The sequence below is a fragment of the Bacillus rossius genome, chromosome 1 (genome assembly GCF_032445375.1).
Source record: "Bacillus rossius redtenbacheri isolate Brsri chromosome 1, Brsri_v3, whole genome shotgun sequence".
In the NCBI taxonomy this organism is placed as follows: Eukaryota; Metazoa; Arthropoda; class Insecta; order Phasmatodea; family Bacillidae; genus Bacillus; species Bacillus rossius.
Genome location: NC_086330.1, coordinates 108,791,969 through 108,913,864, shown reverse-complemented (window position 1 = coordinate 108,913,864; position 121,896 = coordinate 108,791,969). Strand labels below are relative to the sequence as shown.

The 121,896-nt window shown below is 36.1% G+C and overlaps 1 protein-coding gene and 2 long non-coding RNA genes across 3 annotated transcripts; 1 reads left to right on the top strand and 2 right to left on the bottom strand.

The window, feature by feature from the left end:
• Positions 1-1,546: 1,546 nt before the first annotated feature.
• LOC134541904 (oligopeptidase A) lies at positions 1,547-87,817 on the top strand. The gene is made up of 14 exons (XM_063385647.1): positions 1,547-1,706; positions 2,205-2,365; positions 9,847-10,058; positions 14,210-14,386; positions 16,835-16,926; positions 18,978-19,163; positions 21,780-21,895; positions 22,009-22,135; positions 27,993-28,196; positions 35,822-35,996; positions 38,294-38,406; positions 57,461-57,628; positions 75,131-75,358; positions 87,574-87,817. The coding sequence occupies exons 1-14, from the start codon at positions 1,621-1,623 to the stop codon at positions 87,707-87,709; spliced, it is 2,181 nt and encodes a 726-aa protein (XP_063241717.1). The 5' UTR covers positions 1,547-1,620; the 3' UTR covers positions 87,710-87,817.
• LOC134541919 (uncharacterized) lies at positions 84,704-91,937 on the bottom strand. The gene is made up of 2 exons (XR_010076703.1): positions 85,291-91,937; positions 84,704-85,174 (listed from the first exon to the last, which is right to left on the bottom strand). It is a non-coding gene; the product is annotated as an uncharacterized LOC134541919 (long non-coding RNA).
• A 4,692-nt stretch (positions 91,938-96,629) lies between these two features.
• On the bottom strand, positions 96,630-115,376 carry LOC134541912 (uncharacterized). Its single transcript, XR_010076701.1, has 2 exons — positions 114,433-115,376; positions 96,630-100,923 (listed from the first exon to the last, which is right to left on the bottom strand). It is a non-coding gene; the product is annotated as an uncharacterized LOC134541912 (long non-coding RNA).
• Positions 115,377-121,896: the final 6,520 nt, after the last annotated feature.

Sequence of the window (121,896 nt, the reverse complement as noted above, 5' to 3'; positions counted from 1 at the left end):
CTCTTTATACTACGCAGACGGACTAACCTACTTGAAAAAGATTATAGGGATAGCATCCCTTATTTAAATGACTACATCGTCGGTTGCACCCGGATGGAAGTCTTGCAGTGTCTCGTCGACTCGTCGCTAATCACAAACAGTCCGTCTGCAGTCGCGACGCGAAGTGTCTCGCGAAGAACCGCGTCTCGTAATTAAAAGTAAATGTTCAATCAAAAGTGGGGGGAGGAGACTGGGACGTCCGGACCGAAAGGTTCCGAAGTTCCCCGAGTGGGCATCATAAAAAACTCTGACTTCGATGTCTCGAAGTTGGTAGCACTGGCCGACTTTAGCGCTACCTGTTCAGGGGTGTCTGAAATAAAAAAGAATCGACTCGCCCAAGACGTCTGCTATAACTAGGGGATAAAGGGGGCAGTCAGGAGCTGCACTCTGGTGGCCAAGATAAGAAGTTACTGTTTCTGTCGCTAGATGTCATGGGGTGGTCCAACTTTGTACACACATTTTTTATGCAAGTCGTCCTTGACGCCGGCCAACACTTGGCGGGGTTAACGGCAGGGCAATGCTCCGAAGCTGAATTCTCAGAACTGAAAAAGGGGGGGGGGGGGGGGGGGCAAAAGCGCAACGACGCTGGGAACGAGCGTCCATAACATGCCTTTCGAGGAGAGAACCTAATACGTATTCGTGACAGTAAAGGCTATGGTCAGCTCGCCTCTGAGAAATGATAACAGCTCGTCCATAGCTGTTGTATGCAGTTTTAGTCATGAAGTGAAGTAATATTACAGACCTGGGACGTGCCTGGAAGCGAGGGAAATGTTAAACGGGCCGCCAACGAAGTATTAGATCTGCAAAACATCCGATAGGTCTCTGGGAAAGATGCTTCGGTCTAACTGGCACAAAGTTTAACTAAGGGGAGTACACCAACCTAACAAAGAGTAAATCACCCAAAGAAACCAAATAAATTGAAAAAATAAATATCCAAAATGAATTAAAAATTATAATAAAAATTTAAAAAGGTGTCGAAATGCCCAATTTCTGGCACAGTATGCTAAAAGTTAAGCAGAATATGCACTGAATTGTATAACATGTACGATGTTCCTCATTCATTCAGTCAGTATAAATTTCTTCTTGATTTTGCAAATTAATAGGTGATTGGATTAAGTTATATACAGTTACATCTGCAACCACGAAAAATTATTATTTTCTTCAAATAAAAAAAAAAACAAATACAATTTAAAATTACGCCATTATTTTGATTTAGCCGCTCTTTACAACTCGAATAGTGTATTTTAGAAATAACTGATTAATTAATCGGAACCGTAGCCGCCATAGCTGGCATTGAAAAGTAGCTATATCGCTCATCTCTACCCAACTCCGAGTACTGAACCCATGAACGAAATTTTTGTTAAATGATAAATTTCTTGCCCTAAGAATGCACTGAATATTGGATCTATAATTGTCGTTTTAAAATACCATTCTGTGTGAGTAACGGAACGACACCTTCTGAAATATATTGTGCCTAATTTAGGCCACGCTCATATTCTAAATGCTTATATTATCTTTGGTATGCTGTAGTTGGTAAACATCGCTTTCTTCCAGGCGTACATAACCTAATATATTATTAAGATGGCGGTTTCTTTATGCAGAAGATTAATAGGAGTTAAATATAGTGTTTATGCGTTGCCGTGTAGAGCAACAGGATATGTTGTATTGTAAGAACTTTTGAATCATAGTCACAAGTAATTGTGTGTATGTTAATATGAATGTTAAGTTTTTATAATAGCGCCTCAGATGTGGTTAAAAAAATTTCCTCCTAGTTATCGCATGATACTGCATTATATCAGGAGCTATCAGATATTTTTTAAGGCCCTTGCTTCAAACTGTGAGGGCTAGTTACAATATTTTAGAAATTCTGCGAGAAAATTTGTTTCTGAAATCTTATTTCAAGCATCAACATTAAAACTATCTTCTCACTCCTTTTTCTTTGAGTCGATTTTATGCAATCTGATTTGTGTCAGTACATTATTACAAACGTCTTAACATATCAGTAAAATCGAAGTCACTAATGATATTAACTCTGTTTAGATGACAGTTTAATCCATAGGTAATTGCTGAATAAAAAGTAGCAACACAGTTAATGTAATTAAGTTACAGTTTAACTTGCAATTGCCACCCAGTCAGTGCATAATATGTGTGATTCTTTGTGCAAGAATCCCAGAGGTTTCTGCAGACATTCCAGAGAAGCTTCTCACGAAGACGGATGGCTTGCCTAGTCTCAGCAACTTGACTACAGATGAGTGTGTGTCAGCACTCGGTAAATGCATTTTAGATTATGAAGCTGAAGTCAGGAATGTTGAAGACAAATTGAAAGGTATGCTTAGCATTTCTTGGCTAATGTAACTAGTTTTGTTTTGCAAGTCATGTTTCATAACCTTGTAAGTCTTCCTTTCAATTTAAACTCAGTATTCCATTAACTTTTTTATTAAAGTCTTTGAGAAGCTATTTTGTGCCTTGTGAAACAAGCAAACTAAAAATATTTTGGTTATGGTACAATGTCGCATCACAAACACATTCAACTGCACAATTTGGTAAATATGTAGAGTCGCGGTATATGCGAAAAAAAAAATGCTAACAATCCGAAAATACTTTTATTCTATGCTCTTTCACTTCCTCTTTTCAAATCAACCGGCGGAGATAAGAAATTCCAAATACTTTAGGAGATATCGAATTTTTTAATTTTCATCACAATACCTGCGTATTCATGCTGCGATTACCATTGTTTCTTGTTTACGAGTATCTATTATGTTTCTTATTGGACAATTTTGTCACGTGACAGTTCCGTGATTGGTCAGTATTCAAATGAACCAATACGTGATTATTTATTTATGTTACGTCGGCGGTATCGCGACGTAGGTGAACGACTACATCATTTCATTCTAATGGCAAAGGAAATGTACCCGCCTCCAACTTAGGTGGGCTTACGTTTCTAATTTTAAAGTCTTATTTTTTATTTGGATATTGTTGCGCAAGTAATAAGTAACAAAAAAAAAATTTACGTGAGTTGTTAATGTTCATAATTTTTCCGGGTTTGTTAGGTCAGGTCAGTTACATTATAAATACTTTAAAAGTAACGAACCATTGAAATTAAATCATATTATTTTTAATGTAAGCTTAGTTTGAAGTATTCATAATGTAACTGACCTGACATAATCGACCATTTTAGTTCCTACTGATCATCCTTTGTCACGGTATGTTTGGTCAGGTCAGTTACATTATAAATATTTTAAAACTAAACCGCCATTAAAATTAATTCACATTATTTTTTATGTCTGCTTAGTTTGAAAGTATTAATAATGTAACTGACCTGACCTAATCGACCATTTTATTTATTACGCATTCACGAACACACTGCAAAATAACAAAAATGGCGTCGTTCGAATGGTTGTACAGGTGTTGTATTGCTAAATTAAAAAATTCAATATCTCCTAAAGTATTTGGAATTTCTTATCTCCGCCGGTTTTAATGAAAAGAGGAAGTGAAAGAGCATATAATAAAAGTAATTTCAGATTTTTATAATTTTTTTTCGCAAATACCGCTACTCTACATGTTCAAAATTAAAAAAATTCGATATCTCCTAAAGTATTTGGAATTTCTTATCTCCGCCGGTTGATTTGAAAAGAGGAAGTGAAAGAGCATAGAATAAAAGTTTTTTCGGATTTTTAGCATTTTTTTTTCGCATATACTGCTACTCTACATATTTACCCACAATTCATTTTAATATTTTACTTTAAAATACAATTGGATACATTGCACAGGAAAATTTCTCCAGGAGACAATGTTTCGTATCAAGTATTCAGTTTATTTCAAAACTTAATAGTGCATATCTTCAAAATTAAAAACAATTTTGTAACTGAACAGTTTAACTCACAAACACATTTCAACTGCCAACTTTGTTTTAATTTCTTACATTAAAATGGATGGGCTAATCAAATCCTCATATCCCAAGAAAACCTTAGTATTAGGATTCAATATTCAAGGAAGAATATCCTAAAAAAATATTATAGGGAAATAAAGTAAAATAAAAATTTCAACACTGATAACCTCTAAAGTTTACTAGGTCATTTTTTTCTTTATACCTACCTACCTACCTGTCTTGGTATCTTTCCCCAAATATTACTTTTAACATGTAATTATATAAATAAAATTACAATATGTATTGATTCTGGGAACTTAGTTTGTGAAACAACAATTTAAAGGATAGAAGGTTTCAATACCTTAGTTAATATTTTTAATTTATTGCACATTAATATATGTTTGACATTTGACACCTAGATTCGGATTCGAGGGGTATATTTGAGGTACTCTCTGGGATTCGAATTTGAGATTCAGATTCGAGAAAATGGGATTTGACCCATCACTAGTAAAAATTCAACTGCATATGTTACACAGAATGATTGCTCCTGGAAAAAATGTTCCTCAAAGTTTTATAACAAATATATTCTGGTTATTATAGGCCTACTGCTTTGCATTACAAATGCATCCAATACCTTCATTTTAATGTTTTATGTTAAAATATAACTGGATATGCAATAAGGAACCATTACCCATGAAGATGTTTGACAGTGTCTTGACATGTTTTTACTTCGTAAGATGGTGATCTGTTTTGCCTGATTATATACACTCATTTGTGTAGCTTCTATCATACAACTTTCACCTGTTCAGGGTGTCCACATTATGAAAAGTCAGGGAAAATGCCTGAAAAAGTCTTGGAAATTCCCCAGTGATAGTAATTTGAGGGAAGAAGGTCATGCACCAGTCTACCATCATCCAGACCATTTCTTTTTTCAAATGGTGTTTTATCGCATAGTCGTATACCTATAAAATGTGTATGCAACTGTTAAATCTAAGCCTGCTGTGGGAATGGTAAAGCTAAATTTTTTTTTAATTTCTTTCAGAAATTTTGCAAACTAGGTAGATTATTTTTAAAAAAATTAGTCAGGTAAATTTGTAATTTTGGTTATGGAAATTCAGGAAAATGTTATTACAGATTGGTGTGGCCACCCTGATGTTGGTTAATGATGTATATGGATTTATAAAAATTGGTAGCAGTGTTCTTTTTGAAATGAGGAGACAGGCATGATTTGGATTGCATATAGTGTATCCAAGTTTTCCCTTGTCTAAGTGGTTATTAGCTAGAATGACTTCTAACATGCACTCTCTTGCAAGAAAATAGCCTATAGTTGAAGATAGCTCTAAGTCAATTTAGTATACGTATATTACAGAAATATTCATTATGATCATTGCAATTTAATAAACAAACAATGATGTAACACAAATATAGTCATAAGGTAGGTAGGTATATGGTTTTGCATCACTAACGAAGAGTTCATTATAGATCGTGGAAATTGGAGTAGTAATCAGCCATGACCTATTGGTATGTAACAATTCCAGCATTTGTTGGAGTGATTTTGTTAAAGCCATGGAAAATATCAGGATGATCGGCCTTAAATGCAAGACAAATATTTTACTGTTATGCCACTTTAATTACTCAATTACATAAATAGTTAGTGAAAAAAAATATTTAAATTATCTCTGTTGATACGAGGTAATTCACTTTCATGATGTTGATTGAATATTTTTTAAGAAGCACATTTTGCTATTATTATTTTCACATTACAATACCTATTCTTGTTTTACCAAAGACTGTGGCTACTTTTTCTTCTTTTACACACTACAGATTTTGAATTATAAATTTTTTATACATTAGTATGTGAATGTTCTACAGGTAACCTTGACTCAAAATGATCCGTTGCATCTGCCCGTCACCTGTCCGTAGCCTATCAAATGGCCCGAACAATTCCATCCGTTTATCCTTCAAAACCATACCAAGCTTTAACTTTCGATGGATGGACAAATTAAATTATAACCTTAAATAATGTCTGAAAGGCATTGCCTTTATTTTATAAGGTTTTTTAAGTTTGTGTATGTTTTTAGGTGCTTCCATATTACCTATGTTTTTAACTTGCATTTGAACACATTTTAAAGTTTGATATTTTGACAAAAATTTACCTGGCCACAAAATTCTAATAAATGATGTATGGTAATGCCAAAATACATTAAAATAAATATTAGAAGGAAAATAAATTGGTTTAATGATAAGTGCTTTGCTTTCATGGTCTTCAAACTAATATACCTTTACAAGAGAAATGTCCCCAAAAATTCAAGCCTCGTAGTTAGTTGCTAGTAGGGTCAAGCCATGGTATTAAATGTGTTACGGAAGGAAGACACATCTATGTAGGTACATCTTAATGTTACAGAAAACTGAAAACAAACAGAATTTTGACATTTATGCAGCAAAACACTTTACATCAACACTCTACCTTACCATGGTGTACTTAAATGTAGCACCTGAGAATTTCAAGTAATTAATTTTTTCTGTTATGTTACGGAAGGAATAAGAAATGACATTTAAAGAACAGGTGTTCAACCAGTGTTAAATAATATTTAGATATGTATCTGCTCTTTTATAATTCCAAAGAGATTAAAATTTTTATTAAAGATGCATCTATGTATAAACTTATATTACACACAACACAGAAATTTTGTATTGATATTCAAACAGATTAAAGTAAAGATTTTCCGTAGATACCACGTTACGGAAGGATTTTACGGAAGGAACAATATGTCACATGTTCACTTATCTTAAAAACAGAAAATTTTTGTTCCTTAAACACAAAGATGATGAAAATTTAAAAATACAAACACTTCTAAGCTTCCTTTATGTCAACTGGAATATCAAAATGATATCTTACATGTTCTGTTCCCATTATTCGGGGTTTTGAGACAATGCTTACAATATCACTTTTATAAATTACAGAAACATCATTTTCATTGCACTTAAATACAGTTTGTTTAGTGTCCAAACATTTCAGTCCCACAACCTTGTATTCATCATTCTCTAGCACTTCTTGTACTATGCATAAGTATCTATAATGTGAGCACTGGTTTTGTGAGGAAAATGTTGCTAACACTTAAGTGTCTTCAGAAATACATTGTGTACATTCTGCTCTTGAATTCACTTCTTCACAGAGCTCAGTCTCAACTAATTGAGAATGGTCAAAAGAAAGAGACTGCTTGGTTGTAATTTGGAAAAGTTGACCTTCGCTTTCTTTGCATGAAAAGCAGGAATTCTTCAAAATCACAACGAATCTTCATCATGTAGCAGTGCACTGTGGAAATTCCTTATGCCAAAAATATTTACACAGCTTTCCCAACGTGCCTGTAGTTTTGTCACATTTTCTTCATGAATAATTGTCTTAGGTACGTAAATATTGTTAACAGATGGTGCTAAAAGTGCAGCTGCATTAGCAAACCTCTCTGCAGAATTCACATAGATTTTCTTCTGTAGTTCATCTCTGAATACTACTATTTTAACCTCGCCACCAATTCCATCATGAGGACCCTTTCCATGTGCGGTACAAAAAGTTTCTTTCTGCAGTGCAACCATAATCCTCTTTATGAAACATCAAGTCCTTCAAAATAAACTTATTTTTAAACTGACTAGCAGCTCCATCTGTGAAATAGTGAACATGGGACACCTTGAAAGCAAGTTTCTGACTAAACAAGTCTTTCAGTAATGTTCCATTGAATACATGAACTGCCTCTTTGTTGTGCTGCATGAAATCTGAAACAGTGCAGTAGTTCAAATGTGTTAATTCACCTTCAGCATCTTGTAAACAATACAAGTGAATAATGTGACATTTGGAGAGTTCCAGTGTGCTTGCATGATTTCCGATTGGTGCCGGATGGTATAGTTTTCTGCAAAGTCTTGTAGCACAATGATTTTGTTGGGAGAAAGATTTTCCTTAAGTTGTCTTAATTCATAGTGCTGGCGCTTAGCATTATACACATGTCTGGAAATGTCTTGCAGTTGTCCATAAAAATCTTCTTTGGCCTCAAAAAGTGTTCCAGTAACTTCACTTTTAACAGTGCGCCCATTCTCAGTACCCCATTTGTAATAGACTACATCCAGCCCTGGGCACAGTTTTTCAAAGTAAGTACAGTATCTAATTTATTAACTCCACACTGTAAACAAAGTTTGTCAATACAAGTTTGGTTTTCTAGAGAGCAAACTGTATTTTGTACCACTTCAGTCAAGGATTTTGATAGATCAGGAACAATTTTATTCAGTGAATACAGTAACAGCTCAGCATTTGCATGAAATACGCACACACACGTCTCTTGATCCTTTAGATTCATGGGTACAACTTCTTTAGGCTTCAGTTCCTTTAATTTGGATAGTTTTAAAGGAGGAATATCATAATCCTTACAGAATATATTGTATGCTTCATGCAGATTTATTAACAACAACCATTTTGTCTTTGTTCATGTCCATTTTCTGTTTTGACGGACTTTACATCCTTTCGTCCAGGACACTGCCAGCTGATATTATCCCTCATAAAGAATGCCTTAACAGATTTAGCAGTATCTTCAGAAACAGCATCACTTTTTTTTCTTGCTGATATCAGCTGCTTAAAATGTTTTCCCTCATTGGCTATATTCATCACCGTACCTTTTTTCTTTGGAGATAAAGACATCACAAGTTTTCCAATCACCTGAACTGTTTTGTTTGGTGAATGAGGAAGAGCTCTCTTAACTCGTGATGTAGCTTTGCCTAATGCTGAAGGAGACATTTTGTTTATCACCTCTGCCTTTTGTTGTTGTTCTGTCTGTCTTCTAAGCTTCTGCTTTTTTTTCTGAAGTCTTTCATATTTTCTAAGTTTTTCAATTCTTCCAGTGTGTGTTAATTCTAATCTCAATTTGGACTTGCGTTCTCTTTCTTTCTGTCTTCTTCAACAAGTAATGGATTCAGTTTTCTTTTCTCTATACTCTTTTACTCTCTGAACAGTTGATTTAGCCATTTTTTTAGAATACCAATTTATACATTAATTTGAATATCATTAAGTTTAAAAACTCAAGTACCTACAGAATGTAAACAATGGCTTCCAGTAGAATAAATGTGAGGAAAAAATAAATTGGCAGGAAAACAAAGATATAATGTATTACATTTCAAGTACTGCCAGCTAAACTGGAACATGTACTTGGTTTCAATTTTTTTTTTCACAAAAGAAAATAGTCCTTCCATAACAGATTTTTAAAAATCAGAAAAAAATATCTTTTAAAGGTTATGTATGAATAAGTTAATGATAATGTGTTCACTTTTAATGTAAAATAGGAAAATTATTTTACTTAATTCATTAGAACCTGTATTGTCTACCTCACATAAATAAATAATTACTTTGCAGAACGTTAATTGGGGAGTTTTTTCTTCCACATCAGATTTGGTGAATATGTATTTTTGTTTTAAATGTAAATGTAGTTGTTGAACCCCTGTTAACACCATTAAAATACCACTTATTTATTTTGGTGTAATGAAAATAAAATTAAAACAAATTTCCTTCCGTAACGTTTAAAAATCCAGTTTCCTGACTATGTCTTTATTCTGTGAAGGTAGAATGCAGTTATATATTTAAAGCATGCTGCTGCAAGAAAGTTTACAGTGCTTTCTTCACCAAACACATGGAATTCACTGCCATTGTAATTTTTAAAATTTGGTGTTCATGTCCATCATTACCATGGCTTGACCCAGTATCCAAGTGGAAAAAAATATAAGGGACGTGCGGATCGTTGCATATCGCTTGGCTCGTTGATGGATGTGATGGATCATTGAGAGTCCAGCTACACTCATGGAGACTGTTTGCCCTTTTAAATAACAAAAAAAAAAAACTCCTTTTCATTATTCAGTATTTTTTTCTGGTTAAAAAATTATAATTTGCATGTTTTGTATTTTAGACTGGAAGTCGGCGGGCTCGTTGTTTGGGGATGTTTTTGACCCGTTGGAGAAGGTGGGAGACTCCCTGGACAACATGTGGAGCATCGCCAAGACCATGTACCTGGCCAACAGTGAGGTGATGCCGGCCGCGCGCTACGTGGGGCTGCACGAGCGTGCGAGGAAGGCTCGAGCGTCCAAGTTCAGCAGCGCGCCCATCTACAACGCCTGCAAGGTGTGTGGCTTGTGGACCTCTGTACACTTTAACTGTATTTTGCGCAGGGGCGCAACAACAGGGGGGGGGGGGGCAAGGGTATTTTGCCCCCCCCCCCCTTCTGAAACCTTGAAGTGGGGGCAAACGGGGGCAAAGAAAGTGCTGTGTAATCAATTTTTAGGTATTAAAACTGCTTAAATAGCACCATTTTCTACCTTGAAATACAAATTTTCCCGGGGGAGGACCCCCGAACCCACCGCTTTAATAGGGGGGATAGATGATTCTTTATAAAAAGGTATATTGCCCCCCTTTTAGAAATTTAGTTGTTGCGCCCCTGATTCTGCGGTCTGTCAGCTTGGGGGTAAGGAGCATGTAAGCATCAGTGGTAGGGCCAAGGAGGTTGAAATATATTACTTGGAAAAAAACATTTATTTATTTATTTATTGATATATGTATGCCCGTCTATTGTTATGGAACTTAAATGGTTGGCTTGAACATACAAAAACACAAACACAATAGATGCAGTCACTGCATGTGGCCACGCACCGCAAGCATGTCAGCACCACGCACAAGAAGAACAACCCATGCAGGTAGGCATCACCCGCAAGTAGTCGCAACATGACCAGCAGGCACAAACACACCGGCAGGGACAACAGGACAACACAGAACAAAGAGATGCAAATGCATAAATACGTACACTACGTAAACACAAATAAGTCACACGATAAGACAAACAACCAGCCATAACACTTATTGAATAAAATCATTTTAAATTATAATACGAGAAATAAAATAATAATATATAACAAAAAAAATTATATAAAACATAGCAGCAGTAATGAAATAATATAAGATATTTAAAAAAATAAGAGAGTTTATGCATGTAACTTACAAAGTGTAATGGAAAGTTACAACTAGATAGGAACAGTTTTTAATAATTTACTACATAAAATTTCAAGTGTGTTAAATGTAATTAATCTGTGCTTTTTTAATCAAGTTATGTTTAGAATGCAGTCTGCCTGGGTGCACTTACGGTGTGCAGAGCTTCAGGAAAAACAAACGTGATTTTAAAACTACTCAAGATATCCAAGAAGGTTCTGTTTACAAAAAGCATTTAAGAATCCGCTGAGGGCCGAAAAGTCAATTGCGGTTTCAGATCAAGTTTTTAAACTATATTTCTAGAAGAGTTAAAATGGCTAAAAGGCATGTTTTAGAGAAATTTTTAGGCTTAAAACAACCAATACAGATTATTCATTTCTCTGCCATATAATGTTACAGTCACTGCTCATATTTCACAGTTGTCCTAAGGATGAGAGGACAGCACTCCAGTTCAGAGCCTTGCTCTCAAAGGTACTATCCCACTAGAAATACCAGCGAGCGTCATGCTAATCATCCCGCCTCACTGACACACATACACTCCTCTAGACATGCCCCTTAACGAGCAATACATAGATTCATGGATTGTTTTTGAAGAGTTTATGTTTTTAATAGTTTACAGAGCCGTGCTGAGTCGGAACGTTTCTTCGGTTCGGTAGGGTTCCACCTATGATTTGGCTCTGCCGGACAAAGTCATTGAACTATGGAGTCCAACCCACAGATTTTTGGCCCACACTGTAAGCCTCTGTCAACAGAAATAAACACAATATTAATCACAGCATTAGAAATTGATTACCTGAAGATGTGGTCATTAGTGAATAAGTGTATGGATTTAAAAATACCCAAGGAATATGTTCGGACTAGGCCTATAGGTTAATGAATTTTCGCATTTGGCTGTCAAGATACAATAATTTTATTTATTAAGACTTGCAACCGTATTAAATGTAACTAATCATAGATCTTCCCATACCCGTTTTGAGACTCAAAACGACTCCAGGACTAAAAGTTGATTACATTGATATACACATTACCAAGGCCAGTATAAAAATGATTGTTATAACATTAGATATTGACTGAACAAGAATACTTTTCTCAGATACTTTATTTTAAAATTCTGGAGTAATTTTTTTGAGTATCTTGTAACGTTTCAAAACCCTGCCCTCCTCAGCTTTTATAAAATTTTTGAGGAATAAATATTTTGCGAGGGGAGGGGGGCAGTATAACTGTCCTGTGATGTAAATTTCTACACTGTGAAGGGTGCTGATAACACTCCGGCTTTAAATAAGTCAAAGAAATTCTACTTATTGAAGCGCATAACTGCGATACCCCATAATAATACGGAGTGAAGTCCGAGCAGTGTGTTCACAAAATTAAAGTTATATTGTTAGTCACTGGTTGTCACAGAAAAAACCTCAGAAATGGACAACAATGATGAATATTTGAACACACAAAGAATACAGCAATTACATCAATATCAGCTGATGTTAAATGCTTGGACAATCAAAATAATTCAATGAAGGAATTTGTTCAGAAAAAATGACAGTTACAGACAAACACAATAGGCTGACAACACAGCAACAGTAGTGAAAATAAACAGTTAATCTGGACGGCACAATGATGACAGCATGGATGAACATTCTATGATGGAACAATTGCAACATTTCTGAAACTGGCATGTGCTTCATAAGAAACCTCAATAACAGAAAACAAAGATAAATGTGCAAACACACAGGAAACAGTCGAAATCAGGTGATATCAATAATTTTAAATCATAGACAGCACAGAAAAATCAGTGGAATGAATTAGTCAAAATATTATTACAGCAGATACGAACACAGTGTGCCAACGATGAGACTAGCAACAAGAACAGTATATTAAAGCCAAAAAAATATCTTCAACAACACAACAACACAGAGATATACAGGCGAACCCAGCATTGTGACAAAAAAGATATTCTGGACACCATAATGACAACAGCACAGAAGAACACTGTAAGTTTCCTAAGACAACAGTTGCAACATTTCTGGAACTGGGGTTTGTTCCCGTCCTCAAGCACAAACAGACAGAAAGAGGACACTGGAAAACAGGTGGTATTAATATACCTTGAAGCCCGTCTCCAGACACTGCCAATAACCAGGCGAGCAGTCCTTGGATTGTTTGTGGCCTTTAAAAAACAAATAAGACAATTGGGAAACAAACATTCCATAATCAAGAGTATGATTACCAGTGTTAAACCAACCACAGATAAGTTCCAATGTCAGAACTGTACCCTATTAATGTGGCTGCACATACATGGGAGAAACTGGCTGAGCCCTTTCAACACGCATTATTTTTTTTTTTTTTTAATTTAAACTTGCCGGACATGCATGGGACCAAAGTCATAAAATACTCTGGGACAATGCTAATTAACTCATACTAGAAGAACACCCAACAAAAAGTAAAATAAAAAGAATCATCATATATTGTCAGCAATAACAATGTTATCAGTCAACTAAGTATAATTAGAAAATTATAATTAGATTCCTTTGATTAAAACTGAAACTAAATACCATAAAAATCAACAGCAAACCAACTACCCTCCCAGCAAGACACCAGCCAATAACATGGCTCTCAGGTGTACGGCCAATCGAAGGACTGGTCGCATCTGGAAAGGGTGTCGAAGGTATATTAATACGTACCACCTGTTTTCCAGTGTTCTCTATCCGTGTTTGTGCCTGAGGATGGGAACAGATCTCAGTTCCTGAAACATTACAACTGTTTTGTCTTAGAAAGCCTGCTATGTTTGTCTATGCTGTCATCGTGGTGTCCAGAATATCTGTTTTGTCACAAGCTGGGTTGGCCTGTGCATCTCTTTGTTGTCGTTGAGTTGTCCATTTTATTTGTTTAGTACCATAGTTGGGTTCTATTTTTGTTGTTTGTCAGTTTTTGTTATTATTTATTGTTCTTGTTGCTACTGTCTCGTCATTGTTAGCTTATTTATGTGCTTGTATGTGCTGTTATAATTTATTGACTAATTCTTCCCTTGAATTTTCTGTGGTGGCTATATTTTAAATTTTTTGATTTCGGCCAATATGGCTAGTTTTCCATATGTTTGCATATTTATCTTTTTTGTTTATTTTTAAGGTTTCTTATGACATGCAGTGCAATAAGCAGTGGCATATATTTAAAACATCATCTTAAATCAAACACTGAAAAACAGGGAACACTGAAAAACAGGGGTTTATATTTTTTGGACCCCTGACAGTTAAGTGTGAATGTCTACTTTCTGTGTTGACACAATTCTTTCCCTTTTCCAGGAGTCCATTGCAACAAATAAAGAACAGTACTCTGAAGAACAGAAGCGTGTGATTTCTAAGTTCCTATTGGAGGGTCGCTTGAATGGCATTGAACTGCAAGGCAGGGACAGGATAAGGCTAAATGAGACTCTACAAAAAATAGAAATGCAACGGTCTGATTTCAGAAAAAAAATTGAGGTATGATTCATGCTAATAAAAATAATAATTAATAATAATTAATTTAATATAAAATAAATTTTATTGCGCAAACTGTTGGTTTATTAACAAGGTTGTTATTTAGGTCTTGTGAAAATCTTATATTTAAAAATTAATGTTTGTGTGTTCGTCTTCTATACGATCACGTATCGTTCATCCGATTGAGTTGAAACCTTGTACACTTGACCTTCGAAACAAGGGGAAGGTCACTGTCTAGGTGAAATTTCGATAAAACAAAACCTTAAAGGCTTAAAGCATAATTTAATTATTCTTGGTGAAATCTCCCCATTCCATCATCGTAGTACAGACTAACCATGAAAGAATGCAGGCTATTAAATGTAGTTCACTCGGCACGCGACAGAACACATGTGTTGCATGCAACCGGCGAGCTATCGTTATCGATATTGGACTGTGCGAGTGCACTCTTTACAGTAATCAACTTTACCAAATATGAATGCACTGCAGATGATGACTAAAAGATTGAAAACGTCTTTGAAAGAAACTTTACACATCACCAACTTCATATTTCTGTTAATTAAATAAGAAACCGGTAATATCCTAACAAATAATAGTTTTCAACTTTAAAATACATCTTTTATACTGGAAAAGAAGTTTATGGGCAACATCGTAAACTGGAAAAAAAAAATTAAAAAAATAAAAAATATAAATAACCAATATCTTACTATTGGCATGAACGAAACAGTTTACCGTATTGGATGGGAAATTGTGTAATAATAATTACCACACTGTCTAGGTGAAATTCTGATAAAACCAATCCTTAAAGCAGAATTTATTTATTCTTGATAAAATTTCATCATTGCATTGATAACTCATCAAGTCATCATTCATCCGATCTCTATGAAATATTGCACGCTTGACGTTAGGAACCATGGAGGTATTAGTCTATGGAATGGTTGTCTGTTCTGAAGTACCTGATATAATAGCTGTATAAAGGCTAATATGCTTTAAATTTGTTTAGTATCTTATAGAAATTGCTAGGAAGAATCATAAATATGCCTTCTTGTAGTGAATATTGCTAAAGAAACTTAATACCAACACATTTGCAAGAAATTAGGGTTAAACTTCATTATAACCAAAAATTGTTTTGTTATGCACAAGTAAAAAAAGGAGTTGGAGGTGATTCTCATTTTTACTTCAAGTATTAAAATGGCAAAGATTGTATATAGGTACCAGATTTCTTACTTCTTACCTCAATGTTTAAAACACGAGGAAGGTCATTGTTCAGGTGAGATTTCGATAATACCAACCCTTGAAGCAAAAATGAAGGTGGAGCGCTAGTAGTATCGGATAATTACCAGTAAGTAAGTAATTACTTTATGTCAGTTCCTATTTTTTATGGTCCGAAGAATAATGGTGGCGTGTAAGTCGAGAGATAAAGAGAGATATATATATAGAGAAAGCGAGAGAAAGAAAGAGAGGCAGAGTAATGGAGTGAAATAGCGAGGGATAGAGATAGAGAGAATGATAAGAGAAACACAGTGATGAAGAGGGATATAGATGAGGTATAGAGTTAGATTTATGGAGAGTGAAATATATATAAATATATAGTTTAAGAGAAATATACCTAAGTATATACATAGATCAGATTAGATGGGGATATATATATGTATATATATATATGTGTGTGTGTATATGTGTGTGTGTATGTATATATATGTATATATATATATATATATATATATATATATATATATATATATATATATAATAAAGGGTCAGAGATATAGAGAGTTATGTAACTATACTTATATAGAGATATATGATATATATTGTATATAATATATTCATACACACATAGTGAGATATAGAGATATAGAGATAGAGATAGGGAGAGTGAGAGATATGGAGTGATATGGAAAGATGAATATAAAGAAATATTAAGAAATATATACTCTACAGTTAAAGATAGAGATAGATATAGAGAGATGCTTTGTATGTGTGTACAAAAGAGGCATTGCAACGCATGCCGGGAATTAGCTAGTATACTACATAAGTTGGAAAATTAAGTAATTCTGAAGACAAGAAAAAAAATTTTGTCACTTGATTTGTTGGAATATTATTATAAAAAGTTTTGCAAATATATTAAAAATAATAATCATCATAGAGGTTTATCATCATACATATTAATTACCTTGTAGAACTTGTGTGCTTTAAATGATTTCCTTTGACATGTTTATTTTCTGTAGCCCAATATATAAGGAAAAATAATTGTGTATTTGTGCTTGTTTCATGGCATGTACTAAGAGCTATGCTATAATGTAGTTGTTCAATTCACACCAGAATACGTATCTCATATACTGAAATTTCTACTGGTAAACTATACTTTCTTTAAGTGGAGGTTTTCTGTAGTTCCTGTAGCATTTGTTTGTTAATGATTCATTAGCAAATTTGTACATCTTATGTTTGCAGTTCACCACAAAAAAATTTCAGCACAAAATCAAGGATCCAAATATCATGCGGGATTTTCCCGAAGACAGTTTGAGAGAAATGGCTGCAGACAGGTACCGTACGTTATTATTATAAATATCTTTATGCATGCAGAAAATTAAACTTTAGAGAGCATTACTATTGTTAAGTGAAAAATGAGTAAAAATGCTGTTAAAAGGCTGCTATCTCCATACCAGCAGTGAATACCTGCTGTTACAATTACTTACTGTGACATCAAGCAATTTCAGCCATATTGCTTGCAAATGAGTCACCTTAGTACTTAGTTGTACAGACGTAAACAAAACAATAATGTGTTATTCCACTATTATTCAGTTAATTGGGTATTATATAGGCTCTTGCACCAGTTTAGTTTTCTTTTTTTCAAAATAATTTCATATTATTTGGTAGAAAATTTTCAAATTGCTTTTTGTTTTACATACTTTATTTTACAGCATTTCAAGTAAAGTGCATAATGAGCTTTATCCCTTGTTTTTACCTAATTGTTACTGTATTGATTCTTTTTACTGGTCCAAGCAAGGTTGCCAATGTAGTAAAATGTTGGATTTGTAGTCAGGAGGATCTGTATTTGAATCCCATCTCAATTTTGGTTTCCCTTGGTTTCTGAAATTGCTCCAGGCAAATGCTGGAATGGTTCCTAATCCTAATTATAAGCTATGTAGGATGTAGCCTGTGTGTCATTTTACTTATGACCTCAGTAAATTATATGTGAAACCAAATACCGACATACCTAATTATTTATCTATTTTTATGACCTGAAGTAGGTTAATCTTGTATACAGTCTTACACTTCACGTAATGAAATAAAAAGATTTTTTACTCTTTTTCATTTGAGAGTTTTTATTGTCCGAAAGACGAAACGACTGAATCCAATCACTTTCAAAATTTTTCTCACGCGTTCAGCTCATCCATCCAATTGTCGATAATTGCTTTTTGCTCGGGCGATGAAAATTAAGCAGAAAAAAAAACAAACTTAGATTAAGTCCTTCAGTAAAAAGTTACTTGAAGTACACAACTAGTGAGGCCCCAAACCTGGCCGAACCTGGCAAAACACAGTCGCAACGAGCCAAAATGCAGACGAAGATGGTTACAATTTCTAATTAAATGGCCGAATGAAAATAAAAATGTTAGGTTAACTTAAAACTTGGCATGGCTCTAACCACCAACGTTAAATTTTCTATTCCACAATTCTTCTACATATTTGACGAGAAGCCACCAAACGTGCCCTCGTTGTGCAGTGATCGACAGACGACTGACGAGATCATGGCACTGGTTCCTCCACACAGGAAGGGCAGTCACATGACCTCACCGACCAATCATATACATCTTCATTCACACTAACAATTACAAGCCAATCAGAACACAGAACATATACACTGAAAACCATTTTCATACATAGAAACAGGGGATTCACTTTCTCCTTCTCTCTCCAACACCGTGGGACAGTAGTTCTCCTCCAGTTCCCACACAGTGATGAGATATCATTACAGTCTCTCTCTTACTGGGGAATCACCGTTTCGTTCTCACTCGCACTTACAGGCCTCTTATGCCTCTCTCTTTCTACACATCACCCCAGACACAGTCCCTTGTTCTAGAACCATTATGCAACATCTGCATTCTAATAAAAACGTAATATATAATTATAATACAATATTCAAATTTAAATAAATAAAAGAAAAAACTCATTGCACATAATATTAGGTAAATATAACTAGCAAAACAAAGTTGAAAGGATGACAGAAGAAACATGATTATTAAATAATTAAAAATTCAGAATAAAATATACTGGCAACCTAACCCATTCTTAGTAATAATTTCATTAGTAGAAAAGGCATGTATACTGCAATGCTACAACAGTATTTAAATTTTTATGCCAAATTTATAATGGTTTGAGAGTAATTTATGGAACACTTTTATATGGCATATATTAAAAATGTAATTTCTTTTTATGTTTTCTATCTTATCAAATTTCAGCAAAGTATGTAGCTGGCCAATGATATTTGTTTACGTATTTCAACTTTCAGTTTCCTGCTGCGACATTCGTTGGTAAATCAGTAAGTATGTTGTACAGAGTGATGTTCCAACTGTTGTACTCTCTTTGTGTGTAGCACCCAGCCAAGCCGGGGCCCGTGGACGGTGACTCTGCGACCCGGGATGTACCACCACTTCCTGCAGTTCTGCGGGGAGCGGGAGCTGCGGTGGAACGTGTGGCAAGCCTGGGTCGGGCGAGGTTCAGGCAACTTCGAAAGGAACTTGGAGACGAGCACACACGTGGAGAAGCTCAGGGATCTCAGGTGACCTATCACCTCTTCTTACCTGCGGATTGTTATTCGGGAGAAGTGACCTACTCCATGTACACTTTGGTGATCACATTTTGGCCTAAGGTTGGTGTTGTGGTTATTCAACATCCTTTTGTTGCCATTTTACCTCGTTCTCTTTCCAGCCAGTAATCTTGTCTCTTTAGGTATAACAGGTAGTCCACGTTGCGGGAAGTCTGGGAAAATCAGTGAATTTATTTGGAATCCTGGAAAAGTCATAAGAAATTTCCCAGTAATAGTAATTTGAGGGGAAAATATCATGCTCATTTCTGCCATCACCTAGATTCTGAGAGTATTTTCTTTCAGATGGTGATTTAGTGCACATTCGAACACACTATAAAATGGTGTCTGATGGTTCTGTTTGAATTTTCATCCAGGTCAGCTAAAGGGATAGTGGAAGCTAGATTTTCCTTACAATTTATTTCAGGAAAACTACAAAATATGTATGTCAATTATTTAGCTAAAATTAGTTGTAAAATTTGAAATTTGCGTTATGGAAAGTTAGGAAATGTTTATAACATATTTGTTTTGACATCCTGTTTAAATTCTCCATTCTTCATATTGACTAAGGCTGTTAATGTAACAGGTCAGTCTCTGGCAAAAGCAGGGCCACTGTGATAGAGAAGTCAAACAGTCGCCTCCCACCAGGTGATTGAGGTATGGTTCCTGGCGGGGTGAAATCTGGATTTGTTTTTCATGTGGGAAACATAGTGGACATACTGTTTCAAAAAGGATCTCAGTTTGTTTTGCTCTTTGACTGCGACTAGTTTGGAATAAAGTCTAATTCTTCTTGACCAGAAGATTTTTCATTTAAAGTAAATATTTAGTCATCAGTATGTAAATTTAACCCTGATAATTTTTATTGAGTCACTTACTAGTGTTGTATGCTAGGATAAAATTAAATCTTATGTTATATATGTTTGGTTGTAAACCTTTGTAAATCGGTGTAATTCAAAATCATACGCATAGTGTCACATTTTGGTGGTAATGTTTGTGAATAGGTTTGCATATTCGAATTACATTTCAAAAATGCATGAGGTTTATTTTAAATCCTAGTTATCTATATACAACAGGGTTATATTGGTTCCCACTATTTATTATAAAGTATTAATCTTCCTGGGTAATAATAATAAAATAAACTCGGAACAAAAATATTAAACGTTGTCGCTCAGCTAACTACAGTTGACAATATTGTTTTAAAAGGAATACACAGACAAGTAATCGAAGCTAGTATAGAATTTGTTACTCCAACATGTGATAGTAAAAAGTAAATTTATAGCATGAATACAACATCACTGATATACGTTGCCCATTCACTGGCCGATAATTTTCTGATGTTCTGGATTACAGTGCTGTACAGTTACCAGTTCACTACTTCACTACTTCTCCACCACTCTGCCATGTTAGGTGTTGTAGGTAAGCTGGAGAGGGAAGTGAGTTCTAGTCCTTGTTGTGTAACTTTGGTATTGATGTAGTATATGATTGTTTTTACTCATTCCGTCAAGATAATTTGCTCATTATGGCTAGAGCAGATTACTGAGCAGTGTAGGTAATGTGTGCAGGAAGGGGTGTGTACTCAAGTAAGATTTAAAGATTGTGCTCTTTACAAGGGTGCAAGAGCTGATTGAAATTTGTACTTTTTTTTTAATTATAGTGGTTTTTCCTAGAGAATTTAGGTGATGTAGAAACTTTTTTTTTGTATATTTTCAGGACATTTTGTCATTTTAAACTTCTTTTTTATTTTTTCAATGGATTTGAGCAACAATACAAAGATATCTGTGTGGTTTTGAAACTTTTTTAAAATTTAAAATATTTATTGGTTATTGGGTATGTGAGTGGTGTGATGCAGTCCAGTTGGCTTTCGAGATTGTAGAGTATAATACTATGATATTTGTGTTGTGTCAATCTGAACACACAGTTCATTAACTCCTTGGTTAGTCTCAATAGTTATTAGCAATCATTTGCATCTTTCCCAAGTTTAACATAAGTCTCTTCTTAAAGTTACTTTGCAGTTTCTGTACTAATATTTACTATATTCTTATTATAATAATAATTGAACTATGAAAATAGTTATTAAGCTTTTAATTACCTCTCCAAGCTCTTATTTGCATAACTCTTTTAAAGAACATTAGTTTGGTATGTTCTTCCCAAAAAGCAGTTCCAGCTACCTTTTTTAGAACCATGTCTGTGACTGACTGCATCTTATTGATTATTCTCTGAGAGTAATAACTATTGAAGTATCTAAGCGTAGCATGAATGCCTTGTAAATATATTTCATGAAAAATAAAACAAATAACACAAAAATCTCCTATTAAAAAATGAAAATGCCCTGAAAGTAAAACCATAAAATCTTGTGTCTTATGATCACATGCCTCAATTTTTTTAAGCAGCAGAATTTGATGACATGTCTTAATTTTGAAAATTCATTTTGGCCTCTATGTGTTAAAATATGTCATTTTTCAATGTTGGTTAATTAGGTGATTACAGTTTATTTTCCTTCAAGTTAGCTCATAAATTACTTACAAGTATGCAAAATAATGCTCTGTACTTTATTAATAATATTTAATTCTTCTGTGTGTTTTCTTGTTGCAGGGACGAACAAGCAAAGCTTCTGGGATTTGAAAATTTTGTCGATATGTCGATGGAAACTAAGATGGCTGGCAGTGCTCAGACTGTGTTGGCAATGTTAGATTCCTTGCTAAAAACAGGTATACAGCTTAATATTGTCATGATTATGATTGTATTATGCATTATGCATGTAAATGTTATAATTATTCAGGTTTCTTAGTGAACTCTATAAAGTTTACTCACTTTATTTCAGCGAAACCTGCTCAAGAGGCAGAACTGAAAAGTCTCCAAGAGTTTTCCGAGGAAAGAGGGTTCAGGGGCACGCTACAACTGTGGGATGTCCCGTACTGGAAGAGGAAACAACAGAAAACTCTGTACAGGTGATAAGATGAAAGTAATCAATTATGTGTGGAATAAGTTACATTCTCTTTGTATTATTACTCTTGTTCATCATCCAGTAGTAATGCTTCCAAGGTTGCTGCTCTGTCTCGTGAAATTTCATCATTTACATTTACTTCCTCTTCAAGATCTTCTGATGTACGTTTTCAGGTTGTAGTGAAACATCACTGATATTCTAATGCAGGGCTGCCACCACTTTGAAAACAATATCCTTGATTGAAATGTGAAATATCCTGTAATATCCTTGTTTTGAATATAAAATATCCTGTAAAATCCTGTACGTTAAAAAATACAAAAAAATATGCAATTTTTATGAAAATTACTTGATCATAATGTACGTAACTATACTTCAATCAAAACAATTCAATTTTTAACATTTTATACAAGTATTTACCACACACACACACAGCCTACACTTCACAAATGGCAGTATTTAAATATCACTTTTTCAGATGTTTTGCCCTATTCCTCATTTCTACTGTTGGCTGGAATTCTGCCATATTCTTCCTAGAAGAGATATGCGACAAAGCATTTAGCATTGGCGATTCAAGACATGACCTGTGCGCTGTCTTGATAAGGTTGAGCTTACTAAATATCCTTTCCACCCCTGCATTGCTGTGTGGAAGAATAAGCATTGCCTTTGCAAGTTTACAAAGCAGTGGAAAACATGTTTTCCCATTAATTTCATACTGTGACACTTTATGCCAGGCCTGCCACCAAATTGGGTTCCTAAATCCTCATTACAGCATTTAAAAATCCTGTAAAATTTATAGCCGTAATTGATATAATTTATTTTTCGCGGTAATTTTAAATAAACATTGCATTCCAAAACATAATTTAAAAAAAAATCAAATGAATGTAAAAAAAAATTTAAGATTTGCCACTTACATTAAAACACTAATAGTTGGTATCACAATAAAATGAAAAGAAATTTAAAAATTTCTCTTCAGTATAGGCTTTGGTGCTTTTCTTATTTACAAACTATAAATACATCCATACAACTGAAGTTATTTATAAGTTTAAAAAAAAAAATGTATTTCACATCATTAACTAGCTACTTTTTCATGTTCTGTGCTCTTTTCTGCATCTCGTCAGTGGGCTTGAAGTTCTCATTCTGCAATGCAACAGCACATTTAACATTGGTGATTCCATTGACAATCTGTGAACCGTTTTAACCATCTTGAGATTGCTGAAAAAAACCCTTACCACAGCAGATTTTCTCTAGTTGCAGCACCACTCAAAGCCATTACTTTGTACAGATGAGTTTCAACAATCTCAGATGGAAAGAACCTTGCTAACACTACAACCTGCCTAGTGACTGTAACATCAGTTGATTCATCAATCATCAGTGTGAAAAATTGTGTTTTCATTGCATAGGTAACATAATCTGCAGCTGATGTACCCAAAAGTTGAATAATTATCTGGCTAGTTTTAGTGCGAGAACAAGGAAAGTTTCTTACAATTTCACTATCTGGAAACATTTGAGGGACAAGTTTCGTGAAATCATCACTGAGTTTCACAGATAAATTGTTTTCACAAACGAAGTTCGCCCATAACAGTTCCGCATCAATTATTTTATTTGGTTTGGTTACAAAACTCGTCAAAGAACAACTCTGATCAGCAGCTCGTTGGTTTTTCGCATGAACTTGCGTCTTCAAGCCGCCCTTTGTCACGTTCAGTTCCGAGTTGCAAGTCGAACAAAGGGCGGAAAATTCCGTTTTGCCACGCCTCAATCATTTCAATTCTTGCTCCCATTCTTTACGATAACGCGGTTTATAAAGTGACCTGACCGGCGAAGCCTTACGTTTTTTCTCCATCACAATCAGCTACCAAAACTACTACTTAAATCACGTAAGAAGTTTGTAAACAAATGCCGCACCTAAAACATTGTAACTGCAAAAATAACAAACAATGTTTACTGACGCCATGACACTTCTTAACGTTTAACTCAACAAACAAAAAACATTTCCCCCGAAACCATAGTAATTGTACTTCATGAAACGCTATTTGGGAGTAAATGTTTTTGGTTTGTGGTTAAACGATTGGAAGTTCCATGGTTTGACAACTTCAAATAGGTAGTTGAATGTAAATATTTACACGAATGAAATTCAAAAAATGAAAATATCGGCGAAGCGTCGTAAATATCCGTGAATGTCGCCGTTTATCCGTTAGTCCGTTTTAAGCTTCAAATATCTGTGAAAACGGATAAAATCCGTAAAAACGGCAGGCCTGTTCTAATGTGTTTCTTTCATCTCGATATAATATAAAAATTTTAAAGTTGACTCAACTAGAACCAGACTCACAGGATAATGAAAATCAGTGTTAGCCAGAGAATTAAGTAAAAATCAATCTAATACTGTATACTTACAGAAAATTTAATTTGTGCTGAACAAAACTTAAGTGACATTTTGACTCTTATCTCAAATCATCGTCAACAGTCGTAGCAAAAACGCACTTTATGTAGAGTCTAGAGTATAGTTATGATTGTGCACACTAATTAAAGCAGTAATTATTCTAAAACGTTTATTTGTACGTTTTAACTATGAGTGTCATACGAGGTTTCTTTATTACTATCACAGTAGACTAACTTATAAAGGATCAACTCTATGTTCCCTTTTTATAATTGATTTATTTTCATGAGTCTTTTCTAGGGATGGGACGAATCCACATTTTGGTCGAATCCGAATCCTTGTTCGAATCCTCAGTGTTTGTCATCGAATCTCGAATCCCAGTCCCACACTAAACTTCACATGTTATTAAAAAAAATCACACATTTATTTTAAAAAATTACATAGGCCTATGTATTAAAAAAAATCACATGTGTATTTATAAAATTATAAAATAAGTGCATAGTGTATACACCTGATATAAAATAGAGACAAATAACCTCAAAAACCACACACGTAAGTTTGCATCTGTCTAATTCTCTGTTAAATTAATCCTTCCTATGTTTTCAATAAAATACGTTTGTATAACAAATACCATTTAAAAAAAGTTACGTTTTTTTCTGCAATGTTATATTATTGAAGGTTGGAAATGATTGAGTAGTTATGCTAATTGACAAAATGCAGCTTTGTTTATCTTATGTTTGTGCTATTTCTGTTACCTTTATAATGTTTAGGTATACAATTTTCTAGAGCTGGACAAACCTCAGTTCTCTGGTTTCGAACCGAACCGAACTGAATCAAACCATAGCAAAAAAATTTTGAACCGAGCTGAACCAAACCTCATACAGAAATAATTGTTTTGAATTAAAATGAACCGACCACCAGCATTTTGGTCTTTAACTGAATGGTGAGAAATAAAAGTTCTCCAGCCATATGTAAAATTAAAACTTTATATAGCTTAGCTTTATTAAATTGCAAAACATTTTATAAGTAAAGTTTATGCAATAAATAATGAAGGAAAGAAAACAGTTTAGAGAAAATCATTTTGCATTTAATTTCTTTATATATACATACTTTTAATTCATGAAGTAGTTCCATCTAAATTTCATAAGGAGTATCTTCCTTTTTCAGTGTATACTAACCTTCATTAAAAAAAATATATTATAAAGATGACGTAACATTCAGCATAACATATTTTTGTGGTAGACATAACCTAACATTTTTAATAAGTAAAACTTTTTAATAGGACATTAAAAAAAAGTCGAATGTGAATTAAGTTACCTATTTACATTACAAAACCCGCTGACTGCAGTTGCTGTTTTCTTGGAAGAATGCTGCTCGTCAGAAGAAACTTTAGACATTTTTTGGGGTGGTTCTGTGTCATCTGGGTTGTCATTATCTTTTCTCCATTTTGAAAACTTCAACGACGTAAGCCTGCTCATCGCAAATCACCTCAAGAACAATAACATTGTAAACGTAAAATAAGAAGTGTGGTTATAGAAATTTGCGTCAGGAAAAAGAAAACACGAGAAATAATGATGGCTGCCGCGACTACGCTAGTCAACTTAGTACCGTACTGTAAAATTTACTGGACCAGTACTTTTAATACACAAGATTAAATTAATATTTTCAGTACTTGACTGTTATAACCAAAAAGGCCAAAGAAAATAAATACATCCCAGTAATTTAAAATACGTAATTCACGTAATCATTTCCTACCGCATTTGTCTTGTGTTAACTTGATCACGTTAGTTTTGCCGAAATACGAGAGTTATCGTACATGCGCTTTAGTCTAACGTATGGGGTACGCAATGTTTGGTGATTTTACAACACTTCTCGTACACGCACTATAGTTAAAGGTATAATATACAATACCTTTTGGCATTTGTACGATAGTTTATATTACGTAGTACGAGAAATGCATACAAAAATCTCTAAAGTAAACAAAAAACAAAGCGCGCCTATATGAAAAAAATGCTATGCAAGTTATGCGACGATTAATAATTTTTTTAAATTTTGTCTGCGCTTGAAACTGTTGAGGCGACGATTATGCGATAAAAGTCGGAATATTACAAGTAATGGAATTTTGTTGTGCTGTTTTGTGAATATTCTCAAATGGGGGTTAGAAATTTAGAAAAACGTCATTTTTTTTTTAAACGAACGTTCGGTTTTTCGAATATATTTTATGATGTTTCGAACTGAACGGAACGTAAGGGTTCGGTTCGGTTCTAAATTTTCGAACTTCGCCCAGCACTACAATTTTCAATTACTACCTAAAACTCTTAAAAACCCACCTCGAATCCCACCTCGGATCCTACGAATCCTCGAATCCAAAGGATTCGGTATATTCGACGAATCCAAGATTCGAAAATCCCATCCCTAGTCTTTTCTCATTATAAGGGTGAAAGTCTAGTCAGTTAATTAAACAGTATTTGATTACAAAGTATTGTTTTAAAAAATGCAATGACTCAAACTATTGAATGATTTGCATTACAGTAGACTCCTGATTATCCGGGTGGGTGTTATCCAGTTTGCGGGTTAACTGTGCCATATTTCACTTTCATAAACATAAACACAAAAATAATTATTGACTATTTTATTTTTTTATCTATTGTTATGTCAGAGCATTTTATGCTGTATTTCAAGATAGAAAATGCTGCCAAACACAGTGCATACATAGTTGGTAAGTGCTGGTATGCATCATGACCTTAGAAACTGTTAGAGAAAACTATAAAAGCACCCCTGAAGGCAATGCATACTTGTGTTCCACGTGCCCAGGTTGGCACTGACACAGCGTGTTTGTTCCGTGACTCGCGCGAGCAATAACTGGCCTGCATAATTTCAAGGCAGCAGTCGCAACGCAGCTGTATTTTTTTCTGTCGTCATCTTTAGACAGTATTTTCTAATTATAAACACAAATGAGTGAACTTGACTTTCAACAAAAATTAAAAATTATCAACCAGCTCAACATAAAATGTTTTATTCATATCTACTGCAATTTTTTTTTTTTTTGTAAATTACATCCTACACTTTAGTACATATTACGTATGATCTTATGTAGTGTTTGTGTGGATAGTTGGGATGAAAAAATTTTAAATAATAATTTTTGTTTCTTAAATTGCTTTTAACAGTATTTTTCCGTTATCCGTGGACCCTTTGCAATCATTACCCCAGATAATCCGGAGTCTACTGTAATTGCATATTCTTTGGTCATACATTTAGATTGCTTTTACACTTCTAGATGGTATTTTTAATATAATCATTTATAAGGAAAAGGAGGTTAGGTTCTTTAATGATAATATAGTTTGTATTGTTGTGGATTTTTTTTTTTTTGAAAATAAAATAAATTTTGTTTTTGAGCAATTTAATTGGTGAATGTTTTGTTTAGTTATTGTAAAATTTGTGAGGGAAGTGTAGTAATTTATTGAAACCTGACTTCTTGTGTTGGAAGTTACAATGAAGAGCACTTGCAGGACTTCTTCCCATTCCTGCACGTGCTGTCTGGCCTTTTCTCGTTGTGTGAGCGTCTGTTCGGGATTGCCATTGTCGAACGGCCTGTCACGGACACATGGCACCCAGATGTCCAGTTCTTCGATATCCTGGACATGGAGAAGGGAGAGCCAATCGCAGGTTTCTACATCGACCCATACAGGAGGTAGGCTTCTTTGCGTGTCGACATTCAGCGTGAATCCAAAACTCGGTTTTCTGAATTTGTAAGTTACTGTCTGAAATTATAACTGTTATACTGAATTATGCATATGCATAAATTTGTAAATTATTGTGCTCTTTTCTCAACTAAGGATTGAAATCAGATAATCAACATTTAACTACATAAATTATTATTACTTGTATAACTTAAAATATTAACTAATAAAAATAAAACCTTGAATATAAGATGTTTCTGATAGTAAGAAAAAACATCTTAATTTTTAAATCAGCTTATTTACAAGACACTAAGAATATAGAATGTAAGATACTGTAAAAAGTTATTAATTGGGCCTTGTTTGTATGTTTTATGTTTGGGTGTTCATGTATAGTAATTATTAGTGGTGCACCGATGCGGATACCGATTAATCGTAATCAGCGATTATGGTACTTTCCTAGTAATCGTAATTGGCAATTATCTTAACGATTACTTTGCCGATTATTTACGAGTTTCATTTAATCTTAAGTATTAACTAAAAAGGATATTATGAAACATTTTTTGCAATTCTGATAAATTATTTGGAATGAAGTGAAACGTTTTTAATAATACAATACATACCGCATTTGTGCAAAGTGTTATATATACTCAGCCCGGCATAATTATGTATGTTTTTACAGTCTAATATTTTGTTAGACATTTTAGGACGAAATACGGTACTATTATATACAGTCAAACCTCTCTGAAACGACCCCTCACGGTTCCCAGGAATAGGGTCGTAATAGAGGGGGGGTCGTAATACATGTTTCCCGAATTTTCAGTTGATTTCAAACCCCCCACCCCCCCTTTTTTCTTTCTTTCCCAAACCGCTACTCGCTAAGAAACCAGCCGTACAATGGCAGGATGCTGTCACTCACAATGCTAGACGGCTTTGCTTTAAACCCACTTCAACTTTCATGACAAGTCCGTCGCCCTACAGGCCACCTCTAAAGCAAATATGTCAATAGACAGTTTATTTTTACTGGTTAGTTTACATGTACGTTTTCTGCTTGCCGTAGTTAAATACAGTATAACCCGTTTATAGTGAACCCGCCTATAATGAATTCCCGTTTATTGTGAATTTCCGTCTCGGTCCCGGCAAAATGATGTGAGGTTATGTATTAATTTATTGGATATAGCGCACAACTTTTGTCAATGTTGATACGTTTTCCCGTGTACCACGAACAAATTTTGCCGACATAATGCACATTTATCTCAAATATTTTCATATAATTACAAGTATTTTTACAAAACGTCTATTCTGGATTACATTAACGTTTTTCTCCACAATATGCTACTCGATTGTCCACTGTTCATATTATAAACAAGTCGTAATCGAGTGGCCTTGGTAGGCTACGTGTAGCCAGAAATGGTGCTCAGTTTGGTGAAAATAAAAAATAAGTTTTCCCTGCATAGTTAAAGAATGGGCGAACGCGTGTACGTTTAATAAATTATCAAAATTAAACATAAATTACCGCCACACAAATACGTATGTACATTATAGCAGCAAATTCAATATTTTTACGTCTCATTTTTATCGTTCACGTTTTGGACATTTTGATCGAGTAAGGTTCGTAAGACTACCACTAGATAGAACTCTGTGGACTAAATGTTTCCATAGAAAGTAAGAAATTTTCGTTTCAGCTTTAGCAACTGCGATACTAAATGATACGTAGTGATCTTTGATGCGCCAGACTCGTTATTTTTCGTTTATTTACTTTTGACGGTAAAAAGAATTTCGTGTTATTAAGCTGCAAATGTGCTTCAATAAGAAATACGTACATAAAAAAGGGTGAAAAACGCGTTAAAAAACGTATGGCATTATCTGTGCGAGATAAACTGGATATTATTAAAAAGGTAGACTCCAACCCCACTGTCCCGCACGTGTTAATATCAAAGGAACTGGGAATTGCAACATCCACATTAAATACAATATTAAACAAGCTGAACAATCTTCTTTCTCAAGCTGCGAATACGTCACAGAGTATTAAACGCCTGAAAAAAGGAAAATACGCCGATGTCGAAGAACCATTAATAGAAAGTTTGTACATGTGTAGTGTATTAAAAATAATATCTGCATTTGCTCATAAAACTGTTGCTTTGAGTATTTTCATTCATTCTTTTCTTGGCTTAGGCCTATGTATAGTTAAGATTATGCTTTTGAGTATGTATTGCCAATATAAAAGTTTTCCCAGATATAAAGTTTACCCTCTATAGTGAACATATAAACTACTCCCTTCAGATTCATTATAACAGGGTTCTACTGTATACACTAGAACCCCGATGTCACGGAACCTCGGATTTAACGAAGCAGTGATTTTACGAATACATTCTCGGGAACCGTCAAAAAATTGGACATTTTGACCAAAATGTGAAAAATCAGAAGAAAAAAAATTAAAAAAAACGAAATGAAAGATCATTAAAATCTGTTAATTTTAACACACAGCGTATTTTTGTGTCGGCTTTAATACTTCCAATAATGTTCATGTAAGAATAACAAAAAAATAATGGGACATTTCCTTTAAAAATACGGCAGCAGTAGCTTGTGCAAGGTAAGTGGGAGCGCGGGAATATCGTCTAGACAGGCTGGCTGCGGATGCATGACGTCATACGGCTTACCTCTCCTTCCCTTGTCCAGACTTCAAGGTTCATCCCTCCCAGGCATACAAACCATTGTGTCTCTCTCCCCCTCCTCCACAACATCCTTTGGCATGTGAAACTGTCAACATCCTTCCTCCCCTTCATCAAACTGCGTGCAACGAAAGAAAGGTTTGTATAGTCCATTTCTGGTAAAATGAAAAATTTTTAAGGGCCCCCGCGACAGTCATTTACCGTTAATTGTTTTGATACAATTTGTTTGTTAGTTACACAACATTATTTCTGCTGGAAAATCACTGAAACGTCAAAATTTCTTTAATGGAAAAATTTAGCAGGGCCATAAAAGTATTCATTTTTGCCGCAAATGAACTATACTCGCCCTTCCTGCCGGACAACATTCTCGGCGCGTGACGCATGGCAACTACAGTCGTGTGCCGTGCACAGCCACGAAAAACCTACGCGATTTCCAAACTACACTATATATCCGACTGGAATCTGTTTACAAAAAGCATTTAAGAATTTGTTAATGCCCAACTGGTTCTTTTGAGATAAAATGGCTAAAAGGCATGTTCTCGAAGTTTTAGGTGTAAAAAACACGTTAAAAATTTCTTGAAAGTATCATAGGGAAATGCATTTCACCTTTATCTTTATTTTTCCGCCATATAATGTTACGGTCACCGCTCAAATTTCACAGTTATCTGACGGGAACGAGATGACCACGCCAGTTCAGAGCCTTGCACTTAGAGGTTTTACCGCGCTAGAACTACCATTGAGTGTCGCTCTTATCATCCCGCTTCACTAACACACACGCTGTCCAGACGGCGCCCTAAAGCTGATTAGAGGAAGCATGTAGAAATGCAAGGCAGGAAATTTTTCCAGCTTATCAACCAGGACCCGGGCAAGTCTTGACTATCAAGCTTTTCACATTAAAATATAAGAGACTTGTATTGTGTAATTTCGGTGTTATTTAGCGGTTTTTCTTAAAAATAGCTTTTTTCACATTTTCCATATAAAATCGCGGAAAATTTAGCGATTTCGCGATTCACCATATAATCGTGGCCCTAGTTATTGCTCGCGCGAGAGGCAAGACGTGGAATGTTAGAAGAAAGATAAATGTGGGTAGACAGACGGCAGCCAGTGTGTTTCCTGCGCGGGGAATAAGTGGTGTAGCCTTTTTTTATGCTGGGTGAAGCGACCTTTTTCTATCAACCCACAGGGAAAAGATAATTGCTTGAGCTGTCAAAATAAACATCGCTGCGGCAGTTAAAACAAGTCGAGGCGGGTGTGCATCCAGTCAGTTGCTGTGTATTGTCAACCGATAGTAATCAAGATCAAGAGAAATCCAGCAGGTAGCTTTGCCTTAACTGCGTACCACACTAGACACTTGCAAAAAGCTAAACGTAAACACGTTGCCACAAAAACCTTTATCTGCACCCTGCCGGCAAAGGGACGTGGAATGGGGGTTGTTAAGCGCTGACAGCGGTCGACAGGAAGCACTCGGCAAGAGAAACGCAGTAACACGCTACTCACCACAAGAAACTTATTTTCTGTCCGATTTTCTTCGGATTTTCGGCAATTTTTTCACGGTTCCTCGAAATCAGGTTGTAATAGAGAGGTGGTCGCAATAAATGGGGTTCAAACAAAAAGGTTTTACTGTGTGTGTGTGTATATATATATATTACATATTTTGTCTAACACTGTCAGATCTTGATTACAAATACTTCAAAAAGTTTAATAAATCTCATTGCCTCGAACAATAAAAAAATACATTTTTTCTACACTTTTTTTACGATGTGTCTTTTGTTCTCTCTTTTGTTTACTGGCCTTGTACTTTACATACAGCCATAGACGTAAAATAGATTGAACGCAATCTAAATACCACATGCAGTCGCAGTGGATTCTATGACAATCTATCTTTTCGAGTCGTAGTAGCAGTTAAAAATAGCTGTCCCGATACCTTCTAAGTGTTTATCACTGCATTTTACCAACTCGTTATGGGTGTCTTTGGCAATATTATCTGTTGCTGTGTTATTTGTGTGTGACGTGAAAAGTGAAAAAGTATTTATAATTTTTTATATTCAGTCAACATAAATAAAATCACTTGTGCTAGAATTGGTTTTGTGTCGTTTTAATAATATTATAGTGAGATGGCGAGTAGGGAGAAAAAAAAGTGAAGGGTAGAAACATTTTTCTGTAAACTTATGTGAACAAAATAAAGCAACATATTTACATTGTAAAATGGTAATTTCTCATGGTGGTGGTAGTGGACTGACCAATCAGCAGGAATACACTACTACTATAGGGGGAAAAGTTAAATCTGAACCGTCTCTCTTATCGCTGCGCGCATGGGCTGCCTCCCCCTTTACCGCCCCTTAGCGCAACGACAGTGTCTGGAGGGGAAGGCGTGGCGACCCCTCCAAATCAAGGCGATGGAGTGTCAGCTCGTCTTACACGAACGCGACACAAGGGTTATAACACATGAACTGCATGATGTAATCACAACTGGAAAATACACTACATCGTTAACCCATGTCCAAATCATTCAAACACATACATATTTACAAAAATAAATCAAGTTAACAGAACATCAGTATGCTAACAGTTACGCTATTTGTTTGCAGTCATAAAAAACCTCTCTGTGAAAAAACTATATTATCATAAACAAAAATGCTGCATGTGTTAAATTACTCTTTCTTTGAAGGCTTGGTTATCAAATTATCATTTGGTTAAGGGTTCTGTAAAAATAGCATTTTCTTAAAGGTAAAATACAGAACATTTGCGTTTTGTCGCTACTTTTGCGTCACTAATGTTCGACGCAAAACCGCGTGTTGATTATAGATACATAATTTTAAGATGCCAACCTAATATTTTAATAGTTAGATAGTTATTATAGTATGTTATTTACCTAATCTGAGTCTGATGTGAAGCTGGCATTTTCCGTTTCACTAGAGGAATCTTCGTCTGTAGATTCTTCAAGATTAACAATAATCTTATCTATTTCAGTATCTAATAACCTATCACTATTCCAGTATTCATTCTCAATTTTTTCCACATGCCGGCAGCATTCTTTCCATTGCTCTTTAGAGTAGCTACTAAACAGCTGTTCACATAATGTCTTCTTGTCTTCGAGTGAGGATGATATTTCTTCGCACACTTTTCCTTTAATATATCCCCACACTAGCTCAATCAGATTGAGGCCCGGATGATAGGCTGGAAGCCTGATTACTTCGTGGGAGTTCATTTTAATGATTTCGTCAATTTTGTAAGTTTTGGAAGTGGGCACTTGTTTCGCAAGTAATAGTAGGTTGGCTTTTGTTAGGTCAGAGGAGAAAGTTACGTTGTTTATTTTTAGCCACTCTTGAATCACTTGTTTGGTGTTAGCGGAAGTCGGCTTCTTATTTGTCTGTACATTGTGATAACTTGCATTGTCGAGAACAATGACGGAGTTTTCAGGCAAATTTGGAAGCAGTTTATGTGTAACCCATTTCGAAAAGTTTTCGAAATTCATGTCATTATGATAATCTCCCGTTTTTTGTTTTGACCGGAATATCAACAATGCATTTGTACAAATCCCTCCTCTCCTCCTGCATTCACAATTATTAAACGCTGGCCTTTCCCGATTGGCTCTGTAACACCCAGCTCATTGTACGATTGCCAACAAGAACTAACGCTGTGGGTAGCATGGATGTACGTTTCATCTACATAAACGATTGAACGACCATCGCTTCGAAACTTGCGCATTTCTTGTAGGAAACGCCCCCTCCATGCTGCTATATCAGGCTTCTCAATCAAAATCCTTTTCCTTGACTGACACTTCGTCCAACGGAATCCCAGTCTCTTTAACAGTTTTCTCAAAAATTCTTTACTGCAGTCCAAAACACCATCTCGCAAAGCCGTCTTTAATTTATTTAAAGTTGGAACAGTTTTCCTGACAGTGTAAAATTCATGCACTTTTCTCCTCACAGCACCACACGTAAAATCGTCGACTTCTAACCATTTTTTGCGTTCTTTTTTTTTTTTTTGCCAGTAGGTGTTGAAAAGTTCAGACCAATTTTACTTTTTACTTTCCCCTCAGCCAAAATCCTGTTAACCGTTGATTCAGACACACCCGTCGCAGTACTTGTCGCTTCAGTAACATTGTATTTTAAACCGTACAGCAACTTCTTTTCTTTCAGATGCGTCGCAACGTTGTATACAATTTCACGCGCCTGTCCTCGCAAGGGTCGTCCTGGAATAAGGTTCGAGGTTGATGGGATAGGCTCGCTTGTTGTACCGTGTAACCCAGGTCCCGGCATGACGCGCTGACGCAATCCTCACGCAGCCGAGTCAAGCGCGGAACTGACCCCCTCCACTTCCCCTGGAGACTATCACGTGACGGTAGTGTGCGTCAGGCCACGAATTGGGGTCTGCGCAGGTTCACAAGTATCTTGCCGGGCTATAACCTATGGAACCACATCAAGCGAATGCATCCTGATAAATTAGTGGAGATGTGTGCTAATGTGATAACAGATGATTGTGATACAGATGGGGTTCCAAGAAAAGTAATGAAATTGGCTCAGAAACAAAAATAACAGACATCATGGAAAAGAAAATACAGTATGATGTGAATGACAAGAGCATTAGAACTGACACAGTTAATAGCTGAAATGATTTGCTGTGAAGATATTCAGCCTTATGCGATAGTCGATAATAATTGTTTCAGACGCCTTATGGCCAAGACAGTTCCTAGGTATAACATCCCTTCCAGAAAACACTTCACAAGTACGGTAATTCCGAAGATGTACTTAATCTTGTTATTAAATTTACATGGGAATAAAAATTTTTGTGTGCATTATTACACTTAAAAAAATTTGTTCATTATAATCGGTAACTGAATCGTATCTGCCGATTATTGCTCTCATAATCGGTAATCGGTAAAGTGATATCGGTGCACCACTAGTAATTATTTAACTAGTTGTTGCATATTTTTTGAGGAGTAAAAAGTAATAACTTTATTGCAGGGATGAAGGCAAGTTGCGGGTGAGCAGTGATGATGGTTGGGTGATCACTTTGCAAAATAAGACCTTGGAGGCAAATGCAAAACCCCTTGCAGCATTAATATTCAACTTCCCACAGCCTCTGTATGGCAAGCCATCTCTACTCCCATTCAAGGATGTGCTACTGCTTTTTGGAAAGGTAATGACCTTTCATGTACTCTGATACATACTACCGTATTTACTCGTGTATAGCGCGCACCACGATTTTTGCAACAAATTCCAAAGAAAAAATTTTTTTTTTTCCCCGTAAATAAATTGTACTAACATTTTGTGGTACCTGTTAAGTAATTACGTATGAAACAAATGATAATTTAAATTGATGTGGTGATGCGTCAGGAAAATACTTAAACTCTGCTGTGTAGACGGAAGATAATGAAGCGCTGTATCGTCACAACTGGTACGTGGGCGGGAGGAAGGGAGGCAGGCAGGAATGTGACACGGAGTAGATGACTCATCGGTAGCAGCTGCGACGAAGCGAAGGAAGTGGGAGGGGGACTGGTGTCAACATTCTCTCTCTCTCTCTCTCTCTCTCTCTCTCTTTTATTTTACTAGCTGTAGAGGGGGAGGTCTAAAAATAAACAAGAGACCTGCGAGCTTGCTCGCGCACGTGTGTGTGTGTGTGTGTGTGTGTGTGTGTGTGTGTGTGTGTGTGTGAAAGAGAGGCCTTGTTGCTTGTGCGTATGTGTGGGGGGCTGGCCAGAAACGTTACCCGTCAACCGGCAGTTAACGACTTCCACTCCTCCCCGCCTCATCTACTCACTTTCCCCCCCCCCCCCCCCCCCCCGTGTATAGCGCGCATCCTTATTTTTTTCCTTTACTTGAGGGGAAAAAAGGGCGCGCTATGCACGAGTATATACGGTATATGCTGTGATTGAATATAATACATGAGAAGAAATGAAACTAACAAAAATAATGTTATTATAAAGGAATTGTTTATCAATTGCCTTTCTTTAAATAATTTGCTGTCAAATTGTGGTTGTTTTTTAAACTGAAAGAAAAGTTTTATCAATCTAATCTATGTGAGAAAGTATGGCTTATTTTTGAATGAATCTTAAGTATTTTAGTTAGTTTTGTGCATATAATGTCACTATATATATATATATATTACACTTTGCTAAAAAAAAAAAAATAACTCATTTGACTGCAGAGCTGCCAACCATTACGGATTTTCCGTAGTTATTACGGATTTAACACCGAATTACGGAATTACGGAAACGAGGCTTTCGTGCTGCACGGTAACGGAAAAAAATTCAGTTTCTGGTGTGCGTGTTTCGTGAATGCAGTTCGAATACATCACGTGGTTGCGCTAATAACGGAACTACTAGTAAGTGTGCGTATTTACTGTCGAAATAAGTAGATTAATTCTCGTGTTTTGAAATAATAATGGGATGGTATTATGACCGTTGTACGATAAAACTAGTACAAATTCTTGGACTTTTCATTTGTTGGCTACTAACATCACAATGATTTTTGTACGGTACTTTGGCTAACCTGTGTTGTTTTAGTTTATTTCTTGAAAGTAATTTTTTTCATCATAGTGTTTTTGTCATGTCTACAGAAGTAAAAAATTTTTATGCTTTTCGATAGTGTTGTGCCGGTTGTAGAAATGAAGCGTATGACAGAACAAAAGTGTATCCGGGGAAAAAAAAAAAAGAACGCAATTCTTCAGAACTTGCGACCTAACTAAATGGATGGCCATGCTTGTCGTCTAAAAATGTTTTGGAACACCACACATTTTGTAATATATGCACGTGTGACTTTTTCAATCGCACATGATGGAAGGGATGACTGTAGACGTCATATTGAATCTAAGAAACATGCGGAACATTTTATAGCCATGACGAGCAATAAACCTATTTAATCGTTTTTTCACTACACCTGAAGAAACGAAAGTAACGAACGCAGAGTTATTGTTTACAAGTTCTGTTTATCTTTTGTTGTTTGTTTACAAGACAATTCTTAGCCAACCAAGATAAAAGAAGCAAACAAAAAGACAGTTGTTCAAAAGTTTAACTTTGAATACTTTGAATTGACGGTTCAAAATTTCCAGTAAAATTATTGACATTTATTACATATTCAGATAATTGTATTATTCAAATAGTTTTTTTTTTCAATTCATTAATCTTTATTGTATTCATGTACATATATATCATATTATTGTCCTTGTTTTATCTTGTGTGTGTCATAATTCCCCAGGAAAAAATTTATCGTGCATGATTTACGTGTACTTTTTTCATATAATTGTCATTACTGATGGGTGTGATTTGAGGTTGGCAGCTATGTGACTGAATTATGGTGGTGTACTTTATACGTAGTTGTAATTTGTATGGAATTGGGTTTTATTTAAGTTTGGGACCATTAACTGTTCAAGCATCATAAAATTTTTTATCATATCATCATCAAAGCTTGTACGTATTGTGATTCCCTGTGTGCTAGTTCGGGCACTTGCTGCAACACCTGTTATCAACCACCCTGTACAGTGAGGTGTCTGGTTTATCGAACCTCGAGTGGGACGCTGTAGAAGTTTGCAGCAACTTCATGACCCACTGGTAAGTCCATTACTTACAAAGGAAAAATTTTAATTTTTAAAATCAACCTTTGAAAATAATATGTCTGCCCATAATTGACAGGTTTATGCATTTGATATGAAAGTAATTTATAGGAAAGCAAGATTAAAAGCATTAAGTGTATATATACCTTTTGCACTTGCCCCTATGAGTAACATAACCACAGTTGTCAGAATTGCAAGCAAAATATGTAAGTATTAGGCTCAAATTGAATGTTTAAAATATTGGTGAAGTCAAATCGAATTGCGAATATTGCTCTCAGTATTACACTTATTTTATAAAATACAGTATTAAAGTAAAAAGAGTTAGTTTTTTTTTAATGTTTGTAATGTTTGAACTGATTAAATGATTAAACAATTCATTCAATAAAAATTATAAAATAAGCATTCATAAAAGCAAATGAAGTGTCTTCTTTCGATTTTTTTAAGTAACCAACTTTGTTCAAGCAACACATATACTACACAAAAAAAAATTAAAATATGTTCTTGAGCAAATCATAGGCTTCTAATGTTGTAAAGGTTTGCATCAAATGCGAAGCTTCACATCAGACACAAAGCTTTGCATTAGAACCAAAGCTTCAAATAAAATGAATAGCATAGCAAATTTTCTGGCATAGTTAAATTGAATATTAAAAAAAAGAGCTTTGATTGATTTACTTGGTCAAAGCTTCGTTCAGGCCTAGTAAGTATGAAAGAATACCAATGTGTTTATGTACTTATCCCGCCTTTGCAGCTTTGAATCTATATTCTGGTCGATATATTTTTTTAAGTTCTCTGTGCAGTGTTTGGTTGATGACAGCAACCATTTGAGTGACTTGATGTAAGCTTTTGGACATACGCCATTGCTTAGCAATGGCGTACGTATGTCCAAAAGCTTACATCAAGTCATGCACTCCCATTGCTCAAATCTTTCAAAGATAAAACCATTTGAGTAACAAATGTTTGTTCCGTATCTAGTTATATGGAAAGTAGGGATGGGCCAATCAAATCCTCAAGTACCTTAAAATCTATAGTATTCAAAGGATTTTATACATATTTGAGGGAAACAATTTGAAGATAAATGTTAGAGACAATGAAGTAAATCAAAAAATTCAACACTGATAACCTCTGAAATTTGCTAGGACAATTTTTTTCTTCGTATCTTATCGTATTACCATTTCCCAAGGTATTGTACTTTTAATGTGTAGTTATATAAATACAATTACAATATGTATTGATTCTGGGAACTTAATTCATGAAATAAACATTTAAAGGGTTAAATGTTTCAACCCAATGGTTAATAATTTTCATTTCTTGTACATTATTTTATTTTGGATCCTTGAGACCTAGATTCATATTCGAGGGTATATTCGAGATTCAGATTTGAGAGAATTGGGATTTTACCCATCATTATTGGAAACTATTCATGTTTCGTGTTCCTGTTCATATTGTTTGTGTACAAGTTTTAGAATGTTGTTACATTTATAATAATTACAGTTAAAGTACATATTGTTACCTGCATATATAAAAGAAAGCAACCTGAACCAGGCTATTATGGCAATGTACTACCTTCTGGTGTTCGTTAAGCTTGTGATCATGACTCAGCCTTTAAGAGTGAGCACTAGTTAGGTGCTTGTAAGCGATTTAAAGGGCAGTGTTAAATCTCTTCAAGTAGCTCCATGAAATTCTCACAGAACACAGTGCTATAGCTGTCAATCACAGAGGATTATCTGTCCACTCTGTCTGAAACGGCCAGCAACCAGTTCGTATAACCTGAAAGAGATTAAACTATGCGCATATCGCCTTTTTCTTACTGTTGTGTGTATTATTTTGTACTCTTTGTATTTCTTGTTTTTTTGTGTGTTTTTTTTTTCTTGTTTATTGTATCTGTGTTTGTTTGTTTTTGTTGTCACTGTTAATATGTGGTACTCTCGTCCTCGTGTGTTGGTCATTTGCGGATTTTTCGCCTGGCATTCTACCGACAGGGATGGGAGTCCATATATTTACAGTGACAACCTTTTATTTATTTGTCCATATGTGCCGTGCCCTCCATAAAATTCTAAAGACTATTGGTGAGCATGTTACAATTATAAATAAATAAATAAAAAGGTTTGAATATGGTTTTAAAATAATCATATCTCTGAATCTTATCATCAAAAGAAAAATATATTGGATACCAATAATAAACATACGAAAACTACCAACTACTATTTTATAATTTTGCAAAATTTTACCCCTAAGGGGTGAATAAGAGCTATGTATGGTTTTAAGATAAATAATTATACATATCTCCAAATCTTATCAAGAATAAGAAAAGATATTAAGTACCATTAATAAATATACAAATACTACCAATAACGATTTTACAATTTTGCAAAATCAACCCCTAATTACTAAAAGAGGGGTAAATATTTTTTTTTCTAATAACTAGTTGTATCTCCATATCTATTCAAACTCAAAAAAAAATAAGTTGGTTACCATAAATAAATATACAAATACTACCAACTACAATTTTACCATTTTATGAAATTAAACCCCTAAGGGATAAGAAAGGGGTAAACAGGTTTTAAAGATAAAATATTATATCTCCGAATCTAATAAAGCATAAGAATATATATTGGGTTCCAATAATAAACATATGAAAACTTCTAACCACCTTTTTTTTTTACCATTTTTTTTTTACCAGTCAACCCCTAAGGGGTATAAAAGAAGTAAATAGGGTAAATAAATAGTCCAGTCAAATTAGACATAAAAATGGGGTGTACAATGCATCAAATCAGGTATTTTTGATTATTTGATATGTTTTTTTATGATGCAAAAGGAATGTTAAATTCAAGTTTTCGACCTCGGCAGACAACCGCATCATTGACAAAAATCAAGAATACTTTGAAATGTTTGATCTTTTTTAGTTTTTGTCAATTTTGACTCGGAAGGACTGGTTTTTGGCAACAAATGTTATTTATGTTTGAAGTAAATTAAATTTGCAACAATTTGAGACCAGAACTGTTATTATAAGACCAGTAGTTTCATAGATGCAGCTTTTCATAGTTTGACCTATTTTTCACGTTAAGTGATTTTTAGCAAAATTTCATAATTTTTAGTACCATTTATGTTTCTGAAGGTCAAGTTTATTGTTCAGAAACCCCCTCTCGTCCTCCCAATTGGCTCTACTGGGGTCTCAGGGTATTCATTCCCAATATTTGAGCAATTTGGGGGTCAGTTGAAATCAAAATGGAGGAGCTACCTAGGTACTATTTTTTTTTAGTACTAATCCTCCCTTTTCCCGTCTCCAATCACTGTACCTCCCCTCCTGTGTACTATACCGTACCTCCCCTCCTCTGTAACTCCCTTCCTTGACTATTATGCAGAGTGTGGCCAGTTATACGCAGTTAATTAGGCCTACCAAATGTCAGAGCACAGGACTTGTTGCCGCAGGAGTTTGAATGAGGGATAAGTAGTGACAGTAAAGGCGAGACGGATGCAAACCCTTCTGACGTCCAGTATTTCATTGAAGAATCAAGAAGATGAGTGTTTGTTGAAACGTATGAATCAGATTTCTGAGCATACTGCTTGCCAGAAGAGGTACAACCACCCCAAGTTGATTGCAGCAGCAGTTTGCTGTGGAGAAACAATGTGGAAACAAAAGATGCAAGACCTACAAGATTGGTGCATGAACAGTTCAGTTTAAGAGAACACTGCTTTCTATGTCGAAATAGAATTACAGAATAATTCATTGCGGCCTGGAAGAAAAAAAATGCAACAAAAATAAATACTATCATTATTGTGGAAAAAGTTGATCTTGGGTCAACAATTTTGAGAGCAACAGAAAAACAAGGTGTTAACTGGGCCTAAAAATTAAAGATCGCGAGATGTCACTGATTTTGCCAAAGAAACTCTTTTTGCCCTCAACACAAGAAGGTGTGAAGAGGGGAGATCGCAAGCACATAATGATTGAGTATGTCATGGAATAAATTTTTGCACATCTCCAAGAGAAACTCAGAATGCCATTTTTCTTTGGATGAACTCAACCAGATAGAAGGGGAAATACCTGATAATTGAACAATCAAAAGTTGTCCTTTTAAGAAGTATGGAAAGGATATAATAATTGTTTTTAAATTACCGGACACAAAATTCTAACATCTGCTTGGTACAGTGACTTCATTCCATCCTCAGATGACTTCTTCTATTATATAAATACTGTAATCCCCGAATAATTGCCACTAACATTGGAAACAGTAATCCTTAAAGATAAACGATACTGCCTGATACACATAGAAAGAAGTGTGTTGCTCTCGCACATGCAATAATAGCAGCAGTGAGGCCTCTGTCATTCGTATCCTCATTATTGCATAAAGTCACAAATTTGGATCAAAACATCTGATTGATTTGATGTCCACCTTTGGATTTGCAGCATCCTACTTTAATACCTTATTTCTCGAAACCTCAGCCTTCCTGCGACAAGACAAATTCTGCGTGGAGCCATCATCCTTCCTGCAATTTGCATTCAACAATGCCTATTTTAATGTAAACACATTGGATGGGTTTGGAACTTTCTATGCAATGAGGATTTAATGATTGTGCTCCAGTGCTCTGTAGTTTGCAACCGCTGCAAGGGAGCTTCATGTGACAAAGTCCCTGAGCTCGCATTAGGCGTGAATTACTCACCCATCTCAGATGACCTGAGAGACAAAGACCATCAAAGATGGCAAAATTTTATTAAAATAAACACATCCTTCAAATTAATTAAATATGTTGGATTCTCAGATACTAAATATGTTAGATTTGCATATATTTTCCATCTACATATTTCACTTCAGTATCTCTTTTTTTATATATAATAATTATAATGATCATTCCAAGAATTAAAAGACATCGTAAGTAATTATCAGTACTTCTGATTTTTTGATGTTCCCTCGCATGTAAATAAAAAACATCTCATTTTTTGCTCAAGTGATTGGGGGGAGCGGGTCACTTTGAGGTCCCCTAAGACCCCAGTAGAGTCCATTGAGAGGGTGGGAGGGGGTTTTATAACAATAAACTAGGCCTTCAGAAACACAAATCCATTGAAAATATGAAATTTTGCTAAACATCCTGTAAATTGAAAAATAAGCCAAACTCTGAAAAACTGTATCTGCCAAACTATTGGTCTTATAATAATCGTTCTGGTCTCAAATTGTTACAAATTTAATATACTTAAAAATGAAATAGTTCAGTTGTTGTCAAAAAAAAACCAGTCCTTTCGGGTCAAAATCAACAAAACCTGAATAAAGCTAGAAAATTTCAAGATTTTCTTGATTTTTGACAATGATGTGGTCGTCTGCCAAGGTCGAAAACTTGGATTTAACATTCCCTTTGCATTGTGCCGTTAATTAGTAAATTCGACACGATATATTTTAAATTTTTATTATGATTTTAAATTTTTGTGTGGAAATTTTATTTGCTCTACTATAGTGTAATTTTAATTTGTTAGTCTGGTGTACTCCTCTGAGTTAAACTTTGTCTCAGTGCCCTGAAGCCCCTTTCCCATCGGCGTATCGGATATTTTGCTGGCCTAACCCCTGACTGGCAGACCGCTTACCATTACCCCCGCCTTCAGTCACGCCTCAAGCCTGTAATATTATTTCTCTTCGTGACCCTAACTGCATAGGCAAGCCGGTAGCTTGCAGGCGACCAGTTCGCAGAGACGAGCTGAGATTCGCCTTTTACATCACGTCTTAGTGTTATGTTCGCTCCTCTGCAGCCACGACGGGGCGTAGTTTCCCATCAGCGTTGCATCTTACCCCACCTCCCCCCCTTCTCAGTTCCAAGTAAGACCAATGACCGGTCGTAACCCCCTGGACACCGGTGACCGTTTCCAAGGTCTCTTCGCAAAACGTGTGCACTAAAACTGAGCTCAAGCGCTGCCTAGCGACCGAGTCGCGAACTTCTCCGCTTGCCTGCCCGCTAGGGCGCCAGGGAGCAGCACCTGCTTTGCCTTGAGTTATATGGACGCCGTGGTCGAGTCGATTGTTTTCAACTCAGACCCCCTCCGACAGAGATCGCTACGGTCGCCCAGTGTGGCCAACTTCAAGACTCCTGCTAGAGTTTTTTTTCCGCCCGCATTCGGGCAACTTCGGTATTTTTCGGCGGCCCAGACACCCCCCCCCCTTCCACCCGTTAGAGCCGGTGGGCACTTTTAATTACGAGACGCTGCTTCCCGCGACACAGACCAACTCGCGTCGCGTCTGCAGACAGACCTCCATCGAGTATCGGCGAATCGGCGAGACTTCATCCGACCGCTAACGACTATGTAGTCGCTTCGTATAAGGGATGCTATCCCTCAAGTTAATTTTAGTAGATTAGTCTGTCTGCATAGTTTAGTTATTTGACTTAGAAATTTTTCTTTTAAATTTATTAATGAAGAAATCATCCGCGTCCTGCCGCGCAATTCGCGAGCTCCAGACCCTGGCTGACTCCACGTTGGCAGCGTGCTGGGCAACTCCCCTGTTTTGGTGAGTGATAATTCGCGACCCCCCTTTCTCCCTTAAATTTCTTTGGGCATTTTCTGCCCCATAGACTGCCTGTATACAAGTTCTAATCAGGTTTGATTTGGACTGTTGCAGACAGGGTTCGATGACGGGGAGAGATTAATTGCTCTCATCTCGTGCCCACCCCCCCCTTCTGTTCCGTGGGTCACATTAGAAGAAACGCTTCTACTACCCGACGTGATCGTTTGAAGACCCCGGGTGGTAATGTAAATTCAACATTTCCCCCTTACCTAGCTACGAACTATTTTTAGCGGATGACCAAACCACCAGCGACCAGTGTTTTTCTCAAGAAAATGTAGAGCGAACAGAACTAATTATCAATGTAATCATCGGATCCATACAACTTTGGGTGTAAAAACTTATAATGCAAATGTTTATATGTCAGACTAAGAATGTAAAGTGTTTAAAGATCCGAGGGCCGGCCCCCATTTTCGTTTTTCCTTTTGTTAATCTTTGAAACTTGTTAAAACCTTGTGTGTGTAAAATAATCCAAACAAGATAATTCTTCAGGGCAAATAAAACAGGAAAACTATAGATCAAGTTAATCGTGTAGTTTTTATTTATTGATTTTAACGATCCTCACCAACTTCCTCCTTGCTTGTAACAGGAAGTTCCTAAATATTGTTTGTTCCCCACCTCGTGTCGCCTCTGGTAAATCAATTTATTTTTAACTAATTTTTTGTTTCCAGCAAGTTTCCAAGGCTTTTAATTAATTTAAAATAATTCTATTTTGAGGCACGAGGGGCGTTACAACTTGGTAGCAGAGCATGGTTTCCTTGATCTATAGGCATACTTGAATAATATAAGCATATCTAAAATTAAAATAAAAGTACAAAAATTTTTTTTTAATTAATTTTTGATAATAGCAATTTTGTAATGATATTGTAAACTGATTGCTGGTACACCCCCTAGTTATAATGAGTTAAATTTTTAGAATTTATCTTGAAGTAAATTCCCGTGTGGACTTAGGCTAGCGCGTAGCGCGCGAGACGTCTTTCAGCGGTCCCCAGCTGTCCCGACCGCGGCGCAGCCGCAGACACACACAAGGCCACAGACACCCCTCCCCCGTCTCTACGTGCCGGTTATCTCTCACGGCGCACGTCCATGGTTTCATGTTGAGTTCAGCGCCCTGTCTGCCCTGTACGACCTTCGTAGGGGTGTCCAATCGTAATCTCACCTGGATCCTTACTTTCCTAGTAGCGCGAGACGAATGCCCGCGACGTATATTTTTTTTGTTGTTTTTGTCCAATTAATCCTGGACCATAGCAAATTTTTACGTGAGCAACTGTTCCGCTCACATCCTTTTCCCGACAGCCACATGGGAGCTGTCATGTTTGTTTTCCCCCCCCCCCCCCCCCCCCTTCCTTTTTCGAGCGGCCTCTGCCGCCCGCTTATCTTCAAGGGGTGACCACAGCTGACGTCTTTGTCGTGACGCCGGGCTCTGTTTATCTCCGCCCGCCGTAGTTACTTTATGACTGAGAGTCAAATAAGTTTATAATTTTCCACTGTTGTCCCGCAGTAGTCAGCTAAATGTGTTTAAATTTAATTATTAAGTTTACATATGAACAAATAACTATAAGTTAAGAGTACTTTTTTAGGCTACTAACGCCATTACTAATAAACACGCACAAAATATTTAAATATAGATTTTAATTTACATATCAAGGGCTCCCCCCATCATAATAATGATTTCAAACTATACTGAAAGACATTTGCCTTATAAGAATTTCATGTCTTACATTATTAAAGTAATAATACTTGAAAACATAATATAGTGATAAAATAATAATAATATAATCAAGCATATTAAAATACGTATTTGCCGAAATTAAGTACCTACGAGGTGACTAGCCTCATTGTAATGTTTATAGTAATCACCGAGAGTGGTGAAATCCTTTCAACCTCCAACGAGAGGTCCACTAAATTAATTTGGGTACGTTTAAGCATCCCGTCTCTAGGCTAGCACACTCTATGTAATTTAAGATACTTTAATTTTTAATTTTTCTATATGTAAGTTCAGTCTTGAACAAGCTGCTTGCCGTAAATTGTTTTTTTTTTTTTTTTTAACTTAGTAATACTTCTCTGACAGTTTTTTTTAATCTTCATGAATTTTGTTCGACGATTTTATCTATTTAATTTTTGATTAAGTTCAATTTTTTTTAATAATCATAATTCGTAAATTAAGCAAAAATAATGTTTGTAGTTTGTTTTAAATTGACGTAGCGTTAAAACCTTCATGTGATTATTTCTTTATTTTCCTTGTACGTACATGTGATGTACAGCGACGTACATAGATTCTGAGCACGGAAGCTGTTACATCTAGCCATTTTTTTTGTTTCCTTTGCATTCTACCCCCAAAGCTGTATTTCTTTTACATCGCTATCGATGATATGGTTTATTTAAGTAAGAGCTACGTGACTTCCAGACGGCAAACTGGTTTCTTTTATGTGTTTTTCTAAAATAGGAGCTAGGTCAAGCTAGCCAACGAGCAGCGCAAAAGAAGGGTCCTACGAGCCAACGAGCCGAGACTCGGTCCTCTAGGTAAAAAAATCCTATGACCATAGAGTGTTACTGGGTTAGATCCCCAGCACTCACCTTTGGACGGCCTATGTTCAAACCCCCTCTCAGGCAGTGTGAAACCTATCAGCAGTCACGGAAGATCTAACCGCTCCATGATAATTTATAACCCTTTTGATTGATAATTGTTGGTTTATTGCATTTTACCTTTCTTTAAATAATTTAAATTTGAGTGCGAAGAGTCGTTAATTTATTGTTTTGTTTGCAGAAAACTTTTAAATAATAAATATTAGTTAGTTATATTGAACATCAGAGTTGTATGCGCTAAAATTTCTAAATTTGTCGAATATTTAATTTTTTTTAAATTCATTCATTCATACGGATTGTTGATCTTTTAGGGTTCCAACCCCAATAATTTAAAAACCCGCCAAGGGAATCTTACCCTTAGGCCCTGTGTCACTCTGGGACTGAGGATCTGTTTTACCTTCAGGGAAGCAGCAAATTTGACCGTCTTCTCCATGGCCTGATTGTGCAGGGCAAAGTCCCAATGCCTTCGGCCTTTTATGGAAAGACAATTGTACAGGGGTTCTATTCCCAAATATATTTTGTAAGTTACGGGTTACCATACCCATATACAGGGGTTCCAATCCCCATATATCACTGAGTGCTCAAGGACGCATTTCCCTTGTTTCGGCCTCAGTGCTTTTCGGCCCCCCTCACAGCGCCCATCTTTAGAGTTTTGTCACGTGACACCATTCCCAACATCTGAGATCAACTTTCCTCATTACATCATTCATCGTTAAGTGTTAATTAATTAATTATAATATACCTTCGATTTGATCAAGATATTTTTTTTATATGTAAGTAGTTTACTACAGTAGATCCTGGTACAGAGTAAGTTTCTGGAACCCAGGTTTTTGGTGGCTCACGTGGGCCACCCTGACTCCGTCTTTCAGGGGGGAAGTATGTGCCGTTAATTAGTAAATTCGACACGATATATTTTAAATTTTTATTATGATTTTAAATTTTTGTGTGGAAATTTTATTTGCTCTACTATAGTGTAATTTTAATTTGTTAGTCTGGTGTACTCCTCTGAGTTAAACTTTGTCTCAGTGCCCTGAAGCCCCTTTCCCATCGGCGTATCGGATATTTTGCTGGCCTAACCCCTGACTGGCAGACCGCTTACCATTACCCCCGCCTTCAGTCACGCCTCAAGCCTGTAATATTATTTCTCTTCGTGACCCTAACTGCATAGGCAAGCCGGTAGCTTGCAGGCGACCAGTTCGCAGAGACGAGCTGAGATTCGCCTTTTTCATCACGTCTTAGTGTTATGTTCGCTCCTCTGCAGCCACGACGGGGCGTAGTTTCCCATCAGCGTTGCATCTTACCCCACCTCCCCCCCTTCTCAGTTCCAAGTAAGACCAATGACCGGTCGTAACCCCCTGGACACCGGTGACCGTTTCCAAGGTCTCTTCGCAAAACGTGTGCACTAAAACTGAGCTCAAGCGCTGCCTAGCGACCGAGTCGCGAACTTCTCCGCTTGCCTGCCCGCTAGGGCGCCAGGGAGCAGCACCTGCTTTGCCTTGAGTTATATGGACGCCGTGGTCGAGTCGATTGTTTTCAACTCAGACCCCCTCCGACAGAGATCGCTACGGTCGCCCAGTGTGGCCAACTTCAAGACTCCTGCTAGAGTTTTTTTTCCGCCCGCATTCGGGCAACTTCGGTATTTTTCGGCGGCCCAGACACCCCCCCCTTCCACCCGTTAGAGCCGGTGGGCACTTTTAATTACGAGACGCTGCTTCCCGCGACACAGACCAACTCGCGTCGCGTCTGCAGACAGACCTCCATCGAGTATCGGCGAATCGGCGAGACTTCATCCGACCGCTAACGACTATGTAGTCGCTTCGTATAAGGGATGCTATCCCTCAAGTTAATTTTAGTAGATTAGTCTGTCTGCATAGTTTAGTTATTTGACTTAGAAATTTTTCTTTTAAATTTATTAATGAAGAAATCATCCGCGTCCTGCCGCGCAATTCGCGAGCTCCAGACCCTGGCTGACTCCACGTTGGCAGCGTGCTGGGCAACTCCCCTGTTTTGGTGAGTGATAATTCGCGACCCCCCTTTCTCCCTTAAATTTCTTTGGGCATTTTCTGCCCCATAGACTGCCTGTATACAAGTTCTAATCAGGTTTGATTTGGACTGTTGCAGACAGGGTTCGATGACGGGGAGAGATTAATTGCTCTCATCTCGTGCCCACCCCCCCCTTCTGTTCCGTGGGTCACATTAGAAGAAACGCTTCTACTACCCGACGTGATCGTTTGAAGACCCCGGGTGGTAATGTAAATTCAACATTTCCCCCTTACCTAGCTACGAACTATTTTTAGCGGATGACCAAACCACCAGCGACCAGTGTTTTTCTCAAGAAAATGTAGAGCGAACAGAACTAATTATCAATGTAATCATCGGATCCATACAACTTTGGGTGTAAAAACTTATAATTCAAATTTTTATATGTCAGACTAAGAATGTAAAGTGTTTAAAGATCCGAGGGCCGGCCCCCATTTTCGTTTTTCCTTTTGTTAATCTTTGAAACTTTTAAAACCTTGTGTGTGTAAAATAATCCAAACAAGATAATTCTTCAGGGCAAATAAAACAGGAAAACTATAGATCAAGTTAATCGTGTAGTTTTTATTTATTGATTTTAACGATCCTCACCAACTTCCTCCTTGCTTGTAACAGGAAGTTCCTAAATATTGTTTGTTCCCCACCTCGTGTCGCCTCTGGTAAATCAATTTATTTTTAACTAATTTTTTGTTTCCAGCAAGTTTCCAAGGCTTTTAATTAATTTAAAATAATTCTTTTTTGAGGCACGAGGGGCGTTACAGCATCATAAACAACATGTCAAAAAATCAAAAATACCCTATTTGATATAATATGTCTAATCTGACTATACTAAAAGAGGTAAGTAGGTTTTAAAACAGAACACTTCTGAATCAATTAGAACTAGAGGTAAGAAACTACTTGGAACAACTTGCATGCAGAGTTCGGTATTATATTAGTTTATGCAAAAAGTTACTTTATTAGGGTTTAAGTTTTGATTTGTTTTAAGAAATTATATCCTCAAAATAATTAAATATGCCATACATTATTTGGTAAGAATAATAAAAATAATAAACCACACATTATCAGCTAAACACTTTGCAAGATATTACCCCTAAGGGGTGTAAAATGATTAAGTTTGGTTTTAAGGGGAAAAAATGCATTCTTTCGAATCTACTAGAAATTAAAAATGAACAAGCATATAGAGTTAAGATTTATTTATTTTCCCCCCCTTTTTTTTTTTCAGAATTTGAAACTAAGGGAGTTGAAAAAGGGGGTACTTTTTTATCATAAAAAATTATAGCTCAATAAAAAATAAAGCTGGATGTAAGAAACTGAGCACGAATAACTTAAATTATTACATAGGTTGTAATGTTGCAAGACCCCTGCCCTCCTAGCTAAATAATACTATTTTCATGAATGTAAATATTTCTTAAAAAAAAGGTCTTTTCAAGGATATTTTACCATTTTTATGTATGTTAGAGTTGATATTTTTCACTTGCTGAATGTTTTAAGAATGTACCTTGTATTTTAAGAGACATTTTCAATTAGTACTATTTTTTATGTAATTATTCACAAAGAAGTCGCTGTACTAGAATTTTACCTGTTTAGGCCTACTTTTTCAGGTTTTTCTCAATAAGTTTAATTTTGTAAAGTAATTCGTATTATGATTATTGTTCTTAATTTTAATTAACGTGTTGCGATATAATTATAGATCACGGGACTGTGTCTGGGCTGGGGTGATGTGTAGAAAGACAGAGGCATAAGAGACATGTAAGTGCAAGTGAGAAAGGAACAGTGATTCCCCAGTAAGAGAGAGACGAAAGCTGGGATTCCCCACTGGTCGTGGGAAATGTGTGATAACTGCTGTCTCACAGTGTGGGAGAGAGAAGGAAAATGTAAAGTCCCTGGCTCTATGGAGAGAAAACTGTTTTCAATGTGTGTTCTGTTTTCTGATTGGCTTGTAACTTGTAGTGTGAATGAAGCGTGCGTGTGATTGGTCGGTGGGGTAATGTGATTTCTCCTCCCTGCGTGGAGGAGACGGTGACAAGACTTCACCAGTCGTCCGTCGATCGCTGCACCTGTAGGTCGCGTTCGGTGGCTTCTCGCCAAAAATGAAGTAATTTGCTGGAGAGATAATTTAACGTTGGTGGTCAGAGCCAGGCCGAGTATTAAGTCAACCTAATTTGTTTTATTTTCTTTCGAACAGTAATAAATTAGAAATTGTGATCACCTTCGTCGGCGTTTTGGCTCGTGGCGAAATTCGTTTTCGCTGGGTGCGGTCATGTTTAAGGCCGCACTATTTTCGTGTACTTGCAGTAAAACATTACTGAAGAACGTTATTTTTTGTTAATTCACATCTCGCAAACTACGGGCATTTTTTGACGGGCAGATGTACGTGGAATGAGTGAGCAACCTCTTTTGGAAGTGTTTGGAATCGTCTGTGCAACATTCTATTTGAAAAAAATAAAAACAACAAAATTACAATCGGCGTTGAACATCTGTTTATTTTTGTATATAACGAACAGTTATATTGTTTGATTTAGAAGTTTTAAAAGTCTACCTCACGGGCAATGAAACAGAGCAGGGGTACATTAGTTTTAACAGCCATAAATTATCTGTCCAAGAAAATTAAGCGGGAGGTATTAAACTGATTAAGAATAACATACATTATGTGATTTAATAGTATGTTTTTTACTTTTACCAATTGCAAAAGGAATGAAAAGGCAGTCAATTTGTTGTTTATATATATATAAAAATCATACCTATGAAATTAATCAAGTGATATGTAACTTATGATGTATGATTTATAAACATGCAAAATTTACAAACAATTTATAACAACTAGCTGAAATTCTTTTTAAGGGGTGAAGGTTTATAAATATAGTTTTAACATTAAAAAAAATATTGCGTGATCAAATCAATCTTAATTTAAGATTTTGGCGATGATTAATTAACATACTTTTAACTAACTTCTCGTATTTAATATTCTCCGATGTATCACCATTTAACATGGGGTAAATATTATTTAAAAATATTTAACAAATTATGGATTCACTAAATCATTATAGAAAAATATATTTTAATTTAATAAAATGTGATTTCAAATCTGCTGTAAAAAAAGAATCTGGGCTAATTTTGGTTTTATTTGGTTAACGGACATTGACATATTTACTAAATCTATAGCTCTGAATTTTCACTGAGGCTTCCCCGTGGGAAAAGAGGAGAGGAGTGAAAAATTTGGGATCTTTCATTATGTAATAATATCAAACATAACTTAAAATCAACAAATACATTTGAAAAGAAATTTGATACCTTTACTCTACATTTAAAAGATGTGATTGTTTAAAAAAAAAAAATTTGTTATCTGTAATAAGGTGAAATTATTTAATTATATTAAGGATAGCTATAACAAAAATAAATGAAAGTATTAACAATGGCATTATCTTAATTAAAATGAAATAGGTACGTGTTTTAATTTTTTTTTAAATTGGCTGCTTAATGAAATGAAAAAAAAGATGTGATTACATTAAGGTAAAATAAATCCTTGAACACACTAAAACCGGAGTTATAAAATCAGATACTTGATCTATATTAAAAATTAAAAAGGCTAATGCATAACCACTTTAGAAAATAACATTCTTAAACAATTTTATTGTGAATTAAATCCTTTATATGCATTAAAATTTATTGTGTCTATTTCTTCAGGAAATTTTTTTTTAGTTAATCACATACTTTTCTAATGATAAATTTTCAGCAATACCCTTAGTTAAAGGAGTGCAGGAGAGAGGAGGATTGAATAAAACGAAGGATGAGGAATGGCGAGGAACGGAGGAAGGCTGACCCAGCAACAGTCTGGAAGCAGTTCATGATGATTATAACCCCGAAATTGCTCGAGCGAAGACACTGGTTATTAGCTAGTATCAAATATAACCATCTATATGTAGTTTTAAGTGGATGTATGATTAGCACACAATCTGTCAAAACTCCTAGATGACAATCATAAGCAAGAGCATAAAAGTTTTAGACGCAACTATACACTGTAATTGAAATATTTTGAAATGGACAAAAAAATTATATTTTATAAAGGAAAATTTGAAATAAGTATTATGGAATTAATTTTTTTTTTATTTCATCACTAGCATCTTAAAAATAACATTCCATTTTAACTTCTAAAGAAAGGCAACCGTAATATGGTTTCAACCATTTTTGTTAAATCTTCATTTAATATTTTAAAAATTGTCTCTGTTTGTTAGTCCATAGCACATAAATAATGGGATATCTTGTTAATAGTGACCATCTGGCACAAATAGTTTCTCCTGTTAAAAAATAATAATTGGTGTTTAGAATTAATGTTTTTTGTTTAAGAATATGAAATTTTTAATAGTACAGTTAAAAAACACTATGTTAGGGTATCAAATATAGTAAAATTAAAGTAATGTTAAAACTTATCATAACTAAAGTTGGTATTGTACTGTTGCCTTCCCTATAGGTTAATTACATAGGCTGTTTGTTCGCTGTTTGCTTAGCATCCAGATGAAGACAAGTCAGAGAGGATAGCATGCTAAAGAGGGAAAAACAACATTACAAAATAAACTTAAATAACACATACAGATATGCATTGGCTACCTGCATTTTAGGGGATTGTGAAATTAACATAATGGTAACAGGGATGTCTGAATAAAATAATCCCTTTTGACACAGCCTACAGGTTTAGGTAGATTTTGAAGTATGTATCTGTTACATAGTATTACATAATATTATTAGTATTACATTAATATTACATAGTACATAACATATTGATGTTGTCCAATATTACAAAATGATCAATTAAATATTTGCTCATTTTCCACGCAGCGAAAATATTACGAATATTTCTAACTCAATGTATCCAGCATTGAATAGTTTAGAACATAGCATTAAATATCTTAGAACAAATTACTTTTTATATGCCAACCAATGTAATTATTTTATTTTTTGGACCTTCAAGCACTATTTGTCATATAATAATTTACTTTGCTGGACGGTATAAGATAATATTAAAATGGTTTGAAAAAAATTCAAACTAATTTGATACTAAGAAAATTTTGAATATTTTTTTATTTTAACCCTTGTTTGTACAGTAATAATTTGTTCCATAAAAAATTGTTTCAGCCAAAGTTTTAGGCGAAGTTTAGAATTCATACAATAAATTATAAACGATTATGATAGTATATCTATTAAAAAAAAGAAATGATTATTTATTACTTTCAAACCTTGTTGTTTCCACCCCTTGCAGTAATGATTGGGTAAACAAAAATTTATTTTAACAATAATTTTAGTCAATATTTAGACAGTTAAGCAAAAATAAGAATGGAGTTGATAGTGTACCAGATAGGGAAGTTTATTTTCTCATTCCAACCCCAGGTTTTTTCAACCCTTTGCATTAATGGTTTATATTATTGAAAATTGTTTCAGATAAAAGTTTTGGATTATAAATTATAATATTTAAAAGCATTTTGAATGGATTTGATAGTGTGCCTACTAAGGGATTTTTTTTTCCCAACCACTGTTTATCCCACCCCATACAGTCATGGTAGATCAAATAAAAAATTATTTCAGACAAAAGTTTATAGATAATAATTCAGTTTTTACAATAAATTAGAACAAAATTGATAATACACATGGTACAGAAATTATGAATTTTTAAAATTCAACCCTTATTTTTTTCAACCTCATGCAGCAATGGCTCATTTACCAAAAATTGTTTCAGGCAAAAGTTTTAGATAAAAATTATAAGATTTACAAACAATTACGAAGGGAGTAATGATTTTTTTTTGTCCTCCAACCCTTGTTTATTATACCCCTTGCAGTTATGGTTGGTCAATGTTTCAATGGTCATATCAAAAACTTCTTCAGACACAAGGTTTTTAGTATTAATGAGTTATACATTTAACGGATGTAATATTTTCCATATTATGGGAGTTACAGCAATTTTTGTGTTTACAAAAAACTTCCCCATTTCTACCTCTTTCGTCAGATATTGCCCATTAACAAACTCTACCGAGATTTTCATGTATTAGATTTTATGTATCATTTTGGAAGTTATTTGTGAAAAATTGCTACAGTTATCGTGTCAACAAAATTGTGATATATATATATATATATATATATATATATATACACACACACACACACACACATATACATATACACACATATATATATATATATATATATATACATACATACACACACAAACACAAACACAAACACACACATACTTTTGAGTTGACGATGGACCATGAAAAGAAAAACCATATATAAATTTTCCAAAAGTTGCACAATGGTAACAACTACAATAGGTATTATTTCTTTGAAAACTACTTAAAAGCTCAGAAGTAATTCTGGTTTATTACCAATAGCAATAGTCCTTTTTGGCAGTTTGGTTAAGCAGACATAAAAGCATTAAAAACAACTAGTGAAATCTGATTCTCCAATAAAATTGTATAAAAAAAACTGGCCAGTGCACATGATTTTCTTAGATTACATAGTTTGACTGATTATAGTCAAAATAAATTTATTCTATAGGTAGAGTTCATTTGAGATATTTTTACTGTCCAAAAAGCTGTACCATTTCAACCAAACATAGTTGAAATCAAACTATAACAGGTTAGGTCACATTTTGTAGAACTTAGCTGGTACTGTATGCCAAACATGTGATGAGTGTGTGTTTGTGTGTGTGGTGATTTGGTTTTGGAAGTTGAGCGCTAATCAGTGAGAATCACTGCTAACTACACGCTCCTGGTAGTCGTACATCTTTCGAGGACTCGGAGAAGACAACCTGTTCAGAAATAGGGAGATCCTAGATGGGGAAACCCACACATAACGTGGGTACATCCAAGAGATAATGTATAGTGGCGAGAAGAGAAACACAAATTTCGGTGAATTTTGGCAAAAAAGAAACCAGAAAAAAAAATATATGTCCAACCAAATGTAAAAGGCGACGAGAAATTAAATTCCGAGATTATAGGAATTACATTCTGATTTCTGTCCGATGTTGTACTCGTAAATTGATAGATGCGGATACTTTGGACTGTACTTAGCCAAAGTAACACAGAGACTGCCTCCGTGGGCTAGAGACAATAAAGTAAAAAATACATTCCCACAGAGGGGCTAAAGAAATGGAGAATAAAATAGGGTGTGAGAGGATTCAAAATGGCATAGTGGCAGGACTGAGAGGTGGCGCTCCGCTCTGCACATGAGGGGGGGGGGAAAGAGATTAAAGTCATACTCAGAGCACGGAGTGAGACATAGGACTGGAGCGGGTTTAAAGAGAGGAGTGCCCTGCTAGGGGCGCTACAGAGAACTTTGTTCAGTACATAGTGTGTGTAACAATTGTTGCATAGGGATCAAGTTAGGGGATAGCAGTCAATGGCCGGAGGAAAAAGTGGAGGGAGTACAGCAACATTCGAAACGCAAGTCCTTGCAAGCTCGAAAGGACTTGAAAGTGAGACCGGGGCGTGATGAAAAAATACAACGAGCCGTCATGTTAGACGACCACGGTCGTGTCTGCACTGGAGGGTAGGCACACTCGCTATCACGTCTTTACCTGAGCGCAGGTGCGGGTAATAGGAAGGCACGGGAATGAAAATCAGGAAGGGGTACCGTTGATCGATGGCGGCAAGGCATGGAGATGTTGGGCCTGTGGGCAAAGGTCCCACAAAGGGTTAAAAACTGTCCCAAAATTTAAAAAAAAATAAGCATTTTTAGCTTAAAGAAAACTAATGCTAAAATATTAACGTATATGTACAATAAATAAAATAAGTAAATAAGTGGCACAGTGTAAAACAAATATACTTTTTAAATGTTGTTAACAAGTCGTATGGTATAAATTTGGCAACAGTGGGCGCCACGACGTGTGTGGTTGCACAGGGTGTACGAGCCTGAAGTGCTGCAGTCGCTGAGCAGCCACTACGACCGGCAGGAGCCTCTGCCGCGCGAAGCCGTGGACAAGCTGTGCCAGCTGCGCCAGCACCTGGCGGGCTACGAGCTGTGCCAGGAGCTATACCTGGCCACGCTGGACCTGCATCTGCACTGCAGGTGTGCGTCTGGCATGCTTGTGAGCTGTACACACGTGCGGACATCAGCTTCTTTAGTCTGAATGTGAATTGTGAATTACTGAATTAAAGTAATATCTTTTTTAAATTAAATATTTTAGTAACAGATGGGCTAATCAGGTCCTCAGTATCCTAAATATTTAATATTTAAGGAAAAAGATTCAATGTAAAATATTTATGGAAGGAAAAATTCAGAAATTTTGACTTGTGAATTATAATTTGTATTTAGTCACCATCTACAATGATCTGAGATTGTGTGTTCAGAATTTGAGGGAACATTTTTGACACAAATGAAATCAATATTAGGAATGGTCCCAGTCAAATCCTAGAACCCTAGAATCTCTAGTATTTTGAAAATTTGAGATTTGAGGTCAAAGATAAGAAAAATATTGGAAGAAATTAGTAAATTTAAATAATTCAACACCGACAAGTCTGAAGTTTACTAGGTCTATTTTGTTCTTCATATTGTTCCTATTACTATTCCTCCAAGATATTTCATATTATATAAATAAAATTATAATATGTATTGATTCTGAAAAAATTGTAAAACAATTTTATTTGATTGTTTGTTTCAATACCATGGTTAATATTAGGGATGGGACGATTCCAAAATTTTCGATTCCGATACCCGATTATCGATTCCTTAAAAAATCCTTCGATTCTCGATACTCGATACTCACCTAGTTAACTTAATATTAAATAATTCAAATTCTATTTGCAACATTTTTTTTTTCAGCTTTCAATACATACATGATGTAGCATACATCATAAATTCATATTTATCAAATTTGAGTACACAACTAAGTTATTTTAATTAACTCATATAAATGTTTACATCATTAGAAGTTAATGGCTCATATGTCAAAGGGGTCAAACTAATATAAAATTTGTTTTGTAATACGGAATAAACTATAAAAAAAAAAAATAAGCTTTCCTTGACCAGTATAAATTATTTTCGTTCATACAACTTGCCTAACTTAGAGAAGGGTACAAATTAACTAAAAAATTTGGAAATGAAACAATAACAAAATTAAGCAACAACTAGAGAACTTGCAAATGAAAGTGTTGTACTTGATTGTGGTATTTCGGCATTAAGTTACATTTAAGAAACACAAATTCATTCGTTGTTATTTCGGCGTTGTGGTAACGACCCAACAAAATCTATAAAACACTGACCAACTAATCATCATCGTCACACCATTCGAAAATGAATGTTTGTTTACATTTTTCCGCTTTTTGGCGCGATTTAAAATGCTTGTGCTGCCCCGTACGGCTGGGTGACGAAGTAGCATGGTTCGCCCGATAAAGGTGGGTTTACGATTGAAAATTAAGAATTAAGACTTAAGACTTAGTCATGTACTTACCATATGACTCTATGTAAACTAGTGGAATGGTTTATGATTGTCGTGTGTGAATTTTGACGGGTCGTGTGCGAACCATATGATGACTTAAGACTTAACAGAAATGGTTATATTTTATATTTTTCATTAAGACTTAAGGGAAGCGACCAATCACAACAAACCGGAACCTTTCAACCGGAAGTTTGTCTTATTATTGGACCGAGCGAGGCAGTATTTTGGGTTAGAATTCGTATATTTGTCATTTGTATACATCATCCATTTCGAAAAATAGATATCCCATTTGTCAATAACCTATTTCAAACCTGCTTCTCCGTTTCGAACAATGGCCGACCATGTGTTTTGTGCTGTGATTGGTTAGAATTAACGACGTCTATGTCAATCATAAACTGGAAAATGTAGTTATGACTTAATCGTGTGCTCGATGTTAAGTTATATTTCTTAAGGAAATCAATCGTAAACCCAGCTTTAAGGAAATCAATCGTAAACCCAGCTTAGATCTGCTTGATACTACGACGCTGTTCCAACTATATGCCAGCGCCCCCGGCTAACGTAGTATGGCCACTCACGTAAGGCTGTTCCAAACACCGTTCGCCCAATCATCTGCTTACTTTTGTATTTATTTGGTGTCGCTGTTCCAAGCTGACGTTAGTGCCCCGAGCGGTGTGCCTAGACTTTAAAACTTCGCCTGTTTGTCTTATCTATCTAAACATTATGCTGGAAAAGAAAATAAACGCCGTAGTTTTGCGTATTTTTACAGTATATTTTTGGGTTTAACATTTTAACGTGAGCGTGTGTAAGCTTTTGTTTGCTTTAGTGCATTTATGATTAATGTTCAGTGGTGGCCATGTTGCGGTGTTTGTTTACCAGTGACGAGACAAGTCTTTTACCCAATATTTAAATTTCCCGTAAAAACATTGCGATTTCACGTTTTAATACTAAATTTCGTGGAAAAACGCTGTGTTGTGGCGATTTCACGTAAAAACTGTATTTTACTGTGATTTCGCGTTTATCTTCGTTTAATCGCGATCGCGAAAAGAACAGGCTCCTACTAATACGCAGTGATAATTTTTTTTAAAATAATTTTTGTACTTTGACTTGTGTATAACATCGACCCAAGTTTTAGATATTGTTTATTTGGGGAAATATGACTGTTATATATGCGTCTAGTCAGTCAAAACCCCACTCAAAGAGTCGTTAAATAATTGTATCTGACAGATTTGCAATGTTGTGAAATGATTTTTTTTGCATCATGCGGAATTGACTTTCATCATCGATTCTCGATTATCGATTATTTAAGTAGAATCGGTAGGTATCGTTGAAATTGGGAATCGGTTTTCCCATCCCTAGTTAATATTCTTTATTTTATTCTAGATTCAGATTCAAGGGGTTGATTCGAGGTACTCTTTGGGATTAAAATTTCAGATTTGGATTTGAAAAAATTGGGGTGACCATCACTAATTTTAACAAATATTGTGTTTCACATTAATACCTAATTTAAAATACTACTATAATACATCTATTAAAGAAGTATGCTTTCAAATTTGTAGGGATGATTTTTACAGTGTTTGCAAGCAGCTTGTAGTTTGCTTTTCTTGTTTTGAACTTATGAAAAAATTTCTGCACTACAGGTTGTTTTCTTGTTTTCTAGTCTGAACTTAAGTAGTTCAGCTGTTCACTTTGCCTATGTTGAAATCAACTCAATTAGTTAAATCTTGATCATTACCCTGGGATGCACACAGTTATTTTGTACAATGTCTATTAACCTCAATTTTGATCTTTACACATACGTATTAAATAGATTCACTACACTTCAAATACAAATCAAAATTTGTTATTTTGAAATGTAAAGTGTTTGAAATTCAATATGAATAATACATTATTAATTTTGATATTTTAAATTTTCAGTATTCGTACAGGCCTCCAGAACTGTCTGTTCAGCTGATGTAAACAAAACCATGTGGGTTTGTTTACAAATTGTTCTAAGAAGCACGTGGTTTTGTTAAAATCCTATAGTGTTTAGTTTCTGATGATGAAAATGTTGAAATGTGGTTCTAATGAAATTTCACTTTTATTGCATTTTAACTTGAACATACAAAGTGGTACAAGATTTTATAACATCAGCATGCACCAACTACATGGTGCCTTGACATACTATTTCTTGAATGTTCTAATGGCAAATAAACCATTCAATGTTGGCCGAAAAAATTTTACTATGCATCTTGCATGCGTGTAGCAACTGAAGCTGCTGCCCTCCCCACTTTGTAAATGGTATTATTAAAGATTTATTAGGTTTTTATAGTCAGAAATAATAATAGGTTAGGTTTTTTGGCAGGATGAAAATAACAGCTGTTTATCCTTTTGAGAAGTATTTGTGCATTTGCAACATGTTTTATGAACATATTTTATGTTTTTTTAATGGGTTTTACATATGTATTTCTGATAATTTTTTCACTTTATTGTATAAAATATATTTGAATTTTTTTTTCCTTGGTTAAGATTTTGGGTGTGTTCACATAATTTTCTTTTATATTTTTTTGTATGGTTCTTTGCCTGAAAGCGGAATGATGCAACATCTCATGACATAGAATTAAGGTTAGAAAGAGAGAGTGACTGTCATGTGAATCCTATAAGCGTGGGAAAGACTTGTGAGTTGGTTGAAATGCTGTTGCTATGTGCCTGTGATTGGCTGATTTTTCTATGTGTATGTGTTATGTCATTGGTCAAAAGTTTAAGCTGCTCTGTGATTGGGTGTTGATGGCATCATAAGTGCAGATTTTTCCCAGTGTGCAAGAAGCTGGATTCGTAGGTCGCCATGTTAGTCATTACTGGGGCATCTGCGAGAGTGGTTTTGTTGAGTGGTGGCTCACCAAATTAATGTATTGGAGAGAATAATGTCAGGCTGGTGGACCAGGCTGTGCTGTTGAACAATTTTTAGAAATTGTTCGGTAACAAGAATTCCATGACAACAGGTACCTTTATAGTAGATTGATGGCCATGACTAGGGTTAGGAGTTTTCCACGATTCCGCGATCGCGGAATATTTCGCAGAATTACAAGAGTCCCGCATAATCGCAGAAACATCGCAGAATCACCAATTTTGCTGTACCTTTTATGTCCATTTTGAGTGCAGTAATAATGCGTTCAAGGGTTATGTTATCCCAAATAATATCTTATTATGGGCAGAGTGAATAATTTCCAAACATTGTATAAAACATAGGTTTTCGTAATTAATGCGGCAATGCCGTTAAATAATACAAGTTTGAATTACCAAAATATTATCACTTACGTACGGCAAAATAAATTTCGTTTGCAGAGAATCCAAAGATAAGATTATAAGATGAGCAGCACATTGAGCGAGCGATCCTACCGGCATTTATGAAAGGACTGTAGGCACAGTCGATGGAAATATGTGCGCATCAAGCGATTAATCGATCGTTACATGGCTTCGAATACGAAAGAATGACCTTATGGCCGTTGGCGCAAGCTGTAGGCCACACAGCATATTAAAAAAAATAAATATATATATCGTGATCCACCAAAGTAAATAAAAATGTCTTTGAGTAAATACGTTTTTAAAGAAGCCAGCGGGGGAAAATCGCATGTGGGAAACAAGTCTGCGGCAGATAGAGCTAAGGAATTTCCAAGTGTGTTACATAGTGATGGTGGTAAACTCTTTTGCTCTATTTGCAATGTGTTATTGGACCATAAACGGCTCTCCACGATTAAGGATCATTTAAATTCTCAAAAACATAAAGCCAGGTCAGTGCAACATACCTCACGTTTGGCAGGAACCTCCAAGCAAACAACAATTGGTACTTCCTTCAAAAAAGAAAGTTTGTCTGCTGAACGAAAAATTGTGTCCCAAGATCTCGTGAAAGCATGCGTCAGTGCTAACATACCACTGACAAAACTTGACAACAGTGAGTTTCGTTCATTTTTGAACAAGCATGTTGTAAATGGTGGCTCTATTCCAAGTCACTCACAGCTGCGTAAAGAGCACCTTCCTGCTTTGCATGCGGAGTACCAAGGGAAGTTGATGTCTGAATTGGAAGGGAAACAAATAGCTATTGTAACTGACGAAACAACTGATGTTGAAATGCGGTATGTTTTGAACATTATTTTCATACCTTTGAATGTACATGAAGGTAAACTTCAACCATTTCTTGTGGATACAGTCTTGTTGGAAAAAACCAATAGTTGTACTGTGGCTCAAAGCGTTATAAAAGCAGTGTCAAATTATAATATTGACTACAATAATGTTTTAGGGTTTGTTACTGATAATGCAGCTTATATGCTGAAGGCATATAAAGATACACTGAATGGAGTTTTTCCTCACTGCATCCACATTACTTGTATTGCACATATACTGTCATTGGTTGGTGATGTTTGGAGAAAGACATTCAAAGACGTTGATGCATTTGTGAGTGCAATGAAAATGTTATTTTGTAACGCACCAGCCAGGAAAGCAAGGTTCATGAACTACCTGAGAGATAGAGGTCTGGAAGTAAAAGCACCTGTTATTCCAGTTATTGTTCGTTGGAACTCATGGTTTCAGGCAGTAATGTACCACGATAAAATTACACTTGAAGTCTATAGGTCATTTCTGGAGGAAGAACTGCAACATACAAGTGTTCCATCTAATGCTTTGGCACATGTTGTTGATTTTATGCAAAATGATGTCAACCAGAAGAAACTATCAGCTTGTTTGAAGTTCATTGCTGAAATGTGTCAGAAAATTGTTCAACTTCTGACAGAGTTTGAAAGTCAGAGTCCCAAGGCAACAGAAGTGTATGACACCCTAGTAGATTTGAAGGCTTACCTTGAACTTCAGTCAAAAGCAGACCACTCCCATTACTTGAAAGAAGTGCCTGCTGAAAGTTCAGTTTCTGTAAAACAGCTATTCAAAATTGTTTTTGTTAGCTCGTTGGAAAAATTGGCGAAATATCAGTCAGCACAGGGTCAACCTGGTTGGAATTTTTTGAAATATGTGAGAATATTTTCTCCTAATAAAGCTCTTCTGCTGTCACACAATTTTAACAATTATGTCAGTGTATTGTCACTTCTAGCATCTTGTGGTGAAGTAGAGTTTGCTACTTACATTGGAATCTTAAGAGACTCAGATTGTTTAGATGTAGACCCATTCCAGTTTTGGGACAGTAAAGGGCAGGTGTCCAGTTCTGGCAGGTATAGCAAGGGCTTATTTATGCATGCCTACCAACAGTGTTGATTGTGAAAGAAGTTTTTCTTTTTATAAGGACATTCTTTCAGACAACAGGCGTAATCTGTTACCAGAAAATATTAAGATGCTCAACATGTTGCATTTCAATACCAGCCTTTATAAAGAATAGATAGTTCACAAATGCTCAGTTGTTTGAACTTTTGAACACAAGAATATGATTAATGATGTATTTCAACATTTGTATAGTGCCTTACATTAGGTAGGAATTTCACATGTATAGAAATAATATAATTCCCTTTAGTTAGACTTTTTTAGGTTGTATATACATGTTTCAAACGTTATAAACAATTTTTAATAAATTGCAGAACTTTACATTTTTTATTGCAGAATTTCTTGTTTTCTATCGCAGAATTTGTGTTTCACTATCGCAGAATTTTGGCCTTTGGTGTGCAGAAAACTCCTAACCCTAGCCATGACAAGCAGACAGTGGTCTCTCGGTCATTGGTACCGTGCGTTGTAAGCAACCACAGATTTAATTGACAAACATTTTTTAATATTGTGCCTAAGTAAGGAACCAAATTTTTGTGCAATTAAAGTTGTTATTTTTCTGCAAATTTTATTTTTCGTGTACTTGTTTTTGAGGTTGGAAGATGGTGGCCATTATCACGTGGAATTTTTTGTGGAGAATAATAAAAAGCCATAAAAACAGTAACAGTAGTCTTAGAGACTTTATTTCAGTAATTAATTATCAACAGTAACATTTTTGTTCTGGGACTTAATATTTCAACATTCAATCAAAATTACTTGAAGTGTTTATATATTTGCAGTTCAGATTAATGCTACTTGGTGAAGTCTGGATCATCACAGTATGTTTAGTTACAGTCAGTTCGGGTGCAGGAATGCATCCAGCTATTTAATAAGTACATGCCATTTTGTATTTGACATATGCATCTGTATTTTGTGTGTCTGTACATATGTACTGATGTTACCCTTGATATTTCATGTGTTTCTAAACTTGAGTTTCTAAAGTTGGTTAATTTTTTCATAACTAAAAAAAAAGTATTGAATTCAGAGAAATTAACTATCACAAAATGAAATGTATGAAGTTCCCACCTCCCTTGTAGGATTCACTGCCACAGACAGTGCCTTCCAGGTCTGTCTGTCTGTACTTGCGTGTGCGAACAGTTGGTTCCTGATTCCATGAGCCCTTCAGAGAGTACAACTCAGTGCCTTCTTTTTTAAAGGATTTGTGTCCTTCTGTTAATACTGGTTTGTGACTTCTGACGGGTCACTTGTATTCTTGTGTTCATTGTACAAAACTGTGAAATAATTGTAAACTAGCTGATATGCTCGAGCTTTGCCACGGCAGTCCACAGGCCAGAGACACTCGCATTGCTCGTTATACATGCCCCTCCCTTAGGGTCTGCCACTGCCGAACCTCAAACCAAAAGAAAAAAAATTGAATTTGAAACTCAACTAATGGAACAAAAAAAATTGTTAGAACTAAGATAACTATAACAAATATTGGATTCAACAATTTGCTAAGGGCCTTCAAGTTCACATTTATTTAACCAACACTACCTAGCTGCAGTACCCGGCATTGTCCGGTTAGGCTGCGTGTACACATTGCGTTGGTCGACGTCCGTTGCTGCGGTGAAACCAACGGACGTTGATCTGTACTCGTGTTCCCACATACAGCGGTAGCGTTGTGCTTGCATTCGATCGTAAGTCATGGAGCGTGTAAGAGTAGTGTGCTTGGCGGAGAGTCTAGGTTTGCTAGACAAACCTCGAAACAAAAGAAAATACTGGGTGCATCCGTACAACAAAGAGAGAGCATCTTCTAACAGGTTCAGATCGTTTTTTGAAGAAGTTAGGAAGCACGAAGATAAATTTTTTAGTTACTACAGAATGTCAGTCAAATCATTTGACGAACTTTTGGAAATCGTGCGACCTCAAATTACCAAGATGGATACATGTTGGAGAAACCCATTAACTCCTGAAGAAAGACTTTCAATAACACTAAGGTAGGTAACAAACTTTATTAATATTTAAGTGATTGTGAACAATTTTGCACATTACAGCTGCAAGGGTTATTTCAGATATCTGCACTGCTATGATGGGACATGAAATCAGGCGATGGTGTAGGTTCCGAAACACTGTATGATGGTGAGGGTCGGTACTCAGGTGAAGTGTCATGTTGGCTGCTTGAGGCTACGGGATTTTGAAAAGGGTGAAGCTGAAAGGTGAGCTGTTGTGATGGAGGGGCGGTTGCGACGTGTGCAGCCCTTTCATATGTCGTCGAGGGTCGGGACAAGTTGAAGGTGTGCTGATGGCTAGTTTGGAATGTTGGATGGGCAGTAGGCGCTGTTTTTTCCTTAACTGAAATCATGAAATTTATAATGTGTTGTTGAAACCTGAGTTTTTCAATATCACTTAACGATTTGTACATGGGAAGCAGTGAAAGGAGATACATTTTATCTGGGTCACTTGTATCTTCGGGCTGGTTAAGTTTGTTTAGAAGTTCTGTTTGAAATTTCGTCATTATTGTATTTTGTTGCGGCCGGCGGTGTTTGAAAGTTTCTTCTCGATGAACGGACGATGAGGAGGCAGAAGTGGATGTGCTTTGTGATACATTTGATGTTTCTTGGTTGCCGATTTCTGTTGGCGTGTCTTGGTCTTGTTCGCCCAGCTCGTCTTCTGTCATGTTACCGGTAGTTCTGAAAATAAAAGCATAGCACAAGTTGTAAAATAAAATTGACGTATAGATATTGAGGGGACCGCCTTCGTAGGGATACGTCCGCTGTATTAAGCCAAAAAGTAGTTCGGAGTTAAGGGTGGTACTGGCATATGTGCCAACAACAGTTTCATAGCCTCTAAGCGCGGAGCTCTGTTTGCGTGTAGTGTTTTCGTAATCCATGTTTTGTACGGGATTTTATTGTTGCACTAATTTGACAAAACATTGAAGCATGTTCGTTGAGTGGTTTCATACAGTATTTCAATGGCAAGCTAACTGTAATTCATTCTGTACTTTAATGCAAGGTAACTTTAATTCATTAAGTATTTTAATTCGTTAAGTACTTTAATGGCAAGCTGCGCCTCTAAAACTGTCTTTTCCTGGTGAAAAACTGTAACAATACCGAAGCTTTCGAGAGACGTGCAGTAGTACAGTAAACTTTAATCTGTATTATATAAATTACTTTTGAAAACATCCGATAATACGAAATACGAATTACTGCACTGTTATGTTCTAGGAAGGCGAGCCTCTTAATAATCATTACAATTTTATATTTCGTAGCAATAGTTCAACTTACCTCCTTTTCTGAAGAGAATTAAGCAAAACCTGAAGAGCATCGGCAAATACATATTTCCTTTTCTTCCCTCCCGGTGCTCCGCTTTTTTCTGCATTGATAGAGCGGACGAAATTGTCTCTTATATTTCGCCACTTGTTTTTGATTTCGGTAACTGCAACAAAAGGAAAAAAAAAAAAACACTCACAATTTTTGTGAAACATGTGAAGGAAGCACATGGTTGAATCAGCTCTATATTTTTGATTGCCAGTATTCATATAAATAGTGTATTGTTTCAATTAACCATTGTTCGTAGTGCATCCTCTATAGTATGGACAGTAACCGTAAACATTTAGCATTGTTCGGTCAACAGTGTGTATTATGATACCATTAAGAACTACAACTAATAAAGATAACTAACGTACTGATTGTTTCGTGTCAGAGATTTATAAGGAATTAAATTTTTCAATGTGACGTTACAGTCATTTCTTTATATTTGTTGCAGGTACCTGGCGGCTGGAAGCACCTACGCTTCCCTACAACTTGAATACTTAGTTGGGAAAACAACTATTTCTAAAGTTGTCGCCGAAACTTGCCAAGTAACCTGGGATTGTTTGCATTGCACGGAAATGCCCGAACCAACAGTGCAGCAGTGGATCGAGATCGTTGACAATTTCTACAGGAAGACTAATTTTCCCAACTGTGCAGGTGCGGTAGATGGGAAACACATACGGTGTATTAAACCTTGCAGATCGGGGTCGAAGTACTTTAATTATAAAAAATACTTCTCAGTCGTGCTGATGGCAGTTGCGGATGCTGATTTACGCTTTGTTGCTATAGACGTAGGGGCATATGGACAAGAAGGAGATTCAACAGTTTTTAGAGATACTGTTCTTGGTAAAAAGTTGTTTTCAGGTACATTGAATTTACCACCTCCAAAATGTTTGCCAAACACCTATTTTAAACCACAGCCTTTTGTCATGGTTGGTGATGAAGCATTCAGACTTCATACAAATCTTCTTCGCCCCTACCCACAGCGTAATCTCGATGCCCGTAAAAGGGTTTTTAATTACAGGTTATGTCGCTGCAGAAGATACGTGGAATGCGCATTCGGGGTGCTCGCTAATAAATGGCGTGTTTTGGACACCCCAATACTGTTGCATCCTGACAATATTGACAAAGTAGTAAAAGCGTCTTGCGTCCTGCATAATTTTGTGCGCAAACGAGACGGTGTTAATTGTGAGGACTCCGAATCACATACGTTCGTGGATGTCAGTGATTTCGGACGTAATGCTTATGATCAAGGTGTAGGCGTTAGGGACTTTTTTGCTGATTATTTTATGGGACCAGGAGCAGTCCCTTTCCAAAAGCCCTATATGTTCTAAATGCCTTTTATGGACTCCACACAATGTGTCTAATGATGCAGTTTGTTCGTCGTAATGTTTGTTCCAAACACTGTTTCCTGAATTATCTGTGTGTGTTAAATAATTAACAAAATGTACTCATTGCAAAAACGATACATTAAAGAAACAATTGTAACAATATCACATAATTATGCTGTAACATATATAGGCCTAATAATAACATTTACGACAATACAAATAGTGTGTTTTTCTTACCTTTTGTTCTTTTCTCCGATTGAGACAGTTGTTCCCAATTATCAACCAGTTCTCCTGCCACTGTCAACCAACACTTCTCTTTAACTGTTAAGTCTTTAAAAAACTCGTCAGTTTTGTCCCAAAGCGGAGGAGTATCTTGAACCAATGCTATCAACTTGTCACAATCCATAGCAGACAAAAATAAATTGCAGGCAGTTGTATCGACGCAGGCCGTTGAACGTGTACTGTGGGAACAGATCCGTCTGTTTGTTTGTGTCCTACCCCCACGCATCACGGTGCGGTGGACGTTGGCACCGCGACAGTCGCCGGTAGGAAATCCCCAACGGCCGGTAAAAACACGCAACGGCGAGTGTGGGAACGGCCACACTGATATCTACGTGTTTACTCCTGTTCTCCGTCACCGCACCGCAGCAACGGACGTCGACCAACGCAATGTGTACACGCAGCCTTAGGAACATAATATTATTATGATCTTAGATTTATATTGAGTGGTTGATCGTTTGTGGTTATTTAAATTCAAGCCAACTTCACTGGAAATTGCAATTCATTTAAAATTAAGGGCATTTTGGTTTAAACTAAATGCATTCACAATATTAATAAACAGTTTTCCCTTTTTCTTTGCCGGTTATTGCACTTGCTTCGATGATGTTATTCTTCAAACTTTTTTTTACAGAGTCTTGTGCCATTACATAATTTCAACAAATTAAGATTCCGCATAAAAATGATCGGCACTTTTATAAAATTCAAAAATGTTCTAAGTGGTATCAGCAATACAGTAGCTGTTGCTATGGAGAAGAAGGAAGCATCAACAATGCAACAGCCATTGCTATGGAGATCATCAAGAAAACTAGGTGGAAAATTATTTTAAAAATTAAAAGTTGCTCAGCCACTTTCAGCAAACTCTCTTAGGATCTATGAGAGACCAAGGGCACCACAACCACCCATGGAAGGTGTGAGTGGTTTTGGAGATGTAGAGAAAACTGAGGATTTAAATAAGATACCCCTTTAATTATATGTATGTGTATGTGAGTGTGTGTGGCCCCCCCCCCCCCCCCCTCCAAATATTATTTTCGTCAATCCGTACTCTCATGTATGTAATAAAGAATACATGCCACCAATTCAAATACATATTACACATTGCTCCCCTGTGTAATAAAATAATCTACATGTTTAATGATTTTTATTTGTTACATGCTTATCAACATTTAAGGTTTGTTAACTTTTGGTGATAGTATTACATAATAGATAATAACTACACCCTAGTCAATAGAGTCCTGTGTTTTATTTCTGTTGGCACTCACTCTCTTGCTCACTGGCAGATTTTAATTCAAACGTCATATCATCGGAGTCGTTAAATGTGGTTTCCCAGGGTGGATAGGTATGTGTGTTAATGTGTTATGACTTTTGATAGTTAGATACAACATATATAATGGCTTTATTTCATTACCAATTTTGTTTTTAAGATAGGAGCTTTCTGTGTTATTCTTATAAGTTATGCTAATTCCTAAATATGGTACTACTAGTGCCTACTAATACACCAAAATAATGTAATCCTGATTGTGATACATAGCGGCCGGGAGTCCATAGCCGACGGACGTGTGCGCGCGCGCGCTCCTCGTTTACCGTCAGTTATCTTGATCTATTTTGGTTTAACATCGTCTGTTGGTGTCAAATATTAATTCTTCCATCTTAGATCAACCTGATTTCCAGGGTTTTTTGCCCCATTATGAACCTCTCTCTTTAAAGTCAGTGCAGGTCGTCAACACGGAAATGTTTAGATCGCCGACCAAGAAATCTGGTTCCAGTTCTAGTGCAACTCAGGATCTACCCATGTTGGAGATAACCAAGCTGGAAATAATGAAGCCAGATGCTCTTAAACTCGATGATTTAATTAAAAAGGTTGAACTGCTTTGCAATAAAGTTGATGTTCTTCAAAACGAAAACGCTCAACTTAAGTGTCTGCTTATCGAATCCCGCTCTGAAACGGCTGTGATTAAACAAGAACTCATCTCAATAAAAGAAAGTTTGTTTGTAATAAATAAAAGTGAGATATATTATAGTCAGGCTTTAATGAAGTCTTCGAGCGACAAAAAAACTGAACGTTAGTAGCACAGAGCGTCTCGGGTAACGGGCGTCCGTCCAGTGACCTACTTCCGACGCAGCAAGAAAAAAGTGATGTCACCAAAAACAACCACACCAACCAACATGCTGACTCTGACGGCTTCACCGTTGTGCAAAATGCACGAAAATCCAAAATGAATGCGAATACTGAATCCAAGCGTGAGCCGGAGAGAAAGTAAACACCGATGCAAGTGGGAATAAGGAATATTCCCACCCTTAAAACGGTCGCCAAGCCAGTTCCGAGAAGAACAAAAGCACTGTTTGTTACTCGTTTTGATCCTTCTGTTCATGCAAACGAGATAGTTGACTATATAACTAATGAACTCAATCTTTCACATGTTAAGGTAGTTAAACTTAGAACCAAATTTGATTCTTACGCTTCGTTTCACGTAGTACTTGAAGATTTTAATAGAATAAATAACATAGTATTCTGGCCGAGTGGGTGCTTAATCAGTCCCTTCTACGGTAAACTCCACCCGGAACAAATTGCTACCAGTGACTCTACTTCGAATAATTCCATCAGCACTGATAAGACAGTCATCCCCATGAAGCCCTTATCAGCTGGTGTCACTGCAACGAACCTGTCTCCGGTGCCAGGAGGAGCACCGTAATTTGTTTTCGTGTATCCTATTTCAAAGGAATTGGAAATTTTTTATGAAAACGTCCGTGGTCTAAGAACTAAATCAAAAAAATTCTATGAAAACATTATTATCTCTAATTATGATTTTATCTGTCTAACTGAAACCTGGTTCAACGATCTTAACATTAATTCCCACTACTTCACAGATCAATACTCAATCTACAGAAATGATAGAGACGCCTTGCTGACTTCTAAAGATCGTGGTGGCGGTGTTTTGATAGCAGTCAATAAGTTTAAATTCACTTCTATTCAGCCTATTTTTAACCTGGACTACCCCGGAATTGAATCTGTTTGGTTAAAAGTTAAAATGACTCATAATAAATCCTTTGTAATTGGCAATATATATTTACCACCCCAAACATCTCCAAATATTTATTCATCTTATTTTGAGACTTTAGAAGATAAACTGGCTGATTATCAAGATGAGTTAGTGCTACTTGGTGATTTTAACATCCCAGGTGTTGATTGGACCAATAATCTAACTACCAACATCGTGCTCACGCACATCAAGACTAAAGCACAATATCTTATAAACTGTATATCTAGTCTTGGTCTATCTCAGTATAATACAATCCTATCATCCAAAAACCTCTTAGATCTTTGTTTTACAAACATCTTGCAATGTTCAGTATCCCATGCGGATGAAGCACTCGTCACTGAAGATCTATCATCCTGCCTTAATTATAAAAATAATATCTGACAGCATTCCTTATGTGGTCAGTTCTACTAGAGTCTCTAGGTCCTATATTAATGGTGACTATCTTGGTCTTTACAATGCTGTTAAAAATTATGATTGGTCAAATTTCTATGAATCTACTGATGTTAACTATCTTGTTGATCGATTAACTACTTGTTTATGTCACAAAATTAATGAATTAATCCTCGTTTTCATTAGCAAACATTCTAAATACCCTGTTTGGTTTTCAAAAGACTTAATTCAAGCTTTCAAATCCAAGAAACATTTTCACAAACTTTACAGAAGAAACAAAAATATGTACTATTATACTAAATTTTCATTCTTTCGAAAACAAACCAAATATCTTATCAAGCGTGATAAAATAAATTGGACCAGATCCACTAACAATAATATCAAGAACAACCCTAAGAAGTTTTGGCGCTATGTCAAATTAATAAAAAACGGTTAACATGAACAGCATTCGTTAAAAGTTAATGATGTCGTATCTAGTGATCCAGCGGTGTTGACTAATGTATTTGCTGAATACTTTTCAAGTGTTTATGTGTCCTCTAATGTCAATTACCAAGTTCCCACCTTAAATTCATTCCTTGATACAATATCTGTTCCCTCTGTTTCTGACAGCCTTGTGCTTTGGGGCATAAGGGCTCTAAAACCCTCAATGTCTACAGGACCCGACGGGATTCCTAATTTTATTCTGAAAGGCTGTTCAAATTGATTAGTACCCCTATTAAAACATTTATTTAATACTAGTTTAAGAACCCAAGTTTTTCCAAATAAATGGAAAATTGCAAAAGTCATTCCAATTCATAAAAACGGAAGCAAATTAAATGTGGTTAACTATAGACCAATATCACTATTAAATGGTCTCTCTAAAATTTTTGAAAAAATAGTTTTTAAAATCACTAATTTCCAACTAAAATATCGTTTATCTAGTAATCAACATGGCTTTAGATCAGGAATGACCACAGCCACCAATCTAATTACTTTCCTCAATCCTATTTTTAATGAAGTTATTAGCAGGGGTCAGGTAGATGCCTGCTATTTTGATCTTGCTAAAGCTTTCGATACTGTAAACCATTCATTACTATTAGGCAAGTTACATAATTTCGGTCTTAGTGACAATTATGTTAATTGGTTTTCTAGCTAACTTAAAAATCGAACTTTTTTTGTATCTATCAACAACTCCAATTCTTCAAATTTTATAGCTAGCTCTGGAGTTCCTCAAGGTGGTACCTTGTCTCCTTTACTTTTTAAAATATTTATTGATGATATTACTCAAATTCTGAATCATTCTTCTGGCACTCTATTCGCAGATGATCTAAAAATAAGTAGAAAAATTTTCTCTTTTAATGACTGTTTATTATTACAAACTGACATTAATGAAATTAATAACTGGTGTAAAGCAAATCTTGTGACCCTCAACAAAAGCAAAACAAAAATAATATCCTTTACTAGAAAATACCTTCCTATCAAATATGATTATAAATTAGGCAACACCTTAATTCATAAATCGTCTTCTCTCAAAGATTTAGGTATCATTCTAGATTCTAAATTGTTCTTTCACCAAGATGTAAAACATTTAATTTCTAGTTCCCGAAGAACATTAGCTTTAATTAAATATGTCACATGTTATGCTACAAAAACTGATTCTATCCTCTCACTTTATTTAGCATTAATTAGGTCAAAACTAGAATACTGCTCAGTAATTTGGAACATCAATATGTGCGATAATATGAAAATCGAAAATATACAGAATAAATTAATAAATATTATTAATCAAAAACATCTTCCTCTACCCAATCTGATATCTCTCTCAAGTCGAAGAGAATTACTTGACTCTATGTTCATTAAAAACTGTTATACTAACAAATTGAACTGTAAATATATACTTGACAACACCGGTTTAAGAGTACCTCCTTTTAACAGTCGTTTAACTTCCACTTTATGTACAGTTAATAGAAATAATGATCTTATCTTTAGGCTAATAACCAATTTTAATAAATTTGATAAAGACTTCAATTATTTTCCTTAGTTCTTAATGATCATGTGTGTTTTAGTTCTGTATTGTCTAAATTGTAACGTTTTAATTTTGTTTTATTGTCTTCGTTATGTGTGTTTTTTTTTATATGTATTATATTGTATTGTTTTGTGTTTTTCATTTTTTTTTTATTATTTTGAGTGTATTTTTGTCTAATTGTGTGCCAACCATTAAAGGCTTTGTCCTGTTAGTTGGCATGTTACAATTACAATTATAAATAAATAAATAATCCATTTTAATAAAATAAATTGGCAACATTAGTAATGTAAAAATGAATAAGTAAAGTAAAATTAATTTTTTTCTTTCCATTTTGTTTTGTCCATGCATGTTGGTACAATCTTTATGCTAAAGAATAACATTCATCGAAAGATTACATTTGTATGTGTTTTTTTATGTTAAAAAGCTAATTAATTTTATAAAATTAGTTACAACTGGGTGCTTTATGGTATATTGTCTTGCATTTCAGTGGTGTATGGCGATGCTTTTGATTGTTAGTTTAGTGGTGTGGTCCGTGATGATGGTGTGTTCCACTGCACCTCGGCAGGAAGGACTTCTGGCTGGACGTGGTGAAGGACCTGTGGCCCCAGCACTGGAGCTTCCCGCTGGAGAAGTGTGACTACCACCCCTGCTCCTTCACGGAGGTGTTCTGCGACCAGTGGGGTGCGGCGTACTACTGCCACCTGTGGGCCCGCATGGTTGCTGCCGATGCCTACAGCTCCTTCAGGGAGGCGGACGCGGCCGGTCCTGCGGAGGTCGCTGCTGTCGGCAAGAGGTGAGGTAGCGTGGGGCGGGTAGTGCCAGTTTCAAGGGGGGTGAGTTTTTTTTTTATGCTTGGGTGTACTCTGACAGGACTATATTACAAGTATATTGTTAATAAAATTCAGGAGGCAACCTTACAAGTAATGCAATACGCACAGATCACGTTTACAGTCTTTAGATTTTTTTTTTAATTGTAGTGTTTAACGTTGTACGTTATGCTTTTTGGGTATATCTGATAACATAGCACACAGAAACAAGGACAGCACTTACAGCATATATCATGCATTGTATAGTGAGAATGAATGCCTTTAAATTGCACACTGTAAACTGAAGATGAGACATGCTATAGTAAAACTTCATTAACAGGCTTTAAGAGGCCAAAATTAGTAAATTTTCTTCATGAAGTTATTTATACTGAAGTAAATTGTATGACTATCATTTTGTGGAATTTTTTTAATTGTTGGCTAACCTGTTACGGCCAGTTGCTTCAGGATTTCAAGGTTAGAATCAGATAAACTCAATATTCATAACACATGGAGCTTTAGCTGAAATTGAAGATGCTTTAAAAGTGTCACTTCCAGAATCCCCACTTTCAAAGAGCGACGAGAAAATTGTACTAATGGAAACCAGGAAAGAATTTGATTTGAAACCTATCCATCTAGCTGCATGCATGTTAGAGCCCTCTTCACAATGCCATATACTTAAACCTGATGAACAGTTGAGTGCTGTTGAGTATATATGCAAAATTTCAACCGATATGGAACACATTGAAGAAAGTATAGTTTTAACAGAGTTAGCTCAGTACCGAAGTAGAGAAGGTATGTGGGCCAAAGAATTTCTTTGGATGGCGCTTGAAAAAGGTAAAATTGAACCCTGTACTTGGTGGAAAGGTCTGTGTGGTCATACACAGCTGTCAAAAGTTGCAAACAGAATCTTAGGTTTGCCAGTAACCTCTGCTGCTACAGAGAGGTCTTTCAGTACACATGGTAGTATACATAAAAAACTAAGAAACCACTTGACCACTGAAAGAGCAGGTAAAATATCATTCATTGCCCACAACTGGAAATTGTGTCACCACATCCTGGAGGACATTGAAAAATTGGAAAGGAAAGATTGTATTACTGTCATTGTGGAAGACGAATGTGAAAAAGTACAGCAGAAGAAAAAACTACCACAGTGTGTTTTAAAAGAAGACAGTGCATCTTGTTCTAACAATGAAACAGAAGAGGAAGAAAAAAGTGATTTCAGTTATGAGGACAATGATGATTCCATTGGTTTCAAAGAGCCAATATGACTTCATATGTAAATAAGGACATATTTGTTTCCAATTCAGTTAAAACTAACAAGTATGATTTCTTATTATGCATGCAACTAATTGTTGATCAATATTTTTTCTTTAGTGTTCTATTTATTACAACTTATTTGTCTTTATTTCCAATCAGTTGATAAATTGTAATAATATATTGTTAATATTTTAAATCTATGTAGTCAAATATTTTAACTGTGATTGACCAGGTAATTGTTTTTTCAGAAGGAATCATTTCTGTTAAATCTGCAGTTAAGTATTATTCTTTACCTTAATTTGTCTTCCACTACATTAGCTTTTTGTAACGTTGAAAGCAGCTGATTAAATAATTTTCAGATTTAAAAACTAATTAGGCCTACTTGCAATGAATTTGTGAACTATATTTGTAAAAAGAATAATTCCACCTAAATGTTGAAATTAATTTAGAACAGCACCCACAGTAAATTCTACATCACTAACGAAAGATATTTTAATGTCCTCTTAATACTGCAACTATGAATATTGTATTTTACAATATAAAAATTTCATAGAGTAGAGACAGTCACATGTCTAAATCTCTGAAATGGTTATTTATAAACCAACATCAAAGTTTCCTATGTTTTTCTGTTTTTGGAAAGTTTCCATGAAAATTTTCCAGGAAAATTTCCGATTGATAAAATTTTGGACATTTACCCATCCCTAGCCATAAGCATCACAATTTGATTTAAAACCGGCGCGCGTATATGCCGATATATCTAGATACTAGCTTTTACCCGTGGCTTCACTCGCATTATGTCCTTAAATAAGTATCAAAGATCATTGCAAAGAAAATAAAATAGTAATTTTTTTTATTGCGTGACTGGAATCATCAGTATTTAAAAATTCTAACATACAATTTAGCTCAAAAAACTGAAAACATGCTTTATTGAAATATGTTTCACTATTACAAAAAATCATTTTAAATCCTAACATTTTTAAAAGTTCAAAGTATGGACATAGAATTAATAAATTTATTAATATTTTGCCCCAATTGTGTGATCCAAAGCCTCGTTCCATTACATAGTCCAGGAGCATCTAGATTTTGTATAAGTGTAACTTGCATTTGAAGTTTATGTGAGGGTACACCCGAAAGTTCAAGTGAATTTAAAAACTCCGAAGGATATGAAATGCTTTGTTCTGTATCCATGATTGTATCTATTGACAAATACTCCTTCATTTCCCCTTGCACCTCTTTTAAAATATAAGTGTAGATTTTATTAACGATATACATTTTTTGGCACCAATATTGCTCTTGCGTACAACCACTGATCACTATTCAAATTTTGCTGCAAGTCCGCGAAATTTTGAGTAATTAGATCCACATCATTTTCACTAAATTACGAAATTCTCTTGAAAGTAAAATATAACCTTCAGCATCAATGTCCAAACAACAATCACCGAAGAAAATAAACAGACTCTTAACCTCAAAAATTAAAAAAGTTTAAGTATTGCTTGGCGGTGACAAAAAAATAAAATTGAATAGTGAATTGACCGCCGGTATTACATTATTAAATTGGCGAATTATTTAATTTACTTATTGAAACGCCAGATGGTGTTAAATTTCATTCAAATTACTCAAACTCTCAGTCGGACGATCATACATACCAATATCAATTTTTTTGCCCTTCAGAATTTTATTATTATTTTTTATTTTAAAAAAAAAGTGTCCCATTTCCTTAACTATACCCTTGAAAATATGCTCAAAAAATTTCATGATGATTGGTTGAGTAGTTTCTGCATGAAAGCGTAACAAACAAATAAACTCACATTCACATTTATAATAATAATAATAATAATAATAATAATAATAATAATAATAATAAGTAAGGATAAGGAAATAGAACGCTCAACACTCGATGGCCAAAGACGAAAAATACTCGCTAACGCGTGAGACAATAGAAAGAGAGCATAAACGATTTCGTCTCTCACTCACACTCACTAGTCATGATGGAGAGGCCCGAGAATAGCAGAAGACCCTTCGTTTGTGTTTAGTTCACACGTACGCTCGCCCGCACACTAGCCCCACTTTTACAATTACGCTTTAATACTTTCTCTCCAATATTTCTCGCTCATGTTTACAAATACGAAGATGGACCTGGGAACCTTTTTTATGTATTTTTTAATTCTCCACAACTTTTGTTTGAAACATGTTTCGCTTAAACGCCTAGATTCTGAGAAAAACTGAGTCAAACCAATTTTTAACCCTTTTCTCCAAAATCTTTGCATCCAATTTCAAAACAATTAGCACCATTAGATTCAGCATCCTCAAATTACCCTTATATCAAGTTTTCAGGTCTGCTGGTAAAAAGTGCTTGCTTTGCCTCTTGTTGACTGGCCTATAAACACAAAATAAATAATTATAGTTTATATTAAATGTTATTTAAATTACATTACCAATATGGTTATACTTGTTATTCTATTAAGTGGTTCCTACTTCAGTACTATTAATTTTTCATTTAACATCAAATTTTAGGTTAGGTTAGCTATAATAGGCACTTCATAACCAATCTTTCAAATGCATTGAAAGTATTTGTAATGTAGTTAACCTAGCCTAACCAACTGGCTTCACTATTTTAAAATATTGTTAATGTAGCCAACCTATTCCAACTGATTATTATGATATCACACTAATTGTAATATTTAAATGGTTGGAAATTGTGTCAGGGAGTAAAATTGCAACTTATAACTTTTTTTCATAAAAGAGGCTTTCCTCCAGAATTACCAATAGGTAATTAATTTCAATAGGGTGAGTTCTACTCATTAAAAACATATTATAGGTGCGGTTGAAGTCCTTTGCTATTGTTTTCTTCCGAGAAAAGAGGTTTTATCATGTAATTATTGATTTATTTTGGTATGCACATTAGTGTTGGGCCGATTCCTAAAATATACCGATTCCGATTCCATTTTCGATTCTTAAATTAAAGGGTCGATTCTTCGAATCCGATTCCGATTCCTTAATTTTTAGCTGACAATGTTCAACAGAGTAATATACTCAGAAAAAAAAGGTTGTTTATGATTTAAAAATATAATTGCATAATTATATATAATATATATATATATTATTGATATAATTGTGTTACATTTTCTTTGCAGAAATTAACATTATATACAGCTTATATAATGTTTAAAAGTATGTTCATTACCATCAAGTTATGCTACCTTGAATTTCTAGCACAATTTGGCCTTATAACCTTGCATATAGTTAGACGAAACATGTGTTCAAACACTGCCAAAATCAAAGATGTCTTATGACGTATTTTGTAAATAATGTTATAACTTAACCAACTTTTGATACCTTACATTATCAACTCAATTAATTAATTGTAAAAAAAGAGGTTTGTACGTTTAGGTTAAGAATTTTATTTTCAAGCGCAAGTAAATAATGATCCAAATAAAATAACAATATAACCTCGTTGATACATATTTCAAGGGACCTGGGCGAAAAAAAATAAAAAGGGGGAAATGTAAAAATAAAACTTTATTAGTAGAACCTCGATGATACGTTCCCGTTTCATACATTTTCCCGTGTCATACGCCGATTAATTTTGGTCCCGCCGAAAGTACTATATTTACAATTATTATTATTATTATTACTTATTAACCTGCAATTGGGCTTTCACCCGGTGGCAAGAACTCCCACTCACTCCCCTCTCCCCCCCCCCTCCATCAGCTTTCTCCTCAGCTCCCTCCCATCCCTGACCTCCACCATTTCCTCCCCCAGCCCATTCCACTCCCTCCCCGTCCTCACCAGGAAGGTGTTCCGCCCTCTCTCTGTCCGCCTCCACACCCTCTGGAGCTTACATCTGTGGTCTCTTCGTCCTCTGTACTCCCCTCTATGTACTTTGCTTCCCAATTGCCCCCATCCCCCTTCCCCCTTCAGCACCTTGAACATCCTGACCAACCTTTCCACTCTTCTTCTCCTCTGTAACGTTTCCCACCCCAACTCCTTAATCATTTCCGTTGGGCTATGCAGTTTCCCATCCTGCCCCTCCCTCCTTCTCCACATTCCCATCACCCACCTAGTCGCTCTGCGCTGCACCCCTTCCAGCTCCTTCACCTCAGTCACCAGGTAGGGGTCCCAGACCGCCGCCGCATACTCCAAAATTGGCCTGACCAATGTGGAGTATGCCTTCTCCTTTGTCCTCCTCCCAGCTCCCTGCAGGGTCCTACCAAGCAACCCCAGCGCCTGCCTTCCCCTCCTGACCACCCCCTCTATGTGCTCCGCCCATCCTAGGTCATTTTTCAGTTGCCTCTCTTATCTCCTGCCCCTTCCAGTAATATACATTTCGTGTGACTTTCCTCCTCTTTGTAAATCTGACAACTTTTGTCTTACCAACATTCAAGGACATTCCATTTTTCTCCGTCCATTGCTCCAACCTTATCAAGTCCTCTGCTAAACATCCCCCTTCCCCCACAACCTCATACACTACACAGTCATCTGCAAATAGCCTCCATCTGGCTTTCATGCCCTCCCCCAGATCGTTTATCATAATTGTGAACAACAGAGGCCCCAGCACACTCCCCTGTGGCACCCCCGACGTCACTTCCCCCTCCTCGGAGCTTTCCTCACCCACTCTCACTCTTTGTCTTCTATTCCTCAGGAAATCACCCACCCAGTTTACTTTCCCGGAACATACACTTATAATATAATTAATTTCCCGTTTCATACGTTTTTATGAAGCGGAAAAGTCCTAAAATTCACAATTTTTTTTTTGTTATATTCATCCTGGTAAACGTTTTAATGTTTTTATTTTGAAAAACGTTCATTGTTTACCTTTGCAAACGTAAGAAAATAACTTTATTGCACCATAGATATGAATAGTACCAGAAAGACTGTGCACTTCGCTAGTAGCATCTTTGGCAAGCACCAAGCGAGACTAGTGGCGCAAACTAGCAATGATTATGAAAATGGAGCACGCGCTTTACCAAGGCACGGATCTCATATTTTGTGCATTCATTAATCTTTGAACTGAATATACTCGTTTGTTATTGTTTTCTTACGATCGGATTGTTTTGTATTTTACGTTTCTCAAGTTAAAATTTTATTGTAAATTGTTCTGTTGCATAAAGTTGTTTGTAAAATGAAATAAACAAGCAAAAATTCCTGATTTTCTTTTTACAATAGACTAATTTTTTTATTTCTAATTTAGGCTTGGTGACTTTTCCCCCCCTCCAAGAAAGGACTTCATAACATTTTGTAAGGCCACTGTTTCTCATGTCAGCTTTACTTGATAATGGACTGTATTTTACATTTCTGGTGGTTTTATATATGTATATATAATGATGAATTCATATCTTTCATTAATATAATGCAATTATTTACACATTATGTATTTAAGTTTAATCTGATACTGTGCTGGTATGCTAGATTGAAAAAAAAAAATTATTATTGCCATTCCCTTTTCATACACTTTCCCGCATCATACACCATTTTTGTGCCCTCCGTTGAAAAGTGTATGAGAGGGGTTCTACTGTATCTCATTATGATGGAAATGACAAGAAACAAATATGCACCACACTAAAATAAAATGTCAGAGATGCTTAAGTTTTAATATATTATCTAGAACTTAATTATCTCACTTGGTGAAAAGAATAAATCCATCCAGTCTTGCAGTTCTTCACAACCGTAAAGAGAAAATAAATTTTCGGTTCTTGACTAAGAACATTCTGTGCATGTTTAGCATCTCAAAATGTCCACATTTTATGGTGAGATTTTCTTACACAAAATAATTAAACTCTTCAAAAAATCGCGTGATAACATTTAATTCATTTCAAAAATTTATCGGAAACAATTCTATTAAACACAACTACTTTCAAAAGATTGTTTATGTTTGGTAATAAAAATTTACAAACGTTTCAGCAGCAATGTTTGGAAATTCAGATTAGCCAACTGCCTTTCCAAAATATATCTAATGTAAAAAGAGCATCGCTGAACACAAGAACGCTGATTAACAGCAATTTGGTTATGTTGCTTTTAAACTTATTTTAATATGGTCGCAGTAATCCACTGTAAATTTGGGTAAAATCTCGTTCAAAAATTATTTCATTTAATTCTTTAAAGTTTAAAGTGCAGAGATGTGAAACATCTTAATTTTCACGTTCACGTCACCAAAGATTTGGTTCATGGCCGTATGGTTTACCATGGCCGGTAGCACAAACAAAAAATTAGGTTGTTTACAATGGCAAATGTAGCTGCCATGATCAAATAGTTAACGTTTACATTATTTTACTTGCCATTTACATAATTTTCTCTAAACATTTATGGTTTTGTCTAGTTATTTTTGAAGGTTTACTATTAAATGCAGTGCTGCTGCAACGTAATTTCCGAAAAATGCTTTCGTTTTTAAAGCGGGAAAGTAGATACTGCATTTGTACTATAGGGAAAATGGCGGTGCAAGTAAATAAATACGTTAATTACCGTAATTCGTAAATCAGTTCCGTAAAAAAGATTGTATTATGTTGTTTAAAAATTATATTTGCATTTATTTTAGTATTTTCTTACGTTCCGTAGGAGATGTATTTTGTAAACTTAAAAACAATGCAGGAATCGGTCATGGTCGATTCCAAAACCATTGTATTCTGAATCCCACGATTATACTGGAATCGGTGGGACCGACCGATTCCGGAATCGGAATCGACCCATCACTAATGCACATGTTTTAATACTAAAATGGTTCATTTGAACAGCACATTCAGCCTTCTTTTCCTGCAGAAAAACAGTAACATCAAGTGGCCCCGCAGGATTGTTCGTGTCTGAAAGGTCAGGGAAATTTGTCAATTCAAGTTTGTAAAACCTGGTAAAGTCAAGTAATTTTGGAATTCCAAGTTTGAAGCAACTATGATAGAAAAAATGGAAAGAGAAAGGGTTAAAAAAAAATTAATAACTCACCAAAAATTACTCAATGAAGTAAACAAATTAAATTAAACTTAATTTTACTCACACTAATGAGATCTACATTATAGTGCAAAAATAAACATTTGAGGATTATTAGAAGAGGAGATAACTGGAAAAAATTAATTGAAAAGTGCTAAACCATTAAATAGAAAACCTAAATAGAATTTTGAAAAAATTTATTTGCGGTCCATGTGGAATCAACCTACCACTTCCTCTCTCGAAGATTCTTTGTACAAAATTCCATGGTTCTAGGCCTTTCCATCTCCACACTATGCAAACTACAAATAAATAGGCAAACCCTCTATTTTATTATTATAGATATAAGAACACCATTGCAAGAATAAATATACTCTCTTTCCAATGCACTGTCCGTGATTTGGTGTGCTTTATGTCAGATATACACCAGTGAGCACAAAAGTTTTAGACACAACTTTATAATGCAATGAAAATTATTTAAAATGTATATGAAACATTGTATTTTGTAAAGGAAAATTTGACATGATAATCATGGAAATACATTTTCTTGTTGTATTTCATCAATAGCATCATAGATAATATTCCATTCTTTCTTCTAAGGAGTCGTAACTGAAAAACACCATCTTTGTTTCAACCATTTTTTTAGTCAATTCTTTTTATATAATTTTGTGAGGGAATATTATTTTAGATGATTGGGTTATTTTCAACACCAGCATTGTTTAGTTGTTAAGTCAGCTCACATGCGAGACCGCTGCCTGCGCAAACCGTTTGTTCTGTGGAGCGTTGTTTGAGAACTGTGACAATTCGCTTGGCGGCGTCACACGGTTTGCAAGAGGTCGGTTCAGAAAGTTTGTTTTGCCAGGCAGGGAGATGGTTGTGTGTTAGAGAGAGCTGATGTCAGTCCAGTGCAATGTTGTGAGGTTACTAGGAGTTAAGAGAAATAATTGTGTTAAGCAATGTAACGCCCCTCGTGCCTCAAAATAGAATTATTTTAAATTAATTAAAAGGCCTTGGAAACATGCTAAAAAAAATTAGTTAAATAAATTGATTTACCAGAGGCGACACGAGGTGGGGAACACACAAAATTTTGGGAACTTCCTGTAACAAGCAAGGAGGAAGTTGGTGTGGATCGTTAAAATCAATAAATAAAAACTACACGATTAACTTGATCTATAGTTTCCCTGTTTTATTTGCCCTGAAGAATATCATGTTTCAATTATTTTAACATACATACAAAAGATTTAACAATTTTCCAAGATTAACAAAAGGAACACGAAATTGGGGCCGGCCCGGCTTACTGAGAATAATTTACATTTTTAGTTTGAACTATAAACATTTGCATTATGAGTTTTACACCCAAAGGTGGATGGATCCGATGATTACATTGATAATAAGTTCTATTTGTTTTACATTTTCCTTGGGAAAAACACTGGTCGCTGGTGGGTTGGTCGTCCGCTTAAAATAGTTTGTAGCTCGGTAAGGGGGAAATGTTGAATTTACATTACCACCCGGGGTCTTCAAACGATCACTTCGGGTGGTAGAAAAGTTTCTTCTAATGTTTCTTCCCACGGAACAGGGAAGGGGGGGAGGCCACGAGATGAGAGCATCAATCTCTCCCGGTCATCGAACCCTGTCTGCAACAGTCCAAATCAAAACTGATTAGAACTGGTATACAGGCAGTCTATGGGGCAGGAAATGCCCGAAAAAAAAATTTAAAGGGAAAAAGGAGGGTTCGCGAATTATCACTCACCAAAACAGGGGATATGCCCAGCACGCTGCAGTCGTGGAGTCAGCCAGGCTCGGGAGCTCGCGAATTGCGCGGCAGGACGCGGATGATTTCTTCATAATAATAAATTTCAAAGAGAAAAATTTCTAAGGCAAATAACTAAACTATGCAGACAGACTAATCTACTAAAATGGACTTGAGGGATAGCATCCCTTATACAAGGCGACTACATATTCGTTAACGGTCGGATGAAATCTAGCCGATTCGCCGATACTCGATGTAGGTCTGTCTGCAGCCGCGACGCGAGTTGATCTGTTCGCGGTAAACGGCATCTCGTAATTAAAAAGTGCCCACCGGCTCTAACAGGTGGAAGGGGGGGGGTGTCTGGTCCGCCGAAAAATACCGAACTTGCCCGAACGCGGGCAGAAAAAAAACTCTAGCAGGAGTCTTGAAGTTGGCCACACTGGGCGACCGTAGAGAACTCTGTCGGAGGCGGCTGAGTTGAAAAGAATCGACTCGCGCCGGGCGTCCATATAACTCAAGGGAGAGCGGTGCTGCTCTCTGGTGCCCTAGAGGGTAGGCAAGCGGAGAAGTTCGCGACTTGGCCGCTAGGAAGCGCTTGTGATCAGTTTTGGCGCCTTCGTTTTTGCACGGCAGACCTAGAGAACGGTCACCGGTGCCCAGGGGGTTACGACCGGTCATTGGTCTTACTTGGAACTGAGAAGGGGGGGAGGTGGGGTAAAATGCAACGCTGATGGGAAACTACGCCCCGTCGTGGCTACAGAGGGGCGAACACAATACTAAGACGTGATGAAAAAGGCGGATCTCAGCTCGTCTCTGCGAACTGGTCGCCTGCAAGCTACAGCCTTGCCTATGCAGTTAGGGTCACGAAGGGAAATAATATTACAGGCTTGAGGCGTGACAGAAGGCGGGGGAAATGGTAAGCGGTCTGCCAGTCAGGGATTAGGCCAGCAAAATATCCGATACGCCGATGGGAAAGGGGCTTCAGAGCACTGAGACAAAGTTTAACTCAGAGGGGTACACCAGACTAACAAAGTAAAATCACACTATAGTAGAGCAAATAAAATTTCCACACAAAAAAATTTAAAATCATAATAAAAATTAAAATATATTGTGTTGAATTTACTAATTAACAGCACAGCAACTACAGCATAGAGTCAAGTCTCAAGGCGGCTAGAGCTTACCGTGGTACGCAGTGCGGCGGCGGGTGCTCGCACAAAATATGAGGTACTTAAAATACTTTTGATGGAATGGTTTGTGGGTGCAATGGCCTCGAATTCATTATTTTTTTGAGAAATCTTGGTGTATATTTGTTTTCTTTGAAAAATATAACTTTTGCTTTAATTCACTTTCCTTATGTTTTGTGATATTTTTGGTAATATTCTTAACCAGTAAATGCAATGTTATTATGAATTGCTAATTTAAGTATGAAGTATATGCATAGACTGTATGCTTACCTATACACACTACAGAATGTAAATATGGGCTTAAGTGTATAATTATTGCTTCAGACACTCATAATGAATTATTTTGTGTATATCAGAGTACAATATGTTTAAGTCATATAATATTACAGTTCTTTGAGCAAATAAAGGATTTTTCATACATTTCCCTTACCCCCTTTAATAGTGTAAAAAAGGAGTTCTACTATACCTGTTGATGTATCAATTGAAGGACACGATGACTAACTCCTGAGAAACCTTATAGACATGTGGCAAGTGCGAAGATCATGAATCTAGCACGCTCCTCTCTCCCCGTTCTCTCCCGTTCTGTTCCTTTTCTCTCATCCCCTTTTTTTTCCAGTGAACACTGGTGTTGTCAGGACTTTCGATAAGCTACATTTTAATGTAAAAACAATTAGGCACCTTTACAATTTAATAATTTAAAAAATTTGGCTGTGTTTGACCATATAAGTAATTAATGGGATGCCTTGTTATTAAGAGTAACCAATTGCTACAAATAGTTTCTCCTGTTAAAAAATAATGATTGGTGTTTATACATTTTGTTTTCTTTTAGAATGTATACAACTGTAGTAATACTGTCTGAAGACACTATTTTATGGTTGGAAAAATAAGAATATCAGTGTGAACAAGCCAGGTAGTATCAATCTGGAACTGGGCGTGCTATTTTCTCTGTCCTGTAATCTAAGCATGAGGCAGACTTTATACGAGGTATTGATCATTTATAACCTGAAGTGTTGGACTTATACGTAACCAGGAGAGCATGGAGAGTTTTTTCGAAGAGCATGGTGCTGAACTACAGTTAATTGCGCTGGTGGCATTTCAGGTTCCGATCTGCTTTCCTGTCCCGTGGTGGAGGGATGCACGCCAGCAGAGTGTTTAGGCTGTTCCGTGGGCGAGACCCGTCACCAGCCGCTCTGCTTTGCACTTACGGGCTTAAGCACAAGGCTCCCCTGTCGTAAATATCCAGGCATGATGGAAGTATCTTTACATGTAGCTTCTGTGCATTGTAAGGAAATGTTTCCAACTGAAATTTTTGTACATACTGTATTAAATCACAATTTCCTCAAGTTTTTTTTTTACCCAGTCATTTTTGCTTAACAATATTAAAACCAATAATTGAGCGAGATATAGATATAGAGAGAGCTAGAGAGAGAGATATAGAGATAGAGTTAGATATATATAATCACTTACAAAACTTGAAAATAAAAATATATATTTCTAGGCATAAATTATATTTATTTATCAAAATAATAAAGTACATTTAGTCTAATTGGCACCTTAGTGTGATACGTAATGTGCTGTCTTGATGTACTATAAAACATATAAAATAAATTTTAGGGTGGTTTGAATACTGATACATTAAATGAGGCAGAAAGATAGAGAAGTTACTTGAAAATAAAATAGAAACAACTTTTTATTCATTAACGTTCACCTCTTGTTGAATATTGATTACAGAATCATGAAAAGTCCCTTGTTCTTTTGGAATATGAGAAGAAAAGTAAACTAAGTGTAATAAATTCAAATTACCAGTATTCGCTTCTCGGAGAAAGTTTCACCGTGAACGATTAAGATTTTAAGTTGAGTTTAAGAACCCTTAGTGTGGTTTAGTAACAAATTGCATTTCAGATACCCAAAGCTTAACTTTATATGTTGAATGTCAGGTATTTAATATCTTATCAATAGTTTAGCAGGCAGCAAAATTGCTGCACAATAGTGTCAGCTGTAATTTGTTGACAGGAACAATATACACATAAATAAACTAATGTTTAAGTAAGAATAACTTAAGATAAATATGATTGAGATGATGAAGATTTTAAATGTTTCCATCAAACAAATGTTGCATACATTATTTTTATAATGAAATCTTTTCACATATACTTTTATGCAATTGTTATCAAATAAATAAGTTAGTTACCTAATTCATATTTAAATACTTTAGTTTGCTGTTGTGATAAAAGTTATATACATATAACCATTGAAACTTAAAATTTTCTCTTACTCTTGCTTCACGATAATACATTTCATAAGTAAACTAAGTATGACACTAATTTGTCATTAATTTATTAGTATTAGAATGACCCTTTCTAAATATACCACAAAGTTAATAATAACTGCTTGGACATTTACATAAGTGATGTACCTATTTCGTAAATCTCTAATGTCTTTTAATTACTGGGAATAAAGAGTTGCATGTTTAATTAAAAACATGATTTTACTATTTAACCTAAGGAAGAAAGTTTGAAGGCTAGTATAATGATAGAGTTATAGTTCACTAATTACTGTACCAATCACATCTAAACGTAACACACACATTCAAACACTTCATAAATACATTTTCATAATTTTCTTAAAGCTAAATCTAAGATTTCATCCAAAACAAATAACTTTATCTAAAACTACATTTTATGCCTTTAAAAAATTTTGTTGAAAAAAATTAATGGATTTCCAAAGAATTAAAATTAAAATAAAGCTATGTTATTGCAATTGTTAGAAAAAACTAGAAAGATCTTGCATTTTTTATTTGAAAAATTATATTTAAAAATAAATTTTAAAAATACACCAACTGAGGTACCTTAATGTATAAGCTAAAGCTCCACATTTAACTTGTTAAAAATTGTAAAAAATTAAAGGAAATGAATATATGTGTTGTGGCAAATGACAGTTATGCCCATGACGATTGTTCCTTGCATATACAGAAAATACTTGAAAAAATTCCATCTGGTGTTGCAGGTACGTAGATAGATTGTTAATTTTTGTTAAACTGTTAATGGTTGAGTTAATATAAAAGAGTTTAAAATAAATTTTGGAATTTGTTCTTCTCAAGTCAAAACGACATGTCCGTTACTCACTCACTCTTGCCGATTGCTCCTCGCAGTCCTGTGCCTTCACGAAAGAATATCCCGAGTGACCCTTGGTCTCCTAGGTACTGAGCAATGGAACTGTGTCCCGGTGGACCGGCTGGCCACCTTGGACTGTGCTGCATGTATGGAGCCTAAACTCCAGTTAAAAATGTTAGAAAAATAAGAAACAAAAGTTGACACTCATTAATTGAAACGTGTCCCCAGCCCCCAGATGTGAAATTGTCCACCTTTATACACTAATAAAGAGAGAGAAAGAAAGAGAGCCTTCAAAAGGCTTGACCTATCAACACAACGTTCAAATGACTGATGAGGCGACACAACTGCCTACAGCCACTCACGGATTACGCAGCTGCATTAGCTCACCAATCAATCACCACACAGCTCTTCCTACCTACAAGGACACAATACCATATCAAATGCATTACCCTTAACATCGAGGCATTTATAGAGTACACAAAATTTCAAATCGCCAAGTCGTTTCTGATTGGCTGCCTTAAAACCCTGATAAATTTACAGTTTTCCCGTGGAAGCTAACACCTGCTGTTTTTCTCATCATGAAGACTACATACAGAAAGCACCAGAACTCTGGAAAATGTCGGCACAGTGTCTTTAGTGTTTCCGTTTATTAAAATAATACTCACTGTTATAAAAATTTCAAAAACACACTATGAAATACACACTTCAAAATATAGTATTAAATTTAGATCTTATTAAATAAAATACTGCAAATCACACTATAATATTTCTTTTATTTCTGAACTTTATTTGTTTAAAATACAGCTTGATATGAACCCAAAAAGATCAAAAAACAATTGCCACTGCCTTGTAATTGTGTAACCGTGAGATTAGTGGCATATGAGGAATGTCTGGTGAAATGTAAAACTTTAAGCTAAGCTTAAAAGCTTAGGGTAACCTTAAGCAAAGCTTAGTTACCTAATGCTTAACCTAGCTTGGGTGAAATTTGCACTTCGTTAATATTTATAGGAAATTATAAATTAATATTTACTTTACTGAAATGAAAACTAAACATTGTTGCTCTCGGGAACTTGGCCACTGCAAAATTTTTATTAAATTTTAAGTTATTTAAAATTATTTGTCTTATATTTAATATAGATATATGTTTAAGGTCATCATGCAATCGAGGTCACCTGTTATTCGAGGGTGTCTTAAAATAAAAGTTGTTCTATAATCAGGGTTGTCATATATTTTTATTTCATATATTTACATCTAAAGTTTCATTAGACTAAAGAATGTCTTATAATCAAAGTCATATTGTGTTTTAGGCCATTTTGTTTTTAATTTAATATTATATTTGAGAACAAGTTATATTTTAGCACATCCTTAACTCAAGACTTATGTACCCTATTCCAGATCTATATGACTGAATGGATATGTTGCATAACATTTTAGAATTGAAACAGATGTATTCTATAATTTCTTTAGTGGTACATATAATTAAGGTATGTTGTACATTTATTTCATATAAACTAAATAAACAATCAAGAGCCACTCAAATATTCAACAAATTTGTAAAATTTTCATTAAGTTTTCTTTCATTAGTATAATTTATTGATATCAAAGATTAATGTTCTTAATTTTTCAATATCAATATAATTACGGAATATTCACTCATCCCTGTTATTGGTTTTCTTTTTCATGTGGTACATTTCTTCATTTTTAACCTTTTGAACTCCTATGTTGAGTCAGGTTTGTCATCTTTAAATTCCTGTTCTAATATTTTGTTGAGATGGATCTGCTGTTTCTTGAATCATGGAACATGTTTCTATGCACTGCAATGCAATGCAATGTAAGGGATTGGAACAGGAAATCAAAGATGGCAAATTTGCCTTGACATAAGAATTCAAAGGGTTAAGAGTTCAATGCATAAAAGCAAAATAACTGGGCCCAGATTACAATGTTAGTTTGCTATGTGGTGGAGGACACACAGCATTTAGAAAGAATAAACTACATAGGTTTTTAAAAAGCTCTAATTTAACTGTGAATTAAGTAAACTATAAACAGTTTCTCAAGGAATTCTTGGCTTCTGTACATATGTATATTGTGAATATGAAATCACCAAATGCATAACTGAAGTTACAACAGTTGAAGGTCAACTAAGAATGTGTTACAAATTGGCTTTGCTATCTAACGTTTTTATTTTCATTGTAGGAGATTTTTATTTAGGGTTTTGTGGTATGCCTCATTATTTTTAAAACATAGTCTATATGAGAGCATAAAATGAGAGGATAAACGTGAGATCTTGGGAGCTGTGTCAGTCACTCGGAGATCGTTCTTGGTCGTAAACTTACAATGCAGCAGCGACGAAGCTACTTGTGCTTTCGCACTGCTGCATGCAAGCTCTGTACATTAGCTCCTTGGAAGCCAAACACCTGCAAGCAGAGCAATTAACTTTGTAAGTTCCAAGGACGTCTAGCATGGCAAGTTGGGCTTGCGGATGCTCGGTGGCCGGGATCACTAATATGTCGCGCTCATGTGGCAGGGGTAGTGGGTTTGGTCACAACACCTCTATGTGCCTCATACATGCAAGCACTGTACCGGTACCCGAGTAGTTCGGAGCCCACTATAATCTTGGAGGTTCTGCTGCCTTAAGCTTCTGTGCATAACCATTGATGTGAAACCCTATCAAGAAACACAAGATTTGATGGTCTTGGTTTAGCTCAGAGTAAATTTTAAATTTAAAATTTTTTATATATTTTTTATAAATGCTGTGCATTTATGAAAATGGTGTACTATTCAACATGACAAGATGTTTAAAAATTACCAAATATGTACTTATTACAGGGATTATAAATTATATGTATAATTCACTTGCATAACAGTACTATTTTGTTTTGAACTACATGCTAAAATCATAACATTAATTTAATTTTTGTTAAAAAGTAAAATTGTAATGTATTAGGAAAAATATACTAAAATTTGGTTTTAATCCATAAAATAACCAATATTTTGTTTGTGATTTTTGAGCACAATTTTAAATTAATTCATTAATCAAAAGTGGTTATATTGTGAATTAATTTAAAATCATGTGCACAAACACTAAATAACTGAAGCAAAATAATTTAGGAAACTACTACCTAAAATAGTGTATTAATATTTTAATTTTAGGGTTATAAGGTGTATTGACCCAATTGACAGACACATTTAAGTTTAAATTAGTTTTTATCACAATTCACCATAAAAGCTTGGCCCTACCTCATTTTTTTCTCATCTGATCCAGACATTTGTGTAAACAGCAGTGCCAATGCTAGTTACTCAGTACCTCAGTATCTCTAAATGAAAGATAAAATGAGGTCTTGTCAGTCAATGAAGTAAGAAATAGTATGTATTACATAAGTTTGTCCTAAAATCTAAGTGTATACTAATTAACTTCTGTTAATTATTGCTAGGGGTAAAATAAGAGCAGTGATGCATAAACAATGTATAGTCCATCCCAAAATAATGACAGAAAAATGCTGTAAAGTTTGTCTATAAAGATGCAAGAAATTGTGAGACTTAAGATTTTGCATAGTAATTATGAATTTACTTTTTACTAGAAAATGAAAATACCGGATATGTTACCCATACAACGAATGGAAATATCAACCATATTTTATGTGAAAAAATTTCTGGAATTAATTTGGTGTCATGTACCCCAATTAATAACACCAGGAATATTTTTTGAACTGCTTAACTTGTATTTTTTGAGATTATTGTCATATTGCTTCCTGTGGGGGATAGTGTGTAACTGTGTACCCAACTTTCTAGCTGCAAACAGGTGGAGGAAAGATTAAATATGGAAGTTTCTTTGTAATTTGTAACATTACTACCAAGAGAAAGAGACTTTTTTTGCAACCAGATCTTATTTTCTGAGTAAAATTATAGGTATTGCTCACAATGTAAACTGTAAATGGTTAAAATCAGCCCTGTTTAAGTAAGTAAAGCATAATAATGGATGATAAATTTGTAGTTTTTTTATACTACTTATTAACAATAAATACCACTGCCACCACAGTGTTTCATAACATTTTATCTGTTAATATAAAAGTGTTCAATGTGTTCACATCAAATTTTAAAAGTGCATTTTTTAAAACTATAATTTTGTGTGTAATCAAGTGTGTTTATGGCAAATACTTGGCTACCTCTGAAACTTTTCACACAGTTGTATTACGTACTTATTTTCACTTCCTGTTCGTAGTAAACGTAATAACCTTCAGTGGTGACTTTGTTTACCTGTATTTTATTTTTGATGAACAGGAAAGTTGGCATTCCAGTAATGTTGTAGTTACGTGTTAAATCCTCACTCTTGTCCACGTCCACCTTAATGAACAATATGTCTGGGTTTGCCTTTGAAAGCTCCTGTGAAGAAGAAAAAAATATGTGTGTGTGTGTATATATATATAAATAATCTAGTGCATTTACTGTGAAAACATTTGAATTTGTACAATTTTTTTAACTTACTATATATAATTAAAAATACCATAAAATCAGTTACCTTATGTTATGTTATGGAACATGTCATCACTGTACAAAGTTAAGGTTCAAATAGTCATAGAATATGCATTTTCATGTCCAATGAGCCAATAACATTTAATGCCTAGAGTACCTGTCTCACATGCCTGTTCAGTATAGCTTATTTTATGGGCATAGAGTTGATACCCAACATAGTCTTGGGAGTACGTATAATCTTAAACCTCTGTGCATCACTGCTATAGAGACTATGAAAAGTTTTTTCTTCAGTTGACAATGTTCATCTCGTGGGCATGTCCAGGGGGGCAAGGAGAGGCATTTTTCGTCAAACCTTCTCTCCTGAAGTGGAAAAATAAATAAAACAAGGAGCAGGGTCCTGCAGTTTGAAAAAACATGTAACTAATCCTCACAAACTATTTAAAAATAATAATAATACTTTTTTTTTATTATATGGACCTATGTACCTTCATTCCTATGAATGAGGTTTTATTCTGAAAAACCGTCCTCTTCCTGTTTTGAGCTAAATAGGTTCTTGGTTCATCTTAACATTATTCTTGTACAATGTGCAGTTTGTGTTGAAATAATTGCCGTAATGAAACCTGGGAATTTAACCACTGGATATAATATTCAGGGTGTCTACTGACCCTGGAAAACCTGGAAAACCTGGAAAAATCAGGGAATATTGTATTCAGGGATTAATCAGGGAAAAATCAGGGAATTTTGTTAATAATCAGGGAATTTTTGTTTAGTAGGTTGTAGTTGGCAATACTTTTTTGTTTATTGATCTGCTTGCATTGACGTAGCATCAAGTGTATCGCGTCCCATTATTTTATTTTTGGATGGAAAATAACGAATAGTTTCCACGTCCATTTTCTTTTATTTACCATCGAATTCGGAAGTGGCGTTAAATCACGTGATACAAACTGGTTCAAGTTGGTCTGTTATCCTGCTGACGTACGTACTGCAGCATGTGCTTCCCACGTTCGGATTATACCGACAGGTGCATTTAATTTTAAGTATCTATGGATGCCCTCAACGTAAACTGGGCATTTTTGTTAGCTTTGAAAATACATATCACAGACACTTTTGGTGAAGGTTCGCCATTGTTGCTAGAAATTGGTAGCTGTGGACTTCATACGGTCCATGGTGCTTTCAAAACTGGAATTTCTGCTATACAATTGGATGTTGTTAGTTTTTTCAAGCACAGTTACTATTTGTTTATACATGTACCTGCAAGGAAGGCAGATTACATTAGAATAACTGGATCAGAGCTTTTTTCCAAGAAATTTTGTGCAATCAGATGGAATACTGCAGTTGCTGAGCGTGCCATGAATACTTTACCCCACCTAAAGAAATGTTAGTGAAGTTTCTATTTCATCTGTGTCTTTCAGTGTAGTGAAAAGTGCTCTTGGAGATAATCTTCTAGAAGTAAAATTGACATTCTTCTACTCTTTGGCATCAGAGCTGGAATTGTTTCTCACAATGTTCCAAAGTGAAGCACCCATGGCACCTTTTCTCTATGATTTACTGGTAGACATTTTATTAGCTTTGGCAGGAAAGTTTTTGAAACCAGAGGTACTGAAGAGCTTTATGGAGAAACACAATGTATCTCAATTGGATGTAGATAACCAGGAAAATCTATTGACTGCTAACAATATCAAGTTGGGTTATGCAGTATGCCATGCCATCAAGAAAGAGAAAGTACCAGTAAAGTCTGTCCTGTTACTGAAAAATGATGTTAGGACTTGTCTAAAGGTTATGGTAAAAAAACATCAAGACAAAAGTCCCCTGAAGTACAAACTTACCAAGGGAATTTCCTGCTTATGTCCGTCTGTGGCTTTAAATTCGGGTGTGAGGAAACAGCATGTGAATTACAATTTAGAATGTTGTCTTCAAAACAAGTGGCTATAAGGACAAGAAGCTGATAACATTGAGTGATCATATCAGTTGGTATGTTCCTCGCAAGATTCTGAAGCACTGTTCTCCTCTTTTTCTCGAGAAGACTGGCGCTTTGATCAATTGTGGATGCTCATCCTTAAGGCACATACAGTAGCTGCCAAAACAGGCCTTCTAAAGTTTGTGAGGATGATGTTGGTACTTTCCAATGGAAATGCATCATTGGAAAGAGGATTTTCAGTGAATTCTAATCTGCTGACTGAAAACTTGCAGGAAGAAACACTGATTGCACAAAGACAACATTCTGGAGGTGTAGAGCATGTTGAAATCACCAAGTCCATGTTACAGTATGTAAGAAATGCTAGTTGTAGGCGTAAGGAAGCCCTGCAAACAAAAAGAAAAGGAAGCTACAGACAAGAAGGCAGAAAAAGAAGAGTTGAAAAGGAGATCAAGGCATTGCAGTTGAAGAAGGCTCGAGTGTTGGATTTGGCTCGTTCTGAAGCAAGTGCAATAGACGCAAAAGTTGAGTCACTGCGAAATTGATGGGAGCTTCCTTTTACTTATGTTTTTGCAAAAGTAAGTGTGTGAAATATTTGTAGCAGCATGTTTTATTTGCCATCAATTGAGTCACTTTGGCCACGTCTGGAAGAAGGTATTTTATTTTTTTTTTAATAATTTAAGTGAGTTGAAATATTTTGAAACCCGTCAATGTACTGTTATGCAGTTTTTTCAGTTTTGTGGAATGTCGTAATTGTGTTACAGAAAACCTGGAAAAGTTCAGTTTTATACCTGGAAAACCTGGAAAAATCAGGGAATTTCATTTACTAGATCTGGTAGACACCCTGAATATTGTTGTGGGAAAACATCACTGGAGTAACATTTTTGGTAGATGTTAGTAAAAAAAACCACAACATTCTGTGAAGAAATGTGTAAAAAAAAAAAAATAAATAAATAAATAGAAAAGGATTAAAATTGATGGGAAAATATGAAGTATAGTGCATAATAGAAATAATAACTAACGTATGTGTAATTGCTAGGGCCACTGTATTTCGAAGTACGATTGTGTGATGCTTCCAATACCTCGACTATCGGAGCTATCATCTTGCAAGGTCCACACCACTCTGCGTAGAAGTCCAGAACAACAAGCTTCCCTCCAGCGGCATCTAGCAGTGCTGTCAGCTCGTCCTGTGCACGGTAACACACAGCTATTTTCTCGACAGTCGTACCTGCAGTCAGAGTACCTGGGGGTGCAGCTGGTTTACAACTATGTAGATGAAGCAAGTGGCAGGCAAGCACTGTTCATAGATACATGTGTGAATCTGAAATGTTATGGTGAGAGAGCATTGAGATATTGTCTTACCGTAAGTGAACCAGAAAAACGTTTTTGTTGGCACACTTTACTAAAATTAAAAGGTTTACTTTTGTCATTGAATGCCTTGTTTTAGGGATGACACTCATTTTCTGTTCAACTTAACATGATAACAGATTTTCAAGGAGATTTGAGTAATAATTTACATTTTACAAACATTGAGAAGTTTTTAAAATTCATATCACTGATGTTATCTCAAGACATCTGCTTTGGCTTAAAATTAAGTGAACAATTTAGAACAAAGCCTTGTTCTCCATATGCATGCTCAATAATTAATTGGGTACATATCCCAATGATTTTTGACGCCAATTTACATTTTTGACTGCAGATAAATATTACGCTGTGATTTAAAATATTACATTATTTTTTAAACAGTAACTACTTTCATGTATTTGTTTGAGCAAGCGCGCGCACACACACACACACACACACACACACACACACACACTCTCTCTCTCTCTCTCTCTCTCTCTTTTTTTTTTTTTTAGTGACAAATTTTCCCAGCAAAGTCCTAGCAACAAGTTTCTCAAGTATTTTCTACTGCAAATTAAATAGCAGTTGCAAAGCCTTAAATAACTTCTTTAATGTTTGGACCAATTCTTTTAGAAAATAAAACTCGTGGATTTTTCTCAGACTACTTCAATTTCTTTCCTGTGATATGTTTTCTTACCTACGGGATTTAAATAATATCAAACTGGTTTTGCTCTTTCCTTTTTTCTCTGTCAGAATTTGTTTGATTTTTGATATCGAAACATCTGTGACAGCACTATTTTTAGCCACATCGCATGTCAAAATTTCGGTCTCATTTTGTTTTACAAGTTGCACTGTGTTACAGAATGTCAACTACATCTCTCGTGATTGTTCTCGCAATGATGTATACAACTTAATATGCAATTTAAATTTGACCTGGATGCAATTCCGTGAATCAGATCACGTAACTCGGACTGCGGGCAACCATTGCTCTTGGCTACCTGGCAGCTGCTTGACTAATCCTCTCCCCTACAAGACGCACTCATCGCATGACCGCGCGGTGAAAGTGGGGTCTGCGCAGGTTTTATCGCCTCTTGTTGCATTATAGGCACATTCAGTTGTTATACTCAAAGTATGATTTCTGTTTTGAGTGTGCAGTATTACTACTGCATCATCAAAGTATTTTTCTCACTAGTGTGTTACAAATATACTTTTGTTTACATATATTTCCTACTGTATTCTTGACAAAACTCGAGCAAAAAATAAAATGAGACCTCTTTAATAAAGTCACAATGATTTATACTATAAATAAAGTAAATATCTATGAAGGAAGTTTCTCAAGGTACTTACAAATTTAAACTTATTAAAAAGGTTAATATTGTGTATATTAATTAGTCAGGTGCTATAGTTTTTAAACTTATTTTGCAGGAAATTATCTAAAGTGGGATTTTATTATGAGGGTTTTGCTGTAGGCACATAGGTTAATATTTGATCCATAAAATTTCAGACATACATGTGTATTTTGGTTTGTAAAACTGCTAGGTATTCTAATTAAAAAATATTTTAGCTGTATGTAATCACTCTGAATATTATTTAACAAAAACTGTCCACAAATTGTCAAATCATTATTAATTACTCAGCAGTCTCAGTATGTAAACATGCTCTCTGAAACCAACACTGCTGAAGACCAACCTGACTGCAAACAGTTTGCACCATATCAGTGGTGATGGGTGCTCAGCCGACGCCTGCACTCCTCATCCAAGTTTACGACTGTGTATCGTATTGTAGCCAACCCTGATAACACCTCTTATCATGTCTTGATATCTTTGTCTCGCTCAAAGGTGTGGCATGCTTGGAACAGAGGACTGTGATGTGTGTCGAGAGTTTCTTGATTGCCAAGTTTATTTTTATTGCACGAACAGGCAGTAGTTCCTAGTTGTGTTGGATAACGCTCACCATTTTGTTCCACTTAGAGACCTGTTAACAGACATTCTCAGTCTCTGAAGAGTTGTCATTGTGTTGGATATTCATTTTCTAATGGATGGAGGATACTGCAGGTATGCGGTGAAAGGCTGCTCCCATACTTGTGTCTAAAATGGATTGAAAAAGCAATGACAAGTTATTCGGGCCAGGTTTTAAATAAGAACCTCCCACATGAAGCCTGCAAGTCAAGAAAATTTTTTAGCCGATGTTAAACTTCTTTCCACAGTTCAGTTGAGTTTATAATGTCAGGTGTGATCTTAGAGAAGTGATGTGGCAAAGGAAGTATTTTATTGCAAAAATAAATTGCATATATAATAATGGCTTTTGTACGTGCAGACGTGTTCATACGAGATAAACATAAAGCTATTTCTTTATCTTTGGTGTTGTGTTTTAAAAAGTATGTTATAGTATAATTGACAAACTGTCACATTACCAACATCAAATACACATTGTGTCTCAAAACGTTTGTTGCATCTGTTTAGCTGCCACAGTTTACGAGACTTAAAAACTTATCTGCAGCAGTACTGGCTGTGTTTTTTTTTTGGGTGCTATTGCATCCCAGGCCATTGACTCAATGCTGATGTGACAGCCAATAAATCTTTCCCCCCACTGCTATACTGGTGCAGGAATTCAAAAATTATGAATGCTTTTGACAAAATTGCTTTAAACGAAATTACTGCAGAAATTCAGTTGATGTAATAGGTAAGTGATTCACTGACGAAATATCGAAAATAAGATTGCCTTTGAGTCTAATCACCATCATAAAAATTTTTAAATATAAACAGTAAGATCTATAACCCTGACTCAAAACCTGACACAATTAACAACTGATGGTTAAAACTGCAAAAATTGTAATGGAGATATTACCATATTACAACCAATTTGCGGAAAAAAAAAATTTATTTAGGTTAGAAACCAGATACAGTAAATCACTGTTAAGAAGTTTTTCAAGATGCTTAAAAATTTAACTCATTAACAGGGTAATTTTATTAAATGGGTAAAACTGCACGTATTTATAGGTCAAGCGCTAAATTTTGAAACTTATTATGCAGAAAGTTTTCTTGATTGGGATTTTCTTAAGAGGGTTTTACAGTAACTGCGATCTTTAAATCGTCATAGTAAATACAAGTTAAAAAAATTATAATAGAGCTTTAAGAGTATTACATAGATATCACATACATGTAACTTCATAGAACAAGACTATAAAACTAAATAATGGTTCACTCAAAAAAAAACTGAAAATAGATCAAATACATGGCTAACTATAAGTAAATAGACTCATTTTTACAGTGATTTATTTATTTGTTGTCAAATAAATAAACATGTAAATTACTATTTTTGAAACATGTTGAAGTACATGCCTAATCTGAATACATTATGCATGTTATAAAAAATGGCTGCAGTTAACATAAAATAGGAAAGAAGACGATACTTATTCACAGATCACATCACTATAATTCACGTGAGGGTAGCCAAGTGTAGAGTGGCGGGTCAGGGCGTGTTCACTGGGGGAAGAAGCAGCACTGCTTGAAGACGGAGAACGCGCTGGTGTGGGTGGCATTGCAGTTGTAGATGAGAGCAGCCCTCTCCTCCTGCTCGCTGCAGTACGTGTGGTGGTTCTTGCACGCTGGGGGAACAGAACATAGTGCACTCCAGGAGGCGTGCACAGTAACAGCCCGCAGCTAACTGTTTGAATTAAGTTTTACACTGTGCTGAAGTCCATCTGCTGGCTCTATCCGGCCACCCAAGTGCATCATGGTGCAGGGCGCTTGGAACAACAAAGGCCTATGTCATTCCACGCTAATACATCAAATTCCTTTCCGGTTTTTTATTTATTACACAAAAATTACCGATAACTCTGGTACATGTGAATAATTTGCGTTTTTTTAAGTCTCGTCTACTATTGCAATGTCCGAAACCGTGTCTGACAGAAACTATTCGCTGATTGGTCTACGTGACCCTCTGACGTCATGCGTCGTGTGGGCGATGGTCAGAATCTCCCTTGTCCGATCACATTGATCAACTTGAACGTTTTGTCCCAATCTGTGACCTTTGCACGTCCTTTGGTAGCATAGAACAACAAAAGACTTTCGATAATTTAATTACCAGTTCCCGTTTGTAAAACGTGCTTTGTTTCAATTCAATAAATAATATTTAACTCCCAAATCTTTCGTAAGATTAATATATATAAAACTTAGTTGCGTACTAATTCTCTATGCATGAAAATAATAACAAAAACCAATCAAAAACAATTATTTTGGTGCACTATATTTACTGTGCTTTGGTAACTACTTTAGAAATCAGTAGATTCGGACCATGCATCTGACTTCGCAATTCTAGACTGGTAAGTTTTCTGTGTGACAGTGTGACGTCTTTCACATTTGGATAAGGACACGGACCGCCCACAGATTAGGACTATAGTAGACGGGCCTTTAAGAGGAAAAATTAACACCAAGAAATAAACCTAAGGCTGGGTTCACAATTGAAAAAATAACAGTAACAGTAACAGTAGGTCGTGTGCATAGGATATGAACGCCATGTTTCCTAACCTAACGATTCACAATAGCAGAAAGTTGGTCGTGTGCATGGGAGCGAGGTCGTGCGCATAGCAGTGAAATGAATATATTTTATTTCGGTCGCGTACGCATGGCACAACAGCCAATGGGAGAAGAGCAGGGTGCTTTTTTGGCGGGACTAGAAATATGTTTATATTTATTAACCATATTGTGGTAAGATAATGTCAAGATAATTTATTTATTTATTTATTAAAATCCACCACTAGATCCCCTTACAAGCATTACACTTTGGGATATGGGCTTAGTCAAATTAATATAAGTATACATATTTACTATATATACATACATTCATTTTTCAATACTCATAACAAATTACAGATAGTAATAGTATTATCATTATTTTGAAAGTTACCTAATATGTTTATTTACTAACACTGCTAACAGATGTCGCATCATTCGCGAAATTTCTTTGGCTGAAATTAACAGTAAGAGTTTGATTGTGAACCGATTACGCAGTTCGCACAGGTCGTGTGCATGGCTTGCTATGCACTCGCTTAATTTTTTTAATTGTGAACCCAACCTTAGGTTCATCCGAATGCAAGTGGAGCGCATTACCATGGCACCGCGCCAGCTTTTTTCAGCAACCATAATCAAGTTGAAGAAATGTTAATAGCCTAAAATAAATTATAGCCTGACTGTATAGACGCAAACAATGTTGTGTTGTTGAAATAACATGGGGCGTAATTACGATTGAACGATGGGCTACAAGTTTATTTTATTTACTTTTTATTTTTTTTAACTTCAAACAATGTTATGAACTGGTCACGCCTTTACAGTTAGTAGTTACATTTTGTCCTATTTTACAAATCGTTGATAACAGATAAACCAGCAACATTATCAGATTTCCGTGAATATAACTTACGTCAAATATGTTCATGTTCGATTGTGATTCAGATTAACGTCACGTCTATAACTATATGAGAGGCAAAGGATTTATTTATGTGTTTTTTTTTTTTTTTTTTGCACTTTTACGAATCAAAAACATTTTAGTTAATTTTCTGGCACTATACTAGCAGTGTTGATTATAATCCTGACGTTTTGGTAGAGCCTCAGTGCCGTGTAGCGAGACTGTGGTCTGCGTCGTGGCAATTTCAGCTCTGTATTTCTTCATTGCTTTGGAACATTTAATCATTTTACTTTTTAGATAACGTCTGCCGTTTCGTAATTTTTGCGGCGCCATCGCAACAGCAAAAATAACTACTGTATATTAGTTAAATTAATTTCACTAAGCTAATGCATTCAACATATTAAACCGCAAGCATTAAACCACTGACCACTACTCCTGACTGCCGTGGGGAAAGGAAGAAGGACTGCAGGTCTAGAAGCAGTTAGAGATGATTATCACAGCCGGGACAGGTATTTGGCAACGCCGAGCCAGGTCCGCGTACTCTTTCCGGGAAGAGGGAAAGACGAGCCAGACAGTGCGGCACCACTAGAGTGGCGAGTTGCATTCAATATATTTTGGAATTCCAGGGGATACATTTCTCCCGTAGAGGCACACAACTTTGATACACTGAAAGTCACATTGTTTTGTTATTTTAGATGAAAGTATATTCATATATATATATTTCGTAATTGTATTTTTATAAGTTTTAAACAAATATTTTTGGAACTAGAAAAAATTTAAATTTTCTCATCTTCTGACTCAAGCACACGAATAACTTATTATTTTTTAAATAATTAAAATACAGGACTCAATAGTATACATTATGAACTCCTAAATTACCAAAAATAATCAATTACGTTGATCGGCTTGTGCCGAAAATTAGGCATTTAGTCACTTTTTTTAATTTTTCTATAATTTTAACATTTTTTTTTGGAAAACTTATTTTTTTAATTTATCTGGTTGTTAAGGGGGTGATTTACTTTTTGTTAGGCCGGTGTACGCCACGTGTTTAAACTTTGTGCCGGTGGACCGAAGCCCCTTTTCTCAGGGGGCCTATATGATATTTTGCAGTCTAATGTGGACGTGGGCAGCCCGGTTGAAATTTCTCTCGCCTGCAGTCACGTCCCGAGTTTGTAATATTATTTCTCTTCATGACCAAAATTGCATAGAGCAGCTTCTGGGCTTAAAATGCTACTTCTTAGAGGCCTGCTGAGAATAGCAAGTCTCGTCACGAATGGGTCTCCAGTGGACCTGCGTTCCCAGCGGAGTGGCGTTTACTGTATACCCTCCCCTCTCCCCCCATCCCCCTTAGTTCTGAGAAATCAAGCCAGGAGCAGTGACCTGACGTGGACTTAGCTAAGACGATGGGCTACTTCAAGGACCTTCTCCCTGGTTCGACAGAGACGTCCACGACATCTAGCGACGAAAAAAGTAACCTGCTTGCCTGGTCGCCAGCGTGCAGAGCTCACCCTCGTGACACCTGGTGGCAAGTCAGCTCACCGCCTCAGTTAGTTCCCATTTACGCCGCTAGAGAGCAGCGCCGCGGCGCCATAGGGCCCTTTGCTTCCTTCTCGCGGCCTGTAGAAGTCGATTATTTGTAGCTTCCTGTTACCGCCGGTTGAGAGCGTGCATGTGGTTTGTTGTTACGCCCGCCTCGGGCACCTCCGCATGTTTTCGGCATAGAACCGAACCTTCCCCCTCCTTCTCCCTAGGGGCCTTAGCGCCCGATTTAATTAGGAGCCTTGTCCGCCATCGCCGGCACTCAGTACTCTGACCTCGGCTACTGACCACGTCTTCTCGGCGTCCTCTGCGCTAAGAGGCTTTTCGCGGGAACGGCAATTTCGCTTGCATAAAAGATGTAGTCAGTTGCTTAAGGGATGTGATCCCATTTGTACAGTAGCCAGGCAGATGTAGTTCTTAGAAAAAGTCATGTGTAGTTAAATTTTTTATTTTTTTTATTCTTTAAAAATATGGTTTTCTTAAAGTGTATCTGCGATTTCTCGGTGCGCGTCATCCTGATGTCGGCGCGAGACACCTCGGAAGCCCTGTTTCCACACCCTGTTTGGTGAGTAATCCAGTTTTTTTTTCCTCCATTTGTTCCCGTTTGTTGGCATTTCGCGCCGACTGTGTATGACTGTCTGGAAGCAGGTCTAATTCGTTTTGAATTTGACTTGTGTTTCAGACAGGGTCCAAGTTTCTGGGGAGAGAAATTGCTCCCCGCATGATCTTCGGGACCTCCAGCTGATTTCCCCCTTTAGAAGAGTTTTCCTCTCGGTCCGACGTCATCCTGGGAAGACCCGGGTGCTATGAGCTATATATATTTTCCGCTTGCATAAAAAGAACTAAATTCATTAAAAAGATACCAGCGAGCAGTGCATTAAGAACGTAATCCTCAAGAACATGTAAAATCAAGGAAACTAATGTATATGTAATCGTTGGGAGAATCAAATTTTGGTGCTATACTTCAAATTTTTGTTAATGTAATCATTTGTTTGTCAAGGTGTAATATGTATTGTTTTAAATAATGTAGGGGCGCCCCCTTAACTTTGTTAATTACTAAGATGTTTATTATCATGTTGAAATAATGCTAAAATAAAACCTCTTAATAATAAACCAGGAAAACCTATAGACCAAATTATTTATATAGTGTATTTATTTATCATACACCTTCTACATAACGATCCACAAACTCCCAAGTTACTAGTGTGCAGGGAGTGTAAATTTTGTCTTGTTCACCGCGTCGTGTCCCCTCTGGTAATTAAGTTTAATTTTCTTAATATTTTGCCCAGCAGTTTCCAATGTGTTTTTAATTAATTTAAAATAATATAATTTTTGGGCACGAGGGGGGTTACAATTGGTAGCAGAGCGTGATTTGGTCTATAGGAATACCTGAATAAAGTAGGCATACCTAAAATAAAATAAAAAAAATTTATTTAAGAAAAAAAAATTCATTATTTTTTTGTGTGAAACCAATTTTGTATTTTTAACATTGTAAACTGATCACTGGTACAGGTTGTAGTTATATTGCATTTCTAATTTAAAATTATGATTGAGTTTTAAAGTCCCGTGCGGACTTAGTCTGCGCGCGGCGCGAGAAGTCGCGGCGTCCGGTCCGCTAGCGGGCCAGACAGCTAACCTCCGTGTCTTATCTCGTCTCAGCGGTCTTCTCTTCCCCCCCCCCCCAATTCCCCCGCTCTAGCCAGTGACACGCTCGTAATCTGAGGGCGACGACACGGCCCTGTGCCTCCCGCACACCCCTCAGGTCTTTCCCCTGTTCCACAAGGACGTATACAGGTTGCCCAAGTCAAGTTGACAATGGAAGTTCGCGCAGCTGTATGAGTAGCACGGCGGAATTATACACAAATAAGTTTGGGCACATACCCCCCCACCTTGAAAGTGTGACTTACTCGCCGCGCAATGGGGATAGTTGGTATTTTATGTTAATATAGGAAGCCTTATGAGGTAATTAAAATTAAGATAGTGGTTAAGAGAGAAGTGTTTATGGTGTACGTTTGAATCGTACATGTGTGTATGAATTTTTGTTTTAATTAGCAGTAAGTTACATCCAAGCAGTATGTTTAAGCCAGAGTTATTGCTGTCAGATGAGCTGACCAATGAGTTACAGCTACGCAATTTGCCTTCCAGTGGCAATGTGCAAGTCCTCAGGAAGAGACTCAGAGCCGCCCTTCATGATGGCGTGCCCACTAGTATATCGAATTTGAATTTAGATGTAACTGAAGAATTCAACCTTGCTTGCGCCAAGTTTTATGATATATCGACTTTCGTAAGCTACCTAGATGTTGAGGAAAATTTACCCAATGTCGAGCGACATATAGTCAGGCTAAAACATGTTACCCGACGCTTACAAAACCTGAAACAGTTTTCGGCAGACATTCTCCATGGAATTTATATAAAAGAGATAGAACGATGTTTGCAACAGACGGCAGGTTTCCACACAAAATTAGCGGCGAGAGCAGCATTTTTGGAAGACACACGACGCAGTCAGCATTATGTGGCTGAGGCACAGGCTTTAGGCATAGATTGTCCCGCCTTCCCGGAAGGGGACTCTCCTAGCTTGCCCCTGGGAGTATAGCAACCCGACACGCGACAATCAGAAGTACGGGCGATGGTAAACACACAGGAGTAGGAAACGAGCAGATCGCCAGACGCATCCCCTGACTCTCAGCCACTAACGTCGCTTCCAAATCGATCGATACCCGTATCTACCACTCATTCAGAGCCGCTTGTGAATTTGACGACAGCGGCGACAAACATTACAACGGGTCACGTGACAACCCACCCCGTCACTAGCGTGACATTTTCACAGGGATTACCAACCTTGGCACACCAAATGACGCAACCATACCCACCAAAAATGTTTTTCCGTATCCGACCGCTCAGGGCTATTTTAACCCTTATGCTCAATTTCAGCCACAGTTTCCTCCATGGCAAACCACCCCACTTCCGAGTGCTGGTATTTTGCAGCCGCCACTCACAACACCCCAGCTTACTCCACCACAAATCAGCCCCTCGGGTGCAACTCGGGAACAGGCTCAGTCGCACCCGGTGCCACAAAATCAGCCTTCACCTCAGCCAGCAGTACCCTCGGCTCAGCCCCACGACTCAGTATTGAGGAGCACGACAGCCCCAGAAACTGGCTACAGTTTCTACGGAAAAATCACCCATCCTGTAGAAAGGCTACTCAAGGATTTGCCAGAGGCGTCGGATCTGGACGCACACAAACTGATTGATTTTCTTCGAGTCTTGTTAAAGCTACGGCAAAAGGGAGGGATTCCCGACAAACAAATTTTTGAAATTGTGTATCCGTACACCCAAGCTCCCTTAAGTGAGCGGATCATGACAGCCATTGAGAATGACCTCACTTTCGACGAGTTTCATGAAGACGTGTTAAATTTTTGTATACCGAGTAGGCTACTCACAAACATCCGGTTGGAGTGGTTTAACTGCTTGCAGCAGCGTAATGAAGCCTTGCCGAATTACGTTGCTGACATACGGGAAGCCAACCAGGTACTAAGGCTAAAGGTTCCAGAGAGAGAGAGAGGTCGTGAGTACGATTCTAGACGGTTTGAACCCAGCGGAGCGCTCGCGCTCTGTGTTCCAGGCGCGCCCCCAAAATTATGCTGAGCTAGATAAACTTTGCGTACACGCCACAAACATAGAATACGCTGATTTTCAGCGAAATAAACAAGCCACATTCGCTAGTCAACAAGGTAGCAGCGCGGGAACGGAGCGTAGTAATTCACAATATAAGAATGCAGCACAGAAACATCAGGGCAATGCATTTTTCTCTTCAAGGCCACAAGGTAGATATCAACAAAATGCACATTGTAATTTCTGTAAAAGAGGCGGACATTCCCTGTCCCAGTGTTACCACAAAAACAACAAACAAAATTACGACACTCCAAAAAACGCATAACGCGGTGGCCCGAACAACCTTATTTAGGACCACCGAAAAATTCAAGTGTTAAAATTTTTTCTTATAATTGGGAAGTTCAACTTGCGCCAAGTAATGGCAGTACACAAGAAACATCATTACACAAAAACAATAATCATAAGAACAAGGAGCCCAGGAATAAAAGTAACAAGCGAGGTCACAAACATAAACAAAGGAAGCACAACAGCAGGAGAAGTAACAAAAATAAGGGAAATGATAATTCAATGCACACATACTCATGTAAAACGTGTGTTGATCCTACAAATAAGGGCAAGAGAAAGTGCCACCAAATTTTTGGCAATATTCCTACAGTAATTCTGTATACAGTAACAACGATTGGCGAACACACTGTACCGGGACTAATTGATACGGGATCAGCGCGCAGTCTGATTTCTGGGCAGTTGTTTAACAAGTTAAAACAGAGCAAATTAATTCTAAGAACTGAGACCACTAAGTTACAATGTTTCACAGCTTCAGAGCAGCCATTAAATATTAAGTTAGCAGTTGTGATCAAGGTGAAGATTGATTTATATTCATGGAATTTCTCATTTTTGGTGTCTGATAAACTTGCCACAGACCTAATCTACGGGTCTGATTTCATTGCCAAGACAGGTCTAATCATTAATCTTCAGGCTAAGAATTTTGTTTTCAAATTCAATATGGGTAATCCTCAGGGACCCCTGAGCAAATAGTTTCAGTTCCGGCCGAGCCAACGGCAGCCATCTTGGATCATGGTAACACCATTTTACACGAGCACCTTAATACACAGCAATGGGCCGAAATCGATAAATTATGCAGCAGTTTTCCAGATGTCTTGACTGGTAAACTAGGTCGCACGAATTTAATCGAGTACCAAATTGAGTTAGCGGATAAAATACCAGTGAGATCTCACCCTTATCAATTATTAGGTCCTAAGATGCAAACGATGCGCAATCATGTTCATGAGCTTTTGGACAAAGGGGTAATCGAACCCTCGACCTCCGCCTACAGTTCCCCAGCTTTTCTGGTGCCTAAGGGCAAGGATCAACAACGATGTGTAGTTGATTACAGAAAAGTTAATGAGAAAATAGTCATGCAAAACATACCTTTCCCAGACCTAAACACTACTTTTCATTGGTTCAGTAAGGCCAAATATTTTAGTGTGTTTGATCTAAATTCTGCTTACCACCAAATTACCCTTACTGCGGATTCAAAACCCACCACAGCCTTCTGTGTCCCTTGGAACTTGTATCAATACACAGTAGTACCTTTCGGACTTGCCACGGGAGCCCAAGTACTAACTCGACTCCTGGATCAGATACTAGGAGATCTAAAATTCAAAACAGTGTACAATTATCTAGACGATGTCGTATATTCAGAAATATTTGAAGAACACATCAAACATTTAGAGGAAGTCCTAAGTAGATTTCGTAAAGCAGGGTTAACAGTCAACACAAAAAAGGTTAAGTTTGCAGTCCAAGAACTGTCTTTTCTAGGACACCTGGTTTCTAGCAAGGGAGTCACCATTGATCCTTCACGTACACAAGCTATTCGTGATTTTCCGCCTCCCACAAACCCTAAGGGTATTTCACGTTTTATTCGTATGGCAAATTTTTACTCAAAATATATTCACAATTTCGCTGAGCACGCAGCACCACTAAATACGTTGCGTAAGAAAAAAACACCTTTCACATGGGTCCGGAACAAGAAAAAGCTTTTGATTTCCTGAAACATGCGATTTCTTCCCCGTCTGTACTCCGCATGGCAGACTTCACCAAACCTTTCATTTTACAGACTGATGCGTCCAGTGTGGCTATTGGCGCAGTACTATCACAGGAAGTCGAAGGCTGCAGACAGCCCATTGCGTTTGCGTCGCGGACACTTACCCACGCCGAGAGGAAAGCCTCCTCGATCTACGAATTAGAATGTCTCGCCGTGGTATTTGGCATTTACAAATTTCGACAATTTATAGAACAGAGGGAATTCCTGTTAGGGACAGATAATCAGGCTTTAGCCTGGCTTTTAGCACACCCGAAGCAATTAGGGAAACTCGGGCGGTGGATTGCAAAAATTTCCTCTTTGAAGTTCAAAATCCAACACATTCGTGGCACACAAAACATAGTAGCGGACACACTGTCTCGCATGTTCGAAAACCCAACTCAGACTCCGCCCGAAGGAACATCACTCTTATGTCAAGCCCTATTGACAGATTTTCCGTTGGCATTTCTGGATTTACAGAGCCAGCAGGAAGCTGACCCTCACATTTCCAGCATTATTAACCTTGTTAGTTCAGGAACGGCGCCAAAATATTTAGGATGTCTAAGGGGCTGTTGAAAAAACGCACCCCCCCCCCCCCCCCCACCCAATTAAAAACATACAAAATTGTGCTCCCACAAAATCTGCGTAATATGATATTCCATTATTATCACACCTCGCCGGTGGGCGCACACCTTGGCATATATAAGACCATTCAGGCTATCCGACGTCATTTCGTGTGGGACGGCATGCACAAGGACATCACCGAGCAGGTGAAACTATGCAAAATCTGTGCGCTGAGTAAGCCAGCGCAGAACACTCGTTTCGGTTATTTAACTTCAGATGTGGCCGAGCGCCCCATGAAAAGATGTTTATAGACTTTGTCGGGCCTTTCCCGCGCACAAGGACAGGAAACACTATGCTGCTGGTGTGTATCGACGCCTTCACAAAATTTGTCTGGCTCATCCCGATGCGAAAAGCCACCGCAGAAAACACTGTATCTGCGCTATGTAATCAGATCTTGAAGACGTCAGGAGTCCCGTCTATAGTAGTTTCAGACAATGCAACCCAGTTCACGGCTAGGATTTTCAAGAACATGTGCTTCTCACATGGCATCCTGCACGTCACAACCTCGCCTTATTATCCACAGCCCTCGCATTCTGAGAGGTTCAATTTCAATCTCCGGTCTGCTCTAATAGCTTACCATGCGCAGGAGCAGGATAAATGGGATTCGAATTTGGTGTGGCTGCAAATGGCCTTTAATTATGCACATCACGAAGGACACAAAATACTCCTTTCGAACTCATGTTCACTTACCGACCTAATACCCCTCTTTCAAATCTTTGGTCTTTGAATGACCTATTGCCCGATGATCTGAGAGACATCAGGGAGATTTGGAGAAGAGCTCGTAAAAATCTTAATCTGGCTCATGAGAGCAGAAAAAGGAAATACAACGAAAATCGATCTCCTAACCCTTACAGGGTAGGCGATTTTGTGCTTTGTAAGGCACACCCACTCAGCAAGGCAGTGGATAAGTTTTCCGCCAAGCTGGCGTACCGCTGGAGAGGTCCCTTTCAAATACAGCGATTTTTAACGCCAGTTACGGTTAGCCTAGCTGACCCCAGTTCGGGAGAATTTGTGACCAGAGCGCACACCTCCCATCTAAAGAAAACACAGGCTAACTTAAAGTAAATGTGTTTACCTTCCTTCCCCTAACATAGGGGACTCTCTAATATTAGGCATGCCAAAAAACCTCGAGGTCTTAAAAATACATGGTACTAGAAATAAGAATGCTAGCATTAAGTTGTATTAGTTTTAAGTGGCCACTTAGTTAATAAGTTTGTTGAAGGTTTATCGATATGTTGTGCCTGAGAGGCGGACGCGTCTCAAAGGTGTTAGAATATAAGTAGTAGGATACAGGCGAACCTGGTACTAATTTTATTAAGGAGTGTAAATGTAGTTTTTTTTTATTTTCCCTATATGCTCCGCATTCAAGCGGGGGAGTATGTGCCGGAAATTAGGCATTTCGTCACCTTTTTTTTAATTTTTCTATAATTTTAACATTTTTTTTTTGGAAATCTTATTTTTTAAATTTATCTGGTTGTTAAGGGGGTGATTTACTCTTTGTTAGGCCGGTGTACGCCACGTGTTTAAACTTTGTGCCAGTGGACCGAAGCCCCTTTTCTCAGGGGGCCTATATGATATTTTGCTGTCTAATGTGGACTTGAGAAGCTCGGTTGAAATTTCTCTCGCCTGCAGTCACGTCCCGAGTTTGTAATATTATTTCTCTTCATGACCAAAATTGCATAGAGCAGCTTCTGGGCTGCAAGCTGCTACTTCTTAGAGGCCTGCTGAGAATAGCAAGTCTCGTCACGAATGGGTCTCCAGTGGACCTGCATTCCCAGCGGAGTGGCGTTTTCTGTACACTCTCCCCTCTCCACACCCCCCCCCCCCCATCCCCCTTAGTTCTGAGAAATCAAGCCAGGAGCAGTGACCTGACGTGGACTTAGCCAAGATGATGGGCTACTTCAAGGACCTTCTCCCTGGCCCGACAAAGACGTCCACGACATCTAGCGGCGAAAAAAGTAACCTGCTTGCCTGGTCGCCAGCGTGCAGAGCTCACCCTCGTGACACCTGGTGGCAAGTCAGCTCACCGCCTCAGTTAGTTCCCCTTTACGCCGCTAGAGAGCAGTGCCGCGGCGCCATAGAGCCCTTTGCTTCCTTCTCGCGGCCTGTAGAAGTCGTTTATTTGTAGCTTCCTGTTACCGCCGGTTGAGAGTGCGCATGTCGTTTGTTGTCACGTCCGCCTCGGGCACCTTCGCATGTTTTCGGCATAGAACCGAACCTTCCCCCTCCTTCTCCCTATGGGCCTTAGCGCCCGATTTAATTAGGAGCCATGTCCGCCATCGCCGGCACTCAGTACTCTGACCTCGGCTACTGACCACGTCTTCTCGGCGTCCTCTGCGCTAAGAGGCTTTTCGCGGGAACGGCGATTTCGGTTGCATAAAAGATGTAGTCAGTTGCTTAAGGGATATGATCCCATTTGTACAGTAGCCAGGCAGATGTAGTTCTTAGAAAAAGTAATGTGTAGTTAAATTTTTTATTTTTTTTTATTCTTTAAAAATTTGGTTTCCTAAAGCGCATCCGCGATTTCTTGGTGCGAGTCATCCTGATGTCGGCGCGAGACACCTCGGAAGCCCTGTTTCCACACCCTGTTTGGTGAGTAATCCGGGTTTTTTTTTTCCTCCCCTTATTCCCGTTTGTTGGCATTTCGCGCCGACTGTGTATGACTGTCTGGAAGCAGGTCTAATTCGTTTTGAATTTGACTTGTGTTTCAGACAGGGTCCAAGTTTCTGGGGAGAGAAATTGCTACCCGCATGATCTTCGGGACCTCCAGCTGATTTCCCCCTTTAGAAAAGTTTTCCTCTCGGTCCGACGTCATCCTGGGAAGACCCGGGTGATATGAGCTATATATATTTTACGCTTGCATAGAAGGAACTATATTCATTAAAAAGATACCAGCGAGCAGTGCTTTAAGAATGTAATCCTCAAGAACATGTAAAATCAAGGAAACTAATATATATGTAATCGTTGGGAGAATCAAATTTTGGTGCTATACTTCAAATTTTTGTTAATGTAATCATTTGTTTGTCAAGGTGTAATATGTATTGTTTTAAATAATGTAGGGGCGCCCCCTTAACTTTGTTAATTACTAAGATGTTTATTATCATGTTGAAATAATGCTAAAATAAAACCTCTTAATAATAAACCAGGAAAACCTATAGACCAAATTATTTATATAGTGTATTTATTTATCATACACCTTCTTCTACATAACGATCCACAAACTCCCAAGTTACTAGTGTGCAGGGAGTGTAAATATTGTCTTGTTCACCGCCTTGTGTTCCCTCTGGTAATTAACTTTAATTTTCTTAATATTTTGCCCAGCAGTTTCCAAGGTGTTTTTAATTAATTTAAAATAATATAATTTTTGGGCACGAGGGGCGTTACAGGCTATCGAAATAATCTCTACAAGAAATGTCATATATTTTAACTTTGAGTGCCAGCTATGAGGAAACTATAAGTTATAGCGAAAATCGGTTTTGCACAGAAACATGTATGCATGAGGCCAACATAAAGACAAAATAATATGCTATAAATAATTTTGGGCCTAACACCCTTAAATGAAAATTTTTTGCACAACATTGTTCTATAAAGTTTTATTTTTATGTGAAAACATATTAGAAGTACAGATATGTTTGATGTTGGGTATCTTTTATTTTTCAGGCAATAACTTTTTGGCTCTCTTACTTAAATACCTACAACTTACATTGGTTTTTAAAATTAACATAACCATGTCTGCATTGATACGGTGCAATACTTTGTGCAGTAATTATCTTAGAAAACTGAATTATTACATTCAGAATTTTTATTATTAATATATTTTTGATGTAATCTTATTGCAGGTGTTTTTTTATTACTTACCCATTCACACTGTGGATCACATTTCTGTAGTAGGTACCTTCTGTTTTTTCCTATCCTAAAAAATGTTCACAACTTTGTTAACTAATGCATGGATAAGAACATAAGCAATGTAAACTTATTATAGCAAATCCTTTAAGCTATCAGCATCAGAATATAGGTCTCGGTATAGAAGTGTACATCTAAGCTGCAACCCCTATAAGTTACACTAGCCAAACATCATCTACCTTTTTTTTTTGTATTTGTGGGAATTTAATTCAATGACTCATAATTTGTTTATGAAACAGCCAAGTGAATCAATTTGCTTGACCCTCTCTACTGAACACCTAATAAATATGGTTAAAACAATACATTTAATCTGACATTGCTCACACCCTGCACTCCAGCCCAATGTGCAGTGTCACGTCCTGGGGAAGCCTGTTCAAACAGCGTGCAAACAACTCCTGATGGTTGGCAGCGGTGCGTGTTCATCATTGGTTTTATTTACAGTGTGTAATTGTGTAACAATAACAATTAGCTTTTTTAAATGATAACATTAACCATGATCTTAAGAACAGCACCACATATTCCCATTTCGTTTAGTGTGTGTTTTTATATAGTTCATCATTTAATGGCTTTTTTTTTATTTTTATTAGCAAAGGCATGGTATATATCATCCATTTTTACAACTTATGATTCAGTTTGTAATTGTTCAGAACAACAGTAGATGTAACCATCATGTCACCAGCGCTAGCACCTGCCATTGCCTGACCCGCCCTCAACAGCAGATGTGCCTCTGCTCTAGCTCTGCCCTTTCAGTCGTTGGCTAACCACGAGGCATGTAGCTGTAACTGGAACAACTGTGGTGGGGAAATAAAGTTTGTTGGTTATTGTCTGCGTGGGAGAGTGTGCCCAGATCGAGGCAGGTGTGATCACTGGCGACCCGGCCTCCAGCTCTATGGGGGGGGGGGGGGGGGGGGGGGGATGATCAGAAGATTTTTGAGTGCTATGGAAAATCTCTTGGTTAAATGGAGAGTCCAGGATTTAGAAAAATAATAGCCCTTTAAAATGCTATTTTTATGCATTTAGAAAACTCATTATCAACACTATGGTTTTATCTGATTTTCAAGAGTACAAATTTTTGAAGAAATTACACACAGTACAGTAGCACTACATTTTACAGAAGAAATAAATTTGAACAGACTTCAAGGATCAGTTGTGACCTGGTGTAGAATTTTTGTTATACCTATCTTAAATTTTTTTATTAGGTATGGTTTGGAATGAGGGGAGCGTAGGGGAGTGGGGGAACTGCGCCCATCGCCCCTCCTAGAGGACAGCCACTGTGTGGGATACCACAGAGTGTACCTGGTGCTGTATGAGCCGGCCAGGTCTCTGTGTTAACAAAGAGATGGAGGGAATCATGTCCAGCACCCACATGGGCGAGAGTCTTGGCTTGTTCTGTGTGTCCTCTCACAGTGGCGTCCCCCTGGATTTGCCTGAGGCCTTCTCAGTAACAGAATTTAAAAAAAAAGTGTCATGGTATGTAGGTAGGTATCAGCATGGATACTTTGCCCATGACCCATACAGCACACAATGTTTCAGTAACATGTCTGTGATATTGCAGTAACATTACTATGTTTCGAATAGATTACATTTCATCTGTCATGTTTCTGGAATATTTCATAAACATTTCATTGGACACATAGTACTCATGTCTATAAATGAAGTTTCAGATACATTTCAGCAAGATTCGTTTGGCAATATTACATTGTGGTTGATTCTGAAATGTATCTGAGACATTATATTGAAACTTCCCATCATGCTTGTTGGCACTGAAGTTTAGAAATCTTTGTCTTTGTGTATTATTTCTTGTATTTTTATATGTGGTGAATAAATTGTAAGTTTTAACATTATTTATTTCATGTTAGTTTACTTTTTTTTTGTTTTTACTTTCGCACTTAAGCAAGTACCGGTATAGAAACATTCTTTTATGCGTCTTCGAAATGTGTAAAGCTGTAGGTTAAGGAATGTCTTTTTTTGTCGGTATGCTTATTCCCGTGCCATATTTATATGTGCGGTGTTTTCAGTCTGATTTTTTAATTTATGTGATGCTTTAACAGGATATTCGCGATTTAATAAAATTGCGAAAGCATCTAACAAGTTTTCTACTTACTGTAGCTATATATGGTCGTTGACTGTAGAACACGAATGCTAATGTATGGGTTATTTATTATCTTTAGTTAAAAATCACACAAATATAGGCTTATAGGTTCCTAAATATTTTGGTTTTAATAGCAATTTATTTTATTCAGTTATCACCTTCGGGCTTTTATAATATACTTAAGTAAATATATTTCATAACCTATAATATGTAGTTAAGGGTAATTTATGTTTATTTACTGTGCACAACACATAAATTAATTATGTTGTGTTTATTTTAATATAAATATTGAAGTGTTTTATTTTAAATAATTTACAATTCTACTGGTTAAGTAATTATTTTTATTATGTTATGTTCTGCACTCTGTAGTACTTACATCGTATGTTGTAGGCCTACGTATTACTATTAACGGAAATTTAATAAAGCCTGCTATTATATCTGGCTTGTCATAAATGTAATTTATTGTAAGCAGGGGCGTAGCCAGGGGGGGGTTTTAGGGGTTCGAACCCCCCCCTTAGCACCAAATCTTTAATTAATTTCTTATTCATCACTCAAACAAAATTTCATATTAAAATTAATAAAATTTTTACCATTACAATATTTAAATTTAAGTACCGAAAACTGCTAAAATAGCACTATTTTACACCTTAAAATCCAAATTTTCCCGGGGGAGGACCCCCGGACCCCCCGCTTTAATACGGGGGGAAGGGGGGGGGCATGCTTCTTAACACCCCCCATACGCTAATCCTGGCTACGCCACTGATTGTAAGTGAATGCATTAGGCCTACACATATAATTAGACAGCGGTTTCATTAATTGCCATTTCGCTTAACAAAGTTATTTCTGCAATCTGGCCTTCATTTTATTGGTGGGCTGGAATTGCAGCGCAAAATAATTGAAATAAATCTTGTCTTTTACCGCAGAGAAGGTACAAGTCTTCGAGTTGTGTTGTACTAAGCATAAGCATCATTGGTTTTTCTATTTAAATTAGTTTTTCTTATGCTAAATTATGGTAGTAACCAAGTATGTTTGATTTGGAGAGTTTGACAAAACCTAATTCCATCCATTATATGACAATAAAGGAAACACATTAAATGATGATTTATTAGATTACATGTGTATAGTTATGTAGTAGTAGCAATTTAAATAATGAAAATAAACATTAAATGTGCACTATAAAGAATAATATTGAGAATCTGCTCAAAAAATTACTAGAAATTTTAGAGTATTATTGCACAAAAACATGGGCTGAATTGTAATGATGTAACATCACAGGCACTGTTCACACAGACACTTATTAGGAAATCATTAGGATTTAAATTTAAGTTTTCTTTTAAAACTTTGCTTAAAATGTGTTATTATACAATGTCATGGGCCTCTTTGCATTAACCAGACACCATTAAATTGATTATTAGGAATGTAAATAGCATGTTAAGAAATTCCCAGTGAAGAAGTATTCCTGCTTAATAAGTTTGAAAAAAAAAAATGCATAGGTTGCAATACCAATTTGTCCATTTTAAGATGCTTTCAGTTTTGAAATTTATCATTGGCATCAGAAACTTTTTTTTTCTGTTTGCATGGTAATTTAAAAATAAATAATGTAACAACTTAGTGTCTACATGTTTAAAAATCTCACATACATGTCATAATTGACCTGAAACAAGTTAAAAATAATTGTTTTTTCTTCTTTTTTTTTCCAGCAAAAATCTCCAAGAACATCTGCATAGAGAGTCAGTTAAAAGTTTCATGTATTGTATATATATATATATTATATATATATATATATATATATATATATATATATATATAGTTTTTTTTATTAAAGTCTACTTCTCAGACTACGTTGTTATTTGTTATTGAAAATACCCCTTTGCATCTTTGCCTCTATTGTTAAGTATTCAAATGGAAAGAACCTGGTTAGACCTGGTGTGGCTTTCTGATTATGGTTATACATGGTTCTTAACTTACTTCAGGTGCATTCTTGGCTGGTTTCATAACATAGATCATAGAAGTTACAATCCAAAACCCTATTGTCTGTTTGAATAAGTTTCTCTATCTCTAATGACTTCATTGTTGACGAGTTAGGCCAAACTAACTACCTTTCTATTTTGTACAAAGTATAACTCGCCATTCATATTATTTTAAAATTTTGTACTGCATATTACAAAATTATTTATATTATTTGTTTACAATAAATTTGTGATCTCATTTGAATATAGTTTGTGTGGAAGTACTGTTGTGTTAATATTATTTTGTGTATTTACTTTGAAAATTTGGATTTTAGAGACCCTATATACTATTGCCATATTGTATTTGTTGTTTTATCCTTAGGCTATTTAGTCAATTTGGTAGTATTAAAATACAAATATAAAACCTAGCTTAATCCACGAACTTTAGGTAGATTAACATGCTATCTATAGAAAAAATTAAGGAAACCAGATTTTTTTATGGACTGCCACTATTGTATCTTCAGCAAGTCACTGGCCACTCAATGTTAGGGAAGCTGGATCAATTTGAGCTCTTGTCTGATACAATAAGTCTTTCAATTAGGGAAAGTGACATTGCAATGTTAAAGAGTATTTCTCATTGCACATTTGTTTCATTCCCATTTATATTCCACTACTACACCACCATCTCACTTCATTTAGGCTGGTCAGACAAGTTTTTTGTTTAGTGAGGACAGCCGATTCTAGTCCAGTCTCATTTATGTTGAGCTTGTGTGAAATGGAAAACAATAAGTCGATTATAAAGCTATATGATGAAATTGTATTAAGACTGCATTATTTCATATTTAGACCCTCTGTAAATTAGTATATGTGTGTTTAGAAAAAGACATTAATTATAACATAAAATTGTTACATGTCTTTTGAGGGTTTTCAAGCGCACATTATTTTCTTGCAAATGTCCAAAAAAACAAGCACCAGCCATATATACTTACTATAGCATTAAATAAGGAGAAAAGTACATCACAATACGAGCACAGGTCAAGTCTCATGGCTGTTCATTATGTTAATACCGATTTCCTGTGCAACATACAAGTATGAATTTTCTATTATAATATGTTAGTGTATTGTATATAGGTATATTATTTTTTTATTTCTATAACATTTGTTTGAGGTTGAATGCGATTTTTTTTCTTGTGTGTATCAAGTATTTTAAGTTAATGTAATACCACATGATTATCTCGACCACTGATACCGTACACAATAACAGTGTCGTGATTTTTGAGAATGTCAACATCTGGAATGCAATAGAAAACCATACCCAAATTCTCAAGACATTGTTCAAATACAGATAAAGACATCGATGGACAAGTGCTCATTTATGATACTCAAAAACAAACTTGAAGTGGCCATAACACATTGGGTTGTGAAAATTATATTTTAAAATGCTCAGTAATCATGTCTCCTATGAAAGTGGGGTTTGGTTGTTATGGATTAAGTAAATATTAGCATACTTTATGTGCTGAGCATAAGGAGATCACATCCAGATAGCTTGGGGAGCATCAATTTAATTTATTCATTACAAGATGACATTGTCATTGTATTTAATAATGGAACCTTTGTGCATTAGCTTGTCCCTTTTTCCCCATGTACTGATGTAGATGCATGCCTGCCTGCCACTATATCACATTCAAATTCCCCATTAAAATAAAATGCAATGGACAGGAACCATGGACACCAATGCTGGGCTACCTATTACATTCATGTAAGTTTCATTCACTTTGCAAGCATACTGAAGACTTATTTAAATTTTACTTTTATAACCATAATTTGTTTTTAGAATAATAAAATAGTTTGTAAAATTAATGTTAGGCAAGTCTGGTACGCTGACCTGGGAAAACATCTGATGTCTATTAATTAAATTATTTCTTTAACTTGGTTCGTATATATATATATATATATATATATATATATATATATATATATATATATATATATATATAATTATAAATTAAGCTCAGTAGGGTGGAGAATATGGTTTCATTAATTTACCTGAATTGTTGGATTTTGTCGGCAGGCCTTTTTAATCTTAAATTAGAAATTATAAGTAAATTTTTAATTATTGTACAAGCCAAATTATTAAGTAATATAATCAATTATCATTACATTAAAAACGACAAAAATTTACATTCTATGCCCTACCAGAGCACATCTATAAAATAATTTCAAACAAAATAATATTACAATATCTATTTTTTTATATAATCAAAAAATGACACATTACTATAGACAAGCAAAACTTGACGAAAACAAGAAGATACGAACAAGATCATATCAATCCGCCGATTAACACTTTCTAAGGGTGTGGTAAAGGGGCATTATGCACAAAGTGATCAAGAGGAAGTGTACGAGGGAATGCTGTGATGAATTGGAACACAGTCACTGCACTTCACTGCAACTAGCTGACCAATGCAGCTGTAACATTATGGTATCTGTTAAAGTGCAATACTCTTTTAAATTATAAATATACCCTCAGTCATCCTAATTTCCAGAGGTATTTTGGGTCACATGATACATTTTATATGTATTTCAGAACATTTATGGAAATATTTCGGTTAAATGTTTCAGAAATATTGATGGGACATTAGTAGAAACATTTCAGAAACATTACCATTTGATGTTGCAGGGAGGTTTCATTGAAACATTTCAGAAACATTACCATTTGATGTTGCAGGGAGGTTTCATTGAAATATTTCACAGGGCGGACATTTTGACGTTTCTGAAATATATCCGAGATGTTTCAGGTAGGTTGCGAAATGTTTCAAACATGTTACAATGTTTCAAAAGTTATATTTCTGAAACATATCTGTAACATTTTGTGCTGTATGGGGATGTACCAGTCGCCACCGAAACCTGTGAGTGAGCCGTACCAGTTAGCTGACCTGTGACAGGGATCTCTAGAGGGTGGAGTAGGGGTGGGATGTGGCATAATCCCCAAGGCCCAGGCACCAGGGGAGACCCTGCTGAGTTTTGAGGTTTTTCTTGCGCATGAGTCTACCCTGATAGTAGGTTGAAAAAACATGTCTATTGAATTAATTGGAAACTTTACAAGTTATGCAATATGAACAGGCATATATACAGTTATGGCCGGATGTTTTTTTTGATTGTGGAGTTTGAAAAAATTTACTTTAAGTAATGGAGAGGAAGCCCATCAAAATTATTTGCCCCTGGATCCTTGGTTTCCCTCGACAGCCCTGGTGACAGAACAGCACTTCATATATATTCCAAACATGTCCTGGACCGCCGAATTACTTGGCAAGTGAAGTCCAGACATGTGGCGGGATAGTGTACATCAAGCACACTTCTAAAAGATGTTTGGAGTTG

What these genes read in the sequence shown, in the direction of transcription:
- LOC134541904 (XM_063385647.1), top strand. Translation starts at nt 1,621, where the DNA reads ATGGCGGTTTCTTTATGCAGAAGATTAATAGGAGTTAAATATAGTGTT. An exon ending in ATTTCAGAAAAAAAATTGAG is followed by an intron (nt 14,387 to 16,834) that starts GTATGATTCATG and finishes TTATGTTTGCAG; the next exon opens with TTCACCACAAAAAAATTTCA. An exon ending in TACATCGACCCATACAGGAG is followed by an intron (nt 28,197 to 35,821) that starts GTAGGCTTCTTT and finishes ACTTTATTGCAG; the next exon opens with GGATGAAGGCAAGTTGCGGG.